This window comes from Trachypithecus francoisi, unplaced genomic scaffold, assembly GCF_009764315.1.
Source record: "Trachypithecus francoisi isolate TF-2019V2 unplaced genomic scaffold, Tfra_2.0 Lachesis_group20, whole genome shotgun sequence".
NCBI lineage: Eukaryota > Metazoa > Chordata > Mammalia > Primates > Cercopithecidae > Trachypithecus > Trachypithecus francoisi.
In genome coordinates, this window is record NW_022681466.1 from 1,320,398 (window position 1) to 1,464,576 (window position 144,179).

At 38.6% G+C, this 144,179-nt stretch overlaps 3 protein-coding genes, 1 long non-coding RNA gene and 1 pseudogene across 9 annotated transcripts; all 5 read left to right on the plus strand.

Moving 5' to 3' along the window:
- Positions 1-13,957: 13,957 nt before the first annotated feature.
- LOC117066462 lies at positions 13,958-31,551 on the plus strand. Of its 2 annotated transcripts, XR_004430346.1 has the most exons (3): positions 13,958-14,097; positions 25,349-25,471; positions 30,082-31,551. It is a non-coding gene; the product is annotated as an uncharacterized LOC117066462 (long non-coding RNA). The 2 variants fall into 2 exon arrangements; XR_004430345.1 differs by lacking the exon at positions 25,349-25,471 and having other exon boundaries at positions 30,082-30,995.
- Positions 31,552-38,418: 6,867 nt separating this feature from the next.
- KCNJ16 (potassium inwardly rectifying channel subfamily J member 16) lies at positions 38,419-97,096 on the plus strand. Of its 4 annotated transcripts, XM_033181982.1 has the most exons (3): positions 38,419-38,569; positions 40,879-40,933; positions 94,200-97,096. In XM_033181982.1, exons 2-3 carry the CDS (start codon positions 40,910-40,912, stop codon positions 95,547-95,549), a joined length of 1,374 nt encoding a protein of 457 aa, XP_033037873.1. In that variant the 5' UTR covers positions 38,419-38,569; positions 40,879-40,909; the 3' UTR covers positions 95,550-97,096. The 4 variants fall into 4 exon arrangements, with proteins under 4 accessions (XP_033037873.1, XP_033037874.1, XP_033037872.1 ...); XM_033181983.1 differs by lacking the exon at positions 40,879-40,933; XM_033181981.1 differs by lacking the exons at positions 38,419-38,569; positions 40,879-40,933 and adding an exon at positions 39,679-39,907.
- Positions 97,097-124,070: 26,974 nt separating this feature from the next.
- Positions 124,071-125,380, plus strand: LOC117066606 (annotated as a pseudogene). The gene has a single exon (XR_004430396.1). The product of XR_004430396.1 is annotated as a 60S ribosomal protein L3-like (transcript).
- Positions 125,381-130,000: 4,620 nt separating this feature from the next.
- On the plus strand, positions 130,001-136,897 carry LOC117066569 (translation initiation factor IF-2-like). Its single transcript, XM_033181945.1, has 4 exons — positions 130,001-130,096; positions 130,754-130,802; positions 130,879-131,694; positions 136,860-136,897. Exons 1-4 carry the CDS (start codon positions 130,001-130,003, stop codon positions 136,895-136,897), a joined length of 999 nt encoding a protein of 332 aa, XP_033037836.1.
- On the plus strand, positions 136,881-142,068 carry KCNJ2 (potassium inwardly rectifying channel subfamily J member 2). The gene has a single exon (XM_033181985.1). The coding sequence runs from the start codon at positions 137,046-137,048 to the stop codon at positions 138,327-138,329; it is 1,284 nt and encodes a 427-aa protein (XP_033037876.1). The 5' UTR covers positions 136,881-137,045; the 3' UTR covers positions 138,330-142,068.
- Positions 142,069-144,179: the final 2,111 nt, after the last annotated feature.

Genomic DNA, 144,179 nt, shown 5'->3' on the forward strand with positions numbered 1-144,179 from the left:
GGGCTCAGTTCAAGGCCATAACCTGTGTTGTCGGTAACAAGAACGATTACTCCGTATTTTCTCTTTTCATTAATAGAAGAAACTCAAAGAAGAAGAAAATCTGGCTTCCTTTTAATATTTGTGACTATCCATAAAATAGAACTGGAAAAGAGAATAATAATTATCCTCTTGTTTAATTTATGCCAACAGTTTTTTTTTTATTTTCATAAAGACAAAATAAGACAAAAAGCATTCCCTTATAAAAGTTTGAATTGTTACTAAATTATCTAGATAATTTCTTCTACTCTGTTTTACTGTTGCTGAATGTTTTACTTATTGTCCCCAATAATGTTGTATGGCCATGTTCCAAAGACTTTTTTAAATTTTTTGATTTATGCACACTTTCTATTAGCCACTTTCTAAAAAGATTTTTTTTTCCCAAAGCAAGTTGAGTAATCATGCTTTCTAGTTTTAATTTGTACTTAACACTCTATTTTAGTTCTCACCATTCATGTGCTCTGTGTTTACTTACCTTACTTCAGACAGGTCTGTTTCCCTTTCTCTTTTATGGAAACCTTCACCATCTGTTCCCAATGCTGTAATAGCTTACCATGGTGTTTAGGTTTAGAGAGGGTAGGACTGAGGGGTGGCAAAGAGAGCTAAGAAAAAGAAAAAAAAAAAAAAACAACTGAACTGCGTCAATTGAAATTCAAGTTAATTAATGGAAAAACTTTTGGGTTAATAAAACATTTTTATTTCATACTATAACATGAAGCATACATTTCCTAAAATGTATTTATTGTTATATCTACTATTAATATTATTCATCCTTTTTTTTTGAGAGAGAATTTTGCTCTTGTCACCCAGGCTGGAGTACAATGGCACAATCTCGGCTCACTGCAACCTCCACCTCCCCAGTTCAATTGGTTCTCCTATCTCAGCCTCCCTAGTAGCTGGGATTACAGGCGTGCACCACCACGGCCGGCTAGTTTTTTGTATTTTTAGTAGAGACGGGGTTTCACCATGTTGGCCAGGCTGCTCTTGAACTCCTGATCTCAGGTGATCCACCCACCTCAGCCTCCCAAAGTGCTGGGATTACAGGCGTGAGCCGCAGTGCCCGGCATATTCAGCCCTTTTCTATTTGGAGAATGGTTGGTCTTTGCATGTTTTACATTGTCATCCACATATAAAAGAAATCAGTTGAAATAAGAAGCATTATGACAATTTTACATTAAGAAGAAAGTAACTCTATTGAAACTTTTCACCAAAGAAGATATACGAATAATCAGTAAGCACATAAAAAAAAAAAAAGCCCAATATCTTAGTCATTAGGGAAATGCAAGTTTAAGCCACAATGAGGTTCTGTCTCACATCTACAAGGATGGTGATAACAAAAAAGTAGAACAATGACAATTGTTGAGGATGCAGAGGAACAGAAGCCTTGCATACCGTTGAGAGAAACGTAAAATAGCACAGCCATTTTGGAAAACACTTTGGCAGTTTCTTAATCAGTGAAACAAATTTATCATACAACCCAGAAATGAAATTCTACCCAAGAAATGAAAACATATGTCCACAAAAAATCATATACATGCATGTTCATAGCAGCATTATTCATAATAGAAAAAAAGTGGAGCCAACTCAAATGTGCATTAACTAGTGAAGGGAGAAATAAAAGGTGGTATTTTCATACAATGAAATACTATTCAGCAATAATAAGATAAAGCACTGATTCAGGCTATGATGTGGGTGAACCTTGAATGCATTATGCTAAGTGAAATAAGCCAGGTACAAAATATTATATAATAGTATGATTCCACTTGTGTGCCAAGTCCTGAAAATACAAATCTATAGAGACAGAAAATAGATGAGTGGTTACCTGGAATTGAGGTGGAAACAGGCATTAACTATGAAGGGGCCTGAGGGATCTTATTGTGATGATTGAAACATTATAAATCTGGATTATGGTGAGACAGATGCACCACCACTAGGTACTTTACTGAAAACCATTGAATTGCATACTTAAAATGGGCTTGAGCACTGCAGTGGGTTTTCTGTGCAGGTGTCTTAATAAGATTTCATATGGAAGGAGAGGCTAGCCCTCATCTGGGAAAGCGACTTGCTAGGATTTAGTCGATTTTGTCTCTGTTTGTGCCACCTGCCCCACTATGAAAGCTTTATGACCGATAAAAACAGGAAATATGCAATTCCTGGAGCTCAGGTTTTATATTTTCCTGCCCCAAAGGACAACATAAAATCCATGTTAACCCTAGATTTTATGCATTTCAGGTGTTCAAAACAAGGTACAGTGTAATGCAGGGAACTTGAAAAGCGGAGGATTTGACCTCAGCATCCTGAAATCAGGTGTGAGAAGAAGGAAACAATACACCTTGTAATTAAGACAGATCCAAGGCCAGATGAATAATAAATATGGCAGAGAAACATGGGGAAGTGTCACCAGAGAGGCCAAGCCATGGATGTTAATATGTGTCCTTTCAATTGGCCATCGACTCTGTGGACATCCTTCCTACTTAATGGAAGCTGCGTATGTTAAAATTCAAATAAAATCTCAAATTTAAAATCATTTCTCATTTTCACTCTGCATTTAGCATTTATTATGGCAGCCTCTTTGAAGTCACTTTCTTTCTTCTTCTTCTTTTTTTTTTTTTTTTCCAGACAGAGTCTTGCTCTGTTGCCCAGGCAGGAGTGCAGTGGCACAATCTCGGCTCACTGCAACCTCCACATCCCGGGTTCAAGCAATTCTCCTGCCTCAGCCTCCCAAGTAGCTGGGATTACAGGTGCCCACCACCACACCTGGCTAATTTTTGTATTTTTAGTAGAGACAGGGTTTCACCATATTGGTCGGGCTGGTTTCGAACTCCTGAACTCAGGCGATCTGCTCGCCTTGGCCTCCAAAAGTGCTGGGAATACAGGCGTGAGCCACGGAGCCTGGCCTGAAGTCACTTTCTGTCCAATAATTTAATACCAAGCAGTAGCAGCATTCATTTTTTTTAAACATATATTATTAATTGGCCATTGACTCTGTGGACATTCTGCTCAGTGGAGGAGTCTGAAGGGGTATCAAATATCCTTGCACTTTTCACTAATTTGCAGGACAGTGGAGGATACAAGTCAAACCTATATATAGATAAATAACTGCAATGGAGCAGGTGAGCACATGCTAACAGCCAGAAGAGTAGGGAGTGGTAGTTCCTAAATGCATATTGATTAATTGTTCCTAGGCTGGTTGCATCAAAATTGTTTGGAAAAAAAATAATAGTACAACTTCCCTAGTCTTACACTATCCCCTTGTGATTCAGTGTGAACTGAGGACCAACAGCATTGACATTGCCTGGAAACTTGTTCAAAGTGTTGGATTGCCAGCCCCGTCAAAGACCTAGTGAATCAGAATCGCATATTTAGTAATTTTCCTGTATGATTCATAAGCACATTGAAGTTGAGGAAGCACACTGGACTATAGACTTAGATGTGCCAGTCATGAGATTCTGGAAATTTTTTTTTTTTTTTTTTTTTTTAATGTATGGTTACTAGGTTGTTTCATTTTACTTTTTTATTTTTTCATTTTATTTGTTTATTCTACTAGAGAGGTAAAAAATGCATGTATTTATCATGAACAACAAGTTTTTTGAAATATGTATACATTGCGGAATGACTCAGTTGAGCTAACTAACATATGCATGACTTCACATGTCATTTTTGGGGGTTTGAAAACGCAATATACTCTTAGCAAGTTTCAGGAATACAACGTATTGTTATTTACTATAGACACCATGTTGTACAATACATGTCTTGAACTTATTCCTCCTAATTGAAATGTTGTAGCCTTTGACTAGCACCTCTCTATTCATCTTATCAGCCTGAGCCTCTGGTAACCACCATTTGGGAATGTGTATTTTTAAAAGGGTCCCAGAGCGTTCTGTGTTCAAATTGTCCAGAGACACCAGTAATCATAGAAGATGGCTAATTGCAGAGGTCCCTAGAGAAGGTGTTCTTGCATTGAGTAAGAGGGTAAGTGGAGAGTGGGTAGGGAGCGCCATCAGCAAGAGTAAAGGTGTTGAGCAGCATTACTTGAGACCTGTATGAGGAATCATGAGCAAAGCTGCTTAGCTAGCTCCAAGGGTTTGAAAAGTAGCCTGAGAGGTTAGAAACAGGGGCCAGTGAATCATCCATATTCTGCATGCAGACTAAAGTTTGATTGATAGAGACAGGCAGTAGAAAATCATTGAATACTTTGGGAAAGAATTGTGTAAATAATAAGTGATGCAAAGTATTGCTCCCAATTTTTCAATAGGGCTTACCATGAATAAGAGAAAGTAAAGACAGCTCCTGAATTTAAAACTGGGTTTACAGGTTTCTTCACGTCCATTCATATCTTAGAAACAGTGCCTTTTCATCATGATCATTTCTATGCACACGAAAGGCACTGCAATATCTGCATGCAGTTGTTTTTCCTCAATAATAATGTCCGATGATAGATGTAAATAGTCCTTTTGACTAGAGCTGTTTTCTGGAATAACTCCAATGCTAAGAAGGGAAAAATGCAAAAGCTAAAGAATTAGATAGCTCTTAGATTGTGTTGTTCTCTCTGAGAAGATAAAACTGAAACCCCTATTAGAAAGGCAGGATCACTGAGAGATTATGGTATGTGAAAATTACAATAGGCCACAGGAAAGTGTGGTGGAAGACTTGTAAGCATCAACTGCAAAGGAAGACATTGTTCTTTCTGATTAGCAAGGTCATAACCTGATCTGGAGGTTTCTTCCTTTGATGCTGAGAGAAAGAATCCTAAGAATAATAAGAAGCCAATGGATTGCAATAACTATTTTATGGATTACTCTGAGGTCCAAAATTCCTAGAAAAGATGATTGTTTTCTTTGAAAAGCAAGAATCTGCTTTTGTGCTTCCCAGGGGAGAAGATTGTTTAGAAAAAGGAGCTGGTTATTTATTGGACACTTTCATGATTCTAAAGAGAGGTGACCTCAGTGACTGAAACAGAAGACAAAATTAATTTTGAGCTGCCTCTTGGCTTTTCATTTTTCAAGGGCTTCAAATATATTATTTGGCTATTACTAAATGTATGAAGCATCCTGACAAACTCAAACCCTTTCACCCCATTTATTTGAGTACCTCTGCCCTGAAAATTTGGAGTCTGAATCTATCTCTGCTCCTCTACTCAGATATTTGAGCACAGTCCGAGAAAATTTTAGAAATGTGTGGCTTGGTGCCTTTAAAAAGTATAGGTCCTACTTCAACTGCTCATTCAGTATGATTGGGCAATTAGGGCAAAGATTTCCTTGTCTTCAATGAGCTCTTCTATTCTCATAGAAGCTCTGGCAAGCTATTTGTCTCAAACCCTTTTTAGAGAGGCCCATCCTCATCCCCAGGAGGATGAACTCTCACATGGCTTCGTTATGCTCTCACTGGTACTGTTTCTGCTCTCCTATAAATGTTTAGGGATACAAATACATCTGTTTTTCTCTCTCTTAAAGAAAGAAGTGTTTCTTTTCGGGATGATAGCCATCCTTCCAGTTGTACTCTTGATCCCACATTGCATACCCTCTGTTTTTCTTTAAGACCTTGCCCCAACAATGACCCCCTTTTTCTCCATATCTTCAGCCTTTCCTTCTCTACTGGCTCCTTCCTTTCAGTTATAAACATGAACAAATTTCTGCAATTCCAAACAAACCCTCATTTGACCTTGCATCTCCTTCCAGCTACCTACCTATCACTCTTCTGCCTTCCACAGCTTTGAAAAAAATGAAAACTGAGGATGTTTTTGTTGCAAAGGAAAACATGCTCCTTATATAAAATTAAAAAATAGAATAGTCGTAGAAGAGAGAGATACAGGAATACAGAGAAGTCAGAAGGCACTACCATATATTAATAACTAGAGATGATCATTGTTATCAACTTTTATATATTTATAGGATACCTCTATGCATAAAGGTACTTTGGAAGCATAAAATGGATCTATACTGTTCACGTTATTTTATAATATAAATATTACATTTTTAATGGTTGGAAGATAGTTGAGTTACATTGCATTTCAATCTATGATGCCATTGCTAGTGAGTAAATTGTATTCCATGGTATAGCTGAATAATATTTTGAAGCATGAACTAATGTGTTTCCTCCTGTACACCCTCCCTGACACCATCTCATACCCTTGCACCTGCTCATCACCACCTCCTTCTCAGTCTCTCCATATATATCAGACTTAATATTCTTAACCTAAATGTGTTACTGAAGAAACATAGGCAGCATTTAAAAAAGACACTTTCATAACTCAAAGTAGAGGAACTAGAGATAGCAGAAAGGAAATGTTGAGTTTATGAGTAGTTCAGGAATCTAGTGTTGAAAATTTTATGCCATAACTGTGGGTAGTGTTCATGGAACCATAACTAGGATTTTTTTTTCTTTTTTCTTTTTTTTGAGATGGAGTTTTGCTCTTGTTGCCTAGGCTGGAGTGCAATGGTGCGATCTCGGCTCACCGCAAACTCCGCCTCCTGGGTTCAAGTGATTCTCCTGCCTCAGCCTCCCAAGTAGCTGGGATTACAGGCATGCACCACGATGCCTGACTAATTTTGTATTTTTTTTTTTTTTTTTTTTAGTAGAGACAGGGTTTCTCCATGTTGGTCAGGTTGGTCTCGAATTCCCAACCTCAAGTGATCTGCCTGCCTTGGCCTCCCAAAGTTCTCGGATTACGGGCATGAACCACCGCACCCAGCCCATAACTAGGATCTTATAAGCAAGGGATTGAGAGTTGGAAATAAGCAGGCTTGTGTTATGCCCCTTTCATACTCAACCTAGGGGGTAGGGAAGATAGAGAATCCCTAAATGATGTGATCTGAGAATAGAGAGCAATTGGGCGTGGCATTCCCAAATTCCCAGCACCACCATCATAAGAGTTGAGCAGCAATAAAAGTGAGGCAGAGAGAGTCTGGTGCAGTCCCAGGACATCTGTGGCTGCAGACTGGTCTGGGAGAAGGGTCAAACTTTTCTGTGCTTTTGTAAGGGACGTGGGTGTAAGATGAACACAAATGTGTTGGCCAAAATGAAGGGAACCTGAGCCAAGGGCACATCACATGAGAAATCTGCAGTGGCAGCATTCAGGACCAGACAAGCATGTGGACATCTCAATAACAGAGGGAAAAGAGACAACCACAGCCAAGAGTAAGACTGAATAATAAACACATGGATCATATACCCACAGATGCCAACCAATGACCAGTTGCCTTATCCTTCTCCTCTCTCTCTCCCATCACCCTATTTTACTGAAGAATTCAGTAACTTAGAAATGACTGCAAGGGTGAGGAAGGGGAATTTCCAGAATGGATTGCTTTCTTATTGTAAAAGAAAAAAATTGGGTTGAAAAATAAAGCAACTTCTTTGTATACCCGAATAGAAGCTTACAAGAATTATGTCTGCTTTACTAATAAGGGTGTACTTTATTTAACCAATCTCTTATTTTTCAAATTGTTTTGCTTCCAATCAGTCATTATAATAAGCAATGCACAGTCAAGTATCTTTATTCATTTTCTCAATTGTCAGACTGCAGTTAGTTCTTCAACCGGGAGCGACCTGTTTCTTGTTCTTTCTTTTCCAGCAAAACAAGCCTTATGAAGCAGCCAATGAACTTCATCTTGCCAAACCCACTGGACTCACCACAATCTCTATAGAGTTGACATCAGTTCTTTATTGGACATTGAAGCATATTCCCTTCTGAAATTCTCACCTCTCTTTAGTTTCTCAATATGATTATTTCCTTTATTTACTCTGCTTCTCTGAATTGCATTTCCTGGTTTCCTTCTCCATTTTCATTTTTCTCCAAAACCCCCTTGGATTAACATCCACCATGGTTCCCTTTTCTTCTCAGTATTTATGTTTTTTATGTGAGCTCTTAGTCAATATCCCATGTTTAACTATCTCCTAAATATGGTCATTCCTAAATCTTTATTTCCTACCTGAAATTTTCACCAATTTTCTCATTAGTGGTATCTTATGGATATTAATTTATCCATCCATCTATCCATACACCCATTTATTTATTTAATATTTTTTGCATACCAATGCTTGCCACTATTCTAGGCACTGGTCATACAACAATAACAAACAGACAATAATATCTGTACTCGGAGATTTTGTACTCTAGTTTGGCACAATAGCCAATAAACAAACAGTAGGGGAAAATAATATTTTTCAGTCAACAACTTTAAAAACAGCTATCTTCCTCTTTTATACCTGTGATTTCTCGCTTAACAGCAATAGCCATAAGTGGTATGATTATCTGTCAATCAGCTTTTTCATGCTAGCGTGATCAGAATCAACCTCAATTCCTCTTTCCACTTTTACAAGTATTCAAAGGCAGTATTGTCTGGTGGTGAAGAGTCTGAGCTACCCCATTCCACAGACCTTTGTACAACTTTTGTCACTACAAGTTACGTGATTTTCGTCTAGTTAATCTCTTTAAGCCTGTTATGGTGTCAAAAAAATTCTACCTGACAGGATTGTATGAGTGTAAATGAAATAATATATGATTATTATCCTGTCTCATATTTAGTACTCAATGAATGGCAGATATTATTCTTTTATTTTCATCATTTATCCAATTGACCCATGTGTCTCCCAGATTCTATTTTCTAAATCTGCACTGTCCAAAATGGCAGTCACTAATATGTGGTGATTGAGCATTTGAAATGTGGCTAGCCAAAACTGAGATGTGCTCTAAGTTTAAAGTATACACTGGATTTTGAAAACTTAGTACTTAAAAAGGATGTACAATATCTCACTGATGATTTTTGTATCAATTACATGTTACAAGGACAGTATTTTTTTTATCTATTAGGTTAAATAGAATGCATTATTAAAATTAATTGCATACACTTGGTTTTACTTTCTCAATGTGGTTAATAGCAAATTAAAACTTACATATGTGGCTTTCGTTAGAATTCTATTGGCCACTGCTATTCTAAATATTTCATATAATTGCTCTTCTGCTCATCACATTAATAAGCTTTATCATCTCTCTTCTCTGTTATTGCCATGACATCCTACCAGCCTCTGCCACCGATTCTCCTCCGAACTTTTAATCCATCCACTCCAGTGTTGCCTGATTGATACTTCTAAAATGTTAGAAAAAAACATAATCGGCTTTCCACTGCCTGGAGGATAAATCCAGTCTCCTTATCTCAGCACATAGAGCTCTTTGCAATCCTACATTTCATATACCTCCAGGCTTTCTTTGAAGTCTCTCACAGTTCCCACGGAATCTGGCTACTCGGAGCCATTTCCTGCTTTTTGCTTTTTCACATGGTTTCTTTCTACCTGAAAGGACCTCTCTTACCCTGACTACCCAAAGAATTCTTCTTTTGTCCTGAAGAACCACCTTAAGTTACCTGTGAACTTTTCCCCACCTCTCCTCTTAGCTTTTGGTTATACAGCCAAGTTTTCACTTATTGTCCTCCTTTTCCTGTTGTTACTTGTTACCTCTCTCTGGACTTTGAATTTCCTAACAAATAAGGTTGTAATTTCTTACTTTCTGGATTCACCATACATATTACGAATACAGAGTGTTTACAATTTGTAAATTACAGAGTATTACAAATACTCTGTATTTGTAACACATTAAGTACACAAAAAACATTTAAAGGAAGAATAGACCATAGGTTTATTTAAAAAAAATAAATAAACAAGTAAACAAACCAGAAGTTAAACATTCAGTATTGTTCATATCCAATCCCCTAAACAAATAAAATGTAATATCTATTCCCAAATATGATGGCTGTATTTCGTACTATTACAGAAATAGTTGAATTCAGAGCCAATTTTGATTTCCCGTTTCCTAGTTCAGTTATTAGGAAGCAATTGTGAATAATATAGGCACCTCCTGAAAGAGGCAATTCTTTAATAGAAATTCTAGTTTGTCTTCTTTACTCTTTGGTACAATACTATTTTCTCCAATTTTTAAAAAGTAATTAGTAATTAATTATTGTTCTTGAAGGTTTTGCTGTTGTTTCTACTATGGAACTACTATGACAACTACATTAGCAATTCTGTTAAGGCTCTGGTGCATAGTATTTGAACGTTTGCAAGCCACAGAGCCGGGCATGGTGGCAAGTGCCTGTAATCGCAGCTAATTGAGAGGTTAAGGAGTTGGGAGGATTGCATGAGCCCAAGAATTCAAGACCAGCCTGGGCAACATAGCAAGATCCTGTCTCATATTTAAAAATTAAAAAAAAAGGAAGTTTGCAAGTCTTTTTATCTTCAAAGTATTGTCTGCATAGAATTGTCTCCTATCTGACAGAAAGCTGGCCTGGGAATTACCCCTTCCCTTCCCACTGGGTGAACGTTGAAACTACTATCAGGTGCTAATGATTTCTGAACCAGACAAAAACAACTTAGAGAAGTGAACACAGATCTCTGTCCTGTCAGCTCCTTCCTGCTGATTTATGAGCTGGAAGGCATTGTTTGTTTTAAAAGGTGGAGCAACTAGGGACGGTCTACCGTCATCTTTGTAATTTCTCAAGATCCCAAAAACAAGCATAGTGGTACAGGGACCTAATTTTCCAGGCAATGGTTACCCAATAGGTCAGTCAGCTAATTTCAGAATTTGATGCACCACGAAAAAGGATGGTCATTGGATCAGGAAGTCAGCTGGGCAAAAAAGTTGTCCTTAATAAAATAAATGACATCATATTGGCAGTAGCTTTGCTGGCCTTTGGATATTTAAATTTCATAAGTTATCACAGATGAATGTTTGTGCAGTACTGGTTGTGTAGAGGCGAAAAGATATGATACACATTGTCAGAATTATTAGTACTTAGAAAAAAATTACCAGAAAAGATATTTGAGCTTAAGTAAGTTTATAATCATAATATAAACCCACTACCTTGTAACATTGGCTATTGTGAAATACCAATGTTTTTGTACCACACCTTTATTATTATTGGCATCATTATCACAAAGTAATCATTGTGTTAATAGATCAGAATAAATAGGTTTCTATTTAATTTAAGGTTACAGGTTTCACATTTAATCCTCGCCATTAAACTTTTTCTAAAAAATAGAAACAATATAACTGGCTGGCGACAACAGAGATCAGCAACATTTTACTGTAGAAGTCCAGATAATAAATAACTTAGTCTTTGCAAGCTATACAATCTCTGCAGCAACTAGTCAACTCTCACCTTGAATCACGAAAGCAACCATAGACCATATATAAATGAAAGAACAGGGCTGTGTTTGCATAAAACTTTATTCACAAAAGCAGGGAAAAATAGATAAATATTCAGTGGTCTGGACTTTGGCCCACAGACCATAGTTTGCCAACCTCTTGGCTATAGTATAAGTGTAATGTACTCAGCCATTTTCTTATTGCTGGGGATTTAGATGATTCCTCACATTTCTCTATTCTAATAAAAATTTTCAACAAACATCTGTATGGTTAAAACTTTGTCTGCATTTCCAAAATTATCCTTAGAATAGTTTCCTAGAAGTGGAATTTCTAGGTCGAAAGCTATAAATATTTTTAAGCCTTTTTCTTCTTTTGCCACTTGGGCATGTAAATTGGTGTGTCATTTCTGGAACGCAGTTTGGCAATGCCTAAGTAATCCCTCCCTAAGATCTTCCTAGTTCTAAGTACAATCATTTGTAAAGGAAAACAAACAAACAAAAAGACGGCATGAATTTTATGTTTCTTTTAAAAAGATATCTGAATGTATTAGGTTTGTGTGCACATGGCAGGTTACAAAAGTTCAACATTTTTACATTTATTTTCCTTTCATAGTTCTATTTTAATATTTTCATTTCTATCTTGGCCCATTTGTCTGTTTTTCTCTTATCATTTTGTCTTTTCCTCTCCAATTTTATTTCCACTGTACATATTTTAGATGGTAAAAATTTAAAAGCGTAACTTCTAGAATCAGACGGTCCAGGTTCATACCGTAATCCTTGCACTTCCTGGCCATGTAACCTTTCGCAAGTCTAAAACTCCCTGTGCCTCAACTTCCACATCGCTAAAATGGAGTCACTAAGAATATCGACATCACGTTCTTGCTTTGAGAACAGCATGTAAAGAAATCACTGTACACATTACCCAGCACACAGAAAATGTTCAATAAATACTATGTATGATAATGATAGTGAAGGCACATTTCCATCCTCATTTAAATGGTCATTACCTATCTGGTTATCAAATACACTTTTATCTCTATTTTATTTGAACTTTATTATGGTTTAATTTGAAAAATTTCTTTGGATGTTATTTTGATGTATAGTACAGAGACAGTGTCTAAACTGATAGGCAATTACTGGATGGACATGGTAGCTCATGCCTATAATCCAGTTTGGGAGGCCAAGGCAGGTGGATTACCTGAGCTCAAGTGTTCAAGACCAGTTTGGGCAACATGGCGAAACCCTGTCCCTACTAAAAATACAAAAAATTAGCTGGGCATGGTCGCATGTGCTTGTAATCCCAGCTACTCCAGAGGCTGAGGCTCTAGAACCGCTTGAACAATCTGGGAGGTAGAGGTTGCAGTGAGTCAAGATCACACCGCTACACTCTAGTCTGGGCAACAAAGGGAGACTCTTGTCTTTAAAAAAAAAAAAAAAAAAAAAAAAACCAATAATAATAATTAATAGCTAGGCAACTACTGCAGTAATTGTTATTGAATATACATTCGTTTCTCAGTGTGTGGTGTGCTCTTTATTAAGTATTTTGCTATTCCACTTTTTAGAATTTGCTTCAGGGAAACCTAGTGTCTTAGAGGTATCTGCTGGTATAATCTGGCTTCTTCATCATTGACTTAATTGTTACGAGTTTATAATATTTTAGCACCCAATAATTCAACTCACTTGCATGAATCTAATTCCTCATTTTTTTCTTAGACATCCTAATAGATCTATTCTCTTATTTCAATTTTACAGTCATGTTGTCACTTTCTCATACTTAAATTTGGTTACTTAATTTTGGATTACTGTTACTTAAACTTGGATCAGAAGTGAATGACACTTATGGAATAACCTGAGAGTTGACATGTGTTATAATGAGCATTCTTCACATCCTGGGAAATAATGTGTATCTGCATTTTTCTGACTCAGTTTTCCATTTTTCAATAAATTTTTGTGGTTTTCTACATCACTAAAAGAACTAGTAACACATAGAGGTGCTCAATGTTAATGCTAGATGGATAACACAACATTGCTGGAGGGATTAAAGGCAAATTACCTCTTAGCCTTTGAAGGTTCTTCTAAGTAGAGGGATCTGTTGCTTAATTCACATTTTAATGCATTTAATAGCTCTAAAAATATTTTATCTGGACCTCCTATTTGCCAGACACTCTAATAGGTTCTATGAAGGATTTAGACAGAGACTCAGCCATAGGTCTTATCATCGGGGTTCTTCCAGTCTGTGAGGAGACACAAACATGTATAAATGTAATTATATTACAATATTGCAGGTGTAAAATAAAAGTATGATAAGAGCAAAGAGTTGGCATATGATTAATAATTATGATCTCTGGCCAAGACTTCAAGATGAGTTGCTGATGAAACCTGTGTGAGGCACAAAAAGATGGATAAGAGTTTTATAGGATTGTAAAATAGCAATGTGCGTTATGTGTTTGAACGTTAAGGGGTATCGAGATGTGAAGGACATCGTCTGTGATTATTTCTGAATCTTGGACTCCGTAAAATCCACATTGTCAACTTGTAAGTCAACTTGAAGCTCAGAGGCTGCCTGTGTTGGCAAACAGGGTGTGAATCTCCAGGGCAAGACAAAGATTAAGTAATGGATGCTTTGGTATTGTTTCCTTGAATGCATCTATCTCACGTGTGTTTCTCCCCAAATATTTGGTGATCATGTGGTCTGGCTGAAGCAGAGAACATTTGTTGAACATTGTGTCAGCATAATATCAGCTTTAGAATTTCACAGATATCTAGGTGTCCTAAGAGACCAACTGGATTGGACATCAGACCAAGATTCTGATAAAAGGGGATAAGAGAGATTAACCAGAGTAGGGAAAGTGCTTTTCTGAGCCAGAGATAACAAGAGAAACTTAAAGAAAGGGCTGAAGCAAGAAAGTTTAAGACTGTGAGTAGGTAAGTAAAAAACTTAAAGTTTTTGGTATAATACCAAACAAGATTTCCTTTTCTATCTATTGTATTAAATTAATGCTATCAGCTTTGGTCTAGATGCTTCTGTCTGAAGTTTAGTGCCTGTATTATTGTATTTGGAATAAATATTAACACAGTTTGTTTCTGAGTATTCATTTTTGTAATTAATTGCTTCAGGTTGAGCTATATCACAATTAAAGATCATTTTGAACCAAGTTCTACATTTAAAACATGAGGAAACTGAGGCTCATAGAGAAGAAATGACACTTGAAAGTCTCTCTGACAACCTATGCATTTAACATTCATATGTAACACTAACATTTTACATTTTTGCTGTTGTCCTTTGAGTGAAGAAGCCATCATGAATGATTGGTTTTTGTTTTTGTTTTTTGTTTTTTTGAATAGTCTTTAGTTTTTAGAACCATTTTAGGTTTGTAGCAAAATTAAGTGGGAGGTACATAGATTTCCTGCATATCTCCTGCCCTCAAACATTCATAGCATCTCGTGTTATCAAACATCCCCACCAAAGGGGTACCTTTGCTGTAACTGATGAACCTAGACTGACATATCACTATCAAAGTCCATAGTTTTACATTAGCATTCACACTTAGTGTTATACATTGTATGGGTTTGGACAAATTTATAATGGCATCTATCCATCATAATAGTATCATCCAGAGTTGTTTCACTGCCTTAAAAATACCCTGTGCTTTGCCTGTTCATACTTCCCTTCCCCTAACTCCTGGAAAACACTGATCTTTTTTCTGATTTCCAAAATCTCATATAGTTGGAGTCATGCAGTACATAGAATTTTCAGATGGGTTTCTTTTACTTAGTAATATGCATTTAAGTTTCCTCTACCTCTTAGTATGATTTGAAAGCCCATTTGTTTCTGGTGCTTAATAATATTTTATTGTCTACATATACCATTCTTTATCCATTCACCTACTGAAGGACATCTTGGTTGCTTTGAATTTTTAGAAATTATCAATAAAGCTACTATAAACATTTGAGTACAGATTTTTTTTTTTTTTTTTTTTTTTTTTGAGACGGAGTCTCGCTCTGTCGCCCAGGCTGGAGTGCAGTGGCCGGATCTCAGCTCACTGCAAGCTCCGCCTCCCGGATTCACGCCATTCTCCTGCCTCAGCCTCTGGAGTAGCTGGGACTACAGGCGCCCGCCACCTCGCCCGGCTAGTTTTTTGTATTTTTTAGTAGAGATGGGGTTTCACCGTGTTAGCCAGGATGGTCTCGATCTCCTGACCTCGTGATCCGCCCGTCTCAGCCTCCCAAAGTGCTGAGATTACAGGCTTGAGCCACCGCACCCGGCCTGAGTACAGATTTTTATGTGACATAAGTTTTCATCCCCTTTGGGTAAATACCGAGGGGCTCAATTGCAGGATTATTGGTAAGAGTATGTTTAGTTTTATAAGAAACCACCGATCTGTCTTCCAAAATGGCTGTACCATTTTGTGTTGGCACCAGCAATAAATCAGAGTTCCTGTTGCTCCACATTTTCCCCAGCATTTAATGTCAGTATTCTGGAGTTTGATCATTCTAATAAGTATAGAGTGGCATCAAATTTTTTAAATTTGCATTTCTCTGATGACATACGATATGGAGTGTTTTTTCATATGCTTATTTGCCATCTGTATATCTTCTTTGATAAGGTGGCTGTTAAGTCTTTGGCTTATTTTTTCCATCAGATTGTTTGTTTTCTGATTGTTGAGATTTAAGAGTTCTTTGTGTATATTGAATAATAGTCCTTTATCAGATATGTCTTTGGCAAAAATTTTCTCCCAGTATAGGAGTTAACTAGTTAACTAGTTTCTCCTGATGAGAGATCTTATTAAGAAGACAAGAATGCTCTCCAGTGATGTCAAAATGCCTCCTTTCCCCTTCCCATGCCAGAAGCATGAGGGGATTTTTAATTTTTAAAATTTTTTTGCCAATATTTACCATGAGAACTTGGTGTAACTCCCGGAGGCAAAAGTCAAAAGTGTGTCTCTCCTCCCCTCAACCACCCACTCCGGGACTGGATCTCCCTGGAGTTTTATCTTTTGGACTTGTTTACACTGACCTCCAGAAATGCATCAATTGCAGTTCAGGTTTTCCTACTCAAAACTGATTCCCTTGGAGGTTTCTGTTCTACTAAGCTGTGATTTTTTTTTTTTTTAAATTCACCCCTTGACTTATCCAATTTTGAAGGCAGTGGTTTGCCCTGTGCCCTCGCTTCTCTGATCGATCTAAGAGTTGTTGATTCTTCAGTTTCTTCATCCTTCTGTAATCAAGGGTTCACTTTGCCTACTGCCTGGACAGGGCCGGCTTATCAGGACAGTGGAACTGCAATGGAGGAAGAGTAATTCAAGCAGAGTCAGCTACGCAGGAGATCGGAGTTTTATTATTACTCAAATCAGTCTCCCCGATCAGAGTTTTTAAGGATAGTTTGTTGGGAGTACTGGTTGGTTGCGTTGAAGGTAAACTCATAGAAGGTCGAAGTGAATTCTTCTTGCTGGCTTACATTCCTGGGTGGGATTGCAGAACTGGTTGGGCTGTATTATGAGTCCGGGTGGTGTCATCTGGGTGGTGTCATATGCTACATCAGAATGCAGGGTCTGTAAATAGCTCAAACACTGATCTTAGACTTTACTATAGTGACGTTATTCCCAGGAGCGATTTTGAGGAGGTTCAGATTCTTGCAGTCAGAGGCTGCATGGCCCCTAAACCATCATTTCTAATCTTGTAGCTAATTTGTTAGTCCTACAAAGACAGACTGGTCCTCAGGCAAGAAGGGGTTTTTCAGGAAAGGACTGTTATCCATTTTATTTCAGAGTTTAAACTACAAATTCCTTCCCAAGGCTAGTTCAGCCTACACCCCGGAATGAACAAAGACAGTTTCAAGGTTAGAAGGAAGATGGGGTCAGTTAGGTCTGATCTGTTTCACTGACATAATTTCCTCACTGATGATTTTTTGCAAAGGCAGTTTCACTTTGACTTGTGGCAGCAACTTCCAAGCTTCTAACATGTTTCATAGGGCTGATTTTAGGTTTTTAAACTACAAGTTTTATTATGTTTTAAAATGAGAGGTACATCTAATGACAGGATTATTTTATATAGTATATATCTGATTATATCTTTAAATTATTAGACTTTGGAGTTTATTCCCTGAATCTAATATTTTTCATGTTATTATCTGATAGAGAAACTAATTAATCATATTATTAGAGCTAGGTCTCTGTCTGCAAGTAGGAAGATTAGATCATTTTAAACAGTTAATCCTCAAAGAGCTAGAGACCCAGGAGGGAAAATGTATTTGAAAAATAAGAGCTTCTATGTCATTTGTTAAATCAACAGAAACATGACCTTAAAGCAAGTCCCAATTATTCTTAATTTACAAGCTAAATTTAATTGAATTAAAAGCTCAAGTTTTATTTCATCAAGAGACTCTTCCCATAATTTTTGGTAAGTTTCTAATCAGTATCAACCCTTAGCGTTTACTATGAATGCTGAAGGCTCACCGTGTTACATTTATCTCTTCTATTACAGATGAACTTTACAGGAGAGATTTTAAAAAGATGAATGTATTAGCATTTAAGTAGTCAGAGAATAATACACCAACCCGAGTAAGAGAGGTCTGTGAAACTGTTTTGTTTGTTTCTGTTGGTGGTGGTGGTGGTAAATTTAACATTACTAGTCACCAATTGATGGAGTCTGTGATTCTTCCAGTGCCTCTCAGATAATAATATCTTTTGTCTTAATATATTTTCATCTTAATATCACAGAAGATCTGGTGACATTGTTGTGCTGGTAAAAAACAGCTCAGGTAGCCCACCTCTCTTAAACCTCTAAAAGTGTTTTTTACTTTTAAAAATATTTCTGGAGTTAAAAGTCCTGAGATGTATGCCTCTCTCTCAGTCTGAGAGACTCACTTACCTGAGCAAATACTTGAATTTTTTTCTTAAATGCAGAGCCTCAGTAGGAAGATAATGCATCAGTCAGGTGTTGCCTTTACTCTGACAGAGGCTTCAACTGTTAGGAAATTTACCATTCTAACTTCTCACTATTGGAATTGCTGGGTCATGCACAGAAGCAAAACCCTTTAGATTGCTTTCATACTCTGTTGGCAGTACTGTAGCCCTGACTTATGATTCAGCTGTTACATTTTCTTTTGCAACTGGAGAAAATTGAAAAATGCAACTTCATAGTATCCCTCCACTCAATGTTGTCAGTGACACTTACAAACTCTCAGTTACTACTTAAGACTTAAAGGTGCAAAGGCAATTTCATTTTGGGGCTTTGCTACTCTTTTTCAGCTGACTCTCTAAAAGCCTCTTTCTTTTCCAGATGCAGGTGTCTTGTTGCTGAATATCACATTTACAGTGGGGGTGGATCTTTGAAACTGGGTCCGTGGACTTTTCTCTCTTACCATGAGCCCTCTGACCTCTGCAGCATTTTTCCTTCCTTGGAATTCTTGCACAAACAGGAGTGATTGATTTCTGAAATTCAGACTATCTAGTTTGATCATTTTAATCCTACCACAAAATCATGGCTACAATAGGAAACTTTATTTAAGATATATCAGCCAGAATTCTAAAGAAAAGTTGGTCTTCATTTAATTCTTTTAAAAGTCTTGGAAGGTATCTAATGGCAACAACCAACCATTGCGATGTCATTTTATTTTTCTGAGTCCCGAGAGCAACACAGTAGGCCTTCAAAGCATATTAATCTTGAATAGAATCAATAAATAATAAATGTCATTTTTAATAGACTGGAAAAATGTGGATTCTCTTGCAGTGATGTAACCATACCGAAGTATGACGTTGTGTTTTTGTGTGATAAGAGTAATTGAAGAGCAGAGGGCAGGCTGCAAAATGCAGTCAAAAAGCAGGCTTGCCTTCAGCAAATGAGAAGCTTCTAGCTTTGCCTTCATGGCATAGTAAAAAGATTAGACAAAATCAGACTGAGGAAGAAATTTCTATCTCACAGTGCCTGCCCACTTTCTGAGAAAGGATATAGTCATCTCTTGGTATCTGTGGAAGATTGGTTCCAGGGCTCTTGGTGACTTTAAAATTTCAGGATCCAAGTCACTCATAAAATGGCACATTACTTATGTATAGCCTACACACATCCTCCCACGTTTTTTTTTTTTAATCATCTCTGGATTACTTACAATGGAAATGCTATATAAATAGATGTTATACTGTGTTGTTTTTTATTTGCATTATTTTGTTGTATTTTTGTTTTCATTTTATTTTGTTTTAATATTTTTGCTCTGAGGTTGGTTGAATCTGCATGCACAACCCATGGATACAGAGGGCCAGCTATAGTTGCGAAATAACATACGCCCAAGTTTGTCTTAAGAACAGGCATTAACTCACAGGAAGGGCAACCAAAGGTCCTTTCTTCGTTTGTTTTTGTATATATTTAAGAAATACATATTGAGCACCTGTTTCCTCTCAGTCACCATGAAGGCTTAGAGAGACAGGACGGTGGGTGGTAGATACCCAGATGATAAAGAGAGGACCTTGAGGAGTTCGTAGTATGATGGGGGACGAGAGATATGCAAAGAAATCATCAGAATTTGTACTTACAAATGTGATACTTGAGCCCGAACAATGTGCTCTGGAAGCACATTTTGCCTGGGAAGGAGCAGGAGTGAGTTTATGAAGGATGCATGGGTCTCTAGTAAGTGACTGGTTCAGTATATTTAATGATTCCAGGCTTTAGACTTTTTCAATTAGGCAAACAAACTAATCCATATGTAAGAGATACACAATACAAATTTTGCCCAAATATTTTCATACTACAGATGTGTTCTAGCCCTTATGACGAACCTTTCATTTTAACTGAGACTGGAGCAGGGTGGAGCAGCTGAGCCTTATAAATGTAAAACTGGGGAACAGTAGGTGGTATGAGACTATAGACTTCGAATCTTCATGAGTTCTGGTCTCAGGTAGATTAAATTAATTCAGTGATGTAGAAGTAAGAAGAAATAAAGTCTGACTTCTGGAAATGAGTCAACAGTTTAACAACAAACTTTCACTCAAATCTGTAAGTATCTATTCTTATTATAAATGATTCTTGTAAGGTTTAAGGTGTGGAGATTCCCACCTCACTGGCCGCCGTTGTGTGTATGTGTTTTGAAATTCTATCTAGACCTCAGCCAGACTTTTAGGAAATTTAGAAGTGATCACTGGGCCAGGAGAAGACAAAGACAAGAAAGAAAAAGAGAAAGAGGTCGTTTCTCTAGGATAGAGCAGATTTTGTTCTCTTGGTCCTCCAGGCTTTTTCTCCCTCCTGATGATTTGTAAAAAACCCACCTTCCTGAAATGCATGGACCAAAGTACTGCAAGAAAGTAGAGGACAAAACTGAAACGAATTTGGAGTGAAACTGGATTACACTGGATTATGCCTACTAGATGTGACAAAATTCTAACTCTAATTCTGAATTCTAGTTCTCTGGCTCTCTAACATTCCACACTGATGATCCTGAATAGTAGAAAATAGATTATCTAGACAGAATTTAAAAAAAAAAATATTGGAAGTGGACTTATGTGTGTTAATGGGTTAATACATGAGAATCCTTTGTGTTTTCAAAGCAAACTTGCATGAGTTTCAAAATATTGTAACTAGTAGATAATGTTAAAAATATTATCACATCTTTTAACTCAGTTACTTTCACTTGAAATGTAAATGTTAATGTATTTCTGACTTTCAAGGTGATAAGTAACTTTTTTCTTTCCTTCTTTCCCTTCTTTCCCTTTCCTTCCTTCCTTCCTTCCTTCCTTCCTTCCTTCCTTCCTTCCTTCCTTTCTTCCTTCCTTCTTTCATTCCTTCCTTCCTTCCTTCTCTCCTTCCTTCCTTCTTTCCTTCCTCCCTTGCTTCTTTTCTTCTTTTCTTTCTTCCTTTAAAAAATAGTAGGGTAATAGCTGGGCATGGTGGTTTATCCCTGTAATCCCAGCACTTTGGAAGGCTGAGACGGGTGGATCACCTGAGATCAAGAGTTCAAGACCAGCCCAACCAACATGGTGAAACTCCATCTTTACTAAAAAATACAAAATTAGCCAGACCTGGTGGCACATGCCTGTAATCCTAGCTATTCAGGAGGCTGAGGCAGGAGAATCGCTTGAACCCAGGTGGCGGAGGTTGCAGTGAGCTGAGATTGCGCCATTGCACCCCAGCCTGGGCAACAAGAGCAAAACTCTGTCTTGAAAAAAATAAATAAATAAACTAGAAATTTTAAAAATAAATAAAAATAGTAGAATATTGAGGTTACTAAGCCTTTAAGGTTTTTCAAAATGGTGACAGTTATTTTTGTTTCATGCTTCGGAAAGATGCCCCATTACCATGAAATCAGGTTTTCTATGGCAGCTTGCCTATATTCCCTCAGGTGTTTTTTTAATAAAAGCAATCCATCGAAGGGATAATTAAATGTGGTTTATTTGGAAAGGAGTTCATAAATCAGAAACATATTTGCCTGGACCATATATCCTGATCTATTTTTTCCTCATGAAATTTGGTCATTTTACCCATTAGTACAATGACACAGCCGGGTGCGGTGGCTCACGCCTGTAATCCCAGCACTTTGGAAGGCTGAGGCAGGCGGATCACGAGGTCAGGAGATTGAGACCATCCTGGCTAACAAGGTGAAACCCCGTCTCTACTGAAAATATGAAAAATTAGCCAGGCGTGGTGGTGGGCGCCTGTAGTCCCAGCTACTCGGGAGGCTGAGGCAGGAGAATGGCATGAACCCGGGAGGCGGAGCGTGCAGTGAGCTGAGATCTCGCCACTGCACTCCAGCCTGGGCAACAGAGCAAGACTCCGTCTCAATAAATAAATAAATAAATAAATAAATAAATAAATAAAATAACATTAAGTAACATAGCTTGGGTAATTGAATGCTAAAGTAAACAGTCTCGTGAGATTTAAAATTTATAATTGACATTGTTTGACTGGAAGTAACCCTCTGGGGAAGTCACCATACAGGATTGTTATCATTAAAATATAGTTAAGGAACAAACGAAGCTGGGCAACTTTTCCTGCAGATTTTGAAGTGAGAATGAACATCCCTTTTCAACCTCATAATTCTTTGTCTTTACTGAGATCTTCTCAAGTTCTTAAATTTCAACCTGTTCTTTATAGTGTCAAATGAAAGTGCCATTAGGGTAATCCCATAGAACCAGTTCTTGACTTTCCTTTTTTACAATGATACTGTGGTTTGGGTGTTCAGAACATCCAGGCACTTCCAAATCAGTATCAGTTTCAAGGGCTCAAGGTCGTTCCAGGAAATGAATCAAGTGCCCTGTGTGACCTCCAGTAAGCCTGCTTATTTCAAGAGAGATTGGTGTTTTCTTGCGACCAACGCTGCAGATTACTTCGGTGACAACGTAAGCCCTGTTCCAACACTCAGAGGAAAAGAAAGGTTTTTAAGAAATGGTGAGAGTTGAAGGAAGAAAAATGACTAACACAACGCGTTGGTCCACTCATGGTGAAGATGAGACTTAAAGGAAGTTTGGCTCCTGCTCCTTCCTACATCCTTTCAAAATAATTGCAACATCTAACATTCAGTCAATAGCTGGGCTCTGCCAATGTGCATTTTCCTCTTTACAGAACACCTAAAAAAATAATTTTGATTCCAGAGTACATGTCTTGCTTAGATTAAAGACACCGACCAGGTCATTTCTAGTCTGCCCCAGGTACCATATGCAAAAGGATGGGAGTGGGAGGGAGAAGGCTGATGAAGAGAACCTGGCACCCTTACAAGCTGTGTGCCTTTGAGGTTAACTTTTTCGGGCTAATATTTGTATTTGTAAAATGGGAGTGATGACTTTGTATTTACTTGCAAGGAGGGTTAGAAGGATTAAGCAAGATAACACACACAAGGCCCGTAGCAGACTGCCTGACACTTAGCAAATGCTACATAGGAGATAGCTGCTATTCATAGCTCGACATGATAGTTTCCTTGTGGAATTTTCTCCCACTGACTCTCTTTTAACTAAATGGCAGTACTGTTTTTGTATCTATTTTAGGAAAAAATAAAGACCTGCAGAACAAACCTAGTTTCTATTTCCTTGTCATGAAATAAGCTTTTCCTTAAGAAATACCCAGGACAAAGACAACCCAAAGATATTAGGAGAAGGTTCATTACTTCTGAATGGTCATTTAACTAAGGTGACAAAAGAACAAATGACAGGATTATTATTATTTTCCTTGTTTTATTAGGCTTGATGGTGAATTCATGTTACACTTAGCATTATTAGGAAGAATGAGTGTAATTGTTAGAATTATCAACTGGGGAAGAGTACTCTGCTTTCTAGAGAGTGAATACCCCGTCTTACCAATAAAGGCAATAAAGAAGATAAAGGTGGCACTTTTTAGCAATTCTGTGGTTTAGTGACTCTGTCCTATTCATCTTTGAGTCCCACTGAGACTGGCTTGAAGTACAGAGATACTAATACCTTGTACAGACAGAGCAAGTACTGCTTTTTGGAAGTTGGATGGAAGACTAATCCAACTATTTATGTATATATACATATACACACATAACCCCTGTCTAACACATAGATGTGGTTTGAGGAATTTCAGTCTGTTTTTGGCACCGCCTCTTTGGTGCATGTGGCACTCATTGAGATGACTCTCAGGTTTCACTGAGCTTATAATTTGCCATCTGGTTGTTTGAAACAACTTTTCTTTGTTCACTGATAAACCCAACAAAAGGATTATGAACAAAAATAAGCCAGGGAAGATGCATCTCTATGACAGTTTCCTCCTCTATTTTTTTTTTTTTTATAGCAACACTCATTTTCCATAGCTCTGAATACCACCATCATCATCCAATTTTACCCTGGGAGGAAATAAGGGGGCAGGCTCCATATATAGATTACATACTCTATGTAAAACTGCTTGTACTCAAACCCAAAACATTCTGAATTCACTTCATCACTATTTGTTGGAGAGAAAAATTCTGTGCCTGAAGGTGCAGATTTGTAGCTCCATCGTCAGAGGCAGGGCTGATTAGCATATCACAGACCAGCAATATTACTGAAATCAGAAGTAAAATTTATAGTCATGTTTAAGGTAAAATAACTTGCTTATTTCATTCAGATCCAAAAACTAGGAATTGTATGATAGATAATTGGGTTGCATGTTTAAAAAAAGACACAGGAAAGAGGGGAGTTATCTAAATTTCTAACTTAATCCTATAGACAAATTGCAAATAAATGATAGGAACAGAACAGAGACCTATCCAAAAATCATAGAATTTCTAGGCTGAAATGAATCTTAGGTTTGACTTAATCATCTTAAATTTACACATGAAAAATTGAGACTAAGGGAAGTTAAATGACATTTCAAGGTCACATTAGTAAGTGGCAAAGATAAGACCACAGGCTAGATCGCTCCATTTTTAAGTCAGGTGTTTTCAAAGTATGTAATCAATTTGTGGCATCTTGTCAATCTTATCCAGTTCAATTTATTTAATTTAAATAAGGACCTACTGCTTTCCCATGGCAACCATCTTATTTAGATACCCTCTAAAACGCAGAAGTGTCAGCTGATTGATGATATTTAATAACATTATCCAGATTACCTTTTATGTCATAAAAAATCCCCACAAGAGTTATATGTTTATATTTTACACAAAAAAAGTATACCATTATTTTCATATTTTAGTTTTGTCCTAGTTCAACTGACTGGATGATGGGAAAGTTCAGCCCATGTATCAGGTAGAATGAACCATCATCACACATAATTATGTGACCCCAGAGGTGAAATGCCTGGTTTCCTCTACACATTGTCTTCTCCACAGAGACAGGCAAGGAAAATGGATATTAGTGAAGCTGTTTTGTCAATTTCTGATTAATTTGTGGGAAATAGTAGCAGTTTGTTTCCTGTTACATCACAATGCACGGATTTGGGTGCTTTCATAAACACAAGCATGTTCAGATGATTCACCAGTTTGGTTTTGACAAATAAATTCATTAATACATTGGTTTTCATCTCAGTGAATATATTGATCTATTGAAAGGACTGGCTAGGTATTGGGCACTCAATCTGTGTTCCCCAACCACGCTGAAATTTTGTTTTCTCCCACCAGGTCCACATGAAAGTACAGAAAGTCAGTGATAGGCTGGCTAAGGGACCGACCTAATTGGAAGTGAGGCACTAGGCACTGACCCAAAATTTGGTGAAAAAAATAGACTGGAAATTTATTCCTTTCTTTTTTTTTTTTTTGCGAGAGAGGCTTGCTCTGTCACCCAGGTTGAAGTGCTGTGATGTGATCATAGCTCACTGTAGCCTCAATCTCCCAGGCTCAAGTGATCCTCCAGCATCAGCCTTTTGAGGAGCTGGGGCTACAGGTAATGTGCTACCATGCCCAGCTCATTTTGAAAATTTTTAGTAGATGGGAGGCTGAGCTGGGAGGATCACCTGAGCCTCGGAGGCTCAGGCTTCAGTGAGCTGTGAGCTATGATCGTGTCTCTGCAGTTTAGCCTGACCAACAGAGATCCTGTCTCAAAAAAAAAAAGAAAAAAGAAAAAAAAATTAGTAGAGATGAGGTCTTGCTGTGTTGCCTATGCTGGTCCTGAACTCCTGAGCTATGGCAATCCTCTCACGTTGGTCTCTCAAAGTGCCGGGATTACAGGTGTGAGCCACCGTGCCCAGCTGCAGGTGGAGCATCAGCAGATTTTAGGTAGTAGCAATAAGCAAATCATTTGAGGTCACGGTATCCAACCAAGAACTCAGTAGAGGCCGGGCGCGGTGGCTCAAGCCTGTAATCCCAGCACTTTGGGAGGCCGAAACGGGTGGATCACAAGGTCAGGAGATCGAGACCATCCTGGCTAACACGGTGAAACCCCGTCTCTACTAAAAAGTACAAAAAGCTAGCCGGGCGAGGTGGCGGGCGCCTGTAGTCCCAGCTACTCGGGAGGCTGAGGCAGGAGAATGGCGGGAACCCGGGAGGCGGAGCTTGCAGTGAGCTGAGATCAGGCCACTGCACTCCAGCTTGGGGGACAGAGCGAGACTCTGTCTCAAAAAAAAAAAAAAAAAAGAACTCAGTAGAGATAGAGCTTGTGGATTAGATGCATCACTACCTGAAGCTGAGCATGAGGAGTGGGAAAATTAGTGCTTAGCCACAACATGCATGTCTAATTAAACAAATAAAAAAGAAATTATCAAAGTAGAAATAAGCACTACTGAATATCAATACCGCCAACAGTTGTATGCTATTTCTTTTTCTCTCCCGTTTTTTTACTCAAACAACTTGCACTTATATTTAGGAGTTTCAGCTGGCTTTTCTCACCACGAGGCTCTTCTCATTTCTTACCCCTTCTGTCCCAAGGATCTATACACATGTCACCTGTCACAAGCTTAGAACTGAGGAGACATGACTACTTTGGGCTGATTACACTGTTTTTTGCTCTCCCTCAAATACTGATATCTGAGCTGGACCAAATCAGTGGGCTTCAGACCAGGCTACCAAATCGAATACACAGTACAATTCAAAGTTTCTGCCTCTGGAATCCCTATAGCTCATTTATCTGTAGCTTGCTTGCTTGCTTTCTTTCTTTCTTTCTTTTCTTTCTTTCTTTCTTGTTTTTTTTTTTTTTTTTTTTTTGATAAATCACTTTAGGCAGTATTATAGGCCGGCCATGATGCAGTACTCTAATAGCTTGGTTATGCTGGTAATTACAATCATATGAGACAAAGTCTCTCATGTAGCATATGACAACAGTAACCCAGTAAGGGCAGAGCATTGGTAATTTGAGTTCCCATTTTAAAAAGAATCTGATTTTAAAAAAAAATTCCCCTTGTCTGCCTAAAACTTCAGAAAGCTCATGAGCAATCTTGGGAGATTTGGGATAGTTACTCAACAATCAAACTTAATTTCTAGTATTCAAGAAAAAAAGAAAAGTGACTCTCTAGCCACCTATGGTTTATGAAACTGAATTATGTCATTCTGACAAAGCAAAATATATTGCTTTCATAAAGGGAATGGAAATATTTGTCTTCAAAGAATAGAGGTAAGACGTCAATGAAATCTTGTCTCCCTGTATGAAACATGTACCGATTTCCTTTCAATTCTAGAAAGCAAATATCGCGTTCACAGACTATACTCATTTGGCAGGACAAGCAAAGTTCCCCAGGAAGGACCAGGGGTGGTTGATAGATAGATATTTACTGATTTATACTTTTTAAAAAAAATTCCTAAATGTTGTGAAGTTTTAAAAGTTCTCTAAAGCTTTTTCTTTTTCTTTCTTTCTTTTTTTTTTTTTTTTTGAGAGATAGTGTCACTCTTTTTGCCCAGGCTGGAGTGCAATGGCGCGATCTCGGCTCACTGCATCCTCCTCCTCCTGGGTTCAAGCGATTCTCCTGCCTCAGCCTCCTGAGTAGCTGGGATTACAGGCATGCGCCACCATGCCTGGCTAATTTTGTATTTCTAATAGAGACAAGGTTTCTTCATGTTGGTCAGACTGATCTTGAACTCCCGACCTCAGGTGATCCACCAGTCTCAGCCTCCCAAAGTGCTGGGATTAGAGGCGTGAGCCACCGTCCCCAGCCTTATTTTCTTTTTTAAAAATGGCAAAGTTATCTTGTTTGGGAAGTTTATGAACATTGAGAATTTGTTTCCTCTGTTTTTGTGTGTGTCTGTGTGTGTGTGAGAGAGATCCTAGCCCTGACTTTCTCCCCTGTTCCTCATCTATCATCCTGTCCAGATCAATTCATGGGTTCTGTCCCTGAATGGGACAGCTTCCCGTTGCTTTCTGTCTGTAGGCCTTAAGATAAAATATCAAGAGACTGAATCTGTTAGTGGGTCTTTCAAAACTCTGCTTTTATTTTCAAAAGTCGATGTTCGTTTGATTCTATAGAGGTGTTGGGATTTTCTCCTTGTTTTCATCTTGGCTCTCTGTTTCTGCTTTGACATAAAAGAGATATTCTTAAGTGGCTATAAAACTAATGCATATTATTAACACAAAACATTTTCAGGGACACAGGAAGTTTTGAAAATGACCTTTGATACTGGTAATCTTAGCCAATTCCTCAGGAATCAATTTAATCATGGAAGGGATGTTTACAAGAAGATCTGCCTTGTACATACGTGTGTGCGTGTTATATAGGTTGTTTTCTTTGGTTAGCATTAAAAACATGATGGAAAAGAGGCCAAGCGTGGTGTGGGTGTTCCTGTTGTTTTATATATACATTGGATCCTTGTAAAATACTTTAGGAAAAGTGGGATTCCTAGACAGAGAAGATTGTAAATCTGCACATGGCTGAAAAACCAGATGAGATATATTGAAAAGCATTTTCTTTGGGTGTTTTATGTAAGTGAACTGGTGCCACAGAATTGAGGGAAAAAAAGCCCACAACACAAGAACCACCACCACCACAACAAAATCTAACTTTAGATGAACAAAAAGGAAAGAATGTTTCAAGGCTAAGATAAATTTCCTGGAGTGTAACACTGGTGAGCTGATATGCTCTAGAATGGTATAACTGAGATCTGAAACAAATAGCAGAATTAAAAATTGAAGTCTAGGATAAAAGATGGAAGATGAGTTGGAAGGATAACATAATCTAGTCAGTGAGGCACTCCATGTATAAGAATAAAAGAAACTCTTGAACAACTTCTTTGGCTACCATATATACAGTATTACTGTGGAAAGGTGAAAAATATAAAAGTAGAATTGTTTGTATGTCTGCAAAACACCAAACAGGTTTTTGACAATCTCCATGGAGTTAAAAAAAAAAAAAAAAAAGTTTCACTCTTCATTTGACTGTTTAGGCATTAAATAGTTATAATCCAAGAATAGAGTCAATTATACTATAAGACTTGTTTTTAAAATGCAAATTACTTCCAATACACTTGATATAGGAGGGAACAATTTGAACATGTGTCTGCTTGAGCATAGCATAAAATTTGAGCCAACTTTCTATTTGCCAATGTGAAATTTTGCCTCTGAGAGTAAATGCAATAAAATCTGCACCCAGCTCAATTGATCTATGTTGGAATATACGCAGAAAATCAATCATCTCCCAGTCACCTCAGTTCATAGTGCGGTATAAGCTCACCCATCCTGGTGTTACAAGTTTCCATCAGATTTCAGACAACTTCACGATAACTCAAAAACAGCAAGCGTTTCTTCCAGTGCCCACTTCCATGAGTAAACTTCAGTTTTTTCAAGGCAAAATGTCATATTTATTATAGTATCTATGCATTTCTTAACAATGACCATGTGCAAAACTATGCTACCCTTTTCATTAGGTTCTTGTTTTTTATTATTTATCTTTTTTTATTTTTAATTTTTTAAGAGGAAATTAAAAATCACTTGCACTCCAAGCTGGAGTGCAGTGATAAGATCTTAGCTCACTGTAGCCTCAAACTCCTGGGCTCAAGGGATCCTCCCGCCTCATCCTCTCGAGCAGCTGGGACCACAGGCACCATCATGCCCAGCTAAATTTTTTATGTTTTGTAGAGTCTCTCTATGTTGCCCAGGCTGGTCTCAAACTCCCGACCTCAAGTGATCCTCCCACCTCGGCCTCTCCAAGTGCTGGGATTACAGGGGTGAGCCACCATGCTTAGCCAAGGTTCTTATCTTTTTAAAAAATGTACTTCTGGTAACATGGTTGAGTGTTATGCTCCCAATTCTGTTTTGTTGAAAGTCCTGTGATTTTTACTGAAGATGATGCATAGTGTGGTCATTTTGAGGACCACTACGTCACGTTATAGTGGAACTAACAGCATAACTTACTGTGAGTAGTATGCTGTCACACATGGGTGACAAGCACACGAGACACCAAACACTTTAATGTGCCAGGACTCTGAGCCCTGCAAGTGCTATTTTCTATGAAATAGGATTTCTTCTCTACCCTCACTACAGTAGCAAGAAAATCTCAACATGCTGCTTTGTCTTTTTTTTTCAAATTTGTCCTCTGGTCATTGTATTCCTAATGCCCCCATGGTTTTTATTTACCTAGGATGAACCTAACCAGTTGGCAGTGTCTCATACTCTGTGATGGATTTTCCGAAGCCCAAATGTACCATTTTCTTGTCTTTTCAAAGAGAGCCACACAGGAAGGAAAACAAGAAATTCAACTTTTAAGCTGGGCTATTCATGGCCTTTGCTAAATCCTGGCAGAATTTCACAGTTTTTCATTACGATTCATCTCACTGATTTCCTAATGGAATGAACTGGCCTTTTCATTAAGGCCATAGGAAAGTGAAGCTGAGTTACCCAAGTCATTAAGTGTTGTTATCTGATGAGTGAAAAATGGATTACTTTTCAATGTGCATTTGGGGAGCCGTGTGTGTGTGTGTGTGTGTGTGTGTGTGTGTGTGTTTCCACTAGATTCCATTTTGAGAAAATTGGTTCAAGTGGAAGGAGAAGGTTAGCCTTACATGTTCTGTTCTGCTGGGATACTATATGGCTTTCGGCTCTGTGGGCAGGCAAAGAAAAATTGGTGGGCTCAGGAATCAGAAATGCAGGGCTAACGTCGTATTTCTCACTTTCAATAAAGCCTAACATTTTACTTGCTCGAGAACATTCTATTCATTTAAACAACTGGAGTGTTATTTCATTAGTTTCTTAGTTTTTCAGTAAAAGCAGACACATACACACATCACACACACATGCATACACTGTTGTGTGTTTTTTTCTATCACCCCTCCCTCCACAGAGATATCAATTTGCATAAGAGGAGAAAACAAATTCATCTAAACCCCATTCTAAATTCAGTATTAGAAATGTAATGACCTTTTTAAAATACTTTGTGGATAAACCATTGATTTTATTTGTTCTAAATTTACTTTAAAAGACCTCTTTTGTAAATCACTAAAACTCACGTATTTTATTTTCCTATTTGGGATAATATTAAACATAATCTTTGAGGGTGCTATTTTTGTCTATTATTGTTTTATTCTATAACATAGATTGAACTGTTTTCATATCCAATTCATTTTCATTAAATTTTTAAATGGTAGTGGTTTAGGCTTGGGATTAGATAATATATAGCCCATTTGATATAACATTAAAGCATCTTTATTAGAAGTAAATAATTTATCACCCAGGTGCTTAGTTTACGGAGTACTAAATATTTACATATTTGATAACATGTAAATCAAATGCTAAATAAAAATATTTTAATTTGCCATCTTGTTATTTTAGCATTATATACACACACTTGCAAAGATTTTAATGTTTTAATGTGAATTAAACATACCTGCACCTAACCTCTTATCTTTCTACCAATCCTTAATATGTATATATCTGAAATAGTAGTGTGTGGGGGGTGTGTGTGTATGTGTGTGTGCATGTGTGTGACAGAGAGTGTATTATGTTTTTTGAAATGCAGAGATTAGGATAAAGGACATCATAAATGCAAAATAAATTCTCTAGAATAATTGTATGCAGTCATTTGTCTATACAATTTTGTTAAATTTGGCTCATTCATTTTTTTTTTTGTCTCATGCACAAATCAAAGCAAATAGTTAAAACATGAAGTATGTTCTTTCCTAAGCTGGATTGTGGTTTACAAGCTATTGAAACAACTGAGCATTATAAATATAGCCAGTCAATTTGTCGGGGGCTAAAAAAAAAAAGAAGGAAAAAAAGAAAATTGAAGTTCTATTTTATCTCCATGCAGCACAATACAAATCCACAACCAAATTCAGGATTTCTGAGCTTGTAAAATATGAACAGTAACTCTTTTCATTCTAGCCTACCTAGATCTGTATTTTAATCAATGTAATATTAGCAACCTGTATAGATGACAGTGAGATGAAGATATGCAAAAATATACCCAACGGTTCCATTTTGAAGAGTAATAATTAATGAGAACACTTACATTTGGGCAATAGCATCTAAAATTATAAGACTGTATAAGTGTGACTTTTTTTTGTTGTCAAATAGACTATGTCTACATGAATCCAATTCAACCACCTATACTAAATATTCAAATGGCTACATTAATCTTTCTTAAAAAGAAACAATGTATCAGTCTTTTTGCCTTTGTATAAATACAGCATCTTACGTAGATTCATTCATTCCTTAGATATATACTTATTGATCACATGTTATGGGGCTGAGCCCTGTGCCAAACTTTGAGTATTCCATGTGGAAGAAAAATAAGACAAAATTTATGTCCTTATTTGTATAGTTTCATTTTATTGTAATATGCAGAAAAGAAAGAAAACAATTGTACATCTAGAAGAGATAATAGAGGGCATCCAACCGTTTTATGTTGCACACTAGAAAACTAAGATCCAAAGAAATAGTGTCTTGACAAGGGTCAAACATCTGGTTAGTTCTGTTCGCAGGAGAATTCCATTTTCTGATTTTTCTCTAGTGATGTTGCCCCTATGCTTGGCTGCTTCTACCTAATTGATGCCAATGAAGAATTTCCTTTTGAAGAAGTGAAAAATCTTCAGAATAAGTAGCCCCGCATACTCTGATAAAGAAAATTCAGAACTCTCTGTGACTCCCTGTTTCTCCTCTTTTTTTTTTTTTTTTTTTTTTTTTTTTGAGACGGAGTCTCGCTCTGCCGCCCGGGCTGGAGTGCAGTGGCCGGATCTCAGCTCACTGCAAGCTCCGCCTCCCGGGTTCCCGCCATTCTCCTGCCTCAGCCTCCCGAGTAGCTGGGACTACAGGTGCCCGCCATCTCGCCCAGCTAGTTTTTTGTATTTTTTAGTAGAGACGGGGTTTCACCGTGTTAGCCAGGATGGTCTTGATCTCCTGACCTCGTGATCCGCCCGTCTCGGCCTCCCAAAGTGCTGCGATTACAGGCTTTTGTCAGCTATTAAATAACATAAGGACATTTTATTCCGTTTCCTTCTGCTTAGCTCTCCCTCTACCAGCTACTTCCAGCACTCATTAACTTATTCCTTCTAACTTACTCCTCACTTTTCCACCCCTCCCCTCTCACCTACTGTCTTCCAGGCAAATTTATGCCATATATGGGTCAGATACACATTTCAGAAAAAGTCTGCTTCAGTTTTAGAGAGATGTTATTAGTATATGTAACTGAACATGTTACAGTAGACATCATCTTAGATACATTGTTTCATTGGAAATGACATCAAGTTACATAAATACCTTTCCGTCACATTTTGTGTAAGCCATTAGCTTTAGAAAACTAATCTCATCATTTAAAAAATCCTCATTAAAACATTGAATAGATTGTTTTCTTTTTGAAAATGCTGAACTGAATTGCTCCTTGGAAAAACAAATTTGAGTTAATTATTTTTCCTTTATCTTCTGCACCTTATATGCATTTTGGAGGGCTTGGAGCATAGTAAAATACAGAGTCCTTAAATTAAACAGAAGAAAAAAAGGAAGGAATGAGGGAAGGATGGGAGGGAGGAAAAAAAGGAGGGAGAGAGATGGGAAAGGAATAGAGAAAGGCAGCCAGGCAGACCAAAAGAGACTTATTGTAGGAATCAAAGCTGTAGCTCTTGTTACAACATGAGACATTCTGATTTGTGGTTTGATGGACTAGCTGTGTGAACTTTATCTTTACAAAAGGAAAAAAGTCTGTTTGTATAAGCAAAGGCATCACATTTCAATTATATTCCCTTTGGAGATTCAAAAGTTCTCAATTTCTCCCTCCTCCAAATACAAACATAAACTCAGTCAGGTTTCTCATCAGTGGAGAAGTTGAAGAACACGTGACTCTGGTAGACAAAACAAGAAGATATACAGACTCATTGGAAATGTCTAGATTTTGAAAAATACCTGATGTGGGGGAAAATTAAAAGAGACGGGAATGGAAAATTCCTTTGCTGGCTTCCTGTTCTCCTTCCTGCTAAGGTGGGATTAGTTACCAGCTGTCAAAAGAAATATCACTTTTAATTCTTATTTTAGGGGGAAGAAAAGCATTAGAAAAAGCTATCTTGGAAGGGAGTGAGGCAATAAGAATATTCATTTTTGCAATTCATTCCTGAGGTTTGAAAGAGCACAAGTTGGGAAGAAAAGGATTATGCCTTCTATGAAAAATGAAGAACTGAGGACGTGATAAAGGCAGATTAATCTCCTTTAAATATCTCCTAATAAAATAGTCAATGTGGTAATGAAACTAGTTATGAGTTTGGGGCTTGAAGTATCCAAGTAATTATCTGAAATCTCTCCTTGGAACGCAAAAGAATTATTAAGAGCAAACTAGTCTTTAAAATGAGGGCATGTTTTGAAATGAAATCAGTTACCTTCGACACAATTCCTATTCCCATGGAAAGCATTTTTTTTTTTCTTTTTTCGAGAAGGATAACTTTTCAATTTATAAGCACTTCTTGCAGAAGAATAGAACTTACATAATGCTTGGGGATGCCCTTCAAATGCTGGGTCACATCTGGTGGATACATGATAGTTTATAAAGCTCTCTCAAGGTATGGTTTCAAGTAATCCCCATAACATAGCGTAGATCGTATCAGTCAATGTGGCTGTGATTGGAGAGTACTAAAAAGCCAGTACACATGCTCTAAAAATCTGCTTCACTCAAAGCTCCTGCATGTTGGGAATTCCATGGTTGGAAATGCATTCCTTTGCATTCAGACAAGAGCTCCTTGACTAAGGTTAAAAAGCAAGATTCAAAATTGTAAATCTGACTGAATCTCAACTTTATCTTAAGACAGTAGAGACAATGACTGGAAATAATTTGATGAAAGAAAATCGAGACTTGTGATTGTTTTTTACTGCCCTCTTTGCACTCTTATTCATAGTATCTACAATAAACCTATATAACTTAAACATCCAGGAAAGATTTTTTAAGGTATTCTTTCCATTTTCCCCACTCTGGGAGAGATAATGTAGCATGATTCAATGTATCAGATTATTTCAAATGATACAGCCAATTTCATCCATTTTATTTAAATAATTGTTGAAGTACAGTACATCATCTTAGGAAAATGCTGAATGGGAATTTTCATTTCAATCTTAGGAGAATTGCTCCTTGAGGAAGAAAATTCAGGTTGGCTCTTTTCCCCCTTTTCCTTCTGCCTCTGATTCCATATGGTCTGGAGAGTTTGAAACAATAAAACACACAGAGCTCTTCAAGTGATCGAGACACTTCAGAGGAACATTTTGAGAACTGGGATTATGAAGCAAGAGGACAACTCGGGCACAACCTAGTAAGGCTGTGGTATCTGGGCAGCAAGAGGGTCTTGGGACTCAGGAGAGATGGACGATGGACAGTGACAGGGAAGCTCATTAAGACAGTAAACTGAAGAAAAAGGTGAAGAAACCTCTAAAAGACAAACAGGTTTATTTTCCTAATATGCTTGTTTGCTTAATTCAGAAAAGCATTCGTCGCTTAGTATTAGTATTAGTACTGAATTCTAGCTTTCTGTTAGTCTCTTGGTTGGACTCAAAGATGAATGCGGGAGTCAAGCACGATGACGCATGCCTATAGTCCCAGCTACTCCGGAGGCTGAAGCGGGAGGATTGCCTGAGTCCAGGAGTTCAAGACTAGCCTGGACAACATAGGAAAACCTCAACTGAAAACACACAAAAATTAAAAATTAAAAAAAAAAAAAGATGAATGAGATTTAGTAAGTTCCTACCCATTAATATTTAGAATTTAGTAAAGGAAATAAGACGGGCAACTAAAAGCTAAAATATATAGAATGAAAAACATAGTGCCTTTAAAGAGAATTATTCTTTATTATTATTTTTGAAATTATTTATTGATATTTATAGTAGGCAAGGAAAGAGTTAGTAAAAGGAATATTGAAGGAAAGATAGGATTTTAAGTCATAGAAATGCAGTTGACTTGGACTTAACGGTGAGAGGAAAATCATTAATCAGAAAAGAGGAACCTTTCTTTGGAGAAGAGTGGATTTTATGGCTTAGCTAGATTTTTTTTCTTTTTTTTTTTTTTTTCTGTAAAGGGCCAGACATAAAATATTTTAGGCTTTAAGGACCACAGTCTCTGTTGAGATCTTGAAGGTCACTGAATTCTGTTGTGTAATATGAAGCCTTCATTGACAGTAAGTAAAAAAAAAAAAAAAAAAAAAAAATGGATAGGCCTATGTACCAATAAACATGATTTATAGACACAGAAATGTGAATTTCATATCATTTTCATGTCACAAATATCATTCTTCTTTTAATTTTCCCCCCACTATTTATAATTGTGAAAACCATTCTTACCTTGGAGTCCTTACAAAAACTGGAAGCAAGCCACAGTCTTCCAATGCTGGAGCTAGAGTGTTCTCTCTAATAAGTAACCCCTTTGTACAATTAACTTCCTCTTAGGCCAATACTGAAATCTCAGAACAGCAATATATTACAGATTATTGAAAAAGACAATTATTTATCACTTAGACTTCTACATTCAAGTAACAAATTCTTGTAATTTGACAAATCTTGAACATGCAACTTCACTTTACCTCAGTTTCTCTTTCTGTTTGGAGGAGGATTAAAGTTCACAAAAGCTGAACTTCAATGAAGTTAATTTTCAGTTAAGGTAGACTGAGGAGGCATAGACATATAACAGAAAAGCCAAGCCACATATCATTTTTATTTATCTGGCTTTAGAACATGTTTTTCTACTTACATGTGAGTATGGGCGTGTCCGATAGTCTGGGAATTTACTTCAAACAAAGGAATGAAGCCATGTAATGACGATCTGACTCAGTTGGAGTTGGGAATCCATCCAGTTTCCCCATCTTGCCTCCTATCTTGCTCTTCTCCATGGTCTGTTTTTACGCTGCGTTTAGATGCCTCATCTTCTCAGATCAATCCAAACGCTCACCCACACAAAATCACCTTTCCTGAAATTGTCTTTGCAGAGCAGAGGGAGTCGTGTCAATGTTTGTGGTTTTTTAAAAAAGTCTTTTGGGATAGAACTCTAACAAAGTGTGCTGTGCTTTCAAACAAGGCAGTAATCGAGCAGTGTTAAGTGATAATATTGAATAACATCATGGATACACCACAATGAGAGTTGCTGCAATTGTCATGGAAATGTAGGCATTTGTTTAGTCTTCAATTTTTTTTTTTTTTTTAACAGAAAAGGCAACCTCTGTATTCAATGCTTACCTGACATTTATTGATGAATGAAAAGATAGGTCCCTTGGGGTGTTCAAACTCTTCTGCAGATATTGTGTAACAAGTTGCAAAACAGGTCTTCCTATCAGAATGTGAATACTTTAGTGACAGCTAAGAGTTTGGAACACGAATTATCTATCTGTGATAGGTGTTGTCGTTGTTGCTATTATCATCCCCATTTGACAGATGAGAAAATGGACTAGCAGAAAGGTTAAGCAGTTTCTCAGTGTCACACAGCTAGTAAGCAGTGGTGCCAACATAGAAGTCCACTTCCTCAAGTGTTTATGCTTTTAAAAATGGAAACAAAACTCGAACAGCCCTCAAACAGCAAGAACCTAGAAAAGTCCTCTTAAATTTGCAGTTAACCAAGCCTGACGTGGTTCCCTAGATCCCCTGGCTGCCACTGCTCTGTGGAGTAAGGGAAAAACTAATTCCTTGTTAGCATAACACTTCTATTGAGCATTCCTGGACACAACTTCCCCAGGTTCTGAAGAGCTTCGGGTTGTTATTTCTTTAGTTCCCGGTGGCTGCTTTTCACATTTTCTGGCTCTTTCTCTTGATTGTAGCATTATAAACCTACCTCTTCCTTGATCACTCACTTTTCTACCTCCTGGAGAGCACTGACCACATGACCACCTCACCATTTTATTTAACCCATTAGGACTTACTGCCAGGCAAAACCTACACCACAGCGTGCATTACATTCACCATCTCAGTCTCTGATTCCTGGCATTGAGGAAAGGAAGACTTTCCAACCCCATTTTCTGCCATCCATGTTGATTAGTCAGAGGGCTAATCAGCTGTGAACTTCAGTTCTTTGGAACTGTGCAGCACAGGCTAAATAACCATTAAAGGTTTGGTAAATAAAAGAATGAATGGATGCTTAACTACCTGTCATTATTCTGTCTCACTTTTCATCAGCATGCAATCCCAATCCTCAGCTGCTAAGATGTAGACAAACAGTTCTGATGAAAAGGATTTATTTGTACTGTTCCAACAGAGTCTGAAAACTAGCATGGGCATTTCCATAGGTCATCTCTTAACAATCCTGTTTGTAAATATCTGAGTCACTTACTGGCATTGTTGAGCATATTTCTGGCCCAGCAAATCTTCCTTTGTATCCCTGATCAAGTAAAAACTTGGTCAGGATATACTTGGGTGACCTTCACACTGTACCTCCTCCAGCGGTACAGAGGTGGTGAGGTAATCGCTGCCACAGCTGACTGGCTATGGCTTGCTTGATAAGATGCCAGGGGCTACCTATGTAGATCCCAGGGAGGAACTGTAGGAACAAACCAGTGTCAATGGTTAACCCAGGTTCTTGGTGTCTGGAGCTTTTCTTTCCTTTGTTATTAACTAAAGAGCATTCTTACCATTGCCCAGCTGAGAGCACCTAGCTCATAGATTCTCTGTGGGGACAGTGAATAAAGGTAAGTGCTATTATTGCTATGGATACAGCGTCATTCAGTCTATGTTTTGCTCTTGCTGGCATCTGTGTTTGGAGAGCAGCAACGCTCTGTTTCCAGCAAATGTAACTATTAGTGATCAATTAAATGCAATGAAGATAATTTAACTTTTTATCCAAGTGCTTTAAGTAGGAATCGAACAGTGTGTCCTTAAATTATTTTGAAGCTTTGGTCAAAAGTAGTCTCACATTGGTGTTTACGGAGTCTGTTAAACAGCCCTTGCCTGCTATTTGTAAATGTCTAAAAGTGGCTTTATTATATTCATACCATATGGAGTATTCTGTAATGTCCTTCAGAACCAGATTATTGCATCTTTATGCACTTATGAACATAAACTGCAAATATTGAAAAATATGTATTTTATGCCCCCTCCCTTAAAACGCTCAGAGAAAATATACATTGACTTGTTTTTAGAGTTGTGTATAATCATTGAAAGGAAATAAAAGATCAATTTTTTCTGGATTTATTTTAACATAAATTGAAAGTGAAAAATTTTCTCCTTTTGTTTTCACCTTAATCCCTCTAAAGCTTTTTTTCCTCTTATCAATTAAAATCTTAAAATTTTATTTTGAGTATTTATTCAGAAAAGTGTGAGCTTGTAAAACTTTGCTCTCTGGATTCTCTAACATATATAATTGAACAGTTTCCCTTATTGGTATATTTAAGTAGTAAATAATAACTTTTCTATAAGCCAGATGAATTGTGATCATGCATATTATATGGACTGAAAGGTCTTTAGAAAAAAGAGTACTGGAGTATTTCTGCTAAATATTACTCCGATGGCTAGTGAGAGCCAGATTCTTAAGAAAAAAAAAAAAATACATGAATGCACCTTTGTTACTTTAGTATGGGCAATGTAGACCAGCCACTCTTTATGTCAGATTTTAACCAATAAAGGAACATGAAGTACTCAAACCACAGCTGTTTTGCAGAATACATTCAAGGAATTCCTGAAATTCAGCCAAAAAGAATTTAAAAGTGAACGAGGTCCAGAGTTCAATTCAAGTCAAAAGCGAGAGAGAAAGAGAGAGAGAGAGCGCGCGAGCGCTTGAGTAACTAAGAGATGTAATCCTGCTTAAGTTTATTTTTAGAACATGATAATTGTGATAAATCTAAGATTATTAGTCTCATACACAACAAGACCCTGATAACATTTGAAACTGGAAGAAAAGACTGCATCGGGAGGGGAATTCAATATTCGATTTTGATATGTTTTTCTCAACAAGAATTTCAACTTGGGAGAGAACAAGAGTCTTCGAGGATATTGAAAAATACATGTTTCTTCTATTATATAGCTTAGTGGTGAGTACAAGTTAAGACTTGGATATAAATTAATTGAAAATTAGAAATGAAAAAAATGTATAATTTGAGGCAAAATATGTAAAGGACATTGAAAGTCAATATTTGGCACCAAAACAATCCAGGTATTCTCTTTGTTAAATTAGTAAAACCCACCACTTGTCCTTGTACAAGAATTTGAGTTCCAGCAGAAGAAGATCACTGGGAGCCATTTTCAAAGCTACCTCCCACCATTTTCCATTTATAAATGGAACTGTCAAAGAAGTCTTCAGTAAGGGGGTGATATTTAGCCAAAGACCTGGAGGTGGCAAGGAAGTGAGCCATGTAGAATCCCTGGAGAAGAGCAGTTCAGGCAGATGGAACAGCCCTAAAGCTGAGGTGTGCCTGGCAAGTTACCAAAACAGCAGAGGCCAGTGTGGCTGAAGCAAAATTGCAGGAGTGAGAGTAGCAAGGAATCCGTGAGGTCATTTAGATGTGCCATAATTTTTACCAAGACAGATACGATTCTGCAAGCTACAAGTGTCAGGGAAGGTTTTGGAGGTTAGAAAAGACCATGGGAAGTGTAGATTTAGACAGGTGGAGAGACAGTTAGGAGTATTGTGGATGACAGGCTGATGATAGAAGTGAACAAAATATAGATGTGAGAATGAACACAATTAGCATAAGCATGAGAGCAAATGAAGACAAGCTCCTCCAGCGTACCCAATGGAGTAAAGAGAAAGGTTTCTGAACATCAAGGCTGTGCTGAGGCTAAGAACATGCTCACCAACATGAAACTTGTAAGGGAAACACAAATCTCAACACAGAAGCCAGGCCCTCTGTAGCTCAAACCAGATGTTGTCAAGAGACAGGCAACTAAGAAATCTAAGTAAAAGTAGATTTCATGGACAGTAAACAGAATTAAAAGTCTTTCTCCATATGCCTCTTTCCTTATTAGGTGTATTTTGTTTTGTTTTGTTTTCCTTGAATTTTAGTGAGTCCATCCATCAGCTTTGGCATCGTCAAATGGTCCCTTTGCTGGAAACCATGGTAATAAGGACTCATCTTCTGAGATGTCTATGGGAAGTGAAAGTAAACTCAAATAGCTGATTCTTGGTTAAATTTTTTAGGCCCAAAGGGCCCAGCTTCAGAAAAACAAAATGATGGTTTATCTGAAATGCATTACATGAGGTACTCTGAAATGCACTGCATGAAGAATGCTTTCCTGTACAAAGATAGTTATATTTTGCTTTCTTAGCTGGTTAGCCTCTGCAGACCAGGAGGAGAATTCTTTTTATTTGTCATGCTTTAGGCCCTATGGACTCTAGGCTTTGCAGTTCTTTCACTCTGTTAAACACAGGGGTGGATGACTTTATTTTTTGTACAGCTGCTTTTAAATGAAAAAGATAGGATCAGATTTTTTCCCTCACCTTGCTCCAGAAAGTTCTACTCTGAAATCAAGGATTTGGATGCAAAACATAACATTCTAATAGAGGCTTCTCACTATTAAATGCAACTTTTACCAACTACCGTGGCTCCGCATTCTCCCCCTCCTAAAACTAGATCTGAAACTGCTGACAGGTGTATAAGAAAATTTTAAAAAGTCAATCATCTGGGGAAGAAACAGTCCCAAATTAGATCTATCCAACAACTCCGCATAAAAAAGGTGATTTTTACCTTATCATGTTCCAGAAAGATCACCTCCATTCCTAATTTTATTTTCCTTATACAAAAATAGCTTTAAAGACTCCAAATGGTTACATGGCTTCAGATTGTATTTTATAAGATTTGTTCTCCTTTTAAGTGAGAAACAAATATTCAGTTATCTTTTTTTTTTTTTAAAGAAAAATGTGTGTTCTAGCAAACATGACCAAAAACACTTCTTATTTTGGTAAATTTTAATTTTTTATTATATCCCATTTTAAATCAGAGCCATGTTCTCATGCAATCAATAAACATTTATTAAGTGCCACTGTACTGGGCAGTCTGGGGACAAAGATAACAAAGACCTGGTCCCTGCCCCCAGCCTGGCAGAAAAAGGCATGTCTGTAAATAATTAAGAGCCATGCAATGGTCCAGCACCATCATAACCTAAGGTACAATTAGCACACCAACCAATTGAACTTTTTTCCAGGAAGGCAAGAGGGTGATAGCCAGGTTTGAGGCAGGTTAATATTGTCCTGGGTGTGCTTGTGGAATTAAGAACTTTTAGACACTGAGATACTATTTTCACTATGAACTCTATTACAAGATTTTCCACTGTCAGAAACTCACTCTGACAGTTCTCTTAAAATGGTCTTTTTCTTCTCCTAACGTTTGGTTATTAGTCAAGGATCTCTAGAGAAACAGAAGAAACAGGATACAGGAGAGCGAGAGGGAGAAAAACACAGAGAGATCTTAAGGAATTGGCTAAAGCAATTATGATGGCTGGGAAGTAAGAAATCTGTAGGGCGGGCTGGTAGAAATTCCAGTATGAGTTGACATTGCAGTACTGAGTTCAAATCTGCAGAGTATGCCAGAATAGGAAACTTGGACGGAATTGGTATGTTACACTTTTGAAGCAGAACTCCTTTCCCAGGAAACCTTGGTTTTTGCTCTTAAGGGTTGCAACCGATTAGCTAACACCCATCTACGTGATGGAGGATAATAATCTGCTTTTCTGAAAGTCTACAGATGAGAAATCTTCCTCACATCTAATATGTATCTTCCTAGCAATATCCAGACGGATGTTTGATCAAACAACTGGGTACCATTGCCTAGCTAAGTTGACACATAAAATTAAACATCATGATAACAGAATCCAACTTCATCCTGATTGTCTTTTGCCATCCAGTTATTAGACATTATATGTTTCAAGCTTCCATTTCTGTAAAAGAAATTAAGAATCATACTTTAGTAATCATATAATATTAAATTTCATAAAATGGAGTTGCCTAAAAATACCATCATTTGCATATAGAAGCATCCATTAATTTAGTACAGCATTTTTGTTTTATTATTTATTTATATTTTTTTAGATGGAGTCTCACTCTATTGCCCAGGCTAGAGTGCAGTGGCATGATCTCTGCTCACTGCAACCTCCGTCTCCCAGGTTCAAGCAATTCTTTTGCCTCAGCTTCCTAGGTAGCTGGGATTACAGGCACCCACCACCATGCCCGGCTAATTTTTGTATTTTTAGTAGAAATGCGGTTTCACCATGTTGGCCAGGCTGGTCTTAAACTCCTAGCCTCAAGTAACCCACCCACTTCGGCTTCCAGGTGTGAGCTACCACATCTGGCAATACAGTATTTTTAATGCTATGGCTTTTTTGTAATACAACTTGGTTAAAAAGAAAATGATTTTTTTAATTGAGGTAAAGAGTAAGTTATTTTTGAGACACTGTGACATTGCTTCCTCTTCCATTAAAATCACTATCCATATCATATAGTTTGGCTGTTACATAATTTCCTCCATGTTTCCATGTAGTTCATATGTATGAGTCCTGCCTCTGAATAACTATGTTTACAGTAGTAGCAACATACGAAGATCTCTGAGAAACCATGAGAATAACATTGTATACCTTTTAGAAGCATTAATTTCACTCAATAATTTGGATGGGGAGTAAAAGAACTAAGTAATTTTACTGATAAACACTTTAAAAATTATTTTCATAATGCAGGTATGAATATACATCCAACAATAAATATATATTTATATTTAAGACTAAAATAAAAAATATCATAAGACTGTGGAATATTTTGAGCTCAGGCACAGTCATTTGTCTTATATCCTCAAATACCCCCGGATTTGCGGTAGTAATAGGGGTAATGTACTCATTTCTCTTCTGCTTTGAAAGGTTTATTTTTTCTAATGGAAAATTTTGAGAAGTCCTATTAAAGGATGAATTTTGTGAGGGAAAATTCCTGGGTTTGGTTACTACTTGATTAGTTAGTTGGCTCTGCCCCAGAAAAATATCTACTCACCCACAAACTTGGCCAGTCTTTTCACAACTATGCGTTCTCCTCATCTCATGTGAGGCTGAGCCGAACAATGGGTAATTCAGGACATTCTGTCTCTACTTTGGGAAAATAATCTAAAGTACGCTCACAAAACAAGGTACCTGGCCTAATGGCTGGACCACAAAATTGTTCGCTAGATCTCGGATTCAAGGTTTTCCTATACTGAAGACAGCACATGGGGTCTGCTAAACTAGGACTTAATAGCTCTCACCAGTAGGCAAGCACAAGACACACTTAGCCATATCTGATGAATGAATTCGGTTCTTAGCTGACCTGTTAGTGTTCTTGCCATCTGTTATTGAGTTCTATTTATTTATTTTATTGAGAAAGCAAAATCCTTCCCAGACTTGCAACCAAAATTTGGGAAAGTGCCAGAGTATTACAGATGATGAATTATGCACCAGGACTGTCATATCAAGAACCCTCTTTATTTTTCAACTTGCCTTTCATTTGGATCAGAATTGAGCCAATTTGTGGGTGGTTCAACCTCACGCCCAAGGAGTATGTGGTGTGGCTAATTTGAACAAATTATCTAAGACTTATGATTTACACACATTTAAATTTAGGCTTTATGGGAATAGGAGGTGGTTTCATTTCCTCATGACTAAAATTTTATTTAACTGTATTAGATAACAATATTGAGCTGAAGATAAGATTAGGCCATTTGCACTTGGAGGTTAAAAGCTAAAGAAACATTCACAGAGAAAAAACTAAACAAAGCAAATCACAGACCCAAGCAAAACCAAACAGAAGCAAAATGCACTTTCCACACACAGGAATCAAGTACAATAGAAATCAGGATAATGTTTTTATGCATTATATTGCTGTAGGCAGAATATTGTTTGTGTGTTTCTGCACTATTGAGTTAGCTCATCCCTGTTTTTGCTGTGGTAAGCAGTGGGTACTGTTTCTCGAGTTGTGTATGGAATTTAGTTGTGCTCTGTTGGGGCAGCTTGTGCATCAGAAACACAGGGGTACAGAGTTAGCAGAGTTAACAGGTGAGAAGGAGAAGTCCAAAATTGTGTCCTCGAGACGTTAGTTGTTCAGAGTCACTATGCTCTGTATGTGTGTGTGTGTTTCTGTAAAATAAGTGTCTGTATGAATTATTCACAAAGTAATACCATGATAATTGCTACACCATTAATACAATATTGTGGACCTGGTTATTTTAGACATCAAAATAGTAGCATTCAGTGACCATGCTGCCACTCAGTAAACAGAAGGTTGCTGTCTTTTACACTTTGGCTTCATGAATTGAGCAAATGTTCTTTCCTTTCTTCTAGGTAGAGGTGGAGTATGACTTGTTCTATTGGCCACTAGGCATGTAAAGATTAGTCCATCAGCTCCGTGACATTGGGAAAATCAAAGCCTAGCAAAGGAGGACACTGACAGAAAAAATAACTGTGCCTGGGAAATCAAGGGAAGTTTTCTTGTGGAAGTAATACAGTACTTAGGTTTTAGCTAGAAGGAAGAAAAGTTGTCTGCCTAATTATAAAGAGCCTAACAGACTTGGGGAAATGTGAGAAGTTCAGTGTTCAGAGTGTAGGGTTTTTGGTGTGAAGATAAAAGCAGAGTGGCAGGGGGCGAAATGGAATACAAAAGTGAGTATGACCTAGAGAGTGACTTAGATGGGAGAATGTTTTTAGTGTCCATTTCTAGGCCCCCAAATCACTTAAAACTATAGTTCTAATACTGAACTCTTTCCCAGTTGCCTGGGACTGATTCTAGAGAGGAGAATTTAATTGAACATGTGGAGAGCACAGAAGAGATAAAAGAAGCTAATCAGTGTTTTCCTACTTATCAAAGACCCTTGGTTCAGAGGTAAGGTGGGTATTTCCAAGAAATGGAACTACAACTAACACCAAAAACATGGTAATTGCTTGCCAAGGCTCTCCCCTCTTTTGAAGTTGCCCATTCCCTGTGCTTTATACTTCGGTATTAACTTGCTGCCACTGTCTTTATGGAGTCGGTGGCCAGAACATCTTTTCACGCCTGGATGGAGTGCCTAAGATGGTAGTAGAAATTCACCTACAAAGACTCGGTTCTTCTATATACTGGGGGATAAGTAAGATAGACTAAAAGAGGCATTTGTGGATCAGTAGAAAGAACACTGGGCCCAAAGTCAGGAGTTGCTGTCTTCCTATTACTATACATTTATTATTATCTGAAAGTAAGTAATTCTCCGTCACCAGTTTCTTCATCTATAAAATAAAGATATTTCCCTCATTCATTTATACATTCCCTCAACAAACAGTTAATAAGTTTGAACAGTCAAGGTTTGATTAGAGAAGCAGAACTGCTTGGAGAATATGTATATCTATTATTGAGATGGAATCTTGCTCTATTGTCCAGGGTAGGGTGCAGTGGCATCATCTCAGCTCACTGCAACCTCCACCTCCCAGGTTCAAGCAATCCTCTTGCCTCAGCTTCTCGAGTAGCTGGGATTATATATATTATATATATTAAATATATAAAGAGACATATATTATAACTATGAAGGGAATGGAATTCTGAGACATGTAGTCTCAGTTAAATTGGTACAATCCAAATATACCACCTCTGACATGTCCATTCAGAATATGAAACAAGTGATAGAGACATAGTCCCTGCCATCAAAGAGTACACTAAGTGGTAGGAGAGAGTCATAATCCACCTGATGCGTGTTGTGATAGAATGGCTTGCTTCTTTAACACACATAAAATGAGATTAATACACACAAACGAGTTTTGGAAGTGTTAAACTTTTAATAATTTTTCAGAGTCTCGTGTCGACTATCTGATGTTTGATTACCTCTCTTTTTAAAAGCAAAACACAAAGGAATCCATTCATGGTAGACATTTTAATAAGTTTGGATTCTATAAGATTCCCTGGTCCTTGCTTCATTTTCTTTGGTAGAGCGGTGGTGCTGAATGGATAGCAACCAGGTCCCCTACACTAAAGCCAATCCTTTTGCTCATGGAATTATGCTGATTTTGCTAATCTACCAACCACTTTCCACAGGTGTTTGCCCTGCTTTCATGTAGCTTATCTCTCCTTTAAGCTGAGGAAAATGACAGAGATACATTAAGAAACACTAGTAAAATTCCTTGATCACTAATAATAATAATAAATTTTAAAGATAGGAAATAGACCCTCAGATGTTTATACCAAACCTATATTGTGAAAACTACTTGCTTATTGGCACCATCTTCTATAAATTTTTGTTCTATTTCTTTCTTAGATTGTGTTTGGCCAACGCTTTCATCATAATCTTCTGCCTCAGTTTATCTTCCTTCAAGGCTACTTAGTTGAGTAGATTTTGTGTATTTCAAAGACTCCATGTTTTCTCTGTATCATGTCACATGTATAGTGTCACAATGACAGGTGACATCATCATCTTGCTAAAGGGTTTATTTCCACATCTCAAATGTTCTGTCATCAAAGTCATAAAAAGAAAGTATTTCTGAATCTTTCGTGGACCACATGCAACTACAGGGAGACACTTACACAATGCTCGCCTGCCAATAACAAAGGAACATGTGTCATTTTACAGCAGACATGACATTTTCCATTTATTTTTTAATTTCACAACACAGGGTTCTAAACATGTGCCATGCACCGTTCTAAATGCTTTAAAAATATTGATTGAGTCTTCATAACGGACTTTATTTTTTTTTTTATTTTTTTTTTTTTTGAGACGGAGTCTTGCTCTGCCGCCCAGGCTGGAGTGCAGTGGCCGGATCTCAGCTCACTGCAAGCTCCGCCTCCCGGGTTTACGCCATTCTCCTGCCTCAGCCTCCCGAGTAGCTGGGACTCCAGGCGCCCGCCACCTCGCCCGGCTAGTTTTTTGTATTTTTTTTAGTAGAGACGGGGTTTCACCGTGTTAGCCAGGATGGTCTCGATCTCCTGACCTCGTGATCCACCCGTCTCGGCCTCCCAAAGTGCTGGGATTACAGGCTTGAGCCACCGCGCCCGGCCAACGGACTTTATTTTTACGATAAAGAAACAGAAGCACCGAGAGGTCATGATGTTCTGAAGTCACACAGTCAGTAAACGACATAGCTAGATTTGAACTAGGTAGTCATTGTAGTAAAGGCATGGACTTTTAACCAGTAGTGTATGTCCTCTAAAGAACCTCAATTCCTGAACAATGAGAACACATGGACACAGGGTGGGGAACATCACACAGCGGGGTCTGCCAGGGGGTAGGGTGAGCGGGGAGCGATAGCATTAGGAGATATACCTAATGTAAATGACAAGTTAACGGGTGCAGCACACCAACATGGCAGATGTATACATATGTAACAAACTTGCACGTTGTGCACATGTACCCTAGAACTTAAAGTAAAATAATAATTTTAAAAAACTGCACCTACATCCCTTAAACGTATGCAAATAAAAAAAGCAATGGTATGAGAAAAAAAAAAAAAAAAAAGGAACCTCAATTCCCCATAAATTCGTATCTGTGTTATCATTGGGAATGCTAAGTTATATGAACACATTCTTTGGATTACATACCCACTAGTCAAGACACCTTTGTACATAACTCCAAGTTAAATTCTGAGAAATGCTCAGGCCTTGAAATAATAAAGGCGAATGAAATCCTACCACCTCGATTCTGCTCTATGCCTCTGATGATTGATTTTATTGAAGTATTCCATTTCACACATCAACCACTAACTTCTTCTTTCTCTATCAAAGCATGTAAGGAATAAAAAAAGCAAACCACAGAGAAGATCTTCACTTTATTCAATGGGTAGAACACTAGATGTTCCAGCATAAGAATTTGTTATTTCCATCAAAATCAATAAACACAAACAGAACTTTACCAACAGAAATACCAAATCTAAGGAAAGTGATGTTTTAGGGATGGGGAAAAAGGCAACCATTCTTTATGGTCCTAATGACAGATGGAAGTTCGTTGCCTTTTATACCAAATATTGAACTGTGACACCATTTATTTGATGGGGAAAATGTCAATAAAATTAGAGCCCAATAGGCCTTGACAGGTTTCTTTAGTTTAAAAAGTCTTTACTTAATTAATTCAAGATAATATAAATATTATACAAATATTGATTTGTTAGAAATATTGCTCTTGATATGGAAATAAGGAGAATTTTTGTGAGAAAGTAGAAGCAATCTTAATTTTTATTTTTTCTTATAATTAGTTAATGAAGAGTAGCAATGGTCTGAAATCATCCACTAAAATATTTTGCTTGCCATTTATTGCATAGTAAATTCTGTATTTCATTGGTTCAGAACACATATTACTAATGAAGTCAAATGCATATTTTCAGAAAATGTATCAAACAAAAGCCAGAGGTGAGCCCAAGAAAATTGTATTTTTAAAGGTAAAATATTTTCAGTGTTCTGTGAATAAAAGAAAACTGCACTGCTTAAGACAAAAAGCTGTTAAGATTGTTTACTGATCAAGAAATTATTTTATAAAAAAGGCTATTTATTCATCATTTTTTTTCAACATCCATGGAGGAATGCCTCTTGAAGAAATAGGATGTTTACTATTTAAGTTGGGAAAAAATTTGGCAGTTTTCCTATCCTAGAAACGATTAGTGCATTCACGTTGAGGATGACTGGGCTTCTGAAGGTCCTTATAAACCTCGTTTTAGTGTTTGGCATTTCCTTTTACGTAACTGCAGCTTTTAAACTAAAGATCAGATCATACACTGACATCTTTTTGTTATTGTTTTGTGCACTCTTGGTACCATTTCTGATTTGATTCCTGCTGAAAATAACAAACAATATTTGTGGTAGCACTTCGGAACTCAAACAAGCCTTTTACATCAATTGTCACATTTTGTTATTTATTTATTTGTTTGTTTGTTTATTTTGAGACAGATTCTTACTCTGTCATCCAGGCTGGAGTGCAATGGCACAGTCTTGGCTCACCACAACCTTTGCCTCCGGGGTTCAAGCAATTCTCCTGTCTCAGCCTCCTGAGTAGCTGGGATTACAGCCACCCGCCACCACACCTGGCTATTTTTTTTTTTTTTTTTTTTTGTATTTTTAGTAGAGACAGGGTTTTTCCATGTTGGTCAGGCTGATCTCGAACTCCCAACCTCAGGTGATCCACCTGCCTCAGCCTCCCAAAATGCTGGGATTACAGACATTATCTTTAAAACAACTCTGTGAGAGTAGTGAGAGAAAGTAGTAGTAGAATTCTTATTATGGCAATAGGAATACTAAGACTCAGGTAAATTAAGCGATATGTTAGTATATGACAGATAGGGAAACTCACATTCCAGGGTTTCAGTTCCAGCATCTGTTTTTCTTTCATTTACTATCCAACCACTACAGTGTCCTCTTTCCTCTTTCACTTCTGTCATAGAAAAATCTTAAGGAGGCCAGGCACGGTAGCTCACACCTAAAATCCCAGCACTTTGGGAGGCTAAGGTCGGGGGATCATTTGAGGTCAAGAGTTTGAGATCAGCCTGGCCAACATGGTGAAACCCTGTCTGTACTAAAAATACAAAAATAAAATTAGCCGGATGTGGTGGCAGGCGCTTGTAATCCCAGCTACTCGGGAGGCTGAGACAGGAGAATTGCTTGAACCTGGGAGGCGGAGGTTGTGGTGAGCCGAGACTGTGCCACTGCACTCCAGCCTGGATGACAGAGTGAGACTCTGTCTCAAAATAAACAAACAAACAAATAAATAAATAACAAAATGTGACAACTGATGTAAAAGGCTTGTTTAAGTTCCAAAGTGCTACCACAAATGTTATTTGTTATTTTCAAGAGGAATCAAATCAGAAAAGTACCAACAATGAACAAAAGAAGAATAACGAAAATATGACAATGTATGACCTGATCTTTAGTGTAACAGCTGCGATTATGTAAAAGGAAATGTCAAACACTAAAACAGGTGAATCGCTTGAACCCTGGAGGCAGAGGTTGCAGTGAAGCTCAGATCACGCCACGCCACTGCACTCCAGCCTAGGCGATAGAGCAAGACTCTGTCTCAAAAAAAATAAATAAATAAAAAGAAAGAAAAAAATGAAAGAAAAAGAAAAAATTTGAAAACCAGTGGTCTAGGCCAAGGCACCTTACCACTACAAAACTTCTATTTTCTTTTCAAGTTGGATCAATGATAGCTGTGATAAAGAGCTCTTCGGGCATCGGTTTCCAACCCTTTTGGCACCAGGGACTGGTTTTGTGGAAGACAATTTTTTCATGGTTGGAGGAGAGAAGGGGGATGAAACTGTTCCATCTCAGATCATCAGGCATTAGTTAGAGTCTCATAAGGAGCGCACAACCTAGATCCCTCGGATGTGCAGTTCACAATAGGGTTCATGCTTCTATGAGAATCTAAGGCTGCTGCTGATATGACAGGAGGAGGAGCTCAGGCGGTAATGCTCGCTTGCCAGCTGTGCTGTTCACCACCTGCTGTGCGACCCGGTCCCTAACAGGCCATGGACTGGTACTGGTCCCTGCCCTGGGGGTTGAGGACCCCTGTCTTAGGGATACTGGGGCAATGAAATTGAAGCAGCTCACTCCTAACAGGCACTTTAGAAATGGTAACATTCTCAGGGGATTAAAGCTTGTCACCAGGGTTAATTCCAAATTATTCATTACATTTTGTCCTCTATGGAAAGAAAAGTTACCTCTTTTGGGTAATTTATGGTACACTTTGGCTATGTTCAAAATGCTTAGTGGCTGCCATTGAAAAGAAATCAAATAAAGTCAAGTCAAGTGATTTTTTTTTTTTCTAACGAGGAACCTTAGGAAAAAAATTAAGGAGGTGGCATGACCCGTTTATTTATGTGATTCTGACCATTGTACCACAATAGTTTCGCCCAGTGGCCAGTTTTAGTCCTATGACTTAAATGACTTAAAATACATAGGTCTCATATGGCTTGGTAATACAAAAGTCCTCAGTTTAAAAAGTCAATTCAATTTAAAATTGAATTGAATTTAAAATTGACTTTTAAAAAGTCAAAGTCGATTTTAAAACTTAATGAGAAAAGGTTTTTAGTCTCATTTCCACCAGAACATATGAACATTTTCTTTCCTTTGCTTTTCTCATGTTGTAACCAGCTACTTTGGTCCTACGTTGCTATATGGAACACAGGGGTACGAACAGGCAAGTCAAGCCAATTTCTTCTTCTTATCCCTACATGTCCTCTTCCTGAACCTATAAATGGTTTCAATTCATACAGTTGTTGTTATGTATCAACTCTGTGCCAGGTGCCGTGCCGTATGCTTGGGGCCACGCTATCCTCAATTATTTCACTCTTTTTCTGGGGACTGTTCTACAGCAGAAATTTTGGGGTCTAAGCCACTTCGGTTGGCCCTGTAAGTTTTTATTTTTTAATTATTTAAGAGTCTTGCATAATTAGCATATGAGTTTTAATTACTGGAAGAGAAGCAGTATGTTTACTTTTATTTAACTCTCAGCATTTCCAGATTCCTGAAGTTGAAAAACATCACCCAAAGCCATTTAAAATGTTTGTTTGTTTGTTTGTATGTTTTAATAGTTCCCAAAGGTGGAATTTGTGACTTGAGGGAGGCAGTGAAAAAAAACATAATGCCTGCAGTTACTGAAGCATAAAACTACAGGGTTTCCATAGTTGCTGTAGTCTATAACCCAAGGGCACTCTATTAAATAATCTTAACTTGCTAGGAAGGAGGGAAAATATTTAGCTATAAACTAGACTTATAACCGCATGGGACATTTTTTCAAAAGGTTACCACATCTCTGTTTATCAAATTTATATGTACATAAAAAGATTAAAAGTTAGTTACTCCAGTATTTACAGAGAACACACAGCTCTGACTAACTCTGTTTAGAATCTCTAATTATATCACACTCAAGATAAAGGCAGATCCTGCTAACACTTTGTAATCCTGGCAATAAGTGCTTCCACCACTGCGGATCCAAGCTTAAATTATGCACTGTTGCTTTAAAAGAGGGGATCTTGATGGGGAAACTAGTGTAGTCCACTTCCATCCAGCCTCAGCTGTTTCACTGCACCTCAAGGACACTGTTAAATCATTTGCCCAAGCATTAATGTTTTTAGCCTCCACCTCAGATTTAATCACTTACTTACCTTCCTGCCAAAGTATTTGTGCTGGTAAAATAGGGCAACTGGGATCTAGGCAGAACCTGCTGTTTCTGCTTCTGTCCTAAGGGACAGGGATGGAAGGGCTGATGGCGGTGATTTTGTCATTGAATGGGGGTAATTGTTCTGGGTTTTTTGTTTTTCCCTTTAAAGAAAATTCTGCAGGCTTGAAAACTCTCAGATAAGGAGAAAAGCTGACCTACAAACACTGTCATCCCACAAACCTTTAGCTAGTAGAAAACAGATCACCTTTGTTACATTTTGGCTGGATAACATTGCACACATTATTTGGGTAATTGAGGTCAATGGAAACACTTGGACATTATCTTCCCAGGTACTTTTCTTTTCTAGCCTGAATTATGAACCTCATTCTGGCACAGAGTCCTACTTACTGAATGTGTTGCCAATTCATTGGGTGCATTTAGTAAGTTCATATGACAGACATTTAAAAACCCCAGAGTATCATTTTGAATGATTAGGCTCTATAGTTTCTCTTCAGTAGTTTTTGATTTATCTACCCGGGTTAGCAGGGATATATGAAATAGTGCAGAATACTGCTAAACCACTTAGATCACCTGAAAAATGAAAGTGTCAACCATTTTGTCTAGCTCAATTGCCAGAAATGTAACAAAAATATTGCTCAGGAGTATTATTTAGGACATGTGTGGCTACGAAACAAAGATTCAAAATCCTTAGCCTAACTGGTGAATGTTTTCCCAGTTTTGACCCAGGTTGATATTTTGGCTTTCTCCGCCTCCACTTCTCTTATATGACTCCAGCCTTCCCGCTTTACAAAAATGCCTTGTTTCTTTCTCCCATCTGGAGAATATAAGTTCTCCCCTACTTGACTTTTATCCATCTAAGCATGTCTTTCAAAGTGATAGCCCAATTTACTCTTTACATAACACCTTTCCAGAAGAATTACACCAATCACGAGTAGGTCCTCCTCAGAACTCATTCATGCTGTCTACTTCCTCTCCTACTCATTTCACCATCATCTGTGACCATTTCCCACTCATCTGACCGTTAACTAAAATAAAATTGAAGTCAAAACACAATTTAAGTGATAAGATAATTTCCTGTTTGTTATATCCTGCCTTCTAAATAGCTTACTAACTTCCTGTGGACTAGAATCATGTCTTATACATCATAAATTTGCTAGCAACTAGCTACCCTCCTCCAACACAGTTCAGGAGAGGCCTATGGAATAGTATACATTTACAAGGGTCAAAGCATCAACATTTAGGCTTAGGATTGATAAATAATGGGATTTTCTCCCTGATAGGATTTGCTGCAAACAAGTAAACATGCAGTATTTGTTTGGAGTGCTCCTTCCACTCAGCACCCCACTTTGTCCTAGTACACATACACACACACACACACACACACACACACACACACACCCCTCCTCTGATGTTTCTATTGCATCTGTTCTACTGGTTGCAGAATATAGTTTTCTGCTATTGTCCCAGATAAGCCTTTAGTTTCTTGCTATTACCTAGGTAAGGCTTCATTAGACACTCAGGGGCTGCTTTGCTTGAATTGAGCACATACCCTTGAATCATCCTGATCTACTTTATCAAGAGTCACCTCTCCCTTACTTATTTCCAGGGCAATGTTTACATTTAATTGAGGAGTGTGGAGTTCATCAATCTATGTAAGTGAATGTTAACATTCCATGTCCTGTGACAGCTTGGGTGAGAGCTGTAATTTATTGGGTTGGAAGGGGGTTGTGGTTATTTGCATTGTATAAGCTAAGCCTCATTCATAAGAGAGAAAAATGAATGTTACACAACACCAAAAGTCTAATTTTTTTTTTGCATTATAAATAACAGACTCCTAAAACATCTACCTAAAAGCACATTGGGATGAACCATACTAAGTTCCTAATTTTGCTTTTCATTTTGTTTTTATTGTTTTATGAATCTTAGTTTCCATATAGGATCAAAATGACTCAAATCACATCTTTTACGTAAGTGTTTTCTACTTTTAGCCTGTATATTTACAATTATGGAATAAACCATATATGCAAGTTTACCTTCCTCCAAGAAAATATGCATGCAGTGATCTGTAGATACCATGTGAAGTCAAAGAACAACATTTTAAGATTTTTATCACTTCCTGACCATGGGATGTTTTACAACCTAAGAATGACATTTCTGAAAAACAACTCAGAGCATGAGTTATGTAAGAGGCAGTTGGTTTTACAGTTCGAAATAATTGAAATATGTACTAGTCCATTGCATTAGTCAAGGTTCTCTAGAGAAACAAAACCAATAGATAGATAGATGATAAGATGATAGACAGATAGATAGATAGATAGATAGATAGATAGATAGATGGATGGATAGATAAGAGGAGATTCATAATGGAAATTGACTTATTAAATTATGTAGGCTAAGAAGTCCCACAATATGCCATCTGCAACTGGAGAACTAAAAAAACTGTGCTGAAATTCAGTCTGATTAAGAAGGTCTGAGAATTATGGGAGCCAATGGTATAAATTTTATGTGAAGTCCAAAGGTCCAAAAACCTGAAGCTCTGATGGCTGAGGGCAGAAGATGGATGCCCCATCTCCAGAAAAAGAAAAAAAACTTTGCCCTTTCTCTACCATTTTGTTCCATCAGACCCTCAACAGATTGCATGATGCCCCTCACATTAGCGAGAGCGTTCTTCTTTACTCAGTCTACTGACTCAAATGCTAATCTCAAATGCCAGACATCCTCAAGACACACCCAGAAGTAATGTTTTACCAGCTATCTGGCCAACTCTTCACCAGTCAAGCTGACACAAAAATAACCGTCACATCCATCAATTTGCAAAGGTCGAAAGTTAGTAAAAGATTCCTTAGAAAGGAAGAAGTGGAAGAAAATCTAAAAGAGGTGAAATAAACTTTTGGATGCAAGTGTGGATGCTCTACAGTATTATTTGTTTAAGGCTGCTATGACAAAGTATTGTAAACAACAGAAATGTATTTTCTCACAGTTCAAGAGGCTAGAAGTCTGAGCCAAGGTGTAGTGTTGGGAGGGCCTGGCTCCCTCTGAAGCCTCTAAGGGAGAAGGTCCCCTTTCCACTTTTAGCTTCCACTAGTGCCAGGCATTCCTTCCCTGTAGGAGTGCAATTCCAAAGTCCGCCTTCATCTTCACATGAACTTCTCTGTGTGTGTGTCTGTGTCCAGATCTCCCATAAGGACGCCAGTCATATTGGATCGGGACCCAGTCTAATGACTTTATCTTAACTTGATTACATCTGCAAAGACCCTATTTCCAAATCAGGTCTCATTTGCAGGTACTAGGAGTTAGAACTTCAAAATTTCTTTTTGTGGGACACAATCTAACCCATAATAGATAGTGATGACCAGAAAATGAGAGACTCTAGGAGATTCCATGCTTTTCTTAGAAAAGAGTAGAGAAACATAGTGAAATGAAGGATGACTTTGTTTTCATTTTCTTAGTAATAATTCTTTCTTTTACTGTGCTTTTAGTTTTTTGTGGCCATTATGGGGAGTTAAAATAATGCCACATGGAAGCACTTTTTTTTTACTACTTATTATTTAAATCTTCCATTCTTTTCAAGAGGCATGACCGATTGTTCTGTAATTTGCCATAACTACTGGAATATGGTTAGGTGTCAGCAAGCAGGCGATCTTAGTACAGATAACAAACAAAATAGAACGTATTTCACAAGGAGTAAGGAAAAATCAAATAAAAAGAGCAAATAAGGGGAAGAATTAACCACGGATTAGGGAAAGGTGAAAGACATGAAGCATTGTCAAAAATATTTATCCTATAAACTTGGTTTAAATTGGGACTTGGTATTGACGCAACGTCTCATGACTCAGGTTTTCTTCCATAATGTCTCTTGCGCCCCAGACAGCCCTGTGTTCTGAAGCTTCCTTTATATTTTCCAGAATTCATAGCCTAAAGAGAAATAACAATTGTGACATTTGCATTTACTTAAGGCTTTGGAAAAACTCAAAGTGAAAATAAAAGTAACCTTCAAGAATTGTCTCCATGGAATAACTGTCTCAACTATTTTGGCCAAGACTGTCTTTAGGTCTTTATTTTCATGGCAGGAATAGCAACAGTTTCAAGCTTTGGAGGGTAAGGGAAGTTGGAAAGGTGGGAATATCAATTGAATCTTTCTAGAAGAGAAAACATCTACATGGTGAAAACAGTAGTTAGTGTTGCAATTAGAAATTTGAGAAATTGTAAAAGTTGAAAAAACTTGAACTGCTAACAATTAGTAAAAGTATGTATTTTATCTACAGATATCATCTAGAATGAAAGGATGGGCAGGTGAGGTATGTAAATTATCATAACCATCCATTGCACTTATTAATGAGGTGAAAGGTGGGGGGAATGATAAAATATATTTTCTTAATATTTTGTGATTAAACAAATTCGAGGTGGTAGATTTGATAGGGCTGAAATTTATTATACCATTATCCCCCGCAGGTTTGAAACAATTTAGGGCACTACATAGAATTTCACTTGAAAGTAAATGCACTGTAGGAAAATCATGTTTCCAAGTACATGACGCATCTTACTGGCTAGAGTTAACCAGTCCTCAGAAATGGCAGGAACTCTTGCTCTCCAAATCCTATATTGCAAGGCTGTATAATTTGTCCACAGAAAATCATCACCAGTCATCACTGAGCATTTGTCACAGTGGGTTTTATTAAGATCAGACAGATTCAATTATAATTAAATCAACCAACCTTTAATATGTTGGCTAATAGACGTCTAAGAAAACCAAGCTTCCCTAAAAAAAAGAGCAATTAGATATTATTTTCTTGATTCAACTTATGTGAGCCTCTGAGTAATTTACTTTTGTTTGTTTAATTCACAAATAGCTCAATTTGTAAGTATTGGTGTGAGCTATAGGCTTAAGAAATGTATTTGTGCAAAGCTGCTGTCCCACATAGCATTTACCACCATACTATGTTTTTTTTTTATCTTCAGAGGCTGAATATACAAATAAATACTGGCCAGACCATGTAAGACAAAACAACTCTTACCATAGTCTCTGCAGGAACCAGCCCAGGAAGCCCAATCATAACCTGTGTAGCCACTGGCCCAAAATGGTCAGAACTTGGTCAATGACTCCCAGCTTTCCTTATGTTTGCCTTCACTTCTAACCTAGAACCAACCAGAGAAAGGAAATGTGCTCCCCAAACCATTCAGAGAGGATGCCCAGCTTCCACATAGCCTACCTCCAGTTTCCCCAGGCCAACAACTTTTGATCAGGACAAACTTGAAGCTTTTCCCTTTTTTTCTACTATAAAGATTGTGCACTCTTCTGCTTGCCTGTGAGTCTCTGGCAAACGAAAGTGATAGTACCTGACTTCCTTGCAAACTTCGGATAAATAACCTCTGCTTGTTCTGGTTCAGATGGTCGTTGTTGATTTCCACAATCTTTATTAGGATCTCCATACAGAATCTTTTAAATGGCAAGATTAGCCCTGTATGGATTCAGGAAATCATTTAGGGCCACTGGATATCAAATGTGGTATCAAAAAAAGTGTTGAAGCTGGTTCAAACTTGGGTCAAGATCCCTTTGATCTAGCTCAAATCTGTGATAATATGGCATTTTACATTACCCAATCCTCTTTCCAGTTCATTTCAGCAAAAGCCTCACTGCTTGTGAGTGTCCTGCATACAGTCTGATTGCGGTGGTTGTTTTCTTTGTGGAACTACTTAGAGGTCATATGACATTTACCTGTGGATAGTTCAGATTGGCTCTATTTTCTTAGGTCCATTTTGCTCTTATTCACTGAGAAATGTGTGGTCTCTGATATTAGATTGTTTCCATTGTAATTCTGCCAATACCTTTTATTCATCTTGTAAGCTTGGAAAAGTATTATGAACTTATTTAAGTTTTAATTTGTTTATTTAAAAATTGTTATGGTGACATTAGCACCTACCTTCTAAGGTTGTTTGAGGATTAAAGCATAATTTCTGTAAGACAGTTACCAAAGTTCCAATATGTAATGCTTATTCAATAAATAATAACTATCGTTATGATTATTATTACATCATAATAGGTGCTTATATTTCTAAATTAACAATCTTTTGTACTATTGATGTGACAATATGTACATTAAGTGGAGCAAATAATGAAGGCATTGTCTTCATAATTAGGTGATAGCAACCTTCTCCTTTATTGGGAATCAAGCATCTCAGAACGAGCATGAATGGATATTACACTTTTTGCCTCAGTGTTCTCAACAGTTTCTACTGGTAAAGCAAGTTACAGCTAGTAACTTGGTCAGGGTTTTTGGATATAAACTTTATTTTTTAGAGTGTAGACCAACCTACATTTAAAATGTGATACTTCAGAAGTGCAGAAAGGTATGTGACACAGCCAACTGAAGAGGTAACATGTCCTAATACATTAAATTTTCTCTATTCTCGTTTGAACCCTATTACAGTCAAAGAAATCTCCATGGTGAAATGTTCATTTTGCAGACATGACATTGTGTAAGTTTAATTTCAGAATCACACAAAGGAAAAATTCCTGGGCATTTTATGTGCATTTTTGTTAATGTGATCACAGATACAGAATTAGCCATTCAACCCCAAACGAGACATGACCTCACTGGGAGGTTTGTTCGTTGACTACATTACGGGGATCCACACAAAGGACACGTCAATGGCATGACCCATGTGCTCCTGTCTCCCCGCTGATGTCAGGATTTGTCCTGGGAAGTCTCTAGCAAACATTTTTGGAGCAAGTATTTTGTGAGAATGTCACTGTTTTTGTTAGAAAGGCCATCTAGGGGTCTAACTAGCAACCAAGAATGGAATGAGTTACCTTATTAAAATTTTTAAATTAAAAAGTGTTTATATTGTTTGGTGGGTTTCAGTAGAAATCAGAGGAGCAGGTCAGGAGCAGGAGGATGGAGAAATAGGAGCTCTATCAGGAGCACCAGGAATGCTTTTTAAAAACATACATATTCTATTAGATTCTCGAGGAAATGTGACTAAGAACAGGCCCTCATTGCAGCCCCATATAGCATAGTTTTCCATTTTTCTACAGTGACTATTTCAAATATTTTCCATTGTCTTCAAATATCTACTCCTGTCTCCTTTACCCACTACCCCTATTTAACAGGGAAAATAAAATCACAGACTTCTTGTCTACCATCCATAGACTTGATTGCATCTGTATCCATTCTTTCCTTGGAAAGAACCTTGACTCTTTCCCATCCTTCTACTCTGCTCCTTCACCTCCATTTTCTTCGTTTTTCTCCATTACGGATTTCTAATTATTGTTGATTGTGACTCCCAAGTCCCTCTTGAATTGTTCCCTAGGTCATGAAATAGCCTCCATCATGACCTCCCCATCACTTATCTGGCCAATCTGTTCTCACCACTGCAGCCAGTATCTTAAATACAAATCTTCAATGTTTTATCTTTATGCTGATCAGATTGTGTTAGTCTCCTGATCAGGGCTCTTTAATGCTTTCCTAGAATAATCCAAATACTTTCACATGATTTACCAGATGCTGCTGACCACTCCAGCTCTATCTCATACTTCTCCCCATTTTAGATCCCATGACCCAGCCAAGTAATAATTTTTAAAAAATTTTCCTGCTAACTCTCATTCAGCGCTAACACAGTTTGTCTCAACAAGTTTGGTTCAGTGTGAATAGAGTAAGGGTGTAAATTGCACCCTTGGGGAAATGTGACTCAACAAGTTAACTACTGCAGAATGGATTCACTGGAGAACAAAAGCAAACATATTCATGCTTTGAAGAATTTAGGAGTCAATCAAGAGTGGAAAAGGCTAAACATAAAAATAATTTTATTCATGAGTACAGTTCTAACTTGAATATTCATAAAATTTTCTTAATTTATCATAAGGACTTAAATGCTTACTGAGTTTAGGAAAATAATTTAAAATGTTAAGACAAATCATTTTTGCAGTATGCCTCTGAACAAGATAGCAGTTTATTTCTTTTCCCTTTGATTTAAAAAAAAACCTTTATGGCCTAGTGATATATGATAATTGCATTTATATGTGTGTGTACATATAAATGTACATATTTAATTTAATAATAATGTACACTGATATGTGAACTTTGCCCAATTTTATTTCTAGCACTGTCATCAAAGATTAATCTTTTTCTGACTCAAATATTAGAAGCTAGAGGCTTTTTCTATGACTTTATGTATTTCCTCCACTCATAGCTTTGAAGTTGAATTTCGAGTGGAATGGAAGCTTTGAAGTGGAATTTTGAACAGAATCTGGCCTGATATGGGGCTGGTCAAACAGCACCTCAATAATTATGGATTAAAATATACAACGTTTTTTAAAGACATTCAAAGAATAACCAGGTGTTGAGCCAATTCTAAGTGCCTGAGCCAGCTCCTACTACCTCACAAGAGCTAACTGTTTACACCTCTTATCAAATCCACATTCTGAAGCCTCATTATCAGTGACTTGACAGCAGCCATGCGTGGAGTATTTACACCACTGAAATGGAAAACTCTACAAATCAGTCCTTTGATTTCCTCCAGAGAGGCAGTTAAAATGCACCAGCACTCCACTCCTTATGAATAAGTTGACCATATATCATAGCAGTATTGACTGATGCCAGTTGTACTTCTGACCCATGATTTTCACATTTGTCCCCACCCTTTTCTCTGTCAGAAGTGACAGATTCAATAATCACTATAGATATTAAGGAAAATAATAGAATTAGAGATTTTTCACTGCAAGAAATGAAGACTAGGTTAGAAAGTAAAGAAGCAACTACAAAATGTTTGTTTATGTGAGGAACAGGCTCCTGGAATCGTACAAGACTTGCTTTGCAGAGCTTCAGGGGACAGCATGAGGACAGGAAGATCTAGTGAAAGCTATAAGGAGACACATTTTTATCTGCGTTTAAGGAAGGACTTCCTCATGGGTAATGTCGAGTCATCATAAAATAGGAATAGAATGCTTTTGAGAGTGAATGAGGTCTTAGTCCATGAAAACATTCAAGTAGAGACAGACAGCCATCTTGAGGGGTGTTGTGGAGGAACTGGGGCAATAAATACTTGGGTGTTAATGCCCTTCTCCTGATTCATACTGTGGGTTGAATCTTCTGATGGCATTACTTCACTCAGTCATTTTGGCAGTCCTCAGAGGGTCTTTGCCTGGTGCTATGTGTGTTTGGGAGTAGATACAAGGAGAAGAAAAGAGAATTCACTCAAATTCACACAAAAAAGTGACCTAAACCAAAATCCTTATTAAGCCTCACTGTTAAGTTTTCAAATTATATGAGGATCACTAATTTGAGAGGAAGGACTACATGTTAGCCAACCCATCACTGATTTATTTATGATTTCAGATTTTGAAATCTATTAGGATCATCAATTCCACTGCAGCACAGTTTGGTCAAAGAAAAGAAAACACATCAGAGGGATTCAAATAACTTTAGAATCATAAGTCGTGTGAGAGATCTACAGGAGGAAAGTCCATTTAGCTGTGAGAACTTCAGACACTTCCTCTATATCCTATGGTAACCAGGCAGTTAGAATAACAGGAAGCCCTCAGGCCAGCAAAAATGGCACCTGTGAAGTTTGTCTGGGTCTATCTGAAGGCAGGATTTCAGCAGGGGCTGAGGCTGTACAGAACAACTTAAAAATTTCAGTTGGATAAGAAAAATCGGTAAAAATTAAAAATTGTGTTCATTTCCTAGTGCCTATGTGGTATTACATATAAGTCAGACAACTGTTTTCACTGTTTCAAATTACGGAATTAGTTTGATTGTTATACTGTCAGAAGAATCGTGGTACAGTTTTTCTCCAAGATCAGTACCTTTCATTTGCAGATCTTTCAACTTACCTGATACTTCTCTGCCCATTTCTTCAGCCATGTAAATTCCTCTGGTACTTTTTATTTTCTGTTTGTTTTTTTACCACCCGGAAAACATTACTCTCACTCACCGAACTAACTATGTACATCTCTTTATATTCACCCAATCAAACTTAACAAACACTTGGATGACATTTATTTTTGCCTGGTACCGTTTTAAGTGTTTTACAAATATGAATTCATTTACTTCTGCTAAGAGCTAAGATATTTTTATTATCTTCCTTTTACAGAGTAGGGGATTGAGGCACAGAGTGTTAAAGTAGTGAGACCCGGGATTCTAATTGACAGACTGACACTTTATCTCAATTCTTAACCACTGTGTTACCTCTCACTTTAAAGATAAGAAATTAAACCAATTTTAACACTATTCTCTGAAAAACCAATATTTGCACTCCTTCCTCCATGAAAATGCGCTTTATCCCTACCCATTTTTCCTGAAATGCAGCTTTCTACTTATATGTTTATATTTTCATAAGCTTTGCTACAGCACAAATTCGGTGGTACAAACATTGCTTCCTTTTGTTCACATTTTACACATTTACCCCCTCCTTAAATAATTCACCTTTACTGTATTTTATGAAAGAAATGCTATTTATATATTTTGTGAATCCATAGTCTATTATACATTCTACTAACTAAGAATAAAACTTGTCTACTTGGTTCATTGAGTCTAGAGAATGATTTTCAACCTGGGGTGATTTTGCTCACCAAGGGACATCTGGCAATGTCTGTTCACATTTTTGGATGTCACTACTAGGGTTTGGGGTCATACTGGCATCTAGTGGGAAGAGTTTAGGGATGCTGTTAAACTAAATGCCATAACCACAGGTCATCTCCCCACAACAAGGAATTTTCTGACCCTAAATATTGAGGTTGAGAAATCCAGGTCTAGAATATTCTGTGCATTTAAAATGATTCCGTTAAGAACAATTTAGGTACTTTCTCAATAGTACTAAAAAAGCTATATAAAAACTATATGTATATAAAAACTATATCTATCTGTCTCTAGCTATCATTAATATATCAATCTGCTAGGTTAAGTAGACTCAATTTAACCATCTGGTGTTTCATTTTTGCTTTTGATTTGTAAAAGACTCAGACCTACATCATAGCCTTAATGCTAATTATCATTTTTGAGATAAATGATTATAATTGCAGATTTCTTTTTTTTTTTTTTTTTTTGTTGAGACGGAGTCTCGCTCTGTCACCCAGGCTGGAGTGCAGTGGCACCATCTCAGCTCACTGCAACCTCCGCCCCCCAGTTCAAAGAATTCTCCTGCCTCAGTTTCCTGAGTAGCTGGGACTACAGGTTCCCACTACCAATACTTGCAGATTTCCTTAGTGCTATGTTAATCAGCCACTCATCCATTTTTTTAAAGAATTAAGTATTAAGCATTCACTGTTCATCAAGCAATGTTCTTAGTGAACAAGTAGTTTAGAATTAGATTACAATTAAACTGTGGATTTTAGTACATTTTAATGTTTACTGAAAAGTATCATCACAGAATTTATATTTTCTATAGTTTATGCTGTTTTATCTGATTATAAAAGCAATATTTAAGAATAAATTAAGCATTTTACATGATGTGGGAAAAAAAAGAGAGAAAAAGATGGAAAAGAGTTGATTGAATTATTCATTTTCACCTGATTAGTTGAAACCAGTGGTTAGTAACATCACATACACAAAGGACCCCAGTGGCTGATTCAAAATAGTATTCCATTCTCTCCCCATGATTTTACAATGAAGCTACGAAACCAGTCAGGACGCCTTCTTCATGTTCACCAAATGTACTTTTGTTTTGTTGTTATCTTTTGGGTTTTTGTTTGTTTGTTTGTTTTGAGATGGAGTCTCTCTCTGTTGCCCAGACTGGAGTGTAGTGGCACAATCTCGGCTCACTGCAACCTCTGCCTCCTGGGTTCAAGCAATTCTTCTGCCTCAGCCTCCCGAGTAGCTGGGACTACAGGCGTGCACCACCACACCCGCCTAATTTTTGTATTTTTAGTAGAGATGGGGTTTCACCATATTGGCCGGGCTGGTCTCGAACTCCTGACCTCATGATCTGCCCACCTCGGCCTCCCAAAGTGCTCGGATTACAGGCGTGAGCCACCGCTACCTGCAAAAGTAGCTATTTTTAATAGCAATGACACACAAGAGTAATTGCAGGACATTTACTTAATTTAAAAAATTAATCAGTTGGCAAAAATCTTATGTGAAAAATTAAAACAAAACAAATAACCATTTCCCTGAAAAATTAACCCCAGTTGGACCTCCACATCCCTTCCCATCCATCACCACATTTTTCTACTCCATTTGACAGTGGAACTCTCTGTAGGCTTCCTACATGCTTCCAACACTTCCTGTCACCCTGTTTTTACTTGTCCCTAGTCAAATCAGACATTTATCTCCAAAACTCTGTTGTGACATTTTTCATCAAGGTCACTAGTGACATCACATTGCGAAATCCAATGGTCAATTTTTGTCTTTATTTTGACTTATTGTTAGTATCTAACACCAATGATCACTGCCTTTTTCTTTTTCCTTTTCTGCCTTTTTGTTTGTTTGTTTGGTTTTGGTTTCTTTTGAGACAGGGTCGCGCTCTGCTGCTATGGCTGGAGGGCAGTGACATGATCAGGGCTCACTGCAGCCCTGACCTCCTGGGCTCAAATGATCCTCCCGCCTCAATCACCCAAGTAGCTGGGACTACATGTGTGCACCACCATCCAGCTTATATATATATTTATATATTATATATATTATATATTTATTTATATATACATATATTTATATATACACACATAAATATATATATTTTTTGTCAAGACAGCATCTCATGATTTTGCCCAGGCTGGTCGCGAACTCCTGGGCTCAAGCAATCCTCCTGCCTCAGTCTCCCAAAGTGCTGGGATTACAGGGGTGAGACACCATGCCTGACCACACTGCCTTTTGCTTGTAACACTTTCTTTACTTCACATCGCGTGTTACAATTTTTCCTCCTACTTCAAGCAATTCTTTTTCTTAGTCTTCTTAGTTAGACCCTCCTCATTTTCCCAATCTTAGGCTGTCCCAGGCCTTAGTCACTGGAATCCTTCTCCTTTCTAACTACTCTGACTCTTGTATTATTTCATCCATGTTCATGGTTGCAAATACTCTATGTACATTGATAACTTCCAATCTTACATTTCCATTTGAAATTCTCCCCTGAACTGCAGACTAATATATTATCTCCTTGACATGTTCATTTTGTTTTCAGAAAGCATATCAAATTTTCCACAATAAAACACCAATTATTGATTCCCTCACTCCAAAACTCCTTTTCTACCAGTTCCATCATCTGAGTAAATAGCACAAGTATTTACTGTGCCATTTATTGAGTAATGGTTCATTTTTATTTTTACATTTATTTTTATTTATTGAGACAGGATCTCACTCTGTCACCCAGGCTGGAGTTCAGTGGTGTCATCCTAGCAAACTTGCAGCCTCGATCTCCTGGGTTCAAGCGATCCTCCTACCTCAGCCTCCCAGATAGCTGGGACTACAAGCACATGCTACTATGCCCAGCGAATTTATTTTTTATTTTTAGTTGAGATGAGGTTTCACTGTATTGCCCAGGTTGGTCTTAAACTCCTGAGAGGAAACCATCCTCCCGCCTCAGCCTCCCAAAGTGCTGGGATTACAGGCATGAGCCACTGCACCTGGCCAGTAATGCTTCTTAACCGGAAACTTCCTCCTTCTCTGAAATTTAGAGGAAGCAAACAAACAAACTGCAAAACAAGACCAGCATGTTCAAAGAACATCTACACTTTGTCCTTGGAGTCACTACTGAGCTTGTTGATAGTCTTTCTAGGGGCACACGCTTCCTTGAAACCCAGATGAAATGATGTGGGGCAAGAAGCTGTTTGCCATAGGTATAGGGTTACACAGTCAGACGAAGTATACATTTGCATACAAAAATCTGTGCTGTCACAATCACAGAGCACCTACACTTAAGAACAACACACTTGGAAGAGGTTGTACAGGACCTGGAGGTGTCAGTAAGAGAAAATGCAGCCTCCCAGGACAGTAAGAAATTTAGGGGTAATGTGTGGCCACTTTTGTGATATGAAAAGATTGTCATTATTATATAAGCTCCCAGAGGTTTGATCAGAAAACAAAGACGTAAATGGCCATGGGAGAAGGCTATTCTTGATTCTTGTTTTCTGTCTGCCACCATTGGCAAGACTATCTACTATGCGTAGGCATGGGAACCAGTTAAAGAAAGTGTCGATTCACTAGAGCGAGGCTGAGAACTCAGTGGCCTTTGTCTGTGGTGAATGTATCCGGAAAGGCAAAGAAGAGAGAGATTCTCCTGTGGGGTTTCTCATCTCCATGGCGGTAGGTGCTGACAGCTTCAGAAGGGTACTAACAGGGCCAAGAGAAAAGGGCCCCTGAGATGCTCAGCTACGATGCTCTTACAAGATGAAAAGGACATGGGGTTCAGATCTGCACTTCATCATCTTTCACTAAGGTAAGAACATGTCGTGGATTAAAAGTGTTCCAAGCCTGAACTAATTGCTTATCTGTTCTCTTCAGCTCATCCTTTTTGTATGTATCCCTGTTAATAAGCACCTTTAGGATGCTTTTTTTGGCTCAGTAGTCATGCTTTATGGAGGCATGGTCTATGCCTGGGAATAGGTTTCCTTTCTCTCATATAATCTCTGGGGAACGCTGAGCCAAACAGATTAAAAATGTCAGTGCCATTTGCAGATCCATTAAGGGAAGTAACATTCAGAGACAGACAGAGACTAAAAGAATGATGACTTAGCCAGCTGACACAACTTACTGACGTGGAGCAACGTGGAAGAGGTGAATCTTTCATTTCCTGTGGAAAACAGTCATTCATAAAGCCGTCTTTTTTGTTATGGCTTTGTCACTCTTCCACTGTTGCAAAGTGACAGCAAAGTAGCGTCGGGAATTTGAAACTGTGTAATAAAATACATTGTCATCAATTTGGGATTAATTACCTCTTCACAACTAAAAATACAGACAGAAATGCCGTAAAGCCTCTTTAGAAAAACAACTGCTAAAAGGTAACTTCAATAAATATTAAGCCCTTGAAGCATTGAAATCTGACTAAGTATAAAAGCACGTGGCTTTTGAACTTTTAATGTTTTTCTTCTACTCATTGCTTTCTTTCAATTTGTAATCTGGACTGTTGCTATGGAGTAAACAACACCTACTATTTTCCATGCCTTCAGGTTTCCATTTCACTAGAAGAAGTGGCACAAGTTGAAGGCAGGCAATTTATCTATGTGAAAATTCTAAGACAGTATAGATGCATGGCCATGGGTTTAGCCATAAATGACTTATTTATGAAACATGTTAAGCTTTTCTGTTTAACATCCCTCCCCTGCCTTTTAAAAAATTCCCCATGAATCTTGAAGTAATCCTGAGAATTCGGATGGAGTGGGTTTTTTAATTGTTGCTCAGAAAAGCCTTGAACCAGTCTGAGTGCTTTGTTATCATTGAGCCATATGCAGAATTACAAAGTTAAAATGAAAACAGGTCAGCTAAAATTAAGAAGTCAATGCAACGAGTAAAGGCACAGACCCAAAACATGGGTCAGGATCATCTGTCCTGTCGGCATGACAAATATGGCTCACAATTATTTTTTTTTAAAAATTGAAAGTTCTGAAAGTCTCCAATCTGCAAGGTAGAGACCAAATTGTCTAGGCATTGGCAGTGTGACCTTCCCCCAAATTACTAAACTTCTCTCTGCCTCCTTTTCAAAAGCCTTTACTAGCATCTATATCTTAGATATTATTTAATTTCATTTGATATGGTACCTGGCACACAAGGAGCACAAAGTAAATGGAGACAATTATTGTTAGCTCCATTTTAGAGAGGACAGAAACTGATATAGAGAGTGATAGGGGGTTAAGAGCTAAGCTCCCAGTAATATACCAAGTGGTGCAACTCCAAAGAATACATGTTTTGCTCTCAAGTTAAGAAAATACAAACCATTTGCAATTTTGTAATGAGGAAGGTGGGATATAGTTGTAATCTCAAAGGTGCTGCTGACAATTCATCCCAGCCCTGACCTGCTTCTGCCATGGTTTTCTGACCTGCAATATTTAATCTTCAGCTTTCAGACATCCAGATTCTACCCTGGACCTTTCCTGTCTGGTGAGCCCAATCTCTGCAGGTCAGCCATGTGGATGAGGTGAGGGAAGATATGTTGGGATGGGCTGGCATGAGGAGTCATGGGGGTCGAGAAGACAGTTATGGCCAGAGACATTCTTTTGTGTGTGCATACTTTCATAGAGACAAACAATGTTCATTTTGATCTTTATTAAGAGGCCACATCAGAATATCTCCTAAATGGCTTTTTCCTAATGGTTTCTTCTACCATTGTCACAGTAGCTGCCTCACACTAGCCAAAGTAGAAGTTCCTATTTTGCTTGAGAGCTTAAGCTTCAGGCAAAAACGACTGACATTTATGAGATACCTAGTATTTTACAATGCTATCTGATTTAATTCTTATAATTACCCCTTTTAAAAAGACAGAGAACACAGAGGTAAAATAACTGCTCTGAGTTCGCATAGGTAAATGTTGGAGATGAGATTCAAACAAACTAGACTGACTCAAAAATCTAATCTAACTGATGAAAGTAAAGGCACTGTTGTGTTTGCATCACTTAATAATACATCTATAATCACAAGTCATGATAAGAACCTGATAAGACCCTAACAGCAGCCCTATCATCAAAACCTGAGCTTGGGTCACCTTCAAGATGCAACACACCCAACATCACAGTGAGATTCAGGGGCACCCTGAAACACAGGAGTAAGAAACAGAAACATCTATCCTTAGAAACTTCCCTTGTAGCCATTCTGCTGAGTTGTATTTTTTTTTAATTGTTGCTCAGAAAATCCTTGATCCAGTCTGAGTGTGTTGTTTTCTTTGAGCGATATGCAGAATTACAAAAGGAAAATGAAAACAGGTCAGATAAAATTAAGAAGTCAGTGCAATGAGCAAAGGCACAGATAGTACCAAAACATGGGTCAGGATGATCTGTCCTGCTGGCGTTACCAATATGGCTCACAATTATTATTATTTTTAATTAGAAGACTCAAGTCTTTTGACTTTATTGAGAAGGTGAAGTCTGACACTGTTTATTTCCAGTCTTCTTGGAAAGACTTTCACCACTGTTTATCTCATAAAATTGGAGTGCTGTTTACCAGTTAATAAGAAAATGGCATAACATAAAACATTTAAATATTAATGTTAAAAGAGAACTTCAGAGTTTTCTAGTTCAGCCATCTAGCAAACTCAGGAAACTCTTCCAGAAATTCTTCAAGTTGATCCAAATTCAGAGTTAATACTCAGTAGATTGTTTCTGTCGTAAGGTACTAACAACAAAAACATTCTTCATGATACAGACATTAAATCTACATCCCTATAAAATTCACAAGCAGATTCTAGCCCCATTCTTTGTAGCATCATAGAGCAGGGCCCCTGTCTCTCCTGCACAAATACAGAGTATTTGTTACTGCATTCAAGGATGTGAACCAATTGGAGCCAGGGCCATGTTTTGACTATCTCAGCATATCTAGATTACAGTACAGGGAACGTAGTTGGTGTTCAATAACAGCTTTGTAGAAGAAGGTATATATCATCTTTAATAGTTTTTTCTCTGTTTTTTCTTTTTCCTGATTTCAGACATCCACATTCCACCCCGGGCCTTGCCCGTCTGGTGAGTCCAATCTCTGCAGGTCAGTCACGCAGTTGAGGTCAGGGAAGTTATGTTGGGATGGGCTGACATGAGGATTAATGAGGGTCAAGATGAAAGTTAGGGCTAGGGACATTCTTTTGTGTGTGCATAGTTTAGTAAAGACAAATCAGTCATTTTGCATTTTGATCTCTATAAATGACCACATCAAAATATCTGCTTAAAGTGGCTGTGTCCCAGTGGCTTCTTCTACCGTTGTCACTTTTGAAGGAGGGTTCTGTTCCACTTCTTCAACACTATAGTGACCTCTATTAAACAAAAGTGGTACCAGGAATCAAACATTACATTTCAGATGTGAAATATCTCCCAATAAACCAGCATTCACTACTTCCACTGGGAATTCTCTGTGGCTAGAAAACTATTTTTGTTGAATCTTTGCCTTGATTTTCTGGGAAAGATATATTTTTAACATCATTCACCTTCCTCCCTCCCTTTCCCCTTGCCCACTTTTGCTAGCCCTCTGAGCTTGACACTGATAACTATTTAGTATAATCAGTTGCCTAAATTTCCCTGCTTGTGAGTTTCTCCAATCCCTAGAGCTGAGGGCATTTGATTCCACACGCAGGCCCCTCTGCTCTAGGTCGTGGGATGGGTCTTTCCTAGAACTCCTAAGTGAGTGGATCTAAAACTCATCTCAGGGGACTTGGTGAGCATTTCTTGTAGTGAGTTCTGCTCTGAACCTGTGCTCCAGTCCTAGTGACTGAACGTTCTATTTTTTCCAGAGTTCAGGTCCAAATAGCCACCATTACTCTGATTCCATGTCCAACAGTTCCTTTTATTACTAAGGCTTAAAACTTTAGCAATAAAATGAGATACATTTCTCATGTTTTTTTACCCAACGTTTATTATCCTGTGACCCTGAATAAATACCCCAAACTAGTTAAGCTTCAATTCTTCATCTTTAAAATGGGGCTAATGTTGATCCCTTGTTCTCAGGGTAACTGGGAGAATTAAACACATTTCATGGACATAAAATGCCTGGTACGTAAGAAATGTTTCTCTCCGGCTGATAATTATTATCTGATTATCCTCTCTCAGTTTGGAGGTCCTAAACCCCAGCTCCATAGCTGGATCCCAGATACTTTTTTTGCTGTACCTATTTGATGCAGACTTCTTACCTACACAAATATCTACATACTGCCTATTATCCCTTTTCTTAACTTCCCCAACACTGGGTTTTCCCCCCTTTCTCTTCCCTTGTTCTCTCACTGGGTGTCTGTTAAGCTGATTAACTAAAGCCCTGCTCCTCTTTACTCCCTGTTCCAGCAGCTCAACTGAATTTCTGTCCTTTTACAATCATAGCTGGATATGTCCCAAGAACAGAATATGCCACACTCCAGTGTGCAATCCTAAACTCTTGGCTTTCGACCTTAGAAGTCTGGCCATTACATTGCTTTTTAATCCACATGTGTCAGATCTAGTAATACTTAGTTGAAGATTGACTATCTTCTCCCTAAATAACTGCTGCCAGTCACTGGGATGATCCTGTCGGCTCCCCAGCCCCACAATCTGCTAGCATGGAGCTGGGACAGCTGTATTCCATCAGCAAAGATCTCCCAAGGCTGAAGGACCCGGAAACCTGTCTCTCCAGACCTACGCTCTTAGGAGACATAACCTCTTCAAAGGGGAAGGCACTGCTTCTACTTAAACAGTTCTCCATTGTGATGACAATACATACTTCAATCCTGTAATGATTCTCCAGACACGAAGATGGAAATGTGCTTTTCCGCTTCCCAGTCTCAGGCATTCTTTTTTCACTAATTTGACATGACAAATAGACTCTCCATCGTCACCTGTTATAGTGTGAATGTCTCTTCATTTCATTAATGCAGGGCTGCCACTGACATACAGTGCTTTTTGTTTTGGGTCACTCTTCTGTACCCCCATCCTTCCCATATCTAATAATCACCATTATTATATTAGAAGGCAAATTTCTGATCATAGCTTGATAGTGTCCTTGAGGCGAACAGGACGATTTTCTGTCTACCCAGTGAAAACAACCTTTGGTTCTTCACAGTGATTTCACAGACAATCTAGAGCCTGCGAGGAGACTAGAATGTTGATCTCTAACTCTCTGATCAGGACCTAGACTTACACACCTACACACTTTGCACGCGCGCACACACACATTTTCAGCATCGAGTCTTTATGATGAGAGCTAGTTCTTCCATAAGAGTCTAGCTTCTGGCTGCAGAAGGAATTAATACCAAGATAATTCTGTGTACTTTGGATCCACGCAGTAGGAAGCTTATGCTTGCTGCTTTCCTCAGGATGCCCTGTGACATCACCCACACTGGATTGTTTTTCCTTTTGTGTTAAAACACTTTGGCTTCATTCCAAAGGGTGTCTGAAGACAACAAGCCTTCCTTCCAGTCTACCCAGTGGCCACATAATCCCACAACTGGAAACATTCTTCTGCATGAAAAGGCATCACTCAATTAGCTCTCACGCAGAGCACCCCTCCCAAGTCTCGGCTTCCTTTGACCTCTTTCCTTGCTGATGTTTTAGATTCTTAATGGTTTGATCTGGTGGAGGTCTGTTATAGTCACTTGCTACTTGTATTTGTGTCCCCCAGTGTGTATATCAAGGGCTGATATTGTAAGGAGAGTGAGTAGATGTATCTCAGGAAAAATTAAAAATGACCTCAGATGCTGAAATAGTTCACTACAACCCTGGTGTCTGAAGTTGCAGGGAATAGGATATAACCTCCTTAATTCTAGAAAACATGGTTCAAGCTGTATATACAAAAGATATGCACACCTGAGAGCCCGAGTGTGGCATTAGCCATTATGCACCACTCACACTAGTTATAGAGACCTGGGTTGCAATGCTAGTTTTTTTGCTTTCCAGCTCAATGACATTTAGTAAACGGTTTCGTTTCCCTAAGACTTAGCTTGTTAAATTGCAAAACACAAAAGATGTAATACAACCTGCTTTTTAAGATGGCTATTAGGATTATCGGAGAGTGACACAGCACTGAGCCCAAAAAAGAGGAGATGGAGCTGGGCTGCGGGGAAGGTATCACTAAAAGCAGAAGCTGGGAGCACACAGAAAAACCTTGATTAGCATCATAGATTGCCTGTGGCCTGGACCTTCAAAGTTGTACCACACTGAACGCTTGGTTGTACTATTAGACTTCTTGACCATTACCGCTTGGATAGCTGAGATTTGATTAGCGTTGTTCTATTAAACTAGTAGTAAAATCTCTTTGGGGAAAGGAATGGGGTACGTATGTCTGCAGACAGGCAAGGTCACTGATATGGTTTGGCTGTGTCCCCACCCAAATCTCATCTTCAGTTGCAGCTCCCACAATTCCCATGTGTGTGGGAGGGACCAGATGGGAGACTGAATCATGGGGCAGTTTCCCCCATACTGTTCTCATGGTAGTGAATAAGTCTCACAAGATCTGATGGTTTTATAAGGGGAAACCCTTTTTTGCTTGGCTCTCATTCTCTCTCTTGCTGCTGCCAAGTAAGAAATGCCTTTCGCCTTCCACCATGATTGTACGTCCTCCCCAGAGCCACGTGGAACTGTGAGCCCATTAAACCTCTTTTTCTATGTACAAATTACCCAGTCTCAGGTATGTCTTTATCAGCGGCGTGAAAACTAATATGGTCACCAATCCCAATGTGTTGCTTTCATATAAAGAACATTCTTTGATTCAAATAAGAAAAATAGAAATCAGAGTGGTCCTGCTCAGGACAGGGAGTGGAGACCTGCTTTGCTTGATGACAGAGCATAGATGGTGTCTTGCCACACCCAGGTGCCTCTGGGACCACCCAAGAACCAGATGTGAATCCTGGAGGGCTAGGGGTTGATGGGCAGGGCCTTGTACTTCTTTTGGTTTTCACAAAGTTTTAGTGATATTTAGCCAAATATGAATAACAGGACAAATATTCCTTCAGCCTATTATGTCTTCTCTCATAAATGTTTCTGGATAAGGGAGCTGGCAGGGGCACATTCACAAGTTATTGACAATCTGTCTTTGAGGACTGGTTTCTAATTTTTTTAAATGAGGGCATCCAGTCTATGTTTCCAGGGGAAAATTACATGAGATGTGGGAGTTCAAATGCCAATGATGTTTATAACTCTCAGCTAAAGCGCCAGTATTTCTTTCTCCTGTCTTGAACTCTATGAATGAAAAAAAAAAATAGTGTTGGTTTATAGTATAATCCTTCCAGTTGTGTTTGAAAGTTCTGCAGTACTCCCAAACCCATCAGTTGAATGATCTTTTCATAAATATTATCTATCATTTATGAGTACAAATAGCATTTTGGTTAAGTTGAAGCAAAAGGTAATTTTATTATCAGAGAAAATATTCATCTCATTCCTGTCCCCTTCTCTAATCAAACTCAAATAAAACAAGGCCATGTGGTCTACAGTTAAATTGTTATAAATAATATTTCATTAAATCAGTATTTAAAACTACTGAATTTTTTTTTTTTTTTTTTTTTTTTTTTGAGATGGAGTCTCACTCTGTTGCCCAGGCTGGAGTGCAGTGGCCGGATCTCAGCTCACTGCAAGCTCTGCCTCCTGGGTTTACGCCATTCTCCTGCCTCAGCCTCCCGAGTAGCTGGGACTACAGGCGCCTGCCACCTCGCCTGGCTAATTTTTTGAAAATTACTAATTTTTAAATACATATTGGAAATCTTTCTCTATGTAGTTATACTGTACACGTTCTTGGCTAAGAAATAATTATGTTGTGGATGCAGGAAACCTATTTGTTCAAGGCAAGCACCACTCAAATTTTCTTAGGCAGATTATCTGCTGGAAGAATTAGCCCAAGGAATTAAAATTAAAATTCCTAAACTTCCTTCTGCTCAAGAACCCAGAATGTTCTCCTTGGTTACATCTTTCTCATCTGATAGCTTGATTTCAAGGGAACAAAAATTCAGTTTTAATGGGGCATTCTTTTCAAAACATATAATTTATTCCACGTCAAATGCAAATTGATTTATCACTACTTTCCTCTTATGGCTTATCTATGGCACCAACTTCCTTCATTTGCCTAGAAAATCAAGAATTAACCACCCAACCCAAATACCAGGGAAGCATCTTTGTTCCTTAAATGCTGGGAAAAGTCTCAACTCTAGTCACCTGTCTTTTGGATCTAGCAGCATCTTTCTCACTTTGATATTACTCTACCATAGAAGACTATATTCTCAAAGAGCTGTATTTTCTTCTCTTTTTAAAGAAAATATTACTAACTTGGGTTGCTGCTATGTGTATAGGCATTCGTAGATAATAAAATTCCGGCCTTCCAAATCAGGACAGGATGATTCATTATTCTTCTGTAGCACTATCATGGAAATAAAAAATGTGATTGGAAGAGAAAGTATCAAAAAAAAAAAAAAGATACATGGAAATTCAAGATTCTATCAAATACACTAACTGCTGTCAGGTCTCTAAATCTTCTATTATCTGTAGTAAGTGGTAGTGCTTCCCTGCTAAGAGGCCTTGAGAAGGCACACACTAATAGAAAGTTAATCTCATGTGACAAGCAACATAAAGCTTAAGGTATTATCTCAAGACGCTATCTATCTGGATCTTCCTAGGAAGATCTTCTGTCTTATATATTAAGGCCTTCTTAATTTATCTATATCCACAGAGAAAGTGGGAATTGAGCCATCAGCCAATAACACTTACTTTATTTTCCTTTCCAATAAAGGTGTCCTGAGTTTTCATTGCAACAGTTTAAAACAGAAACTCAATCACTTAAAGGTCAAAGAAATTGTAGACACTATCCAGGGAGTTTCTGGTCTACGAGTAAATCACATCTGTGAGTTCAGTGATTCCCAGCAGATTGAATAGACCAATAAATAGACTCCCTGTAAATTGCCAAAGAGGACAGTTTGCAGGCAGTTCTCACAAATGGGAAAAGAGCAACAGAGAGATAGGAGTTGAATTTCTGTTGGCATACCATAAATACCAAATCTTGAGAAGGTCAAAAGTCATGACACATATGCCTTCCATAAATTACATTTGTTTTGAAATGAACAGTTAGGTTCAACCAAAGCAGCTCCCATACAAAACTATATGGGAGCTATTCAAGATTAGTCATAGGTAACCTGGCATTTAGAAACACCATGAAGAGTGTTGTCATTCTGTCGAAAAACACAAAGCAGGTAACTAGTACAAAATGACTTCTATTCTTAGCAATACTTGTAGTTCTTCTGGGCAGTTCTGTCATGTCTCCCTGAAGGTCAAGGCAATTAGATGCTAAACAGAATTCTGAAACAAGTCTGGGAAATTGCCAATCTTATAATTAATGGTCGTGGAAAAATGCCAGTTAACTCTCTTCCCCATTTGGATCTACACTTGAACGATGATATTAATCTGCATAAGATAATTCCACTTTCCATTCGTTATTTGGTTTGGCTAAGACTGTAGTCATAGCTACACGCACTGTGATTAAAAACTAAACAATACTACTTAGTATGAAAGGAGGTTTGGAAGCACAGCTTCTTTTCATCCTCATAGCAATCCACTGATCTACATTTTCAGACGGGCAAACAGAGGCTCAAAGAGGTTGACTAGTTGGTACAAAAGTGCACAGTCTTACTAGCAATCAAGCAGGTATTTAAACTCAAATTCTTATGTGTCGGAATCTAGGTCTCAATTCTTGAAACTTCAGGTCTCAATCTCGAAAACACATAAGAATCAATAAAGGACCAACCAAATCAGCATTGGGGTGAAACTCGAGAATCTACAAGTGTTAAGACGCTCCCCTAGAATTTGAAAGCAAATAGTTGACTACACTTGAAAAAACACCGCTATACTATACTGCTTGTAGGGGTATCTACATGAGGTGTTGGAGGTTATGAATATGTAGTTTGACAAGGTTATGAATATCTAGCTAGGGACAGCTATTTAGGCAAACCTGCATCATGAATATGTAATTGCCCTCCTCAGAACTCAGTCATTTAAAGGACCATTTACTTGAGTTTTGTACATCTAGCAATACAGACCTTAAAGTAGGAAAGTTGCAAAACAGCACAATTTTTAACATTTTCTTCCCAAAGTTATTGAAAATACTAAGATAAAAGAAAGATTCTTAAAACAGACATTGTTATAAAAGCCAAGAAATAAAGGTATTAACAGTTTAATATGGTTTGGAATGGGAACGAGACAAAAAGAGGCACCAAAAAGGGGAAATGCATTTGATGCCCATTTAATGCTAACTCTGCTTCATCCCCGATTTGTTATCCACTGTTTTCATGATTTCCCCAATTGGTCTCCAGTGGCCAAATGTGATCTGATTCCCTCTTCCCCCCACCTCCTTGTTTTAAATGAGATCTGGTTTTACTTAGATGAATTAAATGTCACTATATTTGTTTCTGTAAATTGTTCCAGCAAAAATTACAGCATCAATGTCTGACTTTAAATGTCTGTATGACTGTCTGCCTCGCTGGGCTATTTATAGCTGCCTTTAAAACAGTCAATAAATGCGTTTAGATTGCTATTGATTTGTTTCCCCTTTACAAAGCCGCAGAATTAATATTTTTTGAAGTATTAACTGAAAATACCTGTTTTTCTTTCAGCAAAATTCATGCATGTTTACTGTTAAATTTTAGAAAATTTAAATATGTCAACAGAAGAAGAAAAAGATAATCACATCAAAATTAACGTTTTGTTGTATATCATTGTTTTTTCTCCATTTTAAAATATATTTAAACTTAAAAAATTTATTGTATGAGATTTTTTGTAGCCTTGTTTTTATTCTCCTTTAAAAAGCCCACATTTTTTTCCTGTCATTCTTCTACTCCATTACTTTTAATGGCTGTATATAATCATACAATTGTACCGTTACCTATGAAATCAACCTCTCATTTATAAAACAGCTAATTCACATCCAGATTTTGTCACTACAAATAGCCCTCCAATGTAGTCATGTCTTTGTATTCATCCATAATAATTTCTTTAGAAAAAATTGCTGAGAAAGGAATTGCTGTATTGGAGGGCGTACCAGATTCATAGACTACTATCACACAGGGCTAGCTTACATCCAGAAATAGTTTAAAAGTATACATTTGAATACATCTTTAAAGTGACAATATGACAACACGCATTAATATTAGGGGAGTCACATGTCTAGTAATTCAATTATAGACTTAACAAATTTAATTAAATGCTTTTACATGAACAGACACTTTTCAAAAGACATACAAGCAGTCAACAAACATGAAAAAATCCTCAATATCACTAAGCATCAGAGAAATGCAAACCTAAACCACAATGAGATGCCATCTCACACCAGTGAGACTAGCCATTATTAATGAGTTTAAAAACAACAGATGTTAGTGAGGCTGCGGAGAAAAGGGAATGCTTACACATGGTTGGTGGGAATGTAAATTAGTTCAGCCACTGTGGAAAGCAGTTTGGAGATTTCTCAAGTCACCTAAAACAGAACTACTATTCAACCCAGCAATCCTATTACTGGGTATATATTCAAAAGAAAACAAATCATTCACCAAAAGTTTCAGGCACTCACATGTTGATAAAGGCACCATTCACAATAGTAAAGACATAGAATCAACCTAAGGGCCCATCAATGGTGGACCGGATAAAGAAAATGTGGTCAATATATGCTATGGAATACTACACAGCCATGAAAAAGAACAAAATCATGTCCTTTGCAGCAACGTTTATGCAGTTGAAGGCCATTATCCTAAGTGAATTAACACAGGAGCAGAAACCCAAATACTGCATGTTCTCACTTCCACTTCATGGAAGCTAAACATTGGATACTCATGAACATAAACATGGCAACAACAGACACAGAGGACTGCTAGAGGGGAGAGTGGGGAGGGCTTCAAGGTTTGGAAAACAAACTGTTGGGCACTATACTCAGTACCTGGGTGAAAGGATCATTCATACCCCAAACCTCAGCATCACGCAATATACCGGAATAACAAACTTCCACACGTACCCCCAAATCTAAAAGTTGAAAAAATAATAATAATATAAAATTTCTTACTGAGATCTATCATCAGTCCTGAGGAAGATGATAAGTGAAAACCAATAGTATAACTTTTCTGTTTTCTGTTTATGAGCTGGTATCTGCAACAGGGAACACGTAGGATAAATGTGAGGGATTGACAATTGGTGTTTGGAGAACTGTCAGCACTGACGTTTTTGTAGTTTTAGGAGTACTAATTATCTTATGAGGGGTGAAATTTCCTTGAGGATAAATATCATCTTTGTATTATTCAATTATTTATTCATTTATTTCTTCAAAATATCATTAGTAAGTGCCTATACATCACATATTGCTTTAGCTGTTAGGGATATAGTGGTAAATAGACAAGCATGGCCCTCGTGGAGTTTACAACGTATTTCACAGAACAATCTAATCAACAAAAAAGTTAATCAGTGGAAGTAACATCCTTGGGCTTTAGAGCAGGATATAGCAAACTCTTCTGCAAAGACTCAAATAAACTAGGATAATATTTAAGGTAGTAAATATTTTAGGCTTTGTGGACCACATGGCCTCTGATGCAGCTACTCAACTTTGTAAGTTTGTGTGATGTAGCAGAGGCAAAACTTTCCCTCTAGCCTCAAGTTCAGTAATTCAGTAGAACTTATGATTGTTCAGAACTTGAGTCTACAAAATAAGCTGACAAGAGGCAGATTGTATCAGTCCATTCATACATTGCTATAAATATCTGAGACTGGGTAATTTAAAACCTAGGTAATTTAAACTTGTTTTAAAGAAAACAATGAGAACACATGAACACAGGGAGGAGAACATCACACACCAGGGCCTGTCGGGGGTTGGGGGCTAGGCTAGGGGAGGTTTAGCACTAGGAGAAATACCTAATGTAGATAACGGTTTCATGAGTGCAGCAAACCACCATGACACGTATATACCTACATAACAAACCTCCATGTTCTGTACATGTATCCCAGAACTTAATGTATAATTTTAAAAAAGAAAAAAATAAAAATACATAAACAAATAAATGCTGAAAAAAAAGAAAAGAGGTTTAATTGGGTCATAGTTCTACAGGTTCTACAGGAAGCACAATGCCAGCACCTGCTTCTGGGGAGGCTTCAGGAAGCTTACAAAATGATGGAAATTGAAGGGGGAGCAGGCATATCACATGGTGAAAGCAGGAGCAAGTGATAGATAGAGTGGAAGACGGACGTGCCACGACTTTTAAATGACCAGATCTCATGGAAACTCACTATCGTAAAGACAGCACCACACTAGGAGAGATTCTACCCCATGATCAAAACACCTCCCACCAGGTCCCCCCTACATTTCAACATGAGATTTGGGTGGGGACAAATACCCAAACTATATACTTCTGTCCTAGCCCACCCCAAATTTTATTTCTTTCTCCCATTGCAAAATACAATCATTCCTTCCCCAAAATTCCCAAAAGTCTTAACTTATTCTAGTATTAATTCAAAAGTGTACAGTCTTATTCGAGATGAGGCAAATCCCTTCCACCTATGACCCTGTAAAATCAAAAACAAGTTAGTTACTTCCAAGACACAATAGGGGCATTGTACAAACGGGCACTGGATAAACATTCCCATTCAAAAAGGAATAAATTAGTCAAAATAAAGGCTCTACAGGCCCCACACAAGTTTAAAACTTAGCAGGGCAGTCATAAAATCTTAATGCTCCAAAATAATCCCCTTTGACTCCATGGCCCACATCCAGAGCACACTGGTGCAAGGGGTAGATTCATAAGGCCTCGGGCAGCTCCACATCTGTGGCTTTGCAGGGTTTAGTTCCTGAGATTACTGTCACAGGTTGCTGAATGCATGTAGCCTTTCCATGCACAAGGTGGAAGTTGCTGGTGGATCTACTCTTCTGGTGTCTCGAGGATGGTGACCCTTTCTCACATCTCCACTAGGCAGTGCCGCAGTGGGGACTGTGTGGGGGGGCTCCAACCCATGTTTCCCCTCTGCACTTCCCTAGTAGAGGTTCTCTGTGGAGGCTCCACCCCTGTAGCAGGCTTCTGTCTGGACACCCAAGCTTTCCCATACGTCCTCTGAAATCAAGTAAGAGGCTACCAAGCCTCATAACTCTTGCATTCTGTGAACCTGCAGTCTTAACACTACATAGAAGCCACCAAGACTTATGACTTGCACTCTCTGAAGCAGCAACTCAAGCAAGCTGTATCTGGGGCCCTTTGAGCTAAGGCTGGAGCTGGAGTGACCTGGATGCAGGCAGCAGTATTCCAAGTCTGCACAAAGCAGCAGGGCCCTAGGCCCAGTCCACAAAACCATTATTTTCTCCTAGTCCTTTGGGCCTGTGATGGGAGGGGTTTTCTAGAAGATTTCAAAAATTCCTTTGAGGACTTTTCCCCATTGCGTTGAATATTAGCACTTGGCTCCCTTTTAGTTATGCACATATCTCTAGCAAGTGGTTGCTCCACAGCCTGCTTGAATTTGTCTCCCCAAAAAGTCTTTTCTTTTCTGCCATGTGGCCAGGCTGCAAATTTTCCAAACTTTTACACTCTGCTTCCCTTTTAAACATAAGTTCCAAATTTAGGTCATTTCTTTGCTCTTGCATCTGAAAATAGGCAGTTAGAAGCAGCCATGCTGCATCTTGAACAATTTACTGCTTAGAAATTTCTTCTACCAGATACCTAAATTATCGCTATAAAGTTCACGCTTCCACAGATCCCTAGGGTAGAGGTACAATGCAGCCAAGTTATTTGCTAAGGCATAATATGCATGAGTCACCTTTGCTCCAGTTCCCAGTAAGTTCCCCATTTCCATCTGAGACCTTGTCAACCTGGACATTTTCCATATCACCATTGGCATTTTAGTCACAACCATGTAACACTAAGCAATTCCAAACTTTCCCTCATCTTTCTGCGTTCTTCTGAGTCCTCCAAACTCTTGCAACCTCTGCCTGTCACTCAGTTTCAAAGCTGCTTTCACATTTTCAGGTGTCTTTGTAGCAATGCCTCACCCTCAGTACCAATTTTCTATATTAGGCTGTTCTTGCATTGCTATAAATACCTGAGACTGCATAATTTATAAAGAAAAGAGGTTTAATTGGCTCACAGTTATGCAGACTGGACAGTAAGCATAGTGCCCGCATCGGCTTCTGGGGTTGCCTCAGAAAGTTTACAATCATGGAGGAAGGTGAAGGGAGAGCAAGCACTCCACATGGTGAAAGCAGAAGCAAGCAAGAGAGAGAGAAGTGTCTGGGGAGAAGAGAGATGCCACTCACTTTTATATCACCAGACTTTGCAAGAACTCACTCACTGTCATGAAGACAGCACCAAGCCATGAGAGATCTGTCTGCATGATCCAAACCACCCCACCCCATGGCATCCCCACCTTCAGCATTAGGGATTACAATTCAACATGAGATTCATGAGATTTGGGCAGGGATAGATATCCAAACTATATCATAGATTAACAGGAGAAAGTGTATATGCATTTATCAAGTGCATTTTCTAGGAAAGAAAAGTGAAGACTCAAGAAACCAGTTAGACTTAAACGCTTATTATACCCTCTTTATAAGAGAGAAGAGAGTGGGGATGCAGACAAATTGGGGGGTATAAATGATTTGGGGGAAAGATGATGGGGTCCATAGACGAAGAGGTGACAGTCTGTGACAAAGTTTGTCTGGGTGTGGCATGAACTTCCAGTTACCCCTTCTGGATATGAATTAATCTCTGGTTGATAAAACTGGGGGACGGCAGGGGTATCAATGACAACTGAAAAGTTCTTTTTGGAGGATCTGTCCCTAGGCAGATAAGGGGATCCCAGAGAAAGACTGCCTGCATCTGTTGTCCCACAGAAACCCCAATTTAATGTAATCAGCTACCAAAGTGGCATATTTTGGGGTGGCATTTCCGGAACATTTTCAGGAACAATATGTAGCCAGAGACCTTAAACAATGGTCTGGCTGTATTCCAATGAGACTTCATTTATAGAAGCAACTCAATACTCAGATTTGGCCCTCGGGCTGCAGTTTTCTGACCCCTGTGTTTGTTAGTGAAAGCAGAAGATATGGTGAAGATCTCTACCTATCACAGAACGGTGAGCAGAGTAGTAGGAAATACTTTAGAGAGGTGGCCAGATTTTAGATGTATCAATCTGCTTACCATACAGATTATGCAAATTAATTGCAATGGAATGAAACTGGAGAGTTTTAAGCAAAGAGTGATATGTTTTGACTTTGTTTTAAAAGAGGGCTGGGTGTAGTGGGTCACACCTGTAATCCCAGCACTTTGGGAGGCTGAGGCCAGTAGATCACTTGAGGCCACGAGTTCAAAACCAGCTTGGCCAACACAGTGAAACCCCTAGTGAACATTGTGCTGCTTAGACATTTCTCTACTGAAAAAAAAAAAAATACAAAAAAATTAACTGAGTGTGGTGGCACGTGCCTGTTGTCCCAGCTACTCAGGAGGCTGAGATATGAGAATTCCTTGAATCTGTTAGGCAGAGGTTGCAGTGAGCCAAGATTATGCCACTGCACTCCAGCCTGGGCAGACTGTCTCAAAAGAAAATAGAGAATAGATTGACATGTAGGAAGGGCAAAAATAAGAGATCTCTTAGGTAACTGTTGCCGTGGCCCACTGAAGACATAGTGATTTCAACAACAAGGAGAACTGAGTAGATTTAATATCTACTTAGAAGTGAACTAAAGGGCTTGCTGGTAGTTGGCATGATGATTTAAGGGAGAGTCATGAGACCATATGCTTGCTTGCATACAGGATACTTTTTTTTTTTTCTTTTGTGTGTGATGGAGTCTCGCTCTGTCACCCAGGCTGGAGTGCAGTGGCATGATCTTGGCTCACTGCAAACTCCGCCTCCCAGTCTCACGCCATTCTCCAAGCAGCTGGGACTACAGGCATCCGCCACCATGTCTGGCTAATTTTTGTATTTTTTTTAGTAGAGACAGAGTTTCACCATGTTGGCCAGGTTGGTCTCATACTCCTGACCTCAGATGATCCACCCACCTTGGCCTCCCAAAGTGCTGGGATTACAGGTGTGAGCCACCACGCCCAGCCAGGATACTTTTTCAAAAGGTCCATGTAGTTAAATTTTAACTGATTTTTGTTGTTGTTATTTTTCAAGCAACAAAAATTATCCTTGGTTAACACCAGCAGACGAAAATATTATTGAAAAGATAACAGTTTAGCTTATAGCATCAAATATAAGTAGAATCTGATTTGAGCAGAAACAAGAGGCAAGGCAAAATAAAAATCTTGTCTCAGAGACTGCCTCTTAGGGAGCTGTGATTTGCCTCTCTGTTTCACCACTGGCCTCTTGACTGCCTGCCATTCCTTAAATAATAGGAGTCAGCAACTCTTGCGTCATTTCCTCAAGATTCAGCCTAGTTTGTGAAGTTCTGATTGGCCACTCCTAGGTCACGTGGCACTTCTGCACATGAAGGGTGAGAAAGCACCGTGTGAGAGGTGGCTTCTGCTATCTTCCCTGGCCTCATCCTCATCCCAGTCATGATCATCTCTCACCTCATTGTTGAAATAGCTTTCTGGTTTACCTCCCTCCTTCTGCTCTTAAATTTCCCCAACTGATTTTCCAATGGACAGCCAGCATGATTTTTTTTCAAATGCAAAAGTTATCATGCAGTGTCCTTGGTTCAAATACTTCAATAGCTTTCACTGTACTTGGGAGAAAGACCCAAATCTTTACCTATGAGGTATTTTATGCTCTGGCTCTATTTCTCTTTCTAGCCTCAGTTCTCCCCCATTTCAACCCATGCCCACATTTAGGTCTTTGGAAAGCATGTCCTAGGCACCTTTGAGTCATGGAGCCTTTGCAGATACTGTTTTCTCTGCCTGGAAAACATTTTTGCTTCCTCTTCTTATGGAGTTAATTCCTCTTCCTCTTTCAGATTATAGCTTGGATATGCATCTCTCCCAGACTAGATAAGGCCTGTATGATAAGCTATCAGAGGAGAGAGATTTATTAAAGTTAAGGGATAAGGATGACTATAAATAAAAGACAGCTTCCCAGGTGTTAGCTATTATGCGCTTTCATTTTATGTCATTTAATCCCCAAAAAAACATTTTGAGATAAATCGACTATTGTCCCCTTGATTTAAATAAATACAATGAGGCTTACAGATGGTGAGTCCATGCAGCTAAGATGTGGCAAAAAAAAAAAAAAAAAAAGAGAATCCAAGTCTTTGATCTTCATATTCCTGCCCTTTGACTCTTCTGCTGTTAGACCACATTCTGGAGCTTGGACTGTACCCATGGTAGCAGGAGGAGAGACACTTACATTTCAGGTTTAGAAATGATCACTCTGGATGAAAGAGGCAATACATGAGTTGAAAGGCTGTTATGTAAACCAGGTGAAGCCAGGTGAGAGATCTGGAAAGCCCGCATGCAATGATAAAATGCAGATGCGTTCCTGTAATGATAACTTCTTACGAGAACCAGGTCTTAAAGTTAGATTAGAAAGAGGGAAGCTGCAGCCAAATTATACCTATAAATAGTGAGAGTCTTAACAAGCAGATAGTGACTGGACCTCAAACAAACAAAACAAGATAGGGAGCAAGGTCTGAGTTGAGAGCATTTTAACCTCAGGCTAGGAATGAAGAGCTCACTCTGAACTTGAATGTCAGGCCCTGGACCAAACCTTCTCCGATGGCCCGGTTCAATCATAACCTCCCTCCTTGCTCCAGGCCCTTCTCCATAGTAGCACTTTATTTTGTGTCCTCCATGATAGTCATTACTATCGGAAATTTTTCCTTTGTATTGCTTTCATGTTTGTTGATACCCGCTTCTCCAATATAAACTCCAAGATGCTGCAATTCTGTTTTCCAGTGCCTAAAAGTGGATGGAACATAGTAGGAACTCGAGTTTTTTTTTTTTTTTTTTTTAAATGAATGAAAAGAAAACAAGAATGAAAATAATTAGTAGCAAATACTCCTATGGGGAACGTAGAGGCTGTTGGGGAAAGTGCTTTCCTTACACAACGAAAAGAGACTGAGCTGTGGTCTTTTAAAGGAACATCAGATCCCATGTTATCTGACTTCCTTGCCAACCCAGATCCAGCTCAAGGTAAAAAATCTAAGCAACTTGGGCTAACATCCACCCAAGACAGGGATGGGCAGGGTGATTTTCAAGATAAGAATAAGAGAAAGTTTCAGAACCCTCTTAGTAAAACATGTACACACAATTGAAGACAAATAAGCATGATAAACACCTTGTGGATTTCTTTAACCTGTCAACTTTGCCAATCTTGTCAATCCTGTCTCCTTTAGGCTCGTTCCTAAAGTAATACAGAGCAAAGGAGTAAATAGTAATAAAATTTTTAAACTGAGTTGGATAGATGGGTGTGTGTTTGTGTGTCTGTTCAGATATGTGTGTTGACAACAAGGAGCAGGGGATCTCCCATGTAGTGATGGCTGTAAAAAGAAAGGAAAGTTGGCTGGGCACAGTGGCTCACATCTGTAATCCAACACTTTGGGAGGCTGAGGCTGGAGGACTGTTTGAGGTCAGGAGTTTAAGACCAGCCTGGGCAACACAGTGGGACCCTGTCTCTAAAAATAAATTAAAAATTAGCCAGGCATAGTGGCACACATCTACAGTCCCAGCTATTTGCTTGGGAGGCTGAGGTGGGAAGATGGCTTGAACCCATGAGATTGAGGCTGCAGTGAGCTCTGATCACACCACTGCACTCCAACTTGGGTGACAGAGTAAGACCCTGTTTCAAAAAAAAGGCCAGGCACAGTGGCTCATGCCTGTAATCCCAGCACTCTGGGAGGCCAAGGAGGGCGAATCATGAGGTCAGGAGATAGAGACCATCATGGCTAACATCGTGAAACCCCGTCTCTACTAAAAAAGAAAAAAAAATTAGCTGGGCGTGGTGGCGGGCACCTGTAGTTCCAGCTACTTGGGAGGATGAGGCAGGAGAATGGCATGAACCTCAGAGGCAGAGCTTGCAGTGAGCCGAGATCGCACCACTGTGCCTGGGCAACAGAGCAAGACTCCATTTCAAAAAAAAAAAAAAAAAGAGAGGAAAGAAATAAAAGTCACCTTATCTCTGGGGCTTTGAGGAACTAGTGGAAGGACAGAAAAGTAACCCAGGTTGCTTTGTGGTAGGAAACAATGGTACCATTTCTGAGCTTAGACAGAAATATATACTGGGAACCACATGCTCTCTGCCAGTGTTCTGCCAGTGGAGCACCCTTTGAGAGAGTGAAAGCAAGTGTTCTGATATTCTACAGAGGATGAAACTCAGCTCTCATGGTGTTACTGGAAAAGGGTCCTGATCCAGACCCCAAGTGAGGGTTCTTGGATCTTGTACGGGAAAGAATTCGGGGCCAGTCCACAGAGTAAAGTGAAAAAAAGTTTATTAAGAAAACAAAGGAATGGGCTGGGTGTCGTGACTCACGCCTGTAATCCCAGCACTTTGGGAGGCCAAGGAGGGTGGATCACGAGGTCAAGAGATCAAGACCATCCTGGCCAACGTGGTGAAACCCCGTCTGTACTAAAAATCCAAAAAAAATTTAGCTGGGCGTGGTGGTGCACACCTGTAGTCCCAGCTACTCGGGAGGCTGAGGCAGGAGAATCACTTGAACCCGGGAGGTGGAGGTTGCAGTGAGCCAAGATCACGCCACTGCGCTCCAGCCTGGAGACAGAGCAAGACTCCGTCTCAAAGAAAAGAAAAATAGAAAACAGAGAAATGAAAGAATAGAGAGTAGGTACTGTAGAGACAGGGCAGAGCATTCAAAAAACCAGATAGAGGAACATGCCCACTTTGGGTGCAATGCTTTTATATATATAAGATAACAAAGGAAAAAAATCATGGGGGAGATGTGATTTACTACAAGAGCTTTTGACAAAAGATTATTAATTTTTGTGTAACTACAGTCTTCTGCAAGAATCTATATTATTATCTTTAAAGCGAAACTGATTCTTAGTTTAAGAATGCTTTTGTTCTTAAGATATCAGGACATCAGGACATTTCCTGGGTCTGTTAGGTCGTACGTCTGTTCAGTAAACATGATTAACTGATTCTTTTAACTGTAAATATCCTGTTGACTAAGAATGCCTAACCTCCTGGGGATGCAACACAGTAGGTCTCAGCTTCATTTTACCCAGCTCCTATTCCAAGATGGAGGCCCCCTCGTTTGAATACCTTTGACAACAGCGTTCAGATTCAAGCAATAATTATTGAATGACTCCTGTGCATCTGACCCATTAAAAGGTGGCTTCCCATTCATTATCTCATTCAAACTTCACAGTAATGTGGTGACAGAGGTATCATAACCTTATTTCATGAATGAGTACCATGAGGCTCAGAGAAGTTACTTCTACAAGATGCTCAGGAAGTTGAGGGCAGACCTGGAACTGGGGTCTGCCTCCTAATTCAGGCCCTCTCTGCAATACCGAAAACCATTTTGTTTTAGACTATTCATTAGATTGGTGCAAAATAATCGTGGTTTTAAGTTTTGCACCAAACTAATATTAAGGGAATTTGATTTCTAAACTAGATAACTTTAAATTACAATTTATATTGTTTTGGTGCAATCTTGAGATCCAGAACCATGGAGAAACGTAATCCCAGATTCCACATTTCTTCTACTTCTTTATAAAACAGAGCAACATTTGGGGAGAGGTACGATTTATAATCAGGATGTAGATACTACTTAAGGAAAAACTGGGCTAGAAACAGGATCTCCAAATGTTACTAGTGATGCTGTTACACTGGATTTCTTCCCAGCTCCTGCTTTCAGTTTAGTTGTTTGCTCATAACATATTATAACCCCTTTCTATAGCAAACTGGCACAAGGTTTTCTTATACTGATTCAGGAGGAGAAACTGTAGAGTTATATCAGGAGAGGGGTAAAATCCACATTCACCAAAATAGTGGATTAGGGTTAGAGGTTAGAGTTGAGAGGGAGAAGAGAACAGAAAGGGAAGAAAAGGTGTAGGACAACTTGCTCTGGGGATGAGAAGGAAACCTGAGAATGCCATTGACTTGTCACCAAAGGAGAAACTTAAGTTAGAGAGTCAGGGAGTATTTGGAGAAGCATGGACAATTATCTAGTAGGTTCTGGGTAAAGCAAGAGTTCAGTAGCCAAATGAAGAGCTCCACTTAAGCAGGTCTGAATATCTTAGGAGGATTCCAGGTCTCAGGCTCCTGCATAATTCTAGGGCAAAGGCAAAAAGTTGTAAAACGGGTTTTGAGCAAAATAGCCACATAGCCTAATTTGGCCCGGCATTGTCCTAACTCTTAATACCTCTCTCTCTCTTTGCTTCTCAGCACCCAAATGTACCATCCAACTGCACCTTCCTCTACTGGCCTACTCTTCACCTACCCTGGGTCCCATCCTCCCCTGTCTCCTCCCCCTCCCTCAGAGCTCCACCTAAGCCTGTCTTCAAAGGCAATGACCTGCATACAGAATTAGGCCATCTCTTCTATTCTCCACCCCATCAGCTCTCAAATTTCCACCAAAACTTATCTCATCTTATAGTTGTCAGGAAAGTAACTTGAATACTGAGGACTTCATGTGTTAGCTACCTCAGGTCCTTTACATGGTAAAGAAGGCACTTGTTACCTCAAAGACCACAGCCATTCAGAACTGGATTTTCTGAAGAAATTTTAGACCTTTTTTGTGGTGCATCTCCAAGTATACAAAGCACATAATTCTTATTAATATATTATGTTAAGTAGATGCTAGAGGAAAGATCTAGTTTTATCACCAGTGTCTTAATCACTGTATGGTACCCTCGGTCTGAGCTTACCTTTGAAGAGCAATCTACAAGAGGAGTTTACCTGGTAGGTTGCAGACTTTGAGAAGAGGTGGCAAAATGGCAGAGGAATTGTTTCAAAATTGATGAGTCTAATTGAGACGCGTTTGTGTACTGGAAACTGGGACAAATAAGCAGGATCTGCATGTTATGTTGAGAATGTTCCTTGCTGTGTTTAGCTTACTTGAAATGTGCTAAATTATTAAGTTTCTCCTTAAATACATACAAAGATTTAGAAAGCTGAGGCCTAAAAGCAGATCCTGCTAGTCACAGTAGCTTAAGAAATGTTTCTGTATCTGAGCTTAAGACAATGAGTAAGATACGAGAAAAGTGGTTATCAGGGTTGGGGTTACTGTCCCTTCTACCTTCCCCTCTCTCAGTCCTCCCCATGGGATGAAGTAAATCAGGGAGTCGCTCCCTGCTTTCCTCAGTGTCTGTGTGCATTTAATAAACGTTGATGGTATTCTGAGGAAACGCTTCACCATCCTGAGGGCACTGCCTCTTCTCTAGCCTCATCTATAAAAGAACTCTAAGTCATTTCTAAGCGAAGAAATGGCTATGCGTTTACTACCTTTGTCATTATTACATGGCAGAATAGACCTTACCTGATTCAGCGTCTTCTTTTGAACTTTATATTCTACAGCTTTGTAATGATAGTTGATAGTAATTTTCATTTGCAATTAAAAAAAAAAAAAACCTTTAAACCAATGAAATAGCTGCAAGGCTGTTGTATCAGTTCGAACCCCAAGAGCGCGCCAACAAACACCACAAGGCGGTATGGAGCCACACGCTGTTTTAATGAGCGCCTGGGCGCACACGGGCTGAGGCCTAAAATGGCATCAGCACCAAATAAGTACGGAGCAGGGGTTTATATAGTCTCCTGTAAACAGGAAGTGTCTTAGTCTGATATAACTGCTATGCGGTACCAGGACGGCCTCTCTCTCGGTCTTCAGCAGGTACGTGTCTTCCGGCTCCCCTCTTCCTGTTTCTGCTATCTTGCTGATGCAGGCTGGTGGTGCAAGTGGTCTTCAGCCTTGGGACTGGGCCTAAGAAGGGAGAAGTTATTCACCACCCACCTGGCAGCTTCCAGGCCCAGGGTAAAGTCTTTCAATAGCCACCATCGGTTTCTAGGGAGCAGCATGCAAAAAATTACAAAAGTAGGAACACTGCAAATGCTTTCTCATGGTGGAATTGATGGCGACAAGAAAATTACGCAAGCATCGAAGCACTTTTAAGGCTGAGTTTTAATCCTAGGAAACACAAATGGTAAATACAAAATTCCAGTCAATCAACAAATGCTAGCCTCTATTGTTTAATGGTAAACAGTTGGAAAAAAGCGCAAATTAACACGAAATACTAAATAGGAAACTAATAAATATTTCATCTAGTCAGTATGACAAAAAGGCCTCCATAGACTTCTTTGCTCATTGGGTAGGCTGAGAAATGGGTCAGATTATATATGACTTATTTGGTTACAATTGATCATTTGGCCTAAAGACAACTGTCTTTTTAAAAATGTGTTATTTATATAGTTGGAGGTTCAAGAAAAGGATAAGTGTATAGACCTAAACAGAATCTGAATGCTTGTCTTTGGCTAAGTTGAAGTTAATGATCACAGTAATGAAACCACATCAGGAAACAGGAGTTTGGGGCCAAATTTTCAGTTGTAACTTGTATCTCTCAAATTGTTACATTATTCAATGGTACATTCTCCACACACTCAAATTTGTTCACTTGTAACTTGTATTAATTGAAAATTCATTCACTTTGGAAGGTGTTTTGAAAGAGGCTTGTTTATAACAGTTGCCGGTACCCCTGGAATTCAAAATGATGCCAACTGAATGCCATTTCAAATAAAACCTTTTACTTATTTATTTATTTATTTTTGGCAGCAGGAAAGAGCAGAGTCACACAGTAGCTCTTGATTTATGAAACGGTGTTTTCTAACTCTCAGACTCCCACCATGTGTGTAGTTCGCTTGAAGGAACTAGGTTGGACACATTTAACAAGAACATAATTCTATCTCCATATCTGCTTTTTAATTTGAAATCATATGGGCCTTTGATTATACTTCATCCCATTTTCATGGCTCCTATAACCAGTTGAGAGAGTGGACACTGAGAACCATACATCAGCTTCTTCTGTTTGTAAAATATTGTTCAATGACAAGTCAGACAGATGGAAACCTCCAAAGCATGGTTGTTATTGTGGACAAAATTTGTGGAAATATTTTACATTGAACTGCCCAGTAAGCATTTTCGCAGCCCTAGGTCACATCCGGGAATTATGCAATTGGTTCCCCCCGAACCTGGTTGAAGTGCTGAGAAAGGAGAGGATGTAACAGATCAAAACTGATCTGGATGATGGCTGAGTGAAGTGGCCAACAGGCAGGTAGAGGACAGAGATAAACCCATACATGCCTTACAGGAGTTTCTGGCTTTAAGCAGAGTCCGTCCTTGTAAGTGGTGCATTAAACAAAGAGTTTATTGTAAAGTGGGCCTGATCCCTGGAGGAAAAGAAAATTGATTCTTTTTCACTGGAGGGAAGTTAACTCTTTCTGTCCTTTTGCAGCAGAGAAGGTGCTGAACACGTATTTAGTGATGAATTTCCCTGGTTCGTTCCAAGGGGTCTTTATGTCAGGAATAGTATTTATTCATAGTGCATTTTCTATACAATAGAGAGGCAAGATTCCCTAAAGTCTCCCCATTGTACTCCCTTCATCCCATCTAGCACAGGTAGACTGTGTAAAACCCATATTCTAATAGTTACTAGGCTATTAAAATTGGCTACAATACTTCTATTTCTTTTGTTTTGCATAGTAGTAACTCAAGATGATTTTGATGTTGCAGTTTTAAATTTCACTTTGACTTGAGCTGGGACATCCATTGGCCTATTATACCATGGATGCTAAAAATGTTAAGAGCTGCATGTTCTGCCTTGATCTTTTCAAGACTGAATTTGGAAGGAGAAAAATTATTTTGCCTAAGGACATCTGTGAAAGTATCAGGAAAACACTGAAAAGCCAGAGAGAAGGGTTCAGTTGTAGTGTGCTCCCTTTAAGAGAGAAACGAGATTAGCAACTTTGGCAAATTTTTGGGACTCTATTCAGAAGGAAAGAGAAGAGCTGCCAGTGTCAAAAAAAGAAAAAAAAAGAAAAAAAAAAGGATGGATGTTATGAGACAAAGGCAGAGGCAATTTTACACCTTTCTGAAAGCTTACCTGGGAGTAGTTTTAGCTACTGAGGTTAAGAAAGATGGATTTTTTTTTTTCTTTTCTTTCAAGACTAAAGCTGGAGCTAGGGGGAAATGGGTTTAATGTGAAGTAGTGCTCCTGTCAGTTCTGTTTGTCCTGGGAAGTACACAAGGAAGAAGAGCCTCCGTGGAAGAGAGAGGACGCGCCAGGTGCTGAAGGTGAGGGATTACCTATTACAACAGTAACGATTATGAAAGTTACATTATGATATGAAAGTAGAAACTCTTAAGGAAAAACCTGATTTAAACAGGAAGTTTATGACTGCTAGACACATATCTGAATGGTATTTTGCCTTTTCATATCAGCAATTACTTTGTTTTCTAAATACCCTCAGGCAAGAAGAGTTTACAAAAATAAAGCAGATTTTTTTTTTTTTTATATCAGGTCAGAAAAGTTAGTGAGGCATCATTTGGGATAATCATAGTGTTTACTCAAGCCTTATTCATATATAAAAATGTTATTTTCTCTAATTGCATATTTGCCTCTATAATGACTGGTTGAATTCTAAACTGAAATGAGTAATCAATACTGTACCGCTAATGTTCAGATGAAGTAGTAGCTATTTTAGATGGTATGACACTGCTCCAAATTTGGCAAATTTCTATAAAGGTGGACATCAAAAGCTAAAAAGTGTGTTTTTGTTGTTGTTGTTGTTGTTTAGGTTCTAACTGAAAACCCAAACCAAGAAATAGCAACACATCTAGAATTCTTACTACCACAACATTCACCTGGATCCCTAAGGGCACAGCAAAGAATGAGCTATTACGGCAGCAGGTGTCATATTGTCAATGTGGACACAAAATACCCAGGCTACCCACCAGAGCACATTATAGCTGAGAAGAGAAGAGCAAGACGACGATTGCTTCACAAAGATGGCAGCTGTAATGTCTACTTCAAGCACATTTTTGGAGAATGGGGAAGCTATGTGGTTGACATCTTCACCACTCTTGTGGACACTAAGTGGCGCCATATGTTTGTGATATTTTCCTTATCTTACATTCTCTCATGGTTGGTATTTGGCTCTGTCTTTTGGCTCATAGCCCTTCATCATGGCGATCTATTAAATGATCCAGACATCACACCTTGTGTTGACAACGTCCATTCTTTCACAGGAGCCTTTTTGTTCTCCCTTGAGACCCAAACCACCATAGGATATGGTTATCGCTGTGTTACTGAAGAATGCTCTGTGGCCGTGCTCATGGTGATCCTCCAGTCCATCTTAAGTTGCATCATAAATACCTTTATCATTGGAGCCGCCTTGGCCAAAATGGCAACTGCTCGAAAGAGAGCCCAAACCATTCGTTTCAGCTACTTTGCACTTATAGGCATGAGAGATGGGAAGCTTTGCCTCATGTGGCGCATTGGTGATTTTCGGCCAAACCACGTGGTAGAAGGAACGGTTAGAGCCCAACTTCTCCGCTACACAGAAGACAGTGAAGGGAGGATGACAATGGCATTTAAAGACCTCAAATTAGTCAATGACCAAATCATCCTGGTCACCCCAGTAACTATTGTCCATGAAATTGACCACGAGAGCCCTCTGTATGCTCTTGACCGCAAAGCGGTAGCCAAAGATAACTTTGAGATTTTGGTGACATTTATCTATACTGGTGATTCCACTGGAACATCCCACCAATCTAGAAGCTCCTATGTTCCCCGAGAAATTCTCTGGGGCCATAGGTTTAATGATGTCTTGGAAGTGAAGAGGAAGTATTACAAAGTGAACTGCTTACAGTTTGAAGGAAGTGTGGAAGTATATGCCCCCTTTTGCAGTGCCAAGCAATTGGACTGGAAAGACCAGCAGCTCCACATAGAAAAGGCACCACCAGTTCGAGGATCCTGCACATCAGACACCAAGGCGAGACGAAGGTCATTTAGTGCCGTTGCCATTGTCAGCAGCTCTGAAAATCCTGAGGAAACCACCACTTCTGCCACACATGAGTATAGAGAAACACCTTATCAGAAAGCTCTCCTGACTTTAAACAGAATCTCTGTAGAATCCCAAATGTAGTCCTAAATTGTGATTATGAGGGCTACCACTTAATCATTTTATCTTCCAGCCAATCACCATAGGCAAGTCGTTGTAAACATGGCTTTTTTGAAAGTGTTATAGCTATGTTTTATGATGATGCCGGGTAAGTAGAGTAAGTTAAACTTGGTAAAAGATAAGATAAAAATTCCATAGTTCTCAATGATTAAAATTTTTCTTGTTAGCCAATTTTGAATTAAGAATGCTATTAAGAAGTCTAATTGATTAAAATGTATCTTTTTTATTATCTTATATACTTGTATCTTCAGTTGGAGGTGTAGTATTCAAATATGGGGATATGAAGGCAGAAAGGAGGCTAGAATAAATAAAAATGAAAAGACAAGTAAGGCAGCATAAATAATATATTTTTAAATATGTCAACATTGATAATACAATGAAGATTTGCTATAAAAAGTATGATATCTAACCAAGATATGCAAAAGATGCATTCAGTAAGCTGTAATGTTGAGAAATGTAACTGTGAAATCAGCTCACCAGTTCAAGTCACTAGGTTTGCCACTTGGATAGTCTTCGTTTCAGCGAGCATAGCTAGTGGCTGTAAGAAATTGTCCATGCCACCAATTCCACTGCCACTTGTCCAGGTAGTGATCAATGAGAGCTAGAAGCGATTTTTTCTCTAACTGATGAGGCAGAAGAAAAGTTAACAGTATTTAGAGCAGCATTTCTCTCTTAAAGTCTCTGGTTGACTCCAACAAATGGAGACCAGAAATAAGGCAACCATGACCTTGCTAGGTTCTCTGAGAAGGGGAGGTTCTATGTTCATGTCCCCCCTTCTTCCAGGATGTGACCAAAGGACAGGATCATATAGATGAGGTGAGGGGATGGTTAGCAGCGAGAAACATTCTCAGAGCCTTGGAGAGAAACTGTTGCTAGCTTGCTAGTGCCGAAAGATTGCAACTTTGGCTGCTACATAAAGGATAGAACCTTTTTGGGGGGAGGGGAGGGAGATACTTATTTGTGCCCGGCAGCCGGCAGCCGTTATGTATGCTTCTTATCTTGGTTACCGTAGAAGACACAAATTACTCAAGTTGTGGATTGCAAGAAACTCTTTTATTGAACTTGGAACAACCATTTAAATGAAGGATTTTGTGAGACAGAATTCAATTAAAGTGATTTTAATGCACAGTAAGTGGATAACCTGAGTACAATGAAATTTCTTAAATTTTATAACATGAGATAAAGTTGTATACTCTCATATTAAAATATGTTAATCATGATTACTTTAAGCCCACACCCACTGGCCTATGAGTAGAGTCACTTTAAACTTTATAAATCAAAGAAATATTAGGTACATTCAGAATTCTTTGTGTTTTGTGTCTGTTTTACATTGTTGCTGCACTGGCAATAAGTATGTGACACAGTTTTTATTATTTATTTCATTTAAATACACACACACAGACACACACACCCAGTTTTTGCTTTTTCTGGAAAATCTTTCTTTCTCTCTCTCTCAATTTAAAGTAAAACACACAAGTGAATGAACCAAATCACATAGTCCAAGATTATAAATGAAAGTAAAATAGGCCGGGCGCGGTGGCTCAAGCCTGTGATCCCAGCACTTTGGGAGGCCGAGACGGGCGGATCACAAGGTCAGGAGATCGAGACCATCCTGGCTAACACGGTGAAATCCCGTCTCTACTAAAGAATACAAAAAACTAGCCGGGCGACGAGGCGGGCGCCTGTAGTCCCAACTACTCGGGAGGCGGAGGCAGGAGAATGGCGTAAACCCGGGAGGCGGAGCTTGCAGTGACCTGAGATCCGGCCACCGCACTCCAGCCTGGGCGACAGAGCCAGACTCCGTCTCAAAAAAATAAAATAAAATAAAATAAAATAAAAGTAAATAAAATAAAAGTAAAATATATAGGTATAGGTAGAGTGCCTTTCTGTTTCTTTTCTTTTTTTTTTCTTTTTTTGTTTTTCTTCCCTCCTCCCCCATCCTTCCCTTTCTCCTTCCTTTTCCCTCTTTTTTTTTTTTTTGTTTGTTTTTTTTTGTTTTTTTTTTTGGCCTGGGAGTAATAAAGTTACTTTTTAAATGCACATGTGCAATCTTTTATTCCTGTTGTTTTATGGATAAGAGATTTGTTCAGGTCAAAAGTTGCAAAACTGTTCTGAAGCTTAATATTAGAGACCCAAGTAAGATGATTTTTAGTCCTGCTTGAGGAATGCACACTCCATTTAAAAAATTATGCACGCTGTAGATTTGGATTGTACAGCAGCAATTACTTGGCTAAATTAGAGTACTGCAATCTTGTAAGTAGAAAACAGTCACCATGACAATAGACAAAAACACTTAAAAATTTTTTAGCTTGTTTTACCTTTGATCTACATCTAGTTTCATGTCACCTTGCTTTGCTTTGTTGAGTCCGCTACTGCTAATGTTTGCCTTGTCAATATCAGAATGGGGCATCAATGTCCCGTGAAATACATTTTGTTGTGCTCTGAGCCTCTATAATCAAATGCTTGTACTCAGAAGAGAATGTAAAATCAGCATTTCTATGTGATATTTATCTCTAATTATCTGTGTAATTTTATAACATACTTGACAACCCCAGTGAGTTACTTAATAATAAAGATCTTAATGCAAAAAGTGTGTATATACATATATTTTCAATGGTATAAGTTATCTTTGCTGATGCGGTCAGCACTGGGTATAGTGCACCCAAAATAAGAATGCTGCTTCATATAAATAGAACATAGGCAGCATTGTAAAGCATTTTTGTGTTGTTTTTTTTTAAAGCTTGTAGAACAGGTATATCTGAAGTAAAAGTTGGTTGTTTCTGTAAGTATCACAAGCAGGTTCTATGTAAAATGGCAATTCTAGTTTCAAATGCCCTACCAATAGCGAGAAGTTGGGTGAGTATTTTTTCTTATGCCATCTACTTTTTCCTCCAAAATGAAATTATTCAGTGAAGTTAATTAGATAAAAAACAAATTGTGGCATCAAGGTATTGCTCCACTGTGCGCTCTGGTTTCTGAACAGGGCCCTGAAGAAGTAAGACTAGGGAGAGAGGGAAATACTATTTTCATGTGCCACCAGATTAGTGAGTATTATCAAGTGATTTACGCATAGATTTAATCCCCACAATAACATAGTAAGCTGGATATTTTAAACTTCCATTTCATCGACTTTCCAATCATCTTCTTTTCCCTGACAAATTCCTAATTGGAAAACAATGTGTTCAGGTTAAAAAAAAAAAATTACAGCTGTATTTCCAGTCCCGATGCAGGTTGCTGGAGGGTAGGGTTAACTGGCATAGTTCTGGCACATGAGATGTTAGCAGGAATCTTTGGGTGTGGCTTTTATGAAAGCTTTTAAGCTGACTTGGCTGGCAGATGCCCTGTTCCTCTTCCTGCTCACCCGTCTCTCCATCTGGACTTCTAACTTGGTAGCTTATGTTCTTTTTTTTTTTTTTTTTTTGAGGCGGAGTCTCGCTCTGTCGCCCGGACTGGAGCGCAGTGGCCGGATCTCAGCTCACTGCAAGCTCCGCCTCCCGGGTTTACGCCATTCTCCTGCCTCAGCCTCCCGAGTAGCTGGGACTACAGGCGCCCGCCACCTCGCCCGGCTAGTTTTTGTATTTTTAGTAGAGACGAAGCCACCTTGTAAGAATGCAAATCAAGGAGACCCCCACCAGGGAAACTAGAAAAGTAGGAAAGACTGCAGCCTTAGATTGCATATCTCCAGACGTCTTTTTCATGAGTGAAAATCAATATGATTTATAATTGACACAGTGAGCAATATATCTAAGGGAAATTATCCAGGAAACAAGGCTGGTAGGAAAAAAAAATGATGCACAACTTAGGTCCAACTTGTGCTTGTCCATGACAGTTGATGAAGTCAATCACTGTGGAAATAGCTTGCTTTCTTTCTTTTCTTTCTTTCTCTTTCTTTCTTTCTTTCTTTCCTTTCTTTCTCTCTCTCCCTTTCTTTCTTTCTTTCCATTCTTTTTCTTTCTTTCTTTTCTTTCTTTCTCTTTCTTTCTTTCCTTTCTTTCTCTCTCTCTCTCTCTTTCTTTCTTTCCTTTCTTTCTTTCTTTCCTTTCTACCTTGATAAAAGGATTAACCAGGCCTCCTGCTCTTTTGCTTCTTTCTTCCCCCCAACATAATTACATTCCGTGTTTTATTGGGACTTTCACTAAGGGTGAATGGTCTAAAATCCACAGAAACCTCGATGAAGCAGGCACTGCACAACTTGGGCAAAAAAATAAAAGTCCGCTAATACTGTCTCAGGCCCTCTATCCCTTACCAAGACCAAACTGCATCCATTGAGAATATTTGAGAGGATTTCAAATACACACAGAGGAATCCAGATTTTTCTTTAAATATTTGTATTTCCTAATTTCTGAGTTGGCCAGGACATGTGCTGAGTAGATTCTCTGGGCCACTTTTATGTAAATTATTAGGCACCAGATTCTACTCAGTTTAATATATTCTATCTATGAGTCTCATCGGTTACAAGCCGTGATTCTTCTGTTCTGAATGTTCTGCAAGGCGTGTGCAAAGTCCTGTGTCTTTTAGGGTAAGATTTGCCTGTGGAGATCTAGAAACCACGCCTATTCACCCTCGGTACTCTATAAATCACAAAGCCCTGACTCAATTCTAAAATCAGCGTGGCCTCTCTCTCTCTCACTTTCATTTTTAAAGGAGCAGTATGACCCAGGCTCCCGAGAAGAGAGCTTTTGGCTTCACATGTAAAATGCAAGTTGGCGTCAACACAGAACACACTGACAGATTATGCAGCAGGGAAGTGCTTGGTAAATTCTTTTCAAATGTTCCCCTAGATAGGAGGTCTTTGAAAGCAAAAACTAGTAACCGAGATTCAGTTCAGATAAATCTGTAGGCAGACAGCAAGTAAGGTCCCTTAGAAGGGTCATTTTCCTAAAAATACATAATCATAATGCTGCCCAGAAACCATCCTTGGTCTGCATTACTTTGTAGCTTTTCTTCGATCAGAAAAACCTTATCTACCAGTAAATTCCCAAGTGTTTCTTTCACTGCTCTTGGTTTCCTAAAGCAACTGAACGCACTCCTCTTATGACTATGCGGTTGGGTCATGAGATTTGGCTTGGAGTAAGCAGCCTCTTGCCTCATCCTGCCACCCTGTGCTTCTTTCCTTGGAAATGTCCAAACTTGTGGTTTGGGATTCTCTGTGCGGAGTTTGGAGACTTACGTCGACACCTCTACGTGTTTTGAAATTCGATAGATTCAGTTGCTGAGCACCTAGCAGGGACAGTAGAAAAAAACAAAAATAAAGTGAATAAATAAACTATAGCCTTGTGCTCTTGGATCTCACTGATGTATTCTACTTTGTAAATACTGTAACGTAAAAGGATACCGTGTCCAGGGTCTGTCTGCTGTCCCAAGAAAAAGCAGCTGGACTGAGATGGAGAGTCTTCCAAATAAATAAGGCAATCTGTGCTGGATAATCACTCATCTCAGGCCTGGAATGGAAACTCTGGGGACACTTCAGGCTGCAGAGAAACAGGTTAATTATTTTAAGTATTTCAGCAAGCCCGATGGATGAAAACTCAAACAGATAGATTAAGTCTTGCTAAATTACATAGCCAACGAATGCTATTTTTTTTTTTTTTCCTCCATGCTATCATTTACCACAGGGGCCTATAAAAGGTCTTTAATCACTGTCTAAGTAACTTGAACTTGAGATAGAAAGGGCCCCTGGAGATTTAGTCACTGTGAAAACTTCTTTACAGCAAGTTATCAGAAATCTTCAAATTTCCACATAAAATACTTCAGTCACATGCGATACTCACTGTGGTTCAATGCCCTTTATTTGAATTAGAAGCACATGTTGAAGATCAATTATTTAGTGTGCTGCTGGTTGATTCTTTCTGACACTAGTTGGCCTGGGGAAGGGAGGCCAGTCATAGGGGCCGGGGGAAGGACAGAGCTAACCTCTGCTAGCCGCTAATTCCAGAACCAAAGATTTTTAGGGTATCAGAAGGACATCAGCTCATTTAATCAGATCCCTTTTTATGTAGGAGGAAACCTCCAACGCGGGAGTTATCTGCCTAAAGAGTGACAGACATGGAGGGACAGAGGAAGAAAACACAATTACCAGTGACCAACCTGGGGCAACAAGCAGACCTGATGCTGCCCAAGGTGGAAATATTGCTATTTTTTAATCAGTAAATAGCACAAATGATCATTTCAAGCCATTTCAAGCCAGTATTTTCTAGAAGTACTATTGATCATTAAGTATTTAAAGAAGTGGCCAGGCACAGCGGCTCACGCCTATAATCCTAACACTTTGGGAGGCCGAAGTAGGTGGATTACCTGAAGTCAGGAGTTTGAGACCAGCGTGGCCAACATGGTTGTGAAACCCCGTCTCTACTAAAAAATACAAAATTAGGTGGATGTGGTGGCATGCGCCTGTAATTCCAGCCACCCAGGAGGCTAAGGCAGGAGAATTGCTGGAACCCAGGAAGCGGAGGGTGCAGTGAGCCGAGACCACGCCACTGCACTCCAGCCTGGGTGAGACTCCATCTCAAAAAAAAAAAAAAAAAAGTATTTAGAGAAGCTGGGAAAGCAAAGGAAAAAAAAAAAAAAGAAGTGTGGGAGGCAGCTGCTAAGAGCCTTGATAAAGGAAGATAAACTTCTTCAAAATGTGCACAAACAACAATGATTGAATTAAAAAAAAAAAAGCTTGCACCGTTTCAGGGAAATGCTAATGTACAGTGAGGCACACCTATGTGCACTGATTTGTTGCCACCAAGCCTTTTACCTTGGAAGCAGAAATATTTAGTCTTTTGGCAGGGCCAGCCTAAAAGAATAAGCAAACACAAAGAGCAACAGGGTTTTTTTGTTTGTTTGTTTGTTTTATTTTTATTTTTTGGAACAACAGAGTTTTTTTGTTGTTGTTGTTGTTTTCATTTTTATCATTAAATGGACGTACTCCCTTCTTGAAACAAGTGGCTATGAAGAAAATAGCCTAACCTGAGAGAATCACACAGACTTGAGCTGAGTATAGCTGCTTATTAACTGTGCCACCTGGAGCAACTAAGCTGCTGTCTCTGATTCTCAGTTTCCTTAGCTATAGATTTCCTTTCTGTATTAAGCTACAAATTTAAGGGTGCAGAATTAAGGATCAAATGCCTTAAGTTTGAATTCTAGTTCTACTACTTTCTTTTTCAAAAATTAATTATTATTACTTTTTTCTTTTTTTTTTTTTGAGATGGAGTCTCACTCTGTCACCCAGTCTAGAGTGCAGTGGTGCGATCTTGGCTCACTGCAACCTCAACTTCCCAGGTTCAAGCAATTCTACTGCCTCAGCCTCCCAAGTAGCTGAGATTACAGGTGCGCGCCACCACACCCAGCTAATTTTTTTGTATTTTTGGTAGAGATGGAGTTTAGCCATGTTGGTCAGAGTGGTCTTGAACTCCTGACCTCGGGTGATCCACCTGCCTCAGCCTCCCAAAGTGCTCAGATTACAGGCGTGAGCCACCACGCCCGGCCTAGTTCTACTACTTTCTCACTGTGTCACTTTGGGCAATTTACTTAACCTCTCTGGGCCCAAGTTTTCTCAACTGTGAAGTAAAGAAAGTAACAGTACCACCTTACAATTGTTAAAAGGGTTAGAGAGAAAATATTTATATGGTCCTTAGAAGAATGCCTAGCACATAATGAATGCTAATACACTGTAGGCAATTAATACTGCCAGCAGCAAACTCATCTCTTTTGGTGTTTCATAATTTACATTCCTTAACTTTTAACATTGACCTAATCAAAAAAAAAAAAATTAAAAAGGAAAAATCATGCAACGATTTAGTAGAAGAAATATAAATTATTCCCAACCCAAGTGTAAATGGTTTCTGTACTATCTGACCAAAATTACTTTGGATGATTTATATCATACATCCTTTCCATTGTGGGAGGCATGAGCATTCAGTAAAATACAGTTTTGAGAATAAAATACTACTCTACTCAGATACACCTAAGGCTTAGTGAATAGCACCAAACAGAGGAAAAATCAAACTGCATATAATACAGGATAATCCTCCCGTATTATCTACTTACTGGGCATTAAATTAAAGCCATTTCTAAAAGTACTTAACTGCTTCATATCATAATAACATGTGTTATTCTCAAACTGTTCAACATGTTCCAGTTAAATTGGAGGGGTCCTGAGAGCAGCACGCTTATCATCCCAAAATAACATATCACTACTCAACTAAGCTGCTGCTCACTGAACTTGAAAAACCTCACTGGCCTGTGATGTGCTGGTAGATCCCAGAGAGCTTTTTAAAAACTGCTCAGAAGACAGAACCACACCTCATGATGGGAACGAAGAGGTGTGTTGAGCACATTTGAGATGGGAGAAGAACAATTCATTTTTTTCTCTAAAGCATGACATATGTTTGTAGGAAGATCATGGTTAAATCAGGCAGAAGTGGATTCAGATTCCTTTTTTAAAGGCGTGCCCCTTGGCAGCTGTATGAACTTGGGTAGTTTTCTAATTGTCATTGAACCTTAGTTTCTTCGTGAGTGTAAATGGAGTTAATCATATTTACCTGTGGGCTTTCTCCGTCCATGTTGTGCTGCTTATAACAAAATACCACCAACCGATTAACTTGTAATGAACAGAAATTTATTGACTCACAGTTCTGGAGGCTGGGAAGTCTACGATTGAGGGATAGCCTCCTAGTTGTGTCATCCCATGGGAGAAGGTGGAAACACAAGAAAGGGCAATAGAGAGAGAGGAAAGGTGACAAAATCTCCCTTTTACAACAAATCCACTCCTGTGATAAAGGCGTTAGTCCACTCATGAAGGCAGAGCCTCCATGGCCTCATCACCTCTCTAAGGTTTCACCTCGTAATACTGTTACAATGGCAATTCAAGTCCTACATGCGTTTTGGAGGAAACAAACATTCAAACTATATTATGGGCTAATTGCAAAGAGTATATTAGGATACCCTTACACACAAACACATATATATGAACATACCTATAAATATATGTGAGTATGCTAATATACACATATATATATGTATGTATAGACAGACACACATCCAACTACCTGGCAGATAGGAGTTATTCAGTAAATGAATATTCTGTTTTCTTCCATATATATTAGTAATATCAAGGTATTTTAGAGGAATTTGAAAGCAAAAGCATTATTAGCAGTAGGATAGTAATGCTCTACTGATTATCACAATTTTAAAAAATATCTTATGTTTTCATCTTGATATGAAGGTTGATGTATGAGATCATATTCTTCTCCTGCACCCAAGGGAAATTGATTTCCATCTCAGGGCTGCCATTAATGAGCTGTGGGTTTGGGGGAAAATAACCTCCTTGTTCCACTGTTTCTGAACATTAACGACATGGATGTTCTTTAAATTACTTTATGGTTCTTTACAGCCACAAAATGTGCTGATTTTTCCTCGCTCTACTTGTAGCCCTAATTTTTTTGTTGTTGACTTACAATGCTTTTATTTCATTGGCATATTACTATGGTCTAAATGTTTCTGTCCCCTCCAAATTCTCATGTTGAAATCCTAAGCCCCCAAGGCGATGGTATCCAGAGGTGTGGCCTTCTGAAAGTGATTAACTCATGGGGGTGGGGGCCTCATGAGTAAAATTAGTGCCCTTTTAGAAGAGGCCTGAGAGAGGCCGCTCACCCCTTCTACCCTGTGGAAACACAGTGAGAAGGTGCTGCCTCTGACCCAGAAAGTAGACTCTCACGAGACCATGAATCTGCCTTGATCTTGGACTGTCAAGTCTCCAGAACTCTAAGAATTAAATTTCTGTTGTTGATAAGCCATCCAGTTTATGGCATTCTGTTACAGCAGACTGAACAGGGTTAGGTACATACATATTTTAGTGCAATCTTTTCTATTCTCATAATTACTGTATCATCTGAATTCAGCTGGAAAGTTCCAATTTTACAATACTTTGTGCAACTTTAAAAATCTTTAATGTACAACTCACTGTGATGTACATTTTACACATCCCATGATAATAATTTGACAAGTCAGTTGAAGTAATATTTGTTGAATTTAGTTTTCAGTTCGGCTATTACTGCCCTCTTCTAAAATTGAGTCTATTTTAAACAGGAAAATTGAAGCTGTTTAAAAACACCACAAAAATTGATTTCAAAAAAGATGAAACATTGCTTTTACAATTGTAATAGCAGGAAGAAAGTAGCATCATGAAAAATGTAATAACTGTGGTAGAACACTAAAATTCCAATGGGGACACCTTACACTCATGACATAAACTAATAAAAGGCATCCTCATACATGTTATTTTGTAAAATCCCAGAATTCTTAATCTAGGGAAGTTGGGGAAAAATGCTCATTTATGGATGCTACTAACCCTTCATGTTATTATAAAGGAGTGCATCAGGGTCAGGCGTGGTGGCTCACGCCTGTAATCCCAGCACTCTGGGAGGCCGAGGCGGGTGGATCACGAGGTCAGAAGATCGAGACCATCCTGGCTAACGTGGTGAAACCCCATCTCTACTAAAAATACAAAAGGTTAGCCGGGCGTGGTGGCAGGCAACTGTATTCCTAGCTACTAGGGAGGCTGAGGCAGGAGAGTGGCATGAACCCAGGAGGCAGAGCTTGCAGTGAGCTGAGATTGTGCCACTGCACTCCAGCCTGGCCAACAGCGAGAGTCTCTGTCTCAGTAATAATAGTAATAATAATAATAGTAATAATAAAAAGGAGTGCATCTTCACGTGGGTGATTTGTTTGATGAATGGCAAACTGTACCTGGCTAGCCTGTATTTCATTTTAACTTGGGGAAAAGGTGGTTTCTCTTGTATATCTTTCAAGTGAGCGTAGCTCACCATCATTGCAACACCTAGATTCCCAGGCATCAGTGGTCTCCCAGTCTCCTGAACGTGATGACAGATGGCCTGTCCTCAATACAAAGCCATCACAAAGTAAATTCAGGGCCACACTGGGATATTCTGGGATCTCTTCCAATATTGTGCCTGGCATGAGATGAGAAAAGCAGCAATTTTCAATGGAGAAATCTGAATCTGTAGTGTAAGCCGAAGTTTCTGGAATGGTATTTTTATTCTTATATTATAAATAAATGTTAGCATGGTCATGAAATAACTAAGACTGAATGGAGAGCAGCATTAGATCCATTGAACAATATTAAGTTGTGTTTATCCTTCTTCAAAAGTGTAACTTATTATTTAAGTTATTATTCTTTGTTTTAAACCTTTGAACAATAAATAAAATGATAACTCTGTGGACCTGCTTGTCCTAGTGGGACTGGAGATCGAAGGAAAAACAAATATTAATGATGTTGCAGGCAGAAAGAAGACAAAAAATAAACAAAAGCACTCTGCCTTTTCCCCAAAGGTTGGGGTGATATTTAATTATGAAATGTCATAATTGTAGTGATAACAATATTAATAATAACAATTATGTAAATACCTCTGGTAATTGCAATTCTATTAGGAGGCTGAGTATTTTTGGTCACTATTGTGCCACCTTGTGGTCACAAGAGAACACATGTTTTTTCCATGAAGTAAATCCATTAAGTTTTAATTTATCCCCCACTGCTATGGAATGATATTTGGAAAAATAACTTAGAATGCTTGGGGTCAATCATACCGATAAACAAAATATAATGGGCACCATTCAAGTCAGAAAATAGCAGACACTGAAAAGCAACTAACAACATTGTTCTAAGTATAGATTCCATGTACCGGATTTCCCCCAGTTACTTCAACATGGATTATATATTTAGAAGATAAAATTGTAGTTTCTTTAGACTGCCATTCTCAATCTACAAATATAGACATGAAAATCTGGATGGCATCCATTGAGCATCTAATAGATAATTCAACACTCTATTTACTGCAAGGGAAGGCAGCCAAAATTTGGGCATCGATTAGCAATATTGTGTTAAAGTAATCACGCTAATGGATATATAGGTATAGCTTAATAAATATGATTTTAATGGCATGAGTGAATATTTGCTTTATACATATGTATATTATAATCTCATAATTTGTATGCATTTCAAAGAATTGTGATATTTGTTTAAAGGATTTTTCTGTTTTCTAAATCCTACTTATGTCAGTATCCAGATGTGATGAACAGAGAAAGGTAGGATTGGCCACCTTCCCATAGAGTACTGTCTGCTAGGAACTAAATAATATATTTTGTAACAAACTCAGACATTTAATGGCCACCATCTTATACCATCAGGGCTTATTTGATTAAGGCTGTGATTTTTCTTTTTAATTAAAGATAAAAATATTAGAAACAACAAAGTCTCCATAATTCTGTCATTATAAGTAGTGGCTGTGGGTGTACATTGGGGGGTGTGTGTAGAATTTGGGTGGAGGAGGAGGGGAGAGAGAGAGAGAGAGAGAGAAAGAAAGAAAGAAGTAGTGTATAAGATAACTTAATGCACTCTCACAAATATACTGCCATGCTAGTGTTGGTTTTAAGTCTCTCCATCCATCTCTCTGTCTCTTTGTCTCTGTTTCTCTCTCCATGCATTTGGTATCTTTTATCTCTGGTCTGCACGCGACCCCATTGCAGTATGCTGGTCTCGCCACAATCAGTCCCGCAGCGCCTGTCTTTGATTCCTAGTCCATGCTCTTATTTACCGCACCTACGTTCCATATTCTAACCCCGCATGAACCTATACAAGGTGTTATTTAATTCATGCTTGTTTCTTGACCTTATATGTATCGATTTCTCTCTTTTCTCTGATTTTTTTCTACTTCTTATTCTTACTCTCTACATATTAGTCTCTCGTTCTCTGTCCGTTTCTGTGTCCATTTCACTCTCTCATTTAATTTACATTGAAATCTAGGAGGTCAAGTAATCTAATTACTAATAGATTACTAATGGTGTGGCCTTAGGAAAACTCAAACATCTAAGCCTCCGTTTCTTGTTAAATAGGGGTTAAAGTACGTAGGGGTTAAAGTACTTACCTTATAAAATTGTTCTGACAATGAAATGAAACATGACATGTTGTAAAAGCCCTTAAGACAAAATCTAGCACAGAGTAAATGGCCAATATATGGTGCTTATTTTTATTTTTGTTGTCTGTGAAATGTATACATTTTTAGTATTCCAATCTGTACCATCATAAGATGCTCTAATACTGTCTTATTTATAGGTATAATAAGTGACAGATGTAACTCACAGAATTTTAAAAATGAATCTCCCATGTACTTCTTCTAACCACTTTATCAATGAAAGGCTCAGAAGAAGGTGTCTTACTTACAATCACATAATTACTAAGTAGTAGATCTGATACAAGAATTCATATCTTCTATATCCTTACACACAGTTCATTGCAATGAACAATAATTCCCAATGTAAATCACGCCTCTTTTAGTAGTCTTTCTTTTCTTTCTCTTCTTTCTTTCCTTCCTTCTTTATTCCTTTCTTTCTTTTTTCTTTGTCTTCCTTCCTTTTTTATATATTTCTTTCTTTCTTAAATTAATGCAGTCAGTGAGATAACAATTTTCAGCAAGTACTCGATTTTTATAAAATTCGTTAATTCGTGCATTCATATATATCATGTGTCAGATCATTTATAGACATTTTGGAGGTAATAATGAACTAAATAAAAAAAAGTATTTCCCTCACAAAACTTAAAATACAGTGGGAGAGCAGCTGGGTGCATTGGCTCACACCTGTAATCCCAGCACTTTGGGAGGCCAAGGTGGGTAGATCACCTGAGGTCAGGAGTTTGAGACCAACCTGGCCAACATGGTGAAATCCATCTCTACTAAAAAGTACAAAAAAATTAGCTTGGCGTGGTGGTGCACGCCTGTAATCCCAACTACTCAGGAGGTTGAGACAGGAGAATCTCTTGAACCTGGGAGGCGGAGGTTGCAATGAGCTGAGACTGCGCCATTGCCCTCCAGCCATTTGAGACTCCATCTCAAATATATATATGTATGATATATATATTGTATAAAATATAAATATACATATGTTTATATATACATAGTGGAAGAGTCAGAAAGTAAAGAAACAAATATATTTACTCATGCTAAGTCTAATGATGCTTCATTACCAATGGACCACATATACAATGGTAGTCCTATACGGTTATAAAACCATATTTTTAATGTGCTTTTCTCTGTATTGAGATGCACAAATACTTATCATTGTGTTGCAAACTCCTACAGTATTCAGTACAGTAACATGCTGTACAGGTGTGTAACCTAGGAGCAACAGGCCATATCACAGAGTATGTAGTAGGCTATATCATCTATTAATAGCTCTGAGCGAGTACATTCTATGAGGTTCTCACAATGACAAAAATCACCTGATGATGGATTTCTGAGAACATATCTCCATTGCTCAGCAATGCATGACTGCAATTAATGTCAGGTACCATTAAGGGGAATGAAATAAAAAATAAAGAAACATACCGGTGCAAAGATAAGTTGCCATTTTAGGTAGGGTAGTCAATAGAGACCTCTCAGGAATGTTTACCCAGATAACCAGAATAGAGAAAGCAAGCCATGTGGATGCCTGAAGAAACAGAATTCTAAACTAGTGCAAAGGCCCTGAAGAAGAATTTGAGAATCTGGGGGCAGGGGACGGGGGACAGTAAAAATTAAGATTCAGTTTTGGCCAGGTTATGTGTCAGATACCCATTTTATACTCAAAGGGTGACAAAGACTAGAAAGTTGTATATGTGAATTTAGAGTTGTGAAAGAAAGATCCATAAGATGCACATTTGGAAACCATCTGTATAGGTAGGTAGGTAGATAGGTAGATGATAGATAGATAGATAGATAGATAGATAGATAGACAGACAGACAGATAGATAGATAATGACATAGGCTTGAATGACACCTCCTAGGAATCAAATGGAGATAGGGAATTAGGTTGTGAGGTAGAGCTAGAATCACTGTAACACTGTGAGGTTAAGGCATGTCCTGGCTCATTTAGTGCTGCTCTAAAGAAATACCTGAGGCTAAGCAATTTACAAAGAAAAGAGGTTCATTTGACTCACAGTTTTGCAGGCTGTGCAAGAAGCATAGTGCTGCCATCTGCATTCGGTGAGAACCTCAGGTTGTTTCCACTCATAGCAGAAGGTGGAAGAGAGTTGGCGTATGCAGAGATCGCATGGTGAGAGAGAAAGCAAGAGAGCAAGAGGGAGGTGCCAGGCTCTTTTTAACAACCAGCTCTCATGGGAACTTAGTGAGAACTCACTCCCCATGGGGCTGATTCCTCATGAATAGGTAAATAGAAAGGCATTATTTTATTCATGAGGAATCTGCCCCCATCACCCAAATACCAGGCATTAGGCCCCGCTACCAACATTGGTGATCAAATGTCAACGTAAGACTTGGAGGGGACAATATTCAAATGATTGCAAGACATAAGGGAAAAGGGAGCGAAGAATGGTTACTTAAAAGCTAAATAAAGAATGTGATCCAAGGAAGAGAGAGGTGATGGATTGTCAGTGACAGAACCAAGCATCAAATACTTTGGAAAGAATATCTGGGGTAAATGCTTAACTGAAGACGGTTCAATAGAGAATGAGAATGAGAGGTGAGAAAGCAGAGAAAACGTTTGAAAAGTCTTGATGCTAAGGAGGGAAGACAAATGAAGTAATAGCTGGAGGGAGATATAGGGTCATTAGAAGCTTTCTTTTTTTCTTTCTTTCTTTGTATTTTGCTTTCTTTTGTTAGTGGGAGGTAGTTCAGTATGTTTATGAACAGATGGGAATGATCCCTCTCTAAGGAAAAAATAGATAATGTAGGAGAGAAAGGATAATTAAAGATGCAGAGTCCTTGAATACATGAGAAGGGATCTCGTCTACAAGTAGAGGGAGTGGTGAGAGCTCATCTAAGCTACAGACACAGAAAGGGAAAAGCACGCACAGGTAGAGACGCAGAGGTGGATTTCACGTTGGGTGAGAGAGAACTAAAGGCTGAAGTTGTTCTCTCTGCTTCCATTTTTTTCAGTGCAATGAGAAGCAAGGTAATCAGATCAGAGTGAAGGATATTGTTAGAGGTTTGAATGCAAGCAGGAAAGGTTCAAATACTCATGTCAGAGACTAGGAGATTAAATAGATTAGGACAATTAAATAGGATTGTCAGACAATACAACAGGATTGTATTTTTAATTTTTTAAAATTGAAACAGGATATCACTCTGTCACCCAGGGGAGAGTGCAGTGGTATAATCTTGGCTCACTGCAGCCTCGACCTCCCAGGCTCAAGTGATCTCCTACCTCAGCCTCCCAAGTAGCTGGGACTACAGGTGTGTGCCACCATGCCCAGCTAATTTTTATATATTTTTTAGAGACAGTGTTTTGCCATATTGCCCAGACTGGTCTCTAACTCCTGAGCTCAAGCGATCCACCCACCTCAACCTCCCAAAGTGCTACGACTTCAGGTATGCACCACCATGCCTAGCTAATTTTTGTAGAGACAGGGTCCACTATGATGCCCAGACTGGTCTTGATCTTCTGGGCTCAAGTGATCTGCCTGCCTCGGCCTCCCAAACTGCTGGGACTACAGGTGTGAGCCACCGGCCAAGACTGTACTTTTAAAGTAACATAAGACTGAGCATGGCTGTATGTTTTTCTTCATCTATAACATTTGTTATAAACTTTAGTTTCCAAGAAACTAAATCCGTTGAAAAAAATCCAGCTTTCCAATATAACATGTTTCATTTTTGTGAATGACACATGCACTCACAATTCAATAAAATAGATGACTAATTTTATCTGCCATTGAAACATTAATTGTGAGGATCTGGAAATACATGGCAAGATCACCATTACAGCTCAAGAAGAACCTCTTGCTACTTAAGTATAACACAGAGCAGGATCCACTGTCTCTGCAATGTGCCAGCTCTTCATCCTTTTATCTATTTGGTCACATATTACAAAAACTGTTGAAGGGAAACAGGAAAAGTGGTTGGGACTCTATCAGAAACCCTTATCCTAGCCCATAGGTCTGTGTACTGTTTCACAAACATTCTGGTATATCTATATATTAAGACATAATAGAAGGTACTAAGTGCTGAATACATGAGCTAGAGAACCAAGAGCTGTTTAAACTAAAATTGTCCTAGAACAGCAACCACCTGGCTATGTGGGTTGATGCTGGAGCTAAATAGCAATCAATTGAGAAATGAAGATTTCAGTCAAATATTTCTTCATCTTCATAATAATTTCACTTACTTTTTCCATCCATGGATTTGCTGTTTTTTTCTTACACACTCGTGTACAATGTCAAAACTGGTTCTTTCCCTTAAAGCCAGCTCCCCACTTTTGGGAGTGAGAGTAGAAGCAATTTTTCTTCCTTTTCTTTTTAAAGTAGAGACAAGGTCTCCCTGTGTTGTCAAATTCATGAGCTCAAGCAATTCTCCTACCTTGGTCTCCCAAAGTGCTGGGATCACAGGCATGAGATACTATGCCAGGCCTCCTTAATGGATTTAGTGCTGCCTTCCTCTGGGATATATTCTTTGATATCCCTCTAGAACACTTTTAGTATTCTAAAAAAAAAGTGAGAATGAGAGAAAGGGATGGAATGGATTCCAGTCTGACAATAGCTTTTTAGTGAATAAATGAAGTATTCATAAAGGGGAGTGTGGGTGTATGTTAGAGCAGGCGTTGTAGCTACTGCCCCAATGAACAATGTTCAATATATTTTTAAAGTATTGAAAAAAAGACATTTATAGTGGAAACAAATCTCTACCTTAATATACTTTTTGTGACTGCCATAAACTTAACTGCTGTATGTGAATGAGGGATATTTGATACAATATGTGAATGAGGGATATTTAGTTTTCAGTAAAGTTGATGTTTATCAGGTGGCTACAGCAAATCATTGATTTTTGTTAGCTGTCATAGCATATAAGCAAGACAGAGTCTCGCAAAAACTTGTTGGCATGCTTGTTTACAAATACTTACAGAGGAAACACTTTTGAAAATATCAAATGCACTATCTTCTTATTTCCTGCTTATTTGCAATGAAAGCTGCCAGTCTACTAAGTTTTTCCAGGAGCCTGAATGAAGGAAATCCATGTCTATGTTAAGAACATTGTATTGAAAAGATACAGAGAAACACGGTTTTTAAATTCATATGCAATTACTGGCCATGAAGAAAGTAAGTAGTTGTCTTTAGTTTGGCATACTCTACTGAAAACTGTAATGATACTAACAATAGTAATAGCGTCTTTGGGTGGACCCTAAGAGATATCAGATTAAAGTCACTACATAAAAAACAAACAGAAGAAATAATACAGTGATGTCATGTTGAATGTTATAGGACAGGGGTCTCCAACCCCTAGTACTGGTCCATGACCTGTGGCCTATTATGAACTGGGCCATACAACAGAATGTGACTGGCAGGTGAGCGAGTATTGTCACCTGAGCTCTGCTTCCTGTCAGATTGGGGCAGCATTCAATTCTCATAGGAGTGTAAACTCCATTGTGAACTGTGCAGGCAAGGGATCTAGATTACGTGCTCCTTATGAGACTCTAGGGATAAGTGTAATGTGCTTGAATCATCCTGAAACCATCACCCACAACCACCCCTCTCCTCTCTGTGGAAAAATGGTCTTCCATGAAACCAGTCCCTGGTGCCCAAATGTTGGGGGCCATTGTTATATGACTGAAAACACCAGGTCAGGGAAAATTAAGTTAATAACTTATATTTAACTGTGTTCATATCATAATCATTTACATTGTATGACCCCCAGGGGACTTATATTCATGCAGAAGTGTTTAAAATTGATACTAACAATTATATTTCTAGTAAATCAAATTATTAAGATGGCCAAATGACATAAGGCAAAATTTCTGCCATTTTAGTTATACCAAAAATATCACAGAGAAAAGTAACAAGGGAATCTTAAGGAAGGTCTTGTTCAACTCCCTCTTTTGTTTGGAGAATAAAATCAGGATAAGATAAATGAATTAACTTGTCCATAGAGTTCTGATAAGTATTTAACCTCAATAAACACTAAATCCCTTTTTATTTTATTTTATTTTATTTTATTTTAATTTTGAGATGGGATCTCGTTGTGTTGCCAAGGCTGGACTGCAGTGGCATGATCACTGTTCACTGCAGCCTTGATCTCCCAGGCTCAAGCAACCCTCTTGCCTCAGCTTCTAAAGTAGCTAATACTACAGGAACATGCCATCACACCTTGCTACATTTTAAAAATATTTTTAGTAGAGATGAGATCTCACTGTGTGGCTCTCAGGCTGTTCTCAAACTCCTGGGTTCAAGTGATCCACCTGCCTCAGCCTCCCAAAGTACTGTGAATACAGGTATGAGCTATCATGCCTGGTCACTAAATCTTTTTTTAAATAAAACTTTTTAGTCCTAAAATATAAAGGATTCAGAAGTATCCCATTTTGTTTGAGGTCATTAGCATAGCTGTTTCTATTTCATTGGAATAGATTCTGAACATCAAGATTTCACCAAAATTTGTGGGTCGGTTTTATTTATCTTTAATGTTTGATAAATTTCCTTCCTAGAATTTCTCATGAAATGCAATCATGTATTATTTTTTAATCCCATTCATCTTCACATTTTATTTTTCTCCCTCTGTTGCATTTTACTTTAATTGATTCCTCGAAGCTGTTCTGAAATTTTTACCCACATCTGCCACATGGTTTGATTGGCTAATTCTCCTCTATGGAAGCATACCCATTATGCAATTGTTATGAAAACTTTAAAAAAAAATCCATGTCAGGTAAACAAACCCATCAGACATGATCTCACTGAAAACTAATATTTTCAGGAAGGTTTTCACTTATTTTCAGGGGCTGTCTGTGGGTTTAGCATTTCATATTATTAACAGTGCGATGACAAACCTAGGGCAGGAGAGTTAATAATAGGATGTGTTTTTTCCTCTTGCTTTTAAAGAAAATATTCAAATGAGCAGAAGCTTTAAAAGCCTTGTTTAATACTGAGCTTTTGATATTAAAATAAACTGACAACTTGACGCTGACAGAATAAGATTCCATTAGGCTTAAAGGTAGGTCTAAAGGGGTTCAGGGAGAAATCAACAAACTTTTATTAATTTTTAGAAATATCTAGTAAGAACAAGTCATTTATGACTTTGTAGTTAGGTTCCTAGAGAAAGTTTACCAAGAATTGCTTTCTATGAGGCATGGTGGTAAAAGCTGCAAAATGAATTATGGTGAAAATATGCATTCTACTTTTTATTTTTCCTTGTTAAATCAAGCAAGGGAATTTTCCCGAGCCTCTCCCACTAGTGAATTTATGTTGGTTTAGAACTATTTCTGCTTTCACTCATTTAATAGCTAAAAATCAAAATATTACATAAATGATTTAGTTGTTTCTAGACAGATAAAAGATTTTCTTCTCCTACTGAATACAGAAATATGACTTCTGCATGCCCTGAAAGAGCATTTACCAGCATTCTTGGTAGCCACCTAAGCAAATGGAAGATCAAAACTGCGTCATGGCCTTAATAAGAAAAACAAACATAAGAGGTAATGAAAATGGAATCATATCTCTTTTGTATTTGTAAAGTAATAGAGTGTATCAGGTTTTGTTCCTTATTATGAAATAACAAATTTTTAGAGAAAAATAGAAAACAAACATAAGAAAAAAAAATTATAATCACATCAACTATGTCACTTGTTAAATTATATGTACATATGTGTGTGCCTGTATGTGTGTGCCTGTATGTGTGTGTGTGCACAATATTGGAGCAAAGATATGGGAGCCTGACCTTCAGAAAATGCCATGGGGCTCCCATCCGGCCATGGAATACTCATCTCTAAATGTTTTTTCATGAGAGAAAAATACGTCTATTTGGTTAGTATATTGTTATTTTGAAGTTCTCTATTGTAGACAACTCCAACTAATCTATATACACACATACACATGATCTCTTTTGCTTATTGTAAGTTATTTTGCATAATTTTTTATTTAAAAAATAGTGCATTACAGTATTGTTTATCTTGGTTACTGGCGGGTTTTTTTTCTTTTTTCTTTTTTCTTTTTGTGCCTCTTAAATTTTACACCCGAGGAGTGTAGTGCCTTACTTACCTCATCCTAATTCTGGCCCTGAGGTCAAACATAGCAAAAGATAAAAATATAGATATCAGTATAAACAGATCTATTTTTAAATAAAAGAAATAAAATCAAACAATAGTACAATACGTATTCAAAATTAAGTGAAGTTCTTAAACACTTTTCAGGATATAATTTTGGTTGCAAAATAGTCCAATTTATTCAATTATTGTTTTTAATGTTGCTTTTTAATTACTAAGTACTCTTAAGTGCAACATTTAATGATCACTAATGAGTTCATATTCAAGGTGTTTTGAGTTCTTAAATGCAGCATTTCATGATCTCCAATGAGATCAAATTCATGATGTGTTTAGTTGAAACAACCCAAAGTTAAACATTTGCCTGAAAACTTTACAGACTCCTATATCCCTCTATGGAACAGCTGGCTTACAACAGTCTAGTGATAGATTTGCAAAAATCAAGAAAATACACAGTGTTGAAAAATAGGTCAAAAGTTTATCTTCATGGAATCATTCACATTCATTGATTTTACTGACTGATATTAATAATATTTCTCATTCTATTTTATGAACCCATTTGGAAGCCACTTAATATGTAAGGGTATTTGATCAAAGCATGTCAACTACAATTAGCCTGAACAGAAAATGACATGTATTAGGTTTTCACTCTGTTTGTTTTCGAGACAGGGTCTTGCTCTGTCACCCTGGTTGGCATGCGGTGGCATGATCACAGCTCACTGCAGCCTTGACCTTCCAGACTTAAGTGACCCTCCTGCCCCATCCTCTAGAGTAGCTGGGACTACAGGTATGTGCCACCAAACCTGGCCAATTTTTCTATTTTTTGCAGAGATGGGGTTGCTGTAGGTTGCCCGGGCTGGCCTCGAACTCGTGGGCTTGAGTGATCCTTCCACCTTAGCCTCCCAAAGTGCTGAGATTATAGGCATGAGTCACCACAGTCAGACACATTTATTGTTTGTGTACATATTTACAATCATTATTTAGTTCATCCTAAAAAAAAAAAAAATTAGATAATTTTTTTTTTTTGAGACAGAGTCTTGCTCTGTCACCCAAGCTGGAGTGCAGTGGCATGATCTCAGCTCATTGCAACTTCCGCCTCCCGGGTTCAAGGAATTCGCTGCCTCAGCCTCCTGAGTAGCTGGCATCACAGGTGCCCTACACCACACCCAGCTAATTTTTGTATTTTTAGTAGAGATGAGGTTTCACCATCTTGGCCAGGCTGGTCTTGAAATCCTGACCAGGTGATCCACCTGCCTCGGCCTCCCAAAGTGCTGGGATTACAGGCATGAGCCACTGCGCCTGGCCCTGGATTTTATCTCCACTTTAATGAGGAAGCACCAGCATTTAAGTAAATTAGTCAAATTGACTCAGCCTCCCAGAATCAAAATGAGAGACAGTTCTCACATCCTTTTTACTCAATTCAGCCTGATGCTTCATCGCATTACTCTAGGTCAGCAATCAGCAAACTTTTTAAAAAATAAAGGATCAGATAGTGAGTGTTTTAGATTGTATGGGCCCACAGACAGGCCCTGTGTCACCCACTCAACTCTGCTGTTGCAGCTGGGAAGCAGTCAGAGACAATCTGTAACTGAATGAACATAGCTGTGTTCCAATAAAACTTTATTCATGAATACACATATTTGAATTTCATAAAATGTTTACATGTCACAAAATAGTATTCCTCTCTTGATTTTTTGCTACCTTAAAAATGTAAAAACATTCTTCGTTCACAAGCTGTATATATAAGTTGTGGGCTTGATTTGGCCTGTGGACACAGTTTGCACACCCTTATTATTCTTTCCAGAAGGGAACATGTGGTGCCCTTACTTAAATATATTAGAAAAATGCAGAGTTTTCTTTTCTACAGGTCTAGTAATATAAGGATATTCTCTGGTAAAGCATAAATCTCGGTTCTGGGTCATCCTGACCCAGAGGCTTCTCCATCAATAATTCTCTTCGTCGTATTATTTTTCATGAATAAAAGGAGAGAGATGTATTTTAGAATAGCCGATATCTATGGTGCAAGGAAAGTCACTCCACACAAAAAAATTGAAGTTTTTTTTTTTTTTAAGAATGGATTTTAAAATAAACATCTTCCAATTAACGCTATCGCTAAATGTTTACTTTTTTCTGGATGTCTACCTTTTCCATTTAAATGAGTTCTTCATCAGCACTTCTAATACCATCAATTTCATTCAGAAGTTTCCAAGATAGCCCTTCTAAGGTATCTGCTACTCCAGATATTTCAGCCCTGTTGCCAGGAAGCATCGTAGAGGTTTTTCTTGAAGAATTTGTGTGTGGATAGCAGGAAGAAGGAGGAGAGGCAAGAGAGAGAAGAGAGTACAATTGATGGGTTATTGTCAGAGCAGCTGCTGTGTCAGTGGCATCTGTGGGCTCTCCAGGTGAATACATGACCACCCTGATACATCCACGGCTAAAGGCAAAAGAGCAACTTCTCTCTGTGGCAGCAGATGCCCCTGTTCTTCAGCTAATGAAAAATTCCTAGAGGAGGAAAGGGAAAGACAAAGAGGAAAGGAGATTGTTGGGTTGTTGAGAGATATGAGTAGGAGGGAGAGGTTGCAACCCACCTGTCTGCCCCCTTTCTGCTGGCCCCAGAGAACCCTATACTGAGAACTCAGTTTGTAACTAGCTTATTCACCTAGTGACACCTCTATTGCAGGGCTAGGACAGACAGGACTGAGGCATTGGCTTCGTGTAGTCTTTGGTGCATTTGATCTCACCTATAAAAGGAAAAAAAAAACGCGTGTCCTTTATCTGTCCCCAACTACTTTTCACTTGCTTAGACAATCCTCTTCCTATATTTTGCAAAGAAAAAGGCAGAGCACTCTGCCTCATGGAAGGCAATGGTATCAGGAGACCAGCTTTTTTTTTTTTTTTTTTTTTTTTTTTTTTTAACTGAAGCCACTGCAGTAGCTTTTATCTACTCAGTTCTTTCTGGAGTCAAGGCCTCTGGCTATTCAAGCCATCTCCCTTCTTAGCAAGTTAAGATTGGGACAAAACAATTATCATTCTAGAACTTGTCAGCTTGAATCGAACCATCACAAACCAATCATACAAGGCTGCTCCCTTCAGCACAATCATTGAGATGATTTTCCCATGACCTGGAATGGACTTTTTAGATCCTTTGGAAAGAAAACTCACCGGCAGGTACATCTCTCTGTCTATAGGTCCTTTCTATCCAGAAAGTTGTTGAGATCATCGGTAGTGGGTGAAAACATGTCCTTTAGGGAGAAGGTTTTTTAGACCAGAAGCATTAGTTATGGAGGTTGTCATTGTTGTTGTTTCTTGTAAGGAAGAGAATAAAAGTGTAATCGCACTAGGTCATGTGTAAATTTATGCTGTTTTTACTGGCTCTTAACCCTTTTCCTTCCAGGAATTGTTAAGTTCCTTTGCAGTCATATATCAGCCCTTGGGTATGTTCTCACCAATGGTGACTGACGGTAAGGTCCCCTCAGTAGACCAACAGAATACAAGTCAGGTCATGCAACTGATTCCCTGGAAATTACGTAAGAGAAATAAATACCCTGGTTTTTGTACAGAGAGGAAATTATGAAATCGAGCATGAATCCATAGACTCTCTTAAATTCTCCTGTGAGAAAATGTTTTCTTGGTTGGAGGGGGTCTTCAGTGGAATGAGGGGTAAAACCTTTTGTATGAGAGCTCTCCAGTTCCTAAGTTGCTTGAAAAGGGCTGCAGGTCAGGCTGCCTTCTGATGGAGACTCAGAGGGGTTCAGGAGGCAGGAGCGAGCACAGAACATCTGTCAATGCTTAGAGTTCTTTCTTTGTTTTTTTGGTTTTATGTCATGACCTGTAAGTCAATTCACAGAGAATTGCTTTCCATTATGGAGAAATAATTCCAACACTGATTTTTTTTTTTTTTTTCTTGCTGACTGGATTGTCTCACTCTCTGGGGGTATGGCTTGGTTTTATATTATCAAGCATGTTTGGTGCTTTTTCTGTGTATTGCTTTGATAGGCAATGCTTTTCAGCGGAGCCTGTGGAGCTGGAATCATGTAGGTCTTGAGCTGTATTTTCAGAGATGAACCCAATGCTAAATCGTGGTAGTAATATAATTCAGAGCATTCCACGTGGATCACCGGCTATTTTTTGGTACCGATCCCCTTTATGTAGGACTTAAATGAATGTATGGACTATGGAGAGAAAAAAAAAGGAACAAAGGCAAGCAATGCTTAAGGGAAGAAGATAGAATACAGAGAGGAGTAAACTAATTTCTGTGTTTAATTCACTTAGAGAAGAGCATTGATTCATTTTGAACCCAGCATTAAAGAGACTTGTATAAATTTCCATTATACTATCTGGATTTTGAAACTATGGATACGGCATTGGGGACTAAGGCTGTTGGGCTAAATGATACTCTGACCAGGTAGATGTTCAGATTGCTTCTGAAAGAAAATGTGAATAATATGTGCATTGTCTTTTAGTCTAAGGGAACTGCTTAAATTCTGTGTACTTAGCTCACGTTTTACTGACATGTTGAAGCTGTTTAGCCTTAGAGCTTTACAGATTGTTCTACTTTTCAAAAATACTGAGAGCTGCCAGTATCTATTTTGAATGTTTCATATTTTAGTGCATAATAAATATGTGTGTAACGAGTGAATAGGTGACTTTTTAAATTGCAAAATGTAACTGGACTCTAAATATCATAAAATCAAGATTATGAAGGCAGGTTATGAGAAAGAGTCAGAACTGACCACAGCTCTTCTGTTAGAACTAAGCAACTGCAAATCAAATCTTAGCCCTCTTCATCTTTTTATGAGGTTTTTGGATGTGTCATCATTGGGTCAACAGATATAATTGTGTATGTGCATGAGTCTGTAGTGTGTGCCTGCATGTTCATATACTTTTTGAATTTGCTTTCTGCCAATTAAATTATTAAGTATATACTTTCCTTAATCTGTGCAAAGAAGGCATTATTTTTTATATAAAAATAATATACAGTAAAAGCAATAGCTTTGGACTTTGATAGGTAAGACAGATTATTTTTCAAGGTTTTTTTTTAAAGCATTCTTACATGTGCTAACACATAAAAGAGGTTTAATCTCAGTAAATGGGAAAGCTGGCTCTCCTAATTTTTTCCCAAGTTGACTTAACAGGCAAAATGTGAGTATTCACATATTTCTGTTTACATGCAGGGAAATGACAATCAGATTGCAAAAAAAAAAAAAAATTATTTATACTGTCAGTTCCTGCCTTGCTAAAACTTGGTGACTCAGTTATGCAAACCATACAAAAGAATAGACTTTTGTATTACTACATGTTTTGAAATGAGATCTTTGCGATAAAAAGATCAGAAGCTGAAACACTTGTGATAGAATTTAAGTCTATGATATAAATTCTGAGTTGCTCTATCGCTAATCCTAGAAACAATTTCTAAAAACATTTGCTTATAATAGTAATTCATTTAAATTTCTTTAACACTTAAAATGAATTGTATGTCGTTCAAATCCAAATGATGCAGATGAAATGTCTGCATTTGAGCCTAATAAGTACATTAAAAAAATCTAATGAAGCACCTATTTTTTTCAACCTTATAATTTCTGCTTTAATGGAAATCAAATTTTAAAAATGTACAGTTTCACTTATTCATACCATTCCTTTATAAAAGGCAGATTTCAAGTAAACTTCTAAATGTACATATAATGTAGAAACTAACGTTTTCTGGCAGTCCGTGGTTCCTGCAAGTTGAACTTCATCATATGTGTTTTAAACTTTTGTCAAAATAGTCATGAAAGATATGTTACTTTTGCATTACAAGGTAGTTTATTAGGGGCAGGCACTCATAAGACAGTATAAGTCCACTTGTCTAAACTTGCATGAGGCTGTGTGCATTGTAAAATGTCACAAACAGTTTTGGGTCAGTGAATATTTTGCTGAAGGAACAATACTTACTTTGAGTACTTTTCTGCAATAAATAGCAAAGTCGGGTTTGTAGCTGTAAACTGTATACACTGATAACTACAGGCTGGTCTGTCATGGAGCTAAAAGTTGCATCTGAAAACTTGCATTTTCTTTTCATAGTCATATAATGCTATGAATATTATTGTGCTATCATAAATCACTAATGTGATTGGTACTAGTTGGGTATAGCATTTTATTTTTGCATGGCTGCAATACAAGTTTTATTTATTTGTAACTTACACACTAGGACTTTGAATATTAAAACATAAATTTATTGGAACACTGAAATTAAATCTCAATTGAGGATAAGTGCCTACAGAATGGAAGCTGGTCAATGATAAAGGAAACATTCAATTAAACCTGTAGATACTGATCAAATTTATTTCTAAAATGGAAGAAACTCTTGCACAGGGAAGCATGAAAATTGAGCCAAGCATTTGGAATTGGGTCCTGCATAAGGAGCAAAAATTCAAATTTCATATATTTCAGAGTTAGGAGAGAAATAACGTGGAGGATCTGTTGGGGAGAATTAGAAAGTGGCTTTGAAAAACAGAGGTCTTATTTTAGGTTTCTAGATTTGTCTGAGCAGAGATGCTAGGAAAAGTTATACTCTGCAGAAAGTAGAGGAATAAACATTGAATTTGGTATCAGCAGGTTAGGAGTCCACATGTATAGGTCCTATTCACATGAACAGTTGGAACATAATTTCTGTATCTCTATTTTCTTTTAAATAAAAATTGGAATGTTGGAAATCACATTAAGAAAACAAAAATGGAAGCAAAGATAAGATGGTAGGGCTGCAGCCAGAGGCAATGGACGAAGAAATGACAGTCCGATTAATGTTCCAACAGCCCTGTTTACACACCCTATCCTTCTGCTCAGTCATCTGTAGATCTCTCCCGGTGCAAAGAATCAAGTGTCAATTCAACATCTTTGTCTTGAAAGACTAAACTCTGGTCCGAGTTTAATGTTCAATTTTAGTATTTCTTTAAATACATGAATTTATTCAAATTCTGATGATCAATTGTGAAATCCATTTTACTGTTTTCTGTTTCATGCCAACCTGTCTTATCAAATATAGAACTAATCTGTTGCTAAGTTCCCCAGATGCTTACCTCTTCATTTATGACTTTAGCACTTAATCAAGCACTACATAAACTTCTGTTATTTATTTATAGACTTATTGTATGCATGCCTTATTATCCTAGTTAACATGTTTGATTTATTCACCTTATCATTTTTCATCATCATTAGTGGCAGGAGCAATAGTGATAGAATAAAAAGATACCTTTGATTAGTTGATCACAAAGTATTAGTCATTTTAGATTTATTATTTCTAATTCCTATAACAATCTTTCACAACTAGTAAGTGGCTAGTTACTTGTGTTTGCAAACACATGTCAAGTTGACCCAAAGCTCAACCTTTCCCCACTGGGCAATACAGCCACTATGCAAAGTCACATAATTTAGACCATCCTTAAGATTCAATCCATTGGGATTTCATTAGAAAGAACTGCATTTAAAAAAAGAAAAAAGCTCTACTGGCGGGATTTGATGGCGTGATGTCTCACAGAAAGTTCTCCGCTCCCAGACATGGGTCCCTCGGCTTCCTGCCCCGGAAGCGCAGCAGCAGGCGTCGCGGGAAGGTTAAGAGCTTCCCTAAGGATGATCCATCTGAGGCCTGTCCACCTCACAGCCTTCCTGGGATACAAGGCTGGCATGACCCACATCGTGCGTGCGGGAAGTCGACAGGCCAGGATCTAAGGTGAACAAGAAGGAGGTGGTGGAGGCTGTAACCATTGTGGAGACGCCACCCATGGTGGTTGTGGGCATTGTGGGCTACGTGGAAACCCCTCGAGGCCTCTGGACCTTCAAGACTGTCTTCGCTGAGCACATCAGTGATGAATGCAAGAGGCGTTTCTATAACAACTGGCATAAATCTAAGAAGAAGGCCTTTACCAAGTACTGCAAGAAATGGCAGGATGAGGATGGCAAGAAGCAGCTTGAGAAGGACTTCAGCAGCATGAAGAAGTACTGCCAAGTCATCCGTGTCATTGCCCACACCCAGATGCGCCTGCTTCCTCTGCGCCAGAAGAAGGCCCACCTGATGGAGATCCAGGTGAATGGAGGCACCATGGCCGAGAAACTGGACTGGGCCCGCGAGAGGCTCGAGCAGCAGGTACCTGTGAACCAAGTGTTTGGGCAGGATGAGATGATCGACGTCATCGGGGTGACCAAGGGCAAAGGCTACAAAGGGGTCACCAGCCGTTGGCACACCAAGAAGCTGCCCCGCAAGACCCACCGAGGTCTGCGCAAGGTGGCCTGCATTGGGGCCTGGCATCCAGCCCGCGTGGCGTTCTCCGTGGCCCGTGCCGGTCAGAAAGGCTACCACCATCGCACAGAAGTCAACAAGAAGATCTACAAGATTGGTCAAGGCTTCCACACCAAGGACGGCAAGGTGATCAAGAACAACGCGTCTACTGACTACGACCTGTCAGACAAGAGCATCAACCCCCTGGGTGGCTTCGTGCACTATGGAGAGGTGACAAATGACTTTGTTATGCTGAAGGGCTGTGTGGTGGGAACCAAGAAGCGGGTGCTCACCCTCCGCAAGTCCTTGCTGGCGCAGACGAAGCGGCGGGCTCTGGAGAAGATGGACCTTAAGTTCATTGACACCACCTCCAAGTTTGGCCATGGCCGCTTCCAGACCATGGAAGAGAAGAAAGCATTCATGGGACCACTCAAGAAAGACCGAATTGCAAAGGAAGAAGGAGCTTAATGCCAGGAGCAGATTTTGCAGCTGGTGGGGTCTCAATAAAAGTTATTTTCCACTGAAAAAAGAAGAAAAAAACCTTTAAGACTTCATAAGCTTTGACCTAGTACTTGTACATCTAGAAATCTATAATGAATGGAGAAAGATATGAAGATAAAAAAATCTCCAAGGCCAGGTAAATGCATACTTGTAAGGGTAAAAAACAAAACAAAAAAATGAATATAAAGGTATAAGAATAGGTGAGAATTAATTATAATTCATAAAATATATGTGAGCATTAAAATATACACTTTCAAATAATTTTTAGTTGCATGACAGATACTTGCATGATATAAAAAGTGTGATGCTCATGTACTGAAAATATGACATAATTGATCTTAAAATTATAGAGGCTAGGTGCGGTAGCTCATGCCTATAATTCCAGAACTTTGGGAGGCTGAGTTTGAGGATCGCCTGAGGCCAGGAGTTTGAGAACAGCCTGGTCAATATAGTGAGACCTCATCATTAAAAAAAACCCATTATATTAATTTTTAAAAGTTATAAAGCATAGATTTAAAAATAGAAATAGAAATACAGGAAAAGCAGAAAGATATATCAAAGTATTTATAATGGTTATCTTTCAATGGTGGGAATATGAATTTATATTATTTTCCACATTTACCTACATTCTTCTACATTTTAAAATGCTTATCTTTTACATTTTCCAAAACAGACATACATCATTTTAGCAATAATTTCTTAAAATACCAAAAAATACTCTTTAAAAAAAATCCACAAACTCTTAAAGCCCATATCTGAAAAATCTAGACATTCAAGTATGTACATTTTCTTTCAAGAGTATCATTACAGTGTTGTTGACGTTACTCAAAATATGTTTTGCATTTTCTTCGTAGCTTGTGGCATATTCCATAAATGTCTACAATAGTGATTAGTTTTGGCTGTCTGAAGTTTGTGTTGTTTGTTTTAATTTTTTGTTTTGTTTTTAAAAGTTCTGGAAAAAGTCAAGTTGCGTGACTCTTACAATCTTCCAAAGATGTATTACTAAAGCAAAGAGACATTCTCACAGGTGTTTTAAACATGAGATTCAGTTTGCTGATGGTGGCACCTCGCACAGGAAAGCATTTCTTACTGTGCTGTAGAGGGGGACTATGGATGCCGGTGGCAGTCTCACTTTCCCTGGTGGCTACTGAACGTGTTTGTGTCTCCTTTAGAACCAATGATTTCTAATGAATATTTTCTTGTCTCCTCTACTTCCTCCTTCCTTCCTATCTTCCCTCTCTTCATTATTTTCCCATGCAAATGTACGTGCAATACAGAATATCAGAATAGCACATCCTGTAAAGCACAAAAGCAGTGTTTGTTTCCTGGAAAACTCTCCAAACAGCCTAGCTTATTATTAGTCTTCTTATTACTGCTTGATTACTATGATTAAATGATGATACTATACCCTTCCAGTTATAAGGCTTGCCTTTCCCCAGTGGCAATGATGAATCTGTGCATAATGATTGATATTTTCTCAGCTGGCATCTCTTCTAACCGATGACCTGCGCTTACGGCAAGGCTACCTGATCTAAGGAACTGCTATCCGTGGTTATAGAGGGTAAACCGAGGCTGTAAACTTATTACCTTTGGGAGACCTAATGCATCCCAGAAAACACAGATGAAATGATCATTGTAATCATGGAATCAAGAAACATAGTAATGTAGGGTCTGGCCCTAAAATGAATATGGTATTTTCAGAGTGTACTTGTCTCACTCATGTGAGATAAATGAAATCTTCCAGAGCATGACAGAAGAGTTAATTTACTAAATAATAACATGGAGGCTCTGGAAGTGTGAGCTTCTTAAAGAACAGTGCCACTTATTGTTTTGGGTTTTAACATACTTGATGGAAAATGAAGGTCATAATAATAAATGGATAAAGTAAGCACTCAAATATTTTCTCAATGAATAAGTATATGATTTTGTTTTATGTAAACATATAAACATATGGATAGTTGCAAACACACAGGTATCTCACTTACTCGGAAGTTTTCCTCAGCTATTTATAACAGCAAATACAAAGACCAAGCCATTTACATGCTCTGAGAAGCAAAATAGATGCCACAAATCCAAATCCTGAATGTTTTTTTACCCGAAAAGGAGGTTGAGCAAGTGAAGGTAACTCCAAATTCAGCATCTGCTCATACCATTTCAAAAATGCATCTTTAGATATGTTAAATCATATTTGCTTTTACATTACTTTAGCAACCTTGGTTACATAATTTATCAGCCCAGCACAGATTAGAATCAACAAATTAGGCAGAGCATGGTGACAGCCTGACAGATCCAAGGCACATTATCAGAAGCAAAAATGAGAACGGAAGGCTCACATTGATGGACAAGGGAAAACAAGCAGAAAGGCTTAAATAAGCTTCGTCTAGGGTCATTTAATGCAGGAGAAAAGGCTCTACTGTACCCTGATGGGCCTACTGTATTACAGGTAAAAAATGAAAGAGCTTATGTTTATTATAATCATATTGAGTAATTATCAAAAGTTATACTAAAACATACTGTTCCTTGCATTCATTTCCATGTAACTGACATTTATTCTTAGAAACAACTTATAATTTATATGCTTGATTACCTGTATATAGAAAGGTCTGGGGCATAGTGGGCATTTAGGAAATTAATTGAACGAGGAGACACCCCTATCCTCTGATGTGTTCTCAGCATCCTTGATACCACTACACATAGTAATATGTTGTATTTATTAAATCTGCCATTACAAAGTCTTACCCTGCTTCATTCCATTCTTTAAAATCTCTCTAAAATTATTGTTTTAATTGTTGCTTGATCCATTTTAGAGCATAATCATAAGCTGCCTTATATTGTTGTTTGATCATTTAAATGTTTCACTTCTGCCCTGTTTGTCTTCTCAGTTGGACATTCTGAACTCCTAAGAACAGGTACTGCTCCCTCTAGGGCCCCTCTGTCTTTCATCTCCCCTAGCATATAGACAAAGCACAAAGTAGTTATTTCAACAAATACGTTCACTGAATTTAAAAATACGAAGATTAAATGTTACCAATGCGGTAAGTGAAACTTAAGGCGAAAACTGTTTTCCAATAAATAAGATTACATACAGTGCCTTAAAATACCACAGTAAGTGGCTTGTTCTCATAGCAGCAGATTGCAAACTCAGCCTGTCTACATTTCCGGGCAATCTGACAACAATTTATTTACTATTCATTGCTAATGATGATTACTTTGAAGATTAGAAAGTGGTTTTTAATATCCAGTGGATACAAATGCCAGGAGCGTTTCATCTTTTATCAGTGTGAAATTGAACTGTATATATAGGGTGAATGGAAGTCTGAAAGTATGTCTAATTGTTGGGGATCTTTATATAAATGCAAAGGAAAGATTTGTGCTTCTAGTGAAACAATCAACTTCTGCGTCACACAGCTATTCACAATCTGACTGCAGATCCAGATTGTGACTAATATTTGGCCCTAATATTATAGGTGGTTACCGTGGAGAGAATCAGTAAGAGCATAATTGTCATTTCCTTGGAAAAATTTAATCCACAGATGGATCCCAACACCCAATTGCATTCGTGTCCAAGACTAATGGGGATTTTTGCTAAATAAGGCCTGATTCAGCCAAAAAAGATAGACTCTGAATACAGAAATCTGTATCACGCATCACTTCAAAAGATGTATTAACTCAAACACTGAAAGCATTGGCACACAGAATTTTCCTAATAGGGACATGATGAAAAGTCATGTATTAATTAAAATACATTTATATTTTCTTTTTTTAAAATGAAGCAATGGGGGTATTCTATGCTACCATGCATGTACAAAATTTCATTTGCAAAATTTCATCCTTCACAATTCCTTATTTAGCTAATTAAGGTAATGATTCCACTTAGATTGGAAAGTTCTAATTAAAATCATTAATTTTTCCTGAACCTTCTCCTTCAAGAAATAAGCTTTGCTGCACATCCTTCAGTCTTTGGGAGGAGAGAATGTTGGGGGATTGATGCTGATAATTGATGAGAGAGAGCAGGATACATTTATTATGACCTTCCTCCCCCTGCCCAGCTAAATTTATACAGCCAACCATAACCTAATAACTCTGTGTTCCTTTCTTTAAAGATTTTCCTATCATATGAAACTATTTTGGCCTGTGGTGTATTCATCCTAATTAGAGTAGAATACTAAAGCAAAACCATTTCAATCCAAGTTGCATAAAAATGGCATCCCTTTCTGAGTGACTGGTTTTCAAAGAGAGCTCATTACCTGGAACAGCAACAACAAAAGTGTTGCCTCTCTGAATTCATATGGTTTGGAAAATTCTTAGCCATCAACAGAATCATAATAAAGAAGAGAAAATCTATAAGTGATTAATTTCCTTCTTCTATTTAGGCTTAACATGTTTTAAAGGATAATTAAAGTTTTGACCTGTTTCTTAGAAGTCCAGGAGGAAGCATATTTCAGAAGCTTATTGAACCGAGCGGTGAACTCATTCATTATCCTTTGGTTAATATAGAGTTAACTTGTCTATCCTCAGGTTCTTTTATACAGCCTAGGTTCTTACACATCCATCTATTTTACAGTGTTAATTCAAGCTGTTTATAAATAACACGTGACAATAGATGTTAAAGAAGACCTCCCTTGGGGCAGGTATTATTCCCACGTGCATGGCAACAGAGTTGGTAACAGGACTTGCTGAACAGTATAATCTCAACAAATTAACTGGAATCACATCGCCATTTGGCTATCAGAGCAGCTACACTGTATGAATCATCTCTTGCACACCCTTTTAATTTAAGTACCTTGCTCAGTGCTAAGAAAAAAGGCACACTTGGTGAGGCAGGATTAAGTGCGTAGCTGCAAAACCTAAGCAACCATATTTCACCAGCACCTCCTAGGGGCCACGTGTGGATATGAGGATGGGAGGTGGGGACTCGCACAGAACCTTTCCTTGAATTGTCAGTTTCACCTCTCCTACACACAAAAATCCATCCCGACTGCGCCGTCCACAACACCAGCTAGTTTGCTGAATTAGTTTAGCGACTCAAGGAGGCCTTTCGAAGTTTAAATAAACTGCACATAAGACACGTTTGATCGCTCGAGGAAATAAACATTTAAAAAACTCAGTGGAAGGAGACTCCTAAAATATATCCTGTCCTTTAGAAGCAAAGCTTCCTTAGGACACCAAAGTACTCAGAAATAATAGGCACTTACTCTTCGGTTTACACACACACACGGATTAGTTTATAAAGTTCCAGGATCCAGACCCGGATAACACAAGCTGCTTTTTAGGGGTCTGCGCGCTCTTGCCTGGCTGCTGGGAATGAGGGCTGGGAGGCGCTGAAGCGAGGGCAGATCTCAGTGTCTGTAGGAGTTGCTATTCCAAAAAAATCATTACTCTCTAATTGTTCTGATTTTAGATCAGCAAAGCGTGCCGGGCGGCGGTGGGAGAGATTGAGGGCGGACAAGGCGAGAGGGAACGAGCCGTCCACCCTTCAGAGAAGCCTAGGCTCCTTGTAAGTAATTCGCGAACTGTCGGGAGAAGAAACAGCCAAGCAGCGCTGCAGTGACCGCACTTGCGCGCGTCTCAAGCCTGGGGGCTCTGCGCGCCCGTCCCAGTCCCTCGCCCCATTGACTCAGCCGCTGCTCCGGGCGCTGCAGCCTCCCCGGGGGGCTTCCAAGGGCCGAGGGGCTCCGGCAGAGAGGGAGGGGAGAGCGAGACGTGCCGGGGCCGACGAGCACTCCTGCCCCGGCGGCAAATGTCTCTCTCCGGCGCTGGCACCTCGCAGGCCCCTCGAGGAGCACGCAGGGCAAGCGGCCCCCGAGCGGGGGAACCGGGAAGTGTGTGGGGCTCCAGACGGAGTAGGAAGCTTTGCCCAAGGCCAGGCTGCAATCAGACAGCCGCAACAGCCGGGCGCGGAGCTTCCCACCTGCTGCTGTCCCAGCTGGGCCGCAACTTCCTCCTCCCCGGCCCGGGCCCGACTCCCCCGGCCGGGCTCCGAGGGTGGAGGGGGAGGAGGCGGCGGCAGGTTCCCTCCGCTGGCAACGCCTCGCAGCATCCTCCCCTCCCCTCCGCGGTTCCCGGGGCCGGCCGCGCGGCCAGGCGCGCTGCGATTGGCCGGCAGCGACCGGGGGTGGGGCCAGGAGAGCCGGTGTCGCACGGACCGCCTCAAAAGAGCCCAGGATATTGCAGAGCGCACTGGAGCCCTGGCCAGCGTGCAGCCTTCCCGGCGCCTGCAGGCTGGGTGTTGGGAATTCTGGTGTGCTTTGGCTCACTCGCTTTTTACAAACCACTGGATCTTACATGCCTCTGTACCCCCCACTTCCACTCCATGTCCCCATGCTCCTGCGCCAGCAACAGGTAAGGGCTGCTGTGTTTTCTTCCTTTTCGCTTGCTGCCGGTGTGTCCTGGGGAATGGACTCTGGCCGCCGTCCCCTACCCTACCTTGCCCCGCTGCTCCAGAGGTGCACAGCTGTCACACTGCTGTAGCGCTCACCCACGCTCCGGAGTCCCAGATCATGCCTATATAGTTTGTGTGCGCACCAGAACATCCCCAGAGCTAAAAATACTGAGACATGCTTGGAACAGTTGAGCAATAGAAACAGATTTCTCTGCAGCATCTGTTTGTGCTCATAACTTCCAGTGCACCAGCTGTAGCGAGATAACTGGGTTTGGAGGCAAGGGCGAGAGTGTCTGTGTTCGGTTCTCACTCTAAGGGAAAAAAAAAAAAAAAAAGAAAACGTGGTTGAGGGTTTGGGCGTGCGTCTTGAGCCCTGGTCTTAAACCTTGGCAAATCTTGGGACTTAGCACTATTCTTGATCCTTGGCGGTTTTTTTTTTTTTTTTTGGTTTTTGTTTTTTGGTTTTTTTTTTTTCGTCATTGCTTCAAAGTATAGCTGTGAGTTTCAAACAGAGTGTCTCAAAGTTGCCTTCCTGAAAGAAGAGCGGGAGCACGAGTTGGATTTGAGCCTGAGGATCGCAAAACTTTCACATTACATTTCACTCTCCCCTAAACAATTTGTTATTTTTAGTAATAATGGTAATACCTGGCTTGAAGACAGTGTGGTTTTAGGGAAGCAAAATAGTCAAAACGACTTGACTCTGCAAAAAGATTGCATCATAGCATGGATTCATCATGACAATTGGAAAAAAAATAAGGGTAGGAAATGGGCAGTTTAATGTCTGTGTCTGGGTAAGGATATCATAGGATGATCACTAGGATAAGGCTGTGCATTCTGACGATTTTCATAAATTCAGATTTTACTTGTTAGGAAATAAGGTGTTATTTGAAAACCTTGGATATGCAGAGAATCCATATTGCATTTTACCATTTGTTTTCTTTTCACATTAATAATCAATAGGCTGCCAGATTTCCTCTCGCCAGTCACTGTTGTGTGTCTGATGTACATTGTCGGTACGCTTGTTAGCGTTTTCGTGCTCATTTCCAAATGTTTCATTTCTATTTGCCACTATCTGGAAAAAATCCTGGTGCTCAGAAGGGGTAAGAGATGTTAACTGAAGCATGGTGGGAAGGGTGAGGATGAGGTCAAGGCCATTTTACTTAGCTTCCTGCCCTCCTTTCTCATATTTTAATGACACTTTGTTTTTTAATGTTCTTGGTCTCCATAAGAAATATTTGATCTAAACTCTTGTGAATTTTCCTTTTAAAAAAATAAAAGAACACAGTTTTTCTACATCCTTCGGACTCCTCAGTTGCAGAATCTCTGGTTAGCTGTAGCGTCCTTGTATGACTTTTGCGTAGCCTGAAAGATTGAAAAGAGCTACCTGCACAGATTGGATGTTTCAATTTTTTAAGTGTATATTTTTATTTACCAAACATGTTTGTTTTTCAGCATATGCAAATGCTGAGCAGTGCTACAAGCCAAGTGTCGTTGAATATAAATGTTAGACATGGGGCTCACGTAGATAGATGGGTATCCCCCTCCCCTCCCTCCTCCCCCTCCCCTCCCTCCTCCCCCTCCTCCTCCCTTATGTTTATTGAGCTTCTAAGAGGTTGCTTTCCTAGCAGTTGTGCTCACATAGCAGCATGTGCCCAGAGCACACTCAGGCTGGTCTATATGGCATCAGCTGGGAAATAGCTGCTCTAAACACTCATTAGCAGACCTCTCAGCCCAGTACGTTTTCTTTTGCTATCTTTATTTCCTGTCCTTAGAAACTTTCTTATTCATTGCACATCATGCCATGTTTCAGGACACATTCACTCTCATTTGATTTTGTTTTAGTTATTCATAAACCATATTGGAAGTATTACCTATATTGTCAAAGCAATTTAGATCCCCCATTTGTACCATGTGATCTCCTTGACCTTACATTTATCCATAGCTCTTTCTGCTTTAACATCTACCTAAGTTTAAAGCGCTGAACTATTTTTTCCATTGCTTATGCTTAATTTTGGCTCAGCCTATAAATAGTCTTAACATGAACAGCACCACATGTAACCTCTCAATTTCCCAAAAATACTTTCTACATCATGGGTTATGGCCTGGATAAAAATGATTATTTGTGTCCATGAAATTTACATCTAGGCCCTTAAATATTTTGGCTGGAAGGGAAATTTACACATTGTTCATCAAATCAAATTTCAATTCTCTGGATTTGTATCACTTAGTGTTCTCATCTATTCCTAATTGATTGCATCTCAAAACATTATTTTGAATATGTGCTTGAAATAAAGTTGCATGTAAGCCCTGTTTTTGTAATGATAGCTTTTCCCAGCTTGCTCATGTATTGGTAATTGCTAGTGAGAGAGGACCGGGCAAGGAAGTTTTCTGCTTGCTTAAAGTCACTCAGGCATGTGAGCAGGTTAACAGTGAAAGCAATTTTTACCATGAAACATTAAGACCGTTACCCCATCAAACCCTGATGGGTTCTAGCTTTTAGCTATGTAATCAGCTCCACAAAAAGTCTGAATACATAGTATATGTGTGTGCACATGCATTCACACATAAATCTGTTTTGGGGCATATCTATTTGAAGTGGCAAAAGTTTTCATTTTGCCAAACAAAACAAAACAAACCAAAATCCGAAATTCCTCTTTTTCTCTTTCCAGGAAGAAATGGTAAAATTTCTAAATGATGCTCCACATGTGGGACAAATTCTGTTATTAGCAATGGAAATAAGACAATAATAGTCTCCCAACACAGACCACTTTCAAGATTCTAAATGTGGAAAGCTATTCGTAGGAAGCTGGTATTGTGTGATTTGTGGAATTCAAACAAATGTCCCGGGGTCAAGATTTTTGGAAAGTCATAATTCAGTCTTTAGATTTCATATGGTTGTTATGTTTGAATCTGGAAGGAGTACAGAAATAAGTCAGAAGAAATTTGAGACTGTCTACTCATGGCCCCTCATGGTAACTCACAAGGAAGGATTGTTTTGAATCATGAAAAGGGAATTTCTTGGTGTCAGCTTATAATATAAAGTTCTGAAGTCAATCAGAACTCAAGAATACAAAGCATTCATTAAATGAAGCTCTTCTCCCTTTTTTTTGAAACGTACACCTGCATTTGGTGGTGTTGCTGTCTCTGTCTGTTTAGAAATGTGAGACAACTGAGATGAACTAATTGCTTGAAAAATGCTGTCCATGTACAGGATCTAGAACCTTGAGGGGTAGGATTCTTGTTTCTTTGGTCCAAGTGCAAACTTCACAGGGAAGCAGACCAAACATTGAAGCAGGTGGAAGGTTAAGAAAGCACAGTAACTTCTTTTTATAAAGTGATTCAAAGGCACTTTCAAACCAAGCATCATTTAGGTGTCAAAAGCTGCCAAAATGTAACACACATTGCAATTTTCATAGATGACTAATCTCAGGAAAAATGTGTTGGGGCACATTCTTGCATAATAACTTGGATAAAGAAGAAGTCAAAAGACAGTAACAAGGCATTTTCAAAGGCAATGCACCTTGCCTCTTTTTAAGGGATCGCACAGAAACAACGTAAATGGATTGCTTTATTTGTTTGCAGCTGGCTTGGCTGAAATCGGTTCTGTTAACTGTTTAATCTTAATGGATTTAGAGGAGAAGAAAAAAATGGAGTCTTCATTATCAGGCACCAACAAATCTCTGACTCCATTCATGAGTTATTCATTGCCCCCCTTTAATATAGCAGAAGGATTTGGTTGTATGAAAAGTTAAGGATGGGCTTTATTTTTCAGTTCTAACTTATATTAGTTTTGCTATCACACATTTGGTAAGGAAAACACCTTAGACTTTCTCTTAGGTTTTTGTTAGTTAGTCAAGGGAAATAGTTTCTTAGGAGTGAGGATGGCAAGTTAAAGTAAATAGATAGTTCTTACCTAGGGAAGAATGAGGCAATGGGAGAAAACTGAGAACTACTATTTGCACATATTAGGTAAAGGTGAGTGCCTTCTCCATAGGAACCTGTAGCAAATAACAGCGCTGGAAGTGAAAGTAAGCGGACTGGCATTTATGATCTGTCTTTACACAGTTGTCTCTGTCTGAGAGAACACAGCACTGGACTGACATGAAATGAGTTCCTGCCTTATCTCAATCCGCTAAAGACCTGGTCCTTTGGCACAATGGTGCTTACTTCCTAGCCTGTCATTACACATGACAGCCCCATCTCAGGAGAATTTCAGGACTCTTATTGCTAGGCAACAGAATTGCTCTCTATCCCCCAGAGCAAACCTGCGTCTTCAAAGTCTTCAAGCCAGAATTACCTGCACTAATAGAGACTTAGCAGGCATTTCTGCATAGTGGTTGCTTGAAGTGTGAGAAGTGATGAAGCAAGCCCAAACAGTATCCAGAAACTGGGATCCATTTCAGATGATTATAAGCAATAGGGGCAGTATTTACCATCGTAGGAGATTTTGTCCACGAGTTCCCTCTGTTTTCAGGATACACTCAATCAAGCCTACTCCAAAATCCACGTCACTATTATATTTGTAGGTGGGAATCTGACTTTCGTCCTCTAGCATTTCCTCAGCCTATCCGGTCTGCTAGTTATATCATTTAAACAAAATAGTCTGTCTTCCGATTTCAACCTTGCCATCAGGGGCCCTCATATTCTCCCGTCATGTGCATGCAACTCAGTGAATATCAATACTGCGTCCACGTGAAGATTTCTAAACATGCCCTTTTTCCAAAAATTTTACGACAAACCTTGGAATCAGACAGTCTTTCATCTGCTTAACAGGGATCCTAGCAAGTGGGGCAGGCCGAAGAAGAGAATAAGAGAAGGGAGAGGTAGACCTGAAAAACAGAATATTCTAGATCCCTGGCCAAAAATAAGGGAAAGGGGACCTGACCTGACATTTTGGTTGAACAACTGTCACAGACAACTCTCCTATGTTTAACAACTTTATGCTTTTAAATAAAAGTTTTACAAAGCATGCTTAGGATACAAAGAAATGTAAAACCTTATAATTTAATGTGAAGTATACTTATCTTTACCTGATTATGTGTTTTTGTTAGGATATATTGTCTTAGACAGTAGAATTCTTTAAGAGTGGCTTATTTTGTAATGCACAATCTGTCTTTTCTTGCAGGACATGTTCTCTGGATGTCAGTAGACAGACCTTGGTAGAACCCCGAGGCTCCCAGAGACACCCATCTCTCCTCATTTTTTGTGTGTGTGTGTCTTCACCGAACATTCAAAACTGTTTCTCCAAAGCGTTTTGCAAAAACTCAGACTGTTTTCCAAAGCAGAAGCACTGGAGTCCCCAGCAGAAGCGATGGGCAGTGTGCGAACCAACCGCTACAGCATTGTCTCTTCAGAAGAAGACGGTATGAAGTTGGCCACCATGGCAGTTGCAAATGGCTTTGGGAATGGGAAGAGTAAAGTCCACACCCGACAACAGTGCAGGAGCCGCTTTGTAAAGAAAGATGGTCACTGTAACGTTCAGTTCATCAACGTGGGTGAGAAGGGGCAACGGTACCTCGCAGACATCTTCACCACGTGTGTGGACATTCGCTGGCGGTGGATGCTGGTTATCTTCTGCCTGGCTTTCGTCCTGTCATGGCTGTTTTTTGGCTGTGTGTTTTGGTTGATAGCTCTGCTCCATGGGGACCTGGATGCATCCAAAGAGGGCAAAGCTTGTGTGTCTGAGGTCAACAGCTTCACGGCTGCCTTCCTCTTCTCCATTGAGACCCAGACAACCATAGGCTATGGTTTCAGGTGTGTCACGGATGAATGCCCAATTGCTGTTTTCATGGTGGTGTTCCAGTCAATCGTGGGCTGCATCATTGATGCTTTCATCATTGGTGCAGTCATGGCCAAGATGGCAAAGCCAAAGAAGAGAAACGAGACTCTCGTCTTCAGTCACAATGCTGTGATTGCCATGAGAGATGGCAAGCTGTGTTTGATGTGGCGAGTGGGCAATCTTCGGAAAAGCCACTTGGTGGAAGCTCATGTCCGAGCACAGCTCCTCAAATCCAGAATCACTTCTGAAGGGGAGTATATCCCTCTGGATCAGATAGACATCAATGTTGGGTTTGACAGTGGAATCGATCGTATATTTCTGGTGTCCCCAATCACTATAGTCCATGAAATAGACGAAGACAGCCCTTTATATGATTTGAGTAAACAGGACATTGACAACGCAGACTTTGAAATCGTGGTCATACTGGAAGGCATGGTGGAAGCCACTGCCATGACGACACAGTGCCGTAGCTCTTATCTAGCAAATGAAATCCTGTGGGGCCACCGCTATGAGCCTGTGCTCTTTGAAGAGAAGCACTACTACAAAGTGGACTATTCCAGGTTCCACAAAACTTACGAAGTCCCCAACACTCCCCTTTGTAGTGCAAGAGACTTAGCAGAAAAGAAATACATCCTCTCAAATGCGAATTCATTTTGCTATGAAAATGAAGTTGCCCTCACAAGCAAAGAGGAAGATGACAGTGAAAATGGAGTTCCAGAAAGCACTAGTACGGACACGCCCCCTGACATAGACCTTCACAACCAGGCAAGTGTACCTCTAGAGCCCAGGCCCTTACGGCGAGAGTCGGAGATATGACTGACTGATTCCTTCTCTGGAATAGTTACTTTACAACACAGTCTGTCGGTCAGAGGCCCAAAACAGTTATACAGATGACGGTACTGGTCAAGATGGGTCAAGCAAGCGGCCACAAGGGACTGAGGCAAGCACAATGGTTTCAAAGAAAGACTGTAAGCTCCATGATTAGCATAAAGCACTAACCATGCCTCCATGTGACCCGGTGCCACATAGATGTTGTAGAATAAGTTATGGGTTTTTATGTTTTGTTTTGTGTTTTTCCAAAACTTGAACTTGCAGGCAAGCCTTGGCTGGGTATTTGATTTATCCAGAATGCTTCTCTTTAGGGAACAAGGATGTTTTTAATGGCATAACAAAGGCAAGACTCTGCCTTAATTTTTGAAAAGCTGCTAACTACATGAACACAAATGTGTATTTTTGTTGCAGTGTAGTTTTCCTTTTGTGTAATTTTAAAGTCAGTGTTGAACTTGATTGAAAGCTCATGATGCGCTTCAAAGTGGCAAGTATTTGGCTATTAACTGCCAAAACAAGAGCCTGATTTTTTGAGGCCAGTAATTTGTTTGCTAGAATTGATTTTTTTTTCTCTCTCTCTGTTACATAAGGGCATTATGTAACACTAGCCAAATGGTAGCCTCTGGGTTGTTGTTGTTTTTTTTTTCCTCCATGATGTTAATGGGTTATCTCAAATTTTAAGTTAAACTACCTAAAATAAATACCAAAGATAATGCATATTTTTGCACAGTGGAGCTTACACTTAAAAGAAAACAAAGCCCCATGGGCTGCCTTGAAATCAAGAGACAATAACTTTGAACCTCAGCAAGACCTTGAACCGCTGGTTCATTTTGCACCTTATTCAGAAAATAGAGCATCATACTCACCGAGTCTAGTCAGTGTAGTGCTTTTTAAAATTTTGTCCTTTCATGTAACTTTTTTTATTTTAAGAGGAAGAAGAAGAAAGGGGCAGTAAAATTCACACACACACAATACCAACATCCATCCTTTCCTGCTAGGCAGTGCTGGCCAGGCTCATGTGTAGTGTGCGAGATGGTGATGTACTCTTACATTTTTCTGGGCTTTCCCTTTTGCACATTCCAAAATTCATTTCATAAGATAAGATCTTCATAGGACCTCCTTGGCATCCTGGCATTCTCAAAACTGAGCCAACCAGCGTGAAAGATAAATGGGTTTAAACCTTTGCTGCTGAATTTATTGCCTGGACTGTCAGGACATCGCCAGCCCACCTTCACCTTAGAGGAGATGCCACACCTGACCTCCACGCTTGTTCCTCTGATCAGTCTGTCTGGAGTGAGTCCTACAGTGTCAGATAGGGCAGCGAATGCCAAAGCGGGGGAACAGGGAGGTGTGGACAAGCCCATTTGATGCAGCACTTCAGATCAAGTATTTAGGAGGAAGAGGAAACTTGCCTTTTTTATGGCAGAGGAGAGTAATGAAAATGTCTCAGTATTTTAGGGTCAAAGAGAGTCATAAAAATACAACATAATGACAACTAAAGGAGATAATGGTCTAAAAAGGCTATTTCCCTTTTCTGTGTGCATACTTATGATTGAATGTGAGCTAAGCATTGTCTCCTGTGGAGCCCTAGAGCAGGTTACTAAGGACGGACACATTGTTTTCCAGAAGCCTCCCCTGCCTGGCTGACTGCCTTGCTAGAAACATTTTTTTTTTTTTTTTTTTTCTCACTGTAGCTCAATAATGGAACTCCTTTTTTTTTTTTTTTTTTTTTTTTTAATTTAAAATTCCCTATTTGTGAATTCTGGGGTTACTGACTTTTCTTTTTAATTGGAGTCTCAAAATCAACTCTCTTATGGTATTATATCTCTGTATGCCATTAAAAAACAGCTTGTTCTAGAATCATGTATTTTGTAAACTGATGTTTGTGATGGTCTCTGGTTCTTGAACAGCCATATCTGAATGCCGTGCCTGCAAAACTATGACAATTTTTGCTGTTTTCAGCCTTCAGATTTGATGGCTTTGAAAACTGAGGTGTTATTTTCAATGAAACCAAGAAAGAGATGTTAAGCAAGTGGTTGTTTTAGATCCAAATGTAAAGGCAGGTCTGGGAAGGTGTTTAAAGAGTTGGAGGAATTGGGGATTGAGTGGACAAGAAAACTTACAGAAGAGGCAACAATTTGGTTCTTGACAGTGAGAGGATATTGAGGGCTTCAGCTGCTGCTATTATGACGTTTTGCAAAGGAAAATAATCAAACCAAAGAGTATTCAGTGATACGTAAATTAAATGAAGATACAGTGGAGAATGGGGGTGGCCACAAAAGAGGCTCCCCCTAAACACAGAGTGCTGCCACTTAAAAAGACTTGAGAAATTTGAAAGGGGGTGGGTATGGGGGGGGGCAAGAAAGAGGGAGGGAAATCTTTCAACTTATTTCTGAAAAAGAGAAAAAAATATAAAATTTCTGGTGCACAGGTTTGTTTTTTCAAGAAAATTTTGCAGAAGCTATGTTTTTAAAGTGTACATTTTATAAAGTTTATCAGATATTTTCATATTTAAAGCCAAATGTAAATAGAGGTCTGTAAAGAAAAATAATTGCCATAGAAAGTATAATGTCAGTGCAGCAATTTCTGAGAGCTAGTACCTATATGCTACCGGTTAGCATGGTTTTAGCAAATATATACCAGCCTTATAAGGTTCGTATTGCTATGTTCTTCTGTTATTTATTTCAGCATGGACTGTTCATTTGAAACCTTTTTCTAGTTATTAGCATTTTAACAGTTACAAGCTTTAAATGGCAATTTTTTCTTTCTTTTTTTGTCAAGAGCCAAGACACAGGTAATGCACGACATTGATTGCTGCATTTTACCTTCAAAATATTTGTCCTTCTTGACTGGGTCTCCTTAATTAGTGTACACATGTCATTAGAATGCAGATGGAGGGGACTCACCGTGAATATCTGGGGTGGATTCCCAGATGTGTGTTGCTTCTCTATTGCAAGCAGTTTCCCTGTTGAATTTACTTAGGATTTATTCCCTTTTAAAGAATTTTTGCCCATATCTGGAAGGGCACTATATTTTTGGGGGGAGCCATAGATTCCTGGTTATCCTATTTTTAAATAAAACGTAGACAAAGTGAATTCTATTTTGATTATTGAGAAAGGAGTAGTTTTCTATCCCTCTAAGAGTATACTTGAATCAGACATTTTAAGGATGTCACTAGAGCACTGTTGTCATTTTCAAATTCCTAGAAAAGTTTGTTTTACTTTGTTTTTATTCTGTTAATGTATTCTTTCTTCTCTTTACTTCCTTTCTTCCTAATACACTCCAACCCCAACTCTTGATGTTTATTTGATGAGCTCTGTCCCGTAAATCGTATTTCCCTTACAATTAATGTCACTTCATATTTTATAAGAAACCACTCAGTAAAAGCAAAAGCTTGTCCTGAGAAGTAGAGTGAGTTCTTTTTCACTCTGTGTCTAATAATGTTCAGGTAAAAAAAAAAAAAAAAAAAAGTGTGGCGTAGTTACCTGCCCATCCCTAACCCTCAGCAAAGTAGAATCTCTTTTCTAGTAATTTTGGGTTTCAGCTCTGGGCTCTGGCAAGTTGAACAATCCTAGCCATTGACAATCGTGATAGTTATTATTTTCCCATTTGCTGTCTTTTTGTATCTAAAGTCTTCCTATTGTACTGCACAAACCATGGATTGTACATATTTTTATATATTATGTCTTATTTTATTATTTCTAAATAAAAAGTTAAAAATTGAAAACAAATTGGTGGAAGAATCTTTGGGCTTCCTGTATGATTACTCTAGAAACACCATAAAGCAAATGTTCCCAAACAATAGAACATAAACCCTGAGAGGTTAGATGAATAGAGCCATAGAAATGGCCTCAACAGACAGGTGCAGTGGGGTGGCAGATTCGTTTAATTCAAGTTTGAGGAAGTCAAGCTCATATTTTGTTTTTGGATACAATAGCCTAGGTAGAAAGGGAATAGAAAAGACCAATAAACTAGCCAAAAAAAAAAAAAAAAACTAACAAAAATATTATGAAGTTTAGATTTTGATTCTCTGTTTAATGGGTGATAATGTGTAGTTACTCTTTATTGAGTCTCAACTATGTGTAGAGTTCTTGCATTACATATTATTTTTATCTCATTCCCACAGAAACCAAATCAGGATGTTATTATTTTGTATTATAGATTAAGACTTGGCAAATAAGTTTTGTAAAGGGCCAGGCAATGAGTATTTGTTGGCTTTATGAACCAGAGGGTCTTTGTCTCAGCTATGCAAATGCAGCCTTGTAATGTGAAAGCAGTTACAGGCAGTATGAAAACAAATGGTATGGCTCTGTTTCAAACAATTTTTACTAACTTCTACAGCCAGCGGGCTAGATTTGGCTCATGGCCAGTAGTATGTTGACCCCTGTTTTAGGTGAAGAAACTGAGTATGAATTTTAAAGCTCATGAATCAGTGAGGTAGTATTTGAATTCCAGTTTTACCTGCATCTAAACCTAGTTTTATCCACTCAGCTATATATTGTTTCAGGTCACAAAGCTACCAAGGATATGTAGTCCCAAAGGAAATGCCACTTTCTCTGGCAGATTGGAAATAAATACATGTTTTTCAAGGTTGGAAATATGGAGAAAATTTGCATTCTAAAATATGGGTTGTACCTTGCTATTTTTTCTTTAATATGGCAATTATTATTTATGTTTCAAATATGACTCTAAATCCTTTCTAAGTACTAAATAATTTAGTCTTAACAGCAGCTCTGTGGAATAGGCTGTATTATTATCCTCATTTAAGAAATGAAGAAACTCGGGCTCAGAGAGGTTAAGCACCTTGTCCAAGTGCGTACATGAATTATTAGTGCTGAGACTTAAACTCAGGCCACTCAACACTAGGTGGTGGTTTTTTGCGACTACTCTATGCTCTTTCTTTTCGTACATATGCTTAGTAAAAGCTTCACCATTTAAGGCGTTTCTGCTTTTCAGTTTTTATCCTTTTCAGTAGTGAAAATACATCCTTTTTGTTTGCACAGCATACATTAGTGCAGAATTCTTGCCTTGTTCATAACCTGTTCCTAAATTCCTCATTTAATGTTTGGTGAGAAGAGAACAACTTACAAGGAGTAGAATAATTACAAACACTGGTTGTGGGATTTGGGTCAATTTCAAACTTAAGATTAATTTCAATTAACGAGGAATTGTTTAGCTCTGTCTCCAGGCGAAACCACAAAGTTCTGTTACTAACCAAGCTGCAGGCACCCGACCACATGCACACTTTTGCTTTCTGCCCATGACAGCCAAAGGTGTAACACAATCCTCTGGGCAATTGAGATAATTAAGCAAGACCAGTTATGGTAACGCTAGGCAGTGAGTTGCATGCTCTACAGGCCTCTATTTTTTATTTTATTAAATATGTATACAAAAAGAAAAGGCAGGGGTGGAATTTCAGAGTCCTTTTGCTTGGACTGTCTTTTGAGTGACAAGTGAGGCAAGACCTCCAAGCTCTAGCCTTCAAAAGCAGCAGCTTTCCAGGTCATACCTGCCAAGAAAAAAACAAATTTCCATCTAGAAATGTTCATTTTCAAGCTAGCAAAACTGATTGAATAAATCATATTTGTTTGCCCAAATTTGAGTGAGTGAATAAATAAACACATAAATAAATAAAGGACGGCTAGCTCTATGCGCTTTAAATGAAGTAAAGAACCAAATCCATGATCAGCTTGTTTCAGGACCTCAGTGTTTCTTCAGAATATTTCAGACCATGGAGCTGAGTGACCTAATGATTAGTCACTATCTGAGGGTTGTTATAATGATTTTATAAAAAGAGAAATATCTAATTACAAGGTAGCACAAGTAGAATAAGAGTAT

Bases quoted from the DNA above. Each gene is read 5' to 3' on its own strand.
- KCNJ16 (XM_033181981.1), top strand. From the start codon at position 39,815: ATGTTTTTCTCAACAAGAATTTCAACTTGGGAGAGAACAAGAGTCTTC. The intron at 39,908-94,199 runs GTGAGTACAAGT...GTTGTTGTTTAG, and splicing joins TTCTATTATATAGCTTAGTG to GTTCTAACTGAAAACCCAAA.
- LOC117066569 (XM_033181945.1), top strand. From the start codon at position 130,001: ATGGCAACAGAGTTGGTAACAGGACTTGCTGAACAGTATAATCTCAAC. The intron at 130,803-130,878 runs GCGAGAGGGAAC...TGTCGGGAGAAG, and splicing joins AGAGATTGAGGGCGGACAAG to AAACAGCCAAGCAGCGCTGC. The intron at 131,695-136,859 runs GTAAGGGCTGCT...CTTTTCTTGCAG, and splicing joins TGCTCCTGCGCCAGCAACAG to GACATGTTCTCTGGATGTCA.
- KCNJ2 (XM_033181985.1), top strand. From the start codon at position 137,046: ATGGGCAGTGTGCGAACCAACCGCTACAGCATTGTCTCTTCAGAAGAA.